We start from the raw sequence: 116951 nt of genomic DNA on the forward strand, positions 1-116951 counted from the left end.
CGTTATCGACTCATCCCTTTCAAGAACGCAGAACTTTTTGGCTCAGATCGCCTTCATTTCCCGGTTCCTGGCAGCCAACAACGCCAAACGCAAACTGAACAAGATCTCAAAATAATCTTGGACTTTGTGGACCTGGCTCAGAAATTGGTGCTTGAACAGGAATTAATAATAAACTCCCATCAAGCACAACTGGAAGTCTACAACGGACAAGCAGATTCCCTGCAGAAATTGCTAACATTATTCGAACCTTCCTCAACATCAGTTTCTGTTCCAACCTCCTCTTATCTCCCCACCACTGCAGAGGCACAGCAGGAAGTTCAAGAAGACGAGGGAGGTCCATTCACCTTGATTCAACGGAAAAAGAAACGGCCACAGAAAAAGCTGTCGGACAACGTCCTACTTCTAGCCCCCATAGATTCCACCACTTCCCCGATTGCCATCCAAAAGCAGCTTACTTCTCAGCTAAACCCCTCTAGATTGGGCATCCCTATAGAGCAGATTCGCACCACAAGATCCAAAGAGCTTTTAGTCAGGTGTAACACCCGCGAGCAATTACTCAAGCTGAAAAGTTCAATAGAACAAGTACCATCTTTAAAAGATTCACTCACCCTTCGACAGCCAAAGCCAAGAAGAGAGTCGATAATCCTCTTTGGTGCACCGGAAGAATTCACTACAAAAGACATCGTTACGGCATTTGAGTTACATCTCCCGTCCAACAAAGTAGGGACTATCCACCCAAGAACTCCCCTACACCAATCCAACTCCAAGAATACCTGGATTATCCAATTGGATAGGGACTACTTCAACAGGCTTGGATCTAGCGGCCGCATCTACTTAGGCTTCTTCTCCTGCCCTTTTAGAAGATACCTCCGTGTCCCTCGTTGCTTCAACTGTCAAGGTCTAGACCACATCAGCAGGAATTGCCAAGAACAACCCTCTTGTGTGCAGTGCGCAGGCCCACATTCCATGCCCATAGGATCCTGCAAGGAGCATCCTATATGCAGAAACTGCACATTGGCAAATCAGCAACAAGGTACAGATCACGACTGCCACCACGCGGCTAGTTCAAGACAATGTCCTGTATACAGGACTGCGGTCCAGAAACTCCTGCGGACAGCAGGACAACATTAGATAACACCCAAAGATCAAGAATTCCAGTTCTCAAAGTCATACAATGTAACTTACAAAGATCCTCAGTAGCCACAAGTCACATGCTGCATGTCCAATTCCAACAGCAGGCGGACTTAGGTATCTTTCAAGAGGTTTATATTACTAAAGAAAGTCTTCCAGTTGGCTCAACTTCACACAACAAAATTTTTCTTTCCCATAACAAGCTAGCTATGATCGTCTATAACGGTGCAATGAATCCCATGGTCTGGAGAACGACAAACCACACAATTGCTATCATTCTGGACTCAATAGAGGGAAGCCTCATGGTCATTTCATGCTACTTTCCCCCTAGTCTCAGTATCAACGGCCTCCTAACTGAACTTGACTTCTTACACCATACTCCTCTAACCCACATCCTGATCTGCGGGGATTTTAACGCTGCTAACCGCCTTTGGGGCTCACCAACAGACAGTCCTCGCTCCTTTCCTGTCATAGATTTCATAAGTTCTCATGGATTGGTCATCCTCAATAAAAGCGACTCCCCTCCCATCTTTGACACAATACGTGCCAGAGGCTGGCCTGATCTCTCTTTGGCAACACCACAGCTATCCTCACATATTACAGCCTGGACAGTAGCAGACTTCCCTTCTCTTAGTGACCATCAAGCTATCATGTTTAACTTGCAATCCCCACGCAGCATTGTAATTAAACAAAGATTTAAGACGGCATATGGTGGGACACAAAAACTGGAACAACACCTTTCTCCCTTCATCCCCTCTATTAAAACAGCACTTCAGAATAGCACGACCAGAGCAGCTCTAGACAAAGCCTATGACCAATTAATTGACCAATGCACTGATGCCTGCCGCAAGACTTTCAAGACAAAAAAAATTAAAATTCGGACATCAGCCTCATGGTGGACACCCCAATTGTCACAGGAACGGAGCAAACTCAGAAAACTGAGACGGCAAGCTCAATCCACACAGGAGCCAATGGTCCGCAGGGCACTCTTCGCCCGTTACAAAATACAACAAGTGCAATATAAGCGACAGATCTCTATAGCCAAGCAAGACTCCTGGCGCGAATACTGCTCTCGCACGGTTGAGAAATACGACAAGGTTTTCAAGATTGCAACCAACAAGGTCTTTAGACCAACACAAATCCCCCTGTCAATAGCACCAACAGCCACTAGTGCAACCGAAGCAATCAGCTACATACTTAAGTCACTCTTCAAAGAAGACCCACCGACAGATGACAACCTTGCGCAATCAGAGATAAGAACTTCATTCAATAACTTCACCAGATATCAAACTTCTTTGCAACCCCCTCCTACTAGGCATGAGATAGAGGCTATCGTCAAACACCTAAACACAAAGAAGGCACCAGGCCCGGACGGGCTAGACAATGCCGTAATACGCATGATTTATGCTTTTGCGCCTGACCTAGTCGAAGAGTATATCGGTGCCTGTTGGAAGAATAGACACTTTCCGAAATCGACCAAAAATGCAGAGGTAGCACTCTTCCATAAAACGGGCAAAGATCCACAACAACCCACATCCTACAGGCCAATATGTCTCATCCCCTCGTTTGGCAAGCTGCTAGAAAGGGTAGTTCTTGGAAGACTAAATTTTTTCCTACAAAGAAACAATTCCATAGACCCCAGGCAATTTGGCTTCCGAGGAGGACTTTCTACAGAACACGCCATCTCCAAGTTAATGAACTTGATAGAGTGCAACAGAAACAAGGGGCACCACTCCTTGATCGTTAGTCTGGACATCCAGGGAGCATTTGACTCCCTGTGGTGGCCAGACGTTATACAGGCTTTATCTCAGATGAACTGCCCGGCAGAACTACAAGAGCTAATTCATAGTTACCTCAGCGATCGCACACTCCACTATACAGCGAACGATGATATAGTCAGACATCACCTAAAGAAAGGATGCCCCCAGGGCTCATGCCTTGGAACAGTACTTTGGTCGATAGTTGCCAACTCAATCTTCAAAGAATTTGATGAAAATTGCCAGGACTGTGACATACTGGCCTACGCGGACGACTTCTTGATTATAGTCCATGGAAGATCCAAATTAGAAATGACAGCGCAATTCTACCTCGACAAGTTTAGCTTCTGGGCAAGGGACCACAAGATCACGATCTCTGCCTCAAAATCCAAAGCTTTGCTCATAGGCGCCAAAAGACCTCTCAAAAGGAATCCACATCCATCAAACTTTATGGCAATCCCATCAAGATAGTTAAACAACTCAAATACTTGGGCTTAATCATTGACTCAAGGTTATCCTGGCTTCCGTATCTTCAGTATCTAAAAATAAAAACAGACAGTCTTAAAAATTACATGCAGAGAACAGCGGCTCCAACCTGGGGCATTTCATCGAAACTGCTAAAACACTGGTATCTCACCGTTACTCAGGCCATAGTTTTATACGGATCCGGCATTTGGGCAAAACATCTAACGGTACAAGAGAGGCGCCTACTTAACTCACTCCAACGCCCACACCTTTTGCAAATAAGCAGACGATACAGGACAACTTCAACAGCGGGACTGCAAGTCCTAACAGGGATACCACCACTAGACTTGGTGGCAGAGCGAGAGGCGGCCATCTCCAATACTCTCCGACTTGGGAAAGACTATAAACTCTGGAACAGGAACTTGCATACCTCGGAATATATGCACAAGATCTTTGACTATCCCTGCCACCCAGCCCAGCATAACCTCGCGGAAAATATATACACGCAGACACTTCTCTGTCGGCAGAACTCAATAGCCATCTACACGGATGGTTCCAAAACAAAGGATGGCACTGGATGCGGCTTATGCACAATGATCGATGGAGAAATCAAATACCGTTGGAAACGTAGACTCAAGCCGAACAACACAGTCTACCAAGCTGAATTGTTAGCTATTAAAAAAGCAATCGATCTCTCATATGGACACCAAGAAACTGTCTATATCTATAGTGACTCACTGTCGAGCATAGCCGCCATAGAAGGACCAACCAGCCGAGAACCCTTCGTACTCAACATACAAAGGGCATTAGTCTACCTCCCACTCAATTATCGTCCCATCATTAGCTGGGTACCAGCGCACACAGGTGTAGTCGGCAACGAACTGGCGGATGAACAGGCAAAACCAGCGGCTTCGGGTATCTTCCTGCCAGAACATGCTCTACCTCTGCCTTCCTCTTATCTCAAAAAGATTACACGCGGCGACCTTTACGCAGAATGGCAGCAGAGATGGGATACTTCCCGGACAGGTCGAAGGACGTATAAATTTATCCCAAAAGTTACATACCTTGTCTTCTCCAACTCATCTTCATTGACTACGTTCCTCTCTGGGCAAGGCCCGTTTCCTGATTACCTACACAGATTTGGACTTAGAGACTGTGATCTCTGTGAATGTGGACTAATCGGAATGCCAGACCATTATGCATTTACATGCAGATTGACAGAGGCGCACCACATGTGTCCTCCTTCAGATAGATATTGGAGGGAATGGACAAAAGTGCTACTAGAACGGAGGGGTGCGTGCTTTAAGCTTCACAAGATCATCAAGTTCTGCAGGGTACACTTTTCATTTGTCACCTAATACCTCCCAGCGCATAACCCTGCTACCAGATAAGTAATATCTGTTTGCTACTGTTATGTCCATATTATTTTCATCATACTCTTATCCTATTCGTTAGATGCATTTAACGTATTACCTTAAATACTACACTTTATGTGACTTTTACTTGACTGTAATAATCATCCTCGATGTGTTTATAGTATTAACTTAATTATTATAATTGATATCATATGCTTTCATTTTAATCTGAATTTTGTAACTACAGTATATGTTGTCAACACATTAACGTGTCTAATATATTAATTTAATCATTATAATCGTAATCTTATGCCTTCTACTTAAATTGAATGTAGTAAATACATAATCCAACGTATATATACGTAAGTGGATTCCCATCAGCATTAAGTAATGAACTGACACTCTTATAAGTATGTTTCATAAGCAAATTATCTTAAGAATGTATTATATTATGTATATTTAAGCATTTCCATAAGTAATGTAAGCAAGATCCTGTATGCGTATCAATAATATGTGTTGCCAGTTGTACAAAATTTCATGCTTGTTTAATCATTGTACCATGGTATTCTGTGCTTTGCTTACTGTACTCAGAAACTTCATTCTTAGTACTCATTCATCTCAGTATGTTGCCATTTTTATCTCTTATGTTTTTATTGCATATTACCAAGAAGTGTCATGTTATCAAAATGTGCACTAAGTCATGTCAGCCATAGCACTTCCCTATATTCTTTATTATTTTACTGCTATGTAATTATGCCTTATTGCAAATCGTGTAACCTACTAAGCAAGCATATCTAATCTAGAATTTATCATGCGCTTACTTAGTATTAATAGTTATAAGATAGTTGCATCATTTCGATTTCCGCACAAAATTCCTGAAACACAGCTGTATGTTTTGCATTAAATTAAGAAATTTTGAAACTTATAGTACTATTTGCGAACTTTGTTATGCACTTATGAGCTTTAATATTAAATACTATTCTTTAGTTACTCACTATTAATCGTTATTAATGTATCTCAGTATCATTCATTTACTTACCTATTCAAATTTGCAATGTTCTGCATTCGAGTATTTAATTATTTATCTTATAATCATATATATTATGTAAGCGCATATTATGAAACGCATATATTATGTAATATGTAAATAACGTGTGGCTGCTAGGACCTATTTAATGTTTATAATATTCTGTGTGCACAGCTACTAATGAGTACAAAATTTGTGCGGATAGTAAGTTATATAATTTGTTCATTGAGCAAAAGAGTAATAATGTTTGATGCTATGTATATTTTTTAACGCTATGTGTAATTTTTAGTGCTATGTATAATCTTCATGCTATGTATGTAATCTTCATGCTATGTATATCATCATGCTATGTATGTATGTATGTACAGTGTGTCTTTAGTATGTGACACGGACAGATACGCAGCATAGATTAAGCCAAGTTCACCAATAACGATTTGTAGTGATGTCCGGACACCTTACTAACTCAATGTACTAAATTTCATGCAGTGCTCCTTACCCATAACTGCCGATGGAACATTACACAATCAGAGCAATTGTAATTACACGCGCGTATGAATAATACTCAGCTCAGTACAGCACTTACATCTTTTCATGTAGCAGACAACGTCTGCAAAGGTGCCATTGTAACAACCATTACTATGAATCGGTAACTTCTGACTTAGACTCAATAAATGCCGCTGGTTTGCGGGGCTTGCCCTGGCAGTGGCGGAAGTAGATAGTAGATAATTTCTACAGGTCAGGCACTATTCCGATTGGTTATACCTGAGGCCGGAAGCCTGGTCTGTAGTGCTCTGCTCATGTGCATATCGATCTATTTTCACTTAAAGAAACATCCCAGAATTGCACAAACTCGGCATCGCGCACAACCTCGGCATTGCGCACCACATTGTCTTTGCCCATGTGCACATCGATCTATTTTCACTTAAAAAAACATCTCAGAATTACACAAACTTGGCATCGCGCACAACGTCGGCATTGCGCACTACATTGGCTTTGCCCATGTACATATCGATCTATTTTCATTAAAAAGAACATCAGAGAATTGCACAACGTTAGCTTTTCCAATCTTCTAGGATTGAGCCAAAAAGAAATACAAAATATTAAAATAAGCAACTTTAAAACGAACCATACAAGAAAAATTTTTTCACTTACCCTTTCAAAGAAAAATGTAAAGTCTTTTTGAGGGGTTTTATATATGAATTTATTTCAGGGGGGAAACCTTTTTGGATCCCCCCTCATCTTTAAATAAATTTACAAACGTTTATACGCCGTTTCCGTAATATATGCAGGAAAAAGGCTAAAACCCACAGGGGGGGAAAACACTGGATTAAAAAAAGAAACCACATAAGAACATTCAAACTGCGACAGAATTAACAAGTAATAAAAAAAAATAATAAATAAAATAAAAATGAAAGCTTTAGATTTTACATTACGCCCGAAGGCCGTTTTTTTTAACGTTTTGTGTGTTACATTTCTTTATCATATAATGTTTTTTACACTTAAACCATAAAATTCAGTTCAACAGCAATATCGCAAAATAATTTTAAAATGAGCATATCTTTAGAATTTCTGATACACAGTTTTGCGCTCTGCACGTAAAAATGTTTTTTTTTTTTTTTTTTTTTTTTTTTTTTTCCCCGTACTGTGTTGCAGTTGCTCGCTTTGAAATCTTTGAGTTTGCTAATAAAAATTTCATTCAAGTTTTACAAAATATCAATCAGATAATAAAAAAATTCCAAGTTTGGGCTTCCAGATGCCCATATTAGGTTGGAAACGTATGTTATTCAAAATTTGATGGCTTTAGGTACCGTTGTTTTATCACAATGCGAGAAACATTTATGCAGATTTTTCAATATTTAATTTGTTTAAATATAACTCAGGGCGATAACATTTAGTGGCAACAGAATAACAACACGGCTTCAAAACATCGGGTTAGCCATGTTGGCGCGTTTATTGCCCATTGAAAAACAATCGCCAAGAAGTGGGCTAAACCTCATTTTAACCGGTGAAATAATTTCAAAACATAAAGCTCCTAGATCCTATATTGTAAGAAATTCAAATGGGGAAATATTGCGAAGAAACAGACGCCATATAAAATTTTCAAAATCACCTTATAAAGTTAATAATGATTATGATGATATAGTATTAGATAAAGAGGAAAATTCAAATGGAAGCCCTGAGAATGTTTCTGTGCCTGTTAATATAGGAAATCAATAGAATAATCTATCCAATAGTACAATAACAAGAAGTGGACGGTTGATTAGACAGCCTTCAAGATATAGAGACTTTGCCATGGAATAAAATAATGTAACGTATTGCATATATCATTTTGATGTAACTTTTTTGTCATTGTATGTCATATTGTAAATATACTTGTATTGATATTATTTGGTATTTTTATTATTGTTTATAAACTGGAGGAAGGGATGTGATGTATATTTAAAATAACTTTAATGGCGCTCATGCTATGCGATTCCGTTGTTGTGATGCACGTGTTATTGTGGTAGCTGAATGTTATGTGAACTGTTTAAAAATGTAATAATAAAACGTTTTGAATTCTTGAGATATACTCATTAGTTGAGTCTTCTTTTAAAGTACAGAAGTAATTAAATTCAACAAACTACACAAGAAGTTACACAAATAACATTACAAACACATGCAATATTTCTGAAATCCCAGCCCTCTCTTCCGATCACAACACCATTGTACTTAAAATCCCCCTCATTAGACAGAAGTATTGGAGTTACAAATTGGATCAAATACTCAGAAATTCTGAATAACTCCGTACAAGGAAATCCATGCATCAACAGCAAAGAAGAATTAGAACAAGAAGTCTCAAAATTTACCAATTGCATCAATTCTGTATTAGGGGAAGCTACCAATACTTTTTACGGGAACAAGCCTTTCCTCCCCCTAATTACTGATATGAGAAATAGTATTAAAAAAGATGGCAAACCACCATGGATCCACAAGTCAAACGTGAATTAAACTCAATGCAAAAAGAAATCAACAGAAGAATCAAAACTTCAAAAACCAAAATTGGACCACTTTCCTAAATAACCTAGCTATAGAGGATAAGTCCCTAATTGACATTTCCCAAAAATTCAAAAAAGAATATAAACCAATCCCACCTATCCATGGACCTAGTGGAATTTAATAACGGAAGAAGATAAAGCTAAATCTTTTGCGGACTATATGGAGGATACATTCACTCTTAATCCCACTCCGTACGACAATAATCCTATTCAACGGGTCAGCCTGGTGGTCAATAACTTCCTCAAAACCCCTGCTGCGTGCAACTTCACTTTCCTGACAACCCCAGCAATCGTAGCCAACACTATCAGCATTTTACAGACAAAGAAAGCTCCAGGGCACGATGGCATCTCAACCAAAGCACTGAAACATCTCCCCATCAACGCTATCACTTGCCTAAGATATCAATAACATTATACATTTCGCTCATTTTCCTAGCCCGTGGAAGCAAGTTATATTAATAGCTTTTGCTAAACCACAACAAAATCCCACCTTCCCTCAGAACTATCGCCCTATCAGTTTACTGAGCATCTTTCTAAAGTTACAGAGAAAATTCTACTTTTCCACATCCAAAGAATTCGCCTTTCCAGGAATTTTCTCCCAGATGAACAATTCGGATTTCAAAATCATCATAGCACTTGTCACTGACTTCTACATTATCATTCATTATCAACATTAGTTATCAATATTATCATTGAAGGCTACAACTGCAAGATTCCGACCGGTGTCATATTCTTCGATATAGCGAACGCTTTTGGCAGGGTACGGCATCGCAACCTCATTTACAAATTAATTTAACCATAATTTTCCAGATCATTTTGTTCGCTTAATTGCCTCTTATGACCCTTCTGTTCATCTTGCTTTCTTTGCCGATGACACCGCCATACTTACTAAAGCCTGCATAGCAATCGCCGTAAGAAACCAACTCCAAAACTATCTCCTAAAACTGGAAAAATGGCTCACCCTTTGGAGGATTAAAATTAACACTGATAAAACCAAGCAATAATTTTCCGTAAGGGAAAATGAACTATTACTCTCCACCTCATGAAATATTTAAACAAGAAATAGACTGGATTAATGAAACCAAATATCTTGGATCAAAAACTTACCTTCAGAACCCACTTCCGATCAGTAACACAAAAATTTAAAATCACCTCAGCTATTATGCAACCTCTTCTTGGTAAAACAAGCAACTTATCTACAGCAAACAAATTAATTTTATATCTCCCCGCACTTCGTCCAACCCTCCTTTATGCAGCTCCGATCTAGGGACATGCAGCTAAAACCAATATAAAAGCATTGCAAGTACTACAAAATAAAATCTTTCGAGAAATTATCAATGCTCCTTGGTGTATTCCAAACACTTGCATTCACAGAGACTTACAAATTGAACCTATGCAAGACTATATTAAACGCTTAGTGGTCAACTTCTTTTACTAGACAATCCCATAGTAATAGCCCACGCTCTGCACAACCCAGGAAAAAACATCGATATCCTGTAACATCCTACCCACATAACAAGTAGAAACAAATTAACTCATTCACGCTTAATCAACTTTGTGGTTTTCACCTGTTGCTTCATCTTGTAACGTCACTGACCTTAGCCTCCATTCGGCCCCGCTAGCGCAGACAAGATTCTCTTCTCACCTCCTCCCATACCTCCTATTACACTGTACCTTCTTTTCGCCTAGATTGCTTATCAGAAGCCGAGTAAGAAGTTGTTTCTACATCTTGACACTCGAGAATAAAATACGATCTTGGTCATCGTCGTCGTCACCAGAAGAGTTCCGCGAAACATTTGCGGCAATAATAGAAGCCGGTAACTACACCCCTCACTATTTTTACATTTTCTTTCATATACCTTTTTTTACCTTTTATAAGGTTTTCACTTCATTTTATATAAAGTACAGTTGATTTATTTTTATGAATTTTTTATTATTATTTTAAGAACATGATAATAAAAACATTGAGGTGATTATTTAGGGAAATGGAATTAATTATTGATATTTCACTAAGAAAAAACTATTTCAGTATTAGATCGGCTTACGAGCCTGATCAAGGAACAAATTAAACTCATATATTGAGCCACCAATGTACTTTTGCTTATTGTTTCCAGATATTTTAATAGAAATGGCTGAAGAAAAATAATAGCCTGAAAAAGGAAATTTATATTATCATTCTAAGTTGAGCTCATTTAGGAGAAACGGGTGTTTTAGGGACAATGCATTAGGAGATCTCAAAGCTCACTTTTCAAATACACTGCGCAGAAAAAAAAAGGTCGGTATCTCCCGTTCTATTGGGCCGATTGGTGAAATCCAACTTGCGTTTTTCATGTCTCGAAAGCACGACTTAGGCTATATATTAGATTTATATATAGCAGTGTTCTAATATAGATATTTTGACACAGAATCTGGGTTTTCCGAAATGACATGCCAGTTTTTTTCCATATTTCGATTCTACAACTCAAATTATGTCAAACTTCCAAGTTTTGTAAAAATCGCACGAGTAATTTTTAAAAAATTAGCTCTCAAAATTTTAGCTTCTCAATGTTAATTGAATTAGATATATATTTATTAATATCCCGTTTATTTTATTAAACTTACTTGATTCCTTCTTCCAAAATTCGAAATTCAGGTTCATTACAAATAAAATACGCCCATTTTATATGATTTATTTTTTAAATTTGCATTTTTGAACAATTTTTATAAATTTTTCGAAATACATTTTTAATTATAACCTATAAAATTTTTACCATCATCTTCTAAGCATACCTGCAAAAAATTAGAGATTTTATTTAAAATTTTCTAGGATGTATGTAAATTTACATATTGGCGCGTTTTGAAATTTGGCATATTCGTTATAAGCGATAATAACGCCAAATGTGGTTTATGCACTTTGTTAAAATTATTTAAAACAATGAGAGATGTCTTTTTTCCGTTCGTTTACAGGGAAAAAAGGAAAGGGACATAGGTTGCTATAAATTAAGAAATTGAGTAAGTGAACTTGGCGCAAACTGAAAAAAAATGCGCCAAGATAAATTTTTGCATTTTTCCGTAAGTTTCGCACCAAATTTTTCAAAATTTAGGGGTCTAGTCTGGACACCGGTCGAGATCGATATCGGAAAACCAGTCGGGATTCTCTTTCTACTCGACAGCAGAAGGGAGAGCGAGTCTAGCCCCTTCAAATTCCGTCAGCGGAAAGTGAAGTGGAAATTCCGTGCGGAAGTGACGTTTATTGCATAGCAACCAATTTAACTCACCTCTACATTGCTCCAGGCTCAGGGACAGGGGTAGTTTGTTGTCAAAGGGGCTGTTTCGCACGTGCTTATTACTGAGGATGGCGGTAGAAAAAAAAATCGAGTTCGAGTAAATGGTGAATTTTTTTGAAAAAATACGCTGCTGGATTTAGTAAAGAGTATGGAAAGAAGAATGGGGAACGTTAATGGATATTTTAAACGCAGAAAGAAATGGCCTTTTCAAAACTTCAGGTATGTAAGGAAACGTAAACATAATTTCACGTATGATCTTTTGTAAAATGGAAATTTTCTAAAAGGTTACATGTTTGTAAACTATTTGTTAACAGGAATTTTATGATTAAAATACATTATTTTGTCTGAAAAGGTTATGCAACAACGTCATAAGTGAAATCATTGAAATATAGCACCGCGTACGCGTGTTTAATATTCCTAATGAATTTGAATCAAACAAAATTTTAATTTTTAGCAACCCATGATTATATCAATGATGTTATTTATTCAGGAATTATACCTATCACGTAGCTACAAATATACTATGTATTGTAGATGCCAATAAGCAATGAGTAAAAATATAACAAACTTTTAACAAAAGTAATAGGAAGAAAAATTAAAAAAATTAAATAACTATAGGTTAAATCATAAAACATATTATTATCTTGCACAAACACACACACATATATATATTTATTTTACCATATGCAGTGAAAGGAAATTGCAATACATATTCCTATTTATACCCTTTTTAAATCGATCCGACCAGTGACCGTGTGGTAAAATCGCTGAACACTGGTAGTTCGGTCCGAGGTCCAAATACTGCGAACGGGTTTGTTGCATTACCGACATATCTCTGATAACCAATATATCTGTCATTACTAACATATTTCTCGTAATTTCCAAAAGCATAAAAAATTAAGGCATACAAAACCTGTTTTAAATAAATAACTATATGTATATATGAATGTATTATAAATAAATTAATATATGCAGTGAAAGGAAATTGCAGTACATATTCCTATTTATGCCCTTTTTAAGTCGATCCCACTAGTGGCCGAGCGGTAAAATCTCCGAACGCTGGTAGTGCGGTCCGAGGTTCGAATCGCGCGAACGGGCTGAATGCATGGGCGTCATTACCAATGTAGTATCTGTCATAGATATATCATTGGTAACTTCCAGAAGCATTCCAGAAGTTTAAGGCACAATCTGTTTTAAATATATATATATATAAAACTGTATAAATATATTAACAGATGCAGTGAAAGCAATTGCAGTGCATATATATTTATAGCCTTTTTAAATCGATCCCACCAGCGGCCGGTAAAATCGCTGAACACTAGAAGTTCTGTCCAAGGTTGGAATCCTGCGAATGGGCTGGTCGCATGGACGTTTTCGTGATTTTCCCCATGTGTTACGTGTATACGAGCTAGTTTTCCTTAGAATGTCCTCCAAGAAGGCAACCTTCACTTTAGGCAAATAGCTCTCGAGGCTTTGCCGTAATTACATAAAACCAAAACTAAGCACTTTTTTGATCTGAATAAATATACACAAAACTGATGTAATATCTAAAAGTACACCACATTAAAAAATCTGATAACTAATTATGAATCTTGCATTATAATATTGACAAGAATTTAACCGAAAATTATACAGGAATTTAACTGGTTTTATACAGGAGATTCTAGAAACTATTGGAAATTGACATTGATATCGGTACAGTTAAAACTACTTAAGTAAATTTTTTAACTCAAAGCAATTTAATTTAAATGTTGAATTTAAGATGTGCATAGTTTGAATTATATACTGCATATTCTTTAATGCATGTCTAATGTATTACATTTTTAAAAACTACAAATTCAAATAAAAGTAGAGGGAAATACATTATAATTTAAAACATAAAATTTTAAAATTTATAAATTATAAGTACATTGATATATACCTTAGTTTAAAAATTACAATTTTAAATTAAAAGTATGCACCCCTTCTTTATATGTGAAATAGGAAAACACCAAATATATTATTTCACTAAAATTTAATTAAGGTAATGTAGAATAAATAAATAATGTAGAATAGTCAGCATCAAATGCGTTATTTCTATAGCGAAATACTCGAGTTTTTCACAAATCTTAAATTAAAATATCTATTACGTACACTTTCAAAAACAATCCCCGTGACCTCCGCCGTCCTCAGTTTAGCTCTAAAACGACAGTCAGAAACTTAAACGGCAACTGTCCAGCTAACGGAAAAATTTCCGACGCGTCGATCTCTGTAATGATCGAGACGATGATACCAGACTCGCTTTCTGTAGAGTAGATCGCAAAAAGCGACCCGTTCTTCTATCTCGACTGTGTCCGGACTAGGGCCCTTAGTATTTAGGCAAAATTTGAGTCGTAGAATCCAAATAAAATAAAAAAATCTGGCATGCCATTTCAGAAAAAGTCCGATTTTATGTCAAAGTACTTATATTAGAACAATGCTATATATAACTCTAATATGTATCCTAAGTCGCGTTTTCGAGATATGAAAAACTCAATTTGAATTTCGTCAATCGTCCCAGCAGAACGAGAGACATAGAACTGCCCCCCTTTTTTTAATAGCAGTGCACTTGTAGCCAAAGTAGTCAAGATCTTGAATTCCTTTGATTTATTTTCAACTGCAAAACCTGCTTCCCCTATTTAGGTATTAAGGATTATTCATCTAATTTTCCGTAGATTTTAATGAAATTAATTTTATTTCTATGAAAGGGGAAATTTGACACATTTTTAGAAACTCTTGGAAGACTCAAATAAAAACAGAAGACTGTCAATTTGTCTCTGTTTCACGGGGGAATGGTGTATACACCTGGGTAACTAGGACGAATGCCCTACTCCTGTCGAACAAAATTAAAAAATTACTAATTATGTGAGCATTAACACAAAGAAAATTTCTAAATTAAAGAAAAAATTGAGCTGTATGAAGAGATTTAAGTAACAACTTACATAACAATTTTTTTAAAAATAACTTTAAGGTAAGTCGTTATATTATAATAAAAAGGTAATAAAGTTAAGCAAAATATTAACATTAAATTATTAATAACAAGTTAATATGGAGATAAGAATTTAAAAGGTGTAGTGAAACAGAGTCCGTTAATGGGGGAAGCATCTGGTGCAAGCTTTACCAGCCAGCCGGTGACAAATATCCTGAATGAGAGACATACAGCAATTGAAAGAATAAACAAGAAGGAGGTGTAACTCCTTCAGTGAAAAATTTAAAAGGGGAAAAGAATAAAAAGGCGATAAATAATGGATAAATTTGAATAATTTGACTATTTCAAACTGTTAAAATTGGACTGTTAAATTTGACTAAAACTGTTAAAATTTGACTGGTCCTGTCAAACAAAATACAAAATATGTGCATATATAAGAGGCTATACATACATAATACAATAAACATAGTAACAATATAACAAGTGCTGAATAATAATGCAGGTAACAATAAGAAAACATCAATCAATATTTGCATTAAGTATGGCCGCCAACTAGACTTTTTCCCCGTGCTTAAACATCATGTGATTATGAGACAGAAGTAAATTTAAGGCTATCTCATAGATTTTTTTTACATAGCCACCGTGTACAGCAACAGTAGAAGTGCTTGTTTAAAAGTCACTGCTCTTGTTTTCGGTATACCTGCTGGCCGAATTGAGTCATCGCTGTTGATACTGATCTTGTGATTAGATTAATGGGTTTTATTTTTTATTTTCTGCGGAGTGTTACTATACTTTAAAGAAATTCTGGGAATAATTTAAGCGGAATTCCGAAGTAAGAATTTAATGAAAAGTAATAAATATGTCGTGTTATGACAGGAAAATATTTATTTTTCTTTTTAGTGGCGTACTCGTGCTTGTTTTTAATTTAAACTTAGTCATTAGATTTTCTATTCTTTTATTTAATTTTTTGTTACTTCGGTTATTTCTATAATTTCATGTCTAAATTTGATGGAAATTGCCATGCAGTTTTTCTATCTTTCTACATCATATTTTGTTTTTTTTATTGTATTTGATGCTCGATAAGCACCAGTTCTTGATGATGAAGTATAATAATGAAAAAAGTGAGATGTTGTTGGACCAAAGTTAAATACTGAATATGTGGTACTGAAGTTCTTTTAAACATTGTTTATAGGAGATACATCTGAAGAGAGCAGTTGAATATGGCTAATATTTTCCCCTGGTCTTCAACGGCATTTGATAAGTTGTTTGGTATGTATTTGATAACTCTTCGTGTACTATTTACGCAGTTTTTTTACTTTGCATTTTATTTTAAAGTTTTGCATTGGTAGATGTGAAATTCAATGAACGAATCGGTTATAATTATGCATGACTTTCATAATTCTTGTATCCTTCTCAAATTAAAACTTCCGCTTTTTTAAAAAGTCTATTTAGAAGTTGGGAAAAAGCTGTAGTGGTGCTGAATTGAAATAAGCCTCATTACATTTTAAAACGGAGTCCGATCTCTTTTTAGATCAGGAGCAAGTGTTACAGAACCATTTTGACAGTGTTGTGTTTCTCCTGTATTTATTATTTTGAATTTATATTCAAATGTGTACCTTTATTTTAAAATATGTATTATTATATTTTTCTTGCACATATTTTATTATTTTATAGTGTGAAATTTGAAATTCTGAAGTTATCTTTTCGCTTATGAAGAATAGTCTTTCACTGCCAAGAATGATGTTTTTTGAAGTGAAAATAGGTTGATGTGTACATGTATACTGAGTATGTGCAATTCTTAAAAACGCACCAAGTAGTGGGTGATTCTTCACTTTCCCCAGATAGTTTTCTGTTCTAAGATCATGTGCAATATCTATGCGATCGTGCTGGAATTGATCATTGCTTTAGGCTCAACGGTTTAAACAACAACATAAGTGATCATAGATCAACATAAGTTCAAATGAATATAAATAGGCTAGCTGCATGGGTGTGCTTCTTGGTCTTTCTCATGTTTGATGTGATAAAAAGCAAGTTTGTCTTAAAAAGTTTTTCAGAATGTCATCTTTCCCCTTAGGCAGACCCATGGGTGCTTTGTTAAATCCAAATAACCTAACCTGATCATTGTTTTCAGTATCATTGTTTTAAGCATGATTGTTTTAAACATATTAAAAACATTCAGTGTCAGTGAAATTCTTTTTTGGTTAATCTTCGGATTATGGTAACTTGGTGATTTTTTGGCGACCAACCCTGCTACTGCAACTTGCTAGCTTTGTTTTGGACTCCATTTTGTTTTCACGAAGTAAAGGCATGTTTTTTTTTTTTTACTCAACATTTTTTCCAACAATCTGCTAGCTGAATTACGTTTATACTAGAACTTTTATGGAACAAAAATGCTTAATCATGACGAAGATTAGGTGCAAAATTGGCAGAAAGTGCAGAATCGCAAACTGCTTGCAGCGTTTTTAAGAATTGCACATACACGGTATCCATGTACACATCGACCTATTTTCACTTAAAAAAACATCCCAGAATTCCACAAAAAGGTTCTACTTTGGTAGACGGTTGCACGGATTTTTGGCGATTTACGTTGGCCGAATTGTTGGCGCGATTTTTACAAACGTCAGCCATCTTGAAAAACGCTGTTTTTACGCATAGTAAAGTATTCGAAACTTAAAAAATAAATAAATAAATATCGTTAAAAGTAATGGATTAATTTTTTGTTGAAAATGTCATTTTTTAAGATGGCAGGCAAGTGTAAATAAATACATTTACTATGAGTATAAAATACTAAAGTAAGGTTATTATTACTTTCATATAGCAAAGAAGAGAATAAAAACACCGCTATAAAAACATTGGGTCAACGTTTAATTAGATTAAAATATTACTGAAATTGAATATCGAATTAAAAACCATCATACCAACATTTAAAAGAATTAGAATATTATTAAATTCAAATACTTTAAAATACGTTATATAGAATATAATTAACATTAAAACATATGGACAATAATTATCTCAGCAATTTCTGAAAATAGTGTATTAATTTTTTTAACAAAAATTGAAGTATACAATTATAAAATAAAAGAAAAATATGTACTTACATTTTTTTGAGTGTTTAACCTGTTGTTTATTGATAAGTCCCACAATAAAAAATCAAAATCATAATTTAGCTAACATCTTTGAAGGAATTCGAAGATATAAATTAAATTTTAAAACGGCGCGGAAATGCACAAATTGTCAGTAACCAATGAGGGAGCTGATTACAGCTCGTTAATGCACAAATATTCTATAACCAATCAGAGAGCTTATTACATCACGGCTAGAATTAAAATTATTTAAAAATTCATACATAATAAAATCATTTTTAAAAAAATGCAAAATTAAATTGTATTTTAATATTTAAGAGCCATAAATAATGTTTAAAACATTAGATTAAATTTATACATATTAAAGCGAATTACTTTTAAAGTAAGGTGACATCATTGATTACATCATCCACAACATAAAATTTCATAAAATATGATAAACAATAAAATTTTTATTTCAAATAAAAATGCAAAATTAAATTGATTTTTAATATTTAAAAGCCATAAATAATATTTTAAACACGGAATTTATGCACAATAAAACGCACTATTTTTTAAATAAAATGACAACAAAGTATCGGTTACCATAAATAACTTATCCAGCAATGGGTTTACCATAAGTTGTATTACTCACCAAAGGAAAATCGCCAAAATCCGTGCAACCGTCTACCAAAGTAGCACCCACAAAAATGGCATTGCGCACACTCTTGACTTTATCCATGTACACTGCTAAAGTCCTAGCTAGTAACCTTTTGTCTCCTTACCAAAATGTCGCCAAACTACCTGTTACCATATTCCAAAGATTAGCCCCTTTTTCTTTTGGGTGGTGGGGGAGGGAGGGTCAATTAAATATTTTTCTAAATTTTTAATCAGTTTTCAAATTTTCTACAATTTGAGTTGCAGAATACTAAACGAAATATTATAATGGTTGTTTTAAAATTGTTGTATTAAATTGTGACTGGGTTGAAAATTATTTTTTCAATATATAAAAATAGCCATCCAGTGGGATAGTAGTTAATAACTCTATCATACCAGAGGACTCGGGCCCCAGTCTCGAAGAAGGCATGGATATTGTACTTGTATGTTGCCTTTGTGGCATGGGGACATTAAATAGAGGGTGAGAAGTGGAGCTGTTGCATGAGGTTCTCTCTCTTAAAGCTGAGACCGAATTGAATAGAAATTGTATTTTCACCTGTATGGTGCTGAAGGATCATGACAAATGACAGGCACAAAACTTATACTTCTTGCCATGATAATATTTGTTGGTTTGTCCTGAATATGTGAGTCAAATGAGATACGACATAAGCAATACTTAAAAATGTATTGATAAGCATATTTTGTAACTACTTTATTTAATTCAGAAAATTAAAAAATCGTAAATGTTCTTTTAAATACAAAACTAAGAATATAGGATTTTAACCGCTTCTCTTACAAATTTTTTTTGAAAAAAATTGCAAAAAATCATCACATTTTTTTATTTTATTATTAAATACAACAAAACGAAACACATCAAAATATGTAGGTTTTAAGTTGAATTTTTAATTTTTTGGAGGTGTAAAAGCATTTATTTTTAATATTAGTTTACTATCCCGAGTTATCTCGGGCAAACGAAAATAGTTAAATATTAATTTTTGTATGATTGTTTTTGAAACAAGGGACAACACAGAGTGATACCTGACGTTCTACACTGGTGTCTGGTCTCTTTTCTTACTGGCTTACCGCTGAAATCTCTTTCATGGGCACACAGAGTACACTGTCTCATTGGATTAGATTTTTTTTTTCTTCCCCACCTCTTCATAATCACTATCTGAAAAATCATCGCTTTCGCTATCTTGCATCATCGACATTATTTTCTTTTTTTCCCAATGCATGCATCCTTCTTTATACATTCCTAATCCACAAGCCAACGTATACTATACAATAGGGAAACACGCGACCGGTCCCTCCAAAAGAACCGCGCAACCAACAAAATTTGGCAAACTGCCAGTCAATATGAATGCCAGTGAATATTTCCTTTCATTTCCTCCAGACCGAGTAAAACCGTGATAAAAGAAATCGTACTAACAAATTCTGCTTCGCCCGAGATTTCTCAGGGTAATAATTAACTGCAATATATACGAACCCGAGATAACTCGGGATAATCAGGCAAGTGGTTAAAACGATCTGTCATACATTCAAAAGTCTAATCTAGAAGCATGAAGCTTCTTAGAGAGGAAATGAATTGGTGAAAATGTGCTTTAGCCCACCGCCAGTAAAATCTCAGAATACATTGCATAAACAAAGTTGCGAAGGCAGAGCTATGTGACGTTCATAAATGGGTTGGATTAAGATTGTGACGTCACAATGTATTCTCTACAGATGTAAAAATAAGTATACTAATTTTTTTTTTATTTCAAACCACTATAATATGGTAAGTGAATTGTAACAGCTATTAAAACTGTAAACAACGTCGCAGTCTCTCATACAGGGTGAATATTTTTAAGCTTTAGTATTTATACAAATAAAAACAGATTTTTTAAAATTTTAATTTCATATTGCGGAAGGTTTTAAGTTTATCATCTTTACAAAATTACCTTATTGCTACATAACGACACCATCTCTTACATACTAGTAAGTAAACAATCTTCATTATTTTCTAAAAATTTTTAAGCTTTACGTTAATAAAAAAAGAAAAATGTTTATTATTGAATATCAACATCATACACAGCTTTCATTTCCCTGTTTCTTAAATTCCTAAACTACATTCTATACTCTCGTATTAGAATTCTACACATTAATAAATTTAAAAAATCTAATTTCTCACAATGAAAGAAAATAAGAAAATATTAAAAATAAGCAATTTTAAAAAGAAAAAATATTTTCACTTACCCTTTTCAGGAAAATAAAAAGTCGTTTTGAGGTTTTTTTTTTTTTTTTTTAAATTTATGTCGGGTGAAAACCTCCCTAAACCCCGTCTTTAAGAAAATTTACTCCGTTTTATCGGCCGTTTCCGGCGGATAAATCTTTATGATTGCCGCTAAAAAGGCACGATAATGTTCATCACTTAGTGAGTGGTTTTGCCATTTTCGCCACATATATTCCGCTAAATATGAATCAAATTTTCTATCTACGTGGTTTGTATTTTGACGTAAATGACATTTGATTCCAGACCAAGTACCCTCTATGGAATTAGTGTGCGCACCCGACTCGGGATCACGGAAGTACAGACTGTGGTTGACAGTCAGACGGCCATAACCTAAATTTGTTAGTCCACCATATGCCTTCCAGCAGTCTGAAACCACAACACCCATTCAACTATCACTCTCTCCAAACTCTCCTTTTATCTGTTCTTAACGTCTCTAAAAAAACATCTGTTCGTTCCTCTTTCTATACCAACAATTACCCAATGGCCATCCACAGGCTTTCCTCTTCCATACTTCATTTTCCCGAATTTGCTCTTATCCACTTCAACTATCACTCCTTCACCACCAATTGAAACACTATCATTTATCACAGTCGTCATACACACTTCTCTGCAAAACATAAACCAATCAATAACAGCATGTTCGTGCAGTTTCGCTTCTCGAATCACAGATTCATTTCCAATTTTCAAAAACCAACACCTCGTAATTCTCAAAATATCACATATACTCTAATGGCTATGACTAAACCATGAACCTTTCCTTATACTCCTACATACATCATGCGCATTCACTTTTCCTTGCTTTCCACATCGCCATTCAAATCCATCTATACTTCCCTTTCTCTCACAAAAACGCATATTTTCACCACATTTCGAACAAAGAAAAAAAGTAGCAATCAAACCAACTTTCATACACCATTCAATGATGGCACGTTTCCCTTGCACTTCCAATAAAGTAATAAATTTACATGTACATTCACTCACCTCTCTCAGCATCACAGATAAATCCATAACGACTGTTTATTTAACAAAATAGATGCAGAAAAATGGCAAAAACACACAGATAAAACCACTCGATTGATAACTACCACATAAGAGCATTCAAACGGCAACTGAATTAACTGCTCAAATTACGAAGTAAAAATTCCAAAAGAAATCGTCTGCTTGGAAATTCTTTTTAACTGCAAGTATATTTTTGAAAGCATAAATTATCGTCTGCTACTTGACAATTTGTCTTCGGACATTTGTGCTCTCTCCAAAGAAATTTATTCACATCTAGTTATTAAAAAACGCTGTGAAAGCCATGGCTTTTCGATATCTAAAGCTATGATAGGTAATATTGTCAACGATAGGAGATTAAAAAAAAAGACAACAAATATAATGCAATTAAAAAACAAAATAAAATGAGAAATTTAAGATTTTACATTACGCTACAAAGGTGCGTTTTTTTAACACTTTGCGTGTTACCTTTATTAATTAAATATCATGTTCTTCGCACTTAAACCGTAAAATTCAGTTCAACAGCAATATCGCAAAATAATTTTAAAATAAGCATATGTTTAGATTTTCCAATACACAGTCTCGTGCGCTAGAGATAAAAATGTTTTTATCTGTAGAGCATTGTCATTGCTTGCTTTGAAATTCCTCAGTATGTTAATCAAAAATTCATTAAAGTTTTACAAAATATGAAAACAATAATAAAACAAATTCCAAATTTCAAATTTGGGCTTCCAGATGCCCATATTCGCAGGAGGATGACGTTATTCAAAATTTGATGTTTCTAGGTACCTTTGTTTTATCAAAATGCGGGAAACATACATACATTTATGAAGATTTTTAATCATTTAATTCCTTTAAATATAATACAGGGCGATAATATTTGTTGGCCACAATTTGAAAAGTGAAACAACGCTTATAATGAATCATCGCGAAATGGCGAAACAAAATTAATAGTCCTTCTGGGCTCACCCTTTGGACTAATAATTTAAAACTCAATTTAAGTAAGTTTAAAACACAAAATACCTTTAGTTTCGCTTAAAAGCTACGTGTAATTCACAAAAAATGCGAGAGGTTTAAACCTCGTAGAAATTTACAACATTTTCATTCAAATGTGGAAGTTTATTTCTCGCAAAATGCATGATTCATGTGAAGGATTCATTTGTTAAAATTTATCTGCTTGCATACATATTTTCTTAAAGAGATATCAGTCACTATGAATATCAGAAACAGTGTATAGAAAAGCCTGCTATCCAATTTGAAGTCAATTAAATAAGATTAAAAAAATCAGAGAATTACAGAAACTTGGCATTGCGCACTGCCTTGGCTTTGTCCATGTGCAAGTCGATCTATTTTTACTTAGAAAACATTAGAGAATTGCACAAACTCGACATTGCGCGCTACTTTGGCTTTTCCCATGTACACATTGATCTATTTTCACTTAAAAAAAATCCCAGAATTGCACAAACTTGGCATAGCGCACCACATTGGCTTTGCCCATGTGCACATCGATCTATTTTCACTTAGAAAAACATCCCAGAACTGCACAAACGCGGCATCGCGCACAGCCTCGACATTGCGCACCACATTGGCTTTGCCCATGTGCACATCGATCTATTTTCACTTAAAAAAATCCCAGAATTGCACAAACTGGGCATAGCGCACAACGTCAGCGTTGCGCACTGCATTGGCTTTGCCCATGTACATATCGATCTATTTTCATTAAAAAAAATCGGAGAATTGCACAACGTCATCTTTTCCAATCTTCTAGGATTGAGCCAAAAAGAAATACAAAATATTAAAAATAAGCAACTTTAAAACGAACCATACAAGAAAAATTTTTTCACTTTCCCTTTTCAAGAAAAATGTAAAGTCTTTTTGATTATTTTATATATGAATTAATCTCAAGGGGAAACCCTTTTGGATCCCCCCTCATCTTTAAATAAATTTACTAACGTTTTATATGCCGTATCCATAATATATGCAGAAAAAAGGCTAAAACCCACGGAGAAAAACACTCGATTAAAAAAAGAACCACCACATAAGAACATTCAAACTGCAACAGAATTAACAAGTAAAAATAAAAAATATAAAAAAAAAAAAGCTTTTAGATTTTACATTACGCCCAAAGAGGTGTTTTTTTAACGTTTTGTGTGTTACCTTTCTTTATCAAATATAATGTTCTTAAACCATAAAATTAAACCATAAAATTCAGTACAACAGCAATATCGCAAAATAATTTTAAAATGAGCATATCTAGAATTTCCGATACAGTTTTGCTCTCTGCACGTAAAAAGTTTTTTTTTTTTCCCCCCCGTACTGTGTTGCCATTGCTCGCTTTGAAATCTTTGAATTTGCTAATCAAAAATTCGTTCAAGTTTTACAAAATATCAATCAGATAATAAAAAATATTCCAAGTTTGGGCTTCCAGATGCCCATATAAATTGGAAACATATGTTATTCAAAAATTGATGGCTCTAGGTACTGTTGTTTTATCACAATGCGAAATTTCGCAGAATGCCACGATGTATGCAGATTTTTCAGTATTTAATGTCTTTAAATATAACACAGGGCAGTAACATTTAGTGGCAATAGAATAACAACACAGCTTCAAAACATTGGGTTAGCCATGTTGGCGCGTTTATTGCCCATTGAAAAACAATCGCCAAGCAGTGGGCTAAACCACATTTTAACCAATGAATTTTCACATCTGCATATAATTTTTGTTCTTCCAAAATGTGCTTTTACCAGAAGTCTTACTGATTATAGAGAGTACACTAGCTTAGCTTTTTAAGCTGTAGTGCTGTATTCTTACAATGAAAGAAGTTAAAAGAATCACTTTTAAGAGATAAAAATTCATCGTTCTCATCCTCGTTCATCGGTATATCTTAAGTTCAGGTTATGTGTCTGTAAAATGCATAATCTGTCTTTCAGTACATTCATCAGCAGTCTTTGTTCTTCAGTAGTTAGCATGCATTTGTGTTAAGATTTAGAATTCTAAGGGCTATTTGATTAAAGCTAATTAAGATTATTTGTTAAGAGGAGGGATGCCTTCCTAAAAGAAATTGGCTGATATACACATTACCCATGAATAAAATCACGAAAAGCTGGTACAACCAGTCTCTGTTCACTGACGTTTGAACCAATTTTGAACTATCAGTGTATAGCAGCTGCTTGGTCACTCGTGAGTCTTGTTTCATATGTGGAGACATGTTTATAAGAAAGAGACTTGATAAAGTTTAGAACATCCAATGCCAGATGGTATAGTGGTTAGTGTTGCCGACTGCCATACCGAAGGGCCCAGGTTTGAGTCCTGAAGAAGGCATGGATATTTGCAATGATCTGTGTGGCAAGGAGGCACTTGAAATACATAGTAAGCTGAAATCCTCGCAAGAGATTGGGGTAAAAGTATATTTTAGGGTACCCCTTGGCAATTTTTGGCGCTACTTGGATACCGAGTTTGTGCGCCAAAAATCGCCACTGCGCAAGCCAAAATAACAAGTCAAAGAATTGCACAAACTCAGTATTCATGTACATATTGACTTATTTTCACTTGAAAGAAAAATCCCCGAATTGCACAAATTATGCTTTATGCAGTCCAATGAGGTTGTCCATGTACACATCTATATATTTTCACCTAAAAAGTCAAAGAGCACCCAATTCTACTGAAGAGGCAAACAAAAAATACATAATCTCAGTAAACTAAATTTTAAACCAAACAATAAAATAACACAAAAAAGGAAAAACCTGTTATGTATTTTAGCACTACACAAAGCAAAAATCCCCTTACTTTATTTAGAAATTCATTCGACTTCGGTTTGTGGCACACAAAAATTCCTTAACAGCATCTAAAAACTTCCTAAAATTATCTGAACTACAATCCATACATCGGTATTGCCACAGAAATTCACAAAACTAAGAGTAAAAAATATACTATGTAGTTCTGGACTATGGCTACTAAGTAAACTCTCATTTACACAATTAATTCACTCAATTAATGCACTTTTTGCCTTTCGTTCCCAATCGTACAGAAACTTCAAATTAAAACTAGAAATAAGACTAACTTGTCAATCGAAATTTTCTCATTTTCAGTAACTTCTCTGTCACTTTCTTCACTATCGGTAGTGGTATTTTCTGGATCTACAACCATACTACAGATTTCGTCATTCATTAATTAATTAATGATTGAGAAGGATTGGCATCACAATGAAAAACTTCTTTTATATCATCTTCATTTATTACCGCTTCACCACAGTGCTTTACGAAATCTGTTAACTGGAAAATCTCCCCTTTGTTTTGCATCCGAAAACCTTTAAAACTAGCGGCTATCATCAAATTTAGCTATCCTTCACTATACGTATTTGGCTATGCATCATGAGCTTGGCGACTAACGAAAAGGGTAAAAGTATATTTTAGGGTACCCCTTCGCGAAACTCGGCGATTTTTGTCGTTACATGGACACCGAGTTTGTGCAATTCTTTAACTTATTTTGGCCTGCGTAGCGGCGATTTTCGGCGCAAAAATTGCCGCTACTCAAGCCAAAAAAACAAATCAAAGAATTGCACAAACTCGGTATCCATGTTTTACACATCAACCTATTTTCACTTTAAAAAAAATCCCCGAATTGCACAAAAATGGCATTGTGCACTTCCTTTACTTTATCTATGTTCACATCGACCTATTTTCACTTAAAAAATCATCAAAGAATTTCACAAACTATGCTTTATGCACTCCCTTGAAGTTGTCCATGTACACATCGATATATTTTCACTTAAAAAGGTCAATGGAGCACCCAATTCTACAGTAGAGGCAAACAAAAAATACATAATCTCAATAAACTACACAATAAAATAACACAAGAAAGGAAAAACCTGTTATGTATTTTAGCACTAAAGAAAGCAAATATCTCCTTACCTTATTTAGAAATTCATTCGTCTTCAGTCTGTGGCACACAAAATTCCTTAACAACATTAAAAAACTTCCTAAAATTTTCTGAACTACAATCCGTATGTCAGCGTCGCCAAAGAAATTCACAAAAATAAGAGTAAAAAATATACTACGTAGTTTTGGACTATGGCTACTAAGTAAACCTTCATTTATACACCAGTCAATTAATGCACTTTTCCCCTTTCATTCCAAATCATACAGAAACTTCAAATTAATCCTACTACATTCAGCCATAGTACCGTCTAAACAATGAAACAAGCAATGTACTTCCTAAGCAACACACACACCACAAAAGCTTTGTAAAACATCCCATGATTCAAAATTTCCCAAAATAATGCAAACGATTATGTCATAAAGGGTTTCCATAACATTCAACTACTCAAGTTACCATAAATGATACAACAACTTGGCGATAAACGAAACAACAACTTGGCAATAAATGAAGCAACTTTGCGATAAATGAAACAACTACTTCGCGATAATACAAGGGGTACCTTAAAGTTAACTCTAACTGAGATTGGTTTTAGGAGAACAGGGGTTGGAAACTCTTGGATCTCACACCAAGGTGTTTGACCTTGGAATTCCATCTGGGGCAGAAGCTCAAAGCAAAACCCTACAATACCTGATATATGCCTACTTGGATGCACAAATAGGCATATATAAGGTTGCTTTGCTCCAAACTTGTATAATTTGCCAGCTATCTAAAGAAAGCAGTAAGTTTAAGTAAAATACAAGGTGTGGCTATTAATTTGCAGGACTGCTCTAATAACACCAGAACAGATGATGTCAAAAATGTAACCTTTTAATATGTTTCGAAGTAATCCCCATTTGCCGTAATACACTTCTGTGCTCAGCTGTATATTACCTCACATACACACACATACACACTCAAACACAGTATAACGTTTGAAATCCAGATGTCCAATACCAGGAATGATCTACGATCAGAACTTCTGCACCCCCAGCCAAAAAAATAAAAATAAACAAAATAACCGGAGGGGGGGAAAAATCTGAAGGCTTTCAGATTTCATATTATGTCCAAAGGGGCATTTTTTAACGTTTAGTCCAAAGGGGCATTTTTAAATCTTTACTTATTAAATATCATGTTCTTCACACTTGAACCATAAAATTCAATTCAACAGCAATATCACAAAATACAAGGTGTGCTTATTAATTTCCAGGACTGCTCTAATAACACCAGAACAGATGATGTCAAAAATGTAACCTTTTAATAGGTTTTGAAGTAATCTCCATCTACCGTAATACACTTCTGTGCTCGGCTTTAGAGTCCTCTTTCGGAAGGCTCTTCAATGTCGACGTCACGTTCTTGATGTCTTCAACATCCACAAAGTGTGTTCCTTTGATCGCAGTTTTGAGTTTGGGAATGTTCGGTCATACTCTCTTGACTTGGCTCCCACAGACTTCTTTTTACACAAAACTGTGATCAAAGGAACACGCTTTGTGGATGTTGAAGACATCAAGAAGAACGTGACGTCGACATTGAAGAGCCTTCCGAAAGAGGACTTTAAAAGTTGTTTCCACAACTTATACAGCCATACCTTTGCTACAAGGAATGAAATTTCAATTTAACAAACATTTTCTATTCGTAAAAAGCAAATTTAAAGTTAATTAAATTTTAAATGAAATTGAATTACAAAAAACAAAAAAGATTAATTATTGCTCCGAACTATTCTACAATATCATTTAAATTCTGAGAGCATATGTAAATCAAGTGCAAGTATCAAAATCTATGAATATAATAAATGTATAATATATAATTCCAAAAAAATTTTTAATCCTAAAAATTTATAAAAATGTATAAGTGAATAATTGTTGAGCAAGCAGGAGACAGACTTATCAAGCAGAAGTTGCCTCCAAACCTAACTCTTCAATAATTCAATTTGTATTTCGTCATCCATGTAGGCAAGGGTAAAAGTAAAGTCAAATGTTGTGAATTACTAAAAAGAAATTTAAGTAAGTGGGATTTAGAGAAATTAGCAAGTAAAGACTAGAATAATTAAAGTCATTTAAGAGTAGAAAACCAAAAGTAATTTAAAAACTCTTGCCTACAACAAAAAAAAAAAAAAAAAAAAAAAAAACTTCCCCAACATGAATTATGCAAATAAATAAAAAAGAAACTAGGTACTACTGATAAAAAATACATAAATAATACTAAAAAGGCAAGTAAAAAGTAAATTTTAATGTAACTTACCAACTACACTCATGTTTGTGAAAATTGCAACACCAAGAAGGAATCGTCATAATTGAATGCAATTTAATACACAGTTGAGTGGTAGTGGTATAAATAAATGATTAAATGTTCAAAGCAAACAAACAAGAACAAGAGATCAGAATCAGTATTTTGTGTGGCCACCACGCGCCGCAATAAGTGCTGCTACACGACGTGGCATGGAGTCAAACAAAGTTTGAATGTCTGACTGAGGAAGAGCATTCCATATCGTTTGTACGCGTACCCAAAGTTCGTCTGCAGACGCAACAGGACGAGGATCACGAGCAAGACGCCGACCAATGACATCCCACACATGTTCAATTGGCGACATATCCGGGGAACACGCAGGCCAAGGAAGAAGCTGTACCTGCTGCGCTGCAAAGAAGGATTTAACAATCCGAGCAGTATGAGGGCGGGCATTGTCCTGTTGAAATACAGCGCCTGGCAAGCTTTGAAGGAAGGGAACAGCTTCGGGCTGTAGAACTTCACGGATATACCGGTTGCTGTTCAGATTGCCCACAATTCGTAGCAATTGAGATCGTTTATGATATGCTATGGCGCCCCAGACCATAACTCCGGGTGTTCGTCCACTGTGGCGTTCGATAATGCACTCCGGAAGGTGGCGTTCACCGGCATAGCGTCTGACACGAATGCGGCCATCATGGTACTACAAATTAAAGCGGGATTCGTCAGAAAACACGACATGCTGCCAATCAGCACGCCAGTCTCTATGCTGATTGGCCCATTGTAGCCGCAGGCGGCGATGGTCGTGCGTTAGGGGGATCCTGTATAAAGGAGTCCGTGCGCACAGTCCACACTGCAGCAGACATCTACGAATTGATGAAGCACACAATGAAACACCTGTAGCTATTGACCACAGTGCTGCCAATTGTCTAGAGGAAGCTGTACGGTCCGTCCGCGCCATGCGGACCAGGTGTCTATCATCGCGAGCTGACGTCACATTTCGGGGTCCACTCCCGGATTTCCGAGTTGTCCGACACTCGTCCGTCCACTGCTTCCAAACGCGCATCACTGTGCTGCTGTTACGCTGCACACGAGAGGCTACTGCACGATACGACAGTCCAGCTTCACGAAGGCCGATGATTCTCCCTCGTTCAAACTCTGTAAGTTGTTCAAATCTCGCTCTCTTTCGTCGACGAGGCATAAGTACAGATTGAGTTAACGTTTACCACTAGCAAATAACCACCGATAACCATACACGCCTCGCTACAGCCGTCTATTTATTCGGATCCATCAGCCTTTCAGAGGGCGCTGCTCAGCATACGCATGCGCTACGGATTTGCAATTCTAATCATTTGCATATCATGCGCAACTTTCTGAAAATTTCAGCTCACTCGCGTAAGTCCTTCATGGTGTTGCAATTTTCACAAACGTGAGTGTATATTTGCGTTTGGAAAGTGGAGCAGCATGCCAAACTAAGTGATGTTAAGTAGTGTGTTTCTTCTAACTATATAAATAGAGGGCACTAATATAAGGTAAAGTTGAGTGTTAAGCAGCTATCTGTTAGATATATTTTAAAAACCTATTCTGTAAACTTTTCGTAATGTAAAATGTGTGTACTGTTCAGGGGCGTAGCTAGAGGGGGGCAAGGGGGGCATCTGTCCCCGGGCGCGGAATCCAAGGGGCGCCAAACTGATGTTACAACATTTTAGAATTAAATGTTTTCCATCCTTGGCAAGCAGTAGGGGGCGCGAAATCTTCAGATGTCCCTGGGCGCTGAAAACCCTAGCTACGACTCTGGTACTGTTGCAAAAATTTTGTTGGTAACTGTGAGGTAGTGTAAAAAATTGTAAAAACGTTAACTATAACGTAATGTGAAGAAATTTTTGCAAATTATTAAGGATTGTAAACATTAAGGATTGCAAAAAATCAAAAATGTTTTTGAAATAAAATTAATTTTAATTTTGAAATTTTTTTTTAAAGATGTTTTTCACCAAAGAAATTTATTCCAATATTCTTAATTTATTAAAACTGAATTTCAACATGTTTAATCAAAATTTACTAAATACTGGCCAAAAAGTAAGGAAAAGATAAAATCTTCACTCAATTCGGGCTATAATTGAGACTTTTGAAAAGAGTTGACCCTTCATTAGTAAAAGAAAAGAATCCAATATTGATTATATACATTTTTACAAATATTTACAAGATAATCCCTTAACTCTTCAATATCCTCCATTACCCTCTAGTTAAAGTTGCTGACTAATTTTTTTCTTTTAATAATTCATGGTTTTAATTGAATTTATGTTCCTTGGAGATGGTATATAAAACGTTTTCTAATTATAAATTATATATTGCTTCCTGTAATATTTTGTCAAACCATATTGAAGGTAGCAGAAAAATTTTGAGCTAATGCTATTTTTTGATGAATTATGCTTAAGAATTATCCTAGATATATATATGTATGAATGTATTTGTAAATACATACATAGACGACAGACTTATTTGTCTCTCTCTGTATATATATACAGTACAAAGTCCAAACTTCAGACGTCCTTTATTCGGAATGATCTAAAATCCGGACCTCAAAACCACCAACATTTTACTCGTAGGTGTTACACATGAGCATTTGATTTCCCCCTCCGCGCATAAAACATCTGGAGAGTCCTGATTCACTTCAACACTAAATAAAATACCCTGTTATTGAAGAAACAATCATTTTAGCATAAATTTGTACAATCAGTAATTTTGCTCCGTTGCTGCGTATCTTGGCACACATCTCAAACTGAAACATTCCACATAGAATACATCATTGATCTGACACCAACTTGGTGAATTATTATCATACTTTCCTTTCATCAACACATGTTTTTCAAAACATGACAACTTGAGTAATGACTCATGTAGCAATGCCTAAACAATTTTTTTTTTTAATGTTAGTAATTGAATAATAAAGGAGTATGGTAACCTTTTATGTTGACATTACGCTTGGTGATGATTACAGATTTAATTTAAATGTGCTAAAAATGTTGACGAGGAAAAATTTACCAAAATCCATATGCTAAAAATAGATTTTTTGATGATACTCATAGACCCAAGAATTACATTTAGGGCTATTTGAATCAAGAATAACAGATTTGTTATTGGCATAAACCCAGACCAGTGGCTGGGCTCGTATGGTCACATCGAGTCGCAGAAATTAGGACTCGCAGAGACTGCATCAGCTGGTAAGATATCTAGTGCCGGCCCTCAATAAGGCTTAAGTATGTGTGGGAGTTTATCTATTTAGAACTAAGATCTAATTAGATAAGCCTAATCATGTGCAAGAAATAGACATAAGTATAACAAGTAACTTGACTAATACAATTCAGGCTTAATTGTCTCACTGTGCGATAAAAGCAAGGTAAAATTTAACGGAACAATTTTTCATGGTTAGAGTTGACTTTAAGGTACCTCTTGTATTATCGCGAAGTTGCTGTTTCATTTATCGCCAATTTGTTGTTTCGTTTATCGCCAAGTTGTATAATTTATGGTAACCTGAGTAGTTGAATGTTATGGAAATGCTATTATGACATAATCGTTTGCATTATTCTGGGAAATTTTGATTCATGGGATCTTTTGCAAGGGCTTTTGGGTTGTGTGTTGCTTAGGAAGTACATTTCTTGTTTCATTGTTTAGACGGTACAATGGCTGAATGTAGTAGGATTAATTTTGAAGTTTCTGTATGATTTGGAATGAAAGGGGAAAAGTGCATTAATTGACTGGTGTGTATATGAAGGTTTACTTAGTAGCCATAGTCCGAAACTACGTAGTATATTTTTTACTCTTATTTTTGTGAATTTCTTTGGCGACGCTGACATACGGATTGTAGTTCAGAAAATTTTAGGAAGTTTTTGGATGCTGTTAAGGAATTTTGTGTGCCACAGACTGAAGACGAATGAATTTCTAAATAAGGTAAGGAGATATTTGCTTTCTTTAGTGCTAAAATACATAACAGGTTTTTCCTTTCTTGTGTTATTTTATTGTGTAGTTTATTGAGATTATGTATTTTTTGTTTGCCTCTACTGTAGAATTGGGTGCTCTTTTGACTTTTTAAGGGAAAATATATCAATGTGTACATGGACAACTTCAAGGGAGTGCATAAAGCATAGTTTGTGCAATTCTTTGATGTTTTTTAAGTGAAAATAGGTCGATGTGAACATAGATAAAGTAAAGGAAGTGCACAATGCCATTTTTGTGCAATTCGGGGATTTTTTTTAAAGTGAAAATAGGTTGATGTGTAAAACATGGATACCGAGTTTGTGCAATTCTTTGATTTGTTTTTTTGGCTTGAGTAGCGGCAATTTTTGCGCCGAAAATCGCCGCTACGCAGGCCAAAATAAGTTAAAGAATTGCACAAACTCGGTGTCCATGTAACGACAAAAATCGCCGAGTTTCGCGAAGGGGTACCCTAAAATATACTTTTACCCTTTTTGTTAGTCGCCAAGCTCATGATGCATAGCCAAATATGTATAGTGAAGGATAGCTAAATTTGATGATAGCCGCTAGTTTTAAAGGTTTTCGGATGCAAAACAAAGGGGAGATTTTCCAGTTAACGGATTTCGTAAAGCACTGTGGAGAAGCGGTAATAAATGAAGATATAAAAGAAGTTTTTCATTGTGATGCCAATGCTCCTCAATCATTAATAAAGTAATGAATGGCGAAATCTGTAGTATGGTTTTAGATCCAGAAAATACCACTACCGATAGTGAAGAAAGTGACAGAGAAGTTACTGAAAATGAGAAAATTTCGATTGACAAGTTAGTCTGAATTCTCGAAACAGCAGTTACAGACTTCAACAATGTAACTGAACAAGAGATTTTCTGTCTGCAGAATTAAAAAGAAATTATTACCGAAAAAAAAAAAAAAAAAAAAAGCAACTTAAACAACTTACATTGAAAGAAATGTTTAATAAGATAAACAAAGAAATATTAAGCTTTTTTTTTGTAAATTTTGATACCCTTTATATCATAAATACTTCATTATTTCATATTTTTAATTTTATAATCTCTACATGCCGTCTTACTAGATTTAGACTGATGATCTAATATCCAGAAAAAATCCCAAATCCGGAATCACTGAAGTCACGAGGAGTCCGGAGTTTGGACTGTGTACTGTATATGTATAAATATATTCAATAAAATAAAGTAGAAATTATTGAATACACTTATGATGGAAAGGACTTAAATAAGTAAAAGATGTTGAAATAATTCATAAAGAATAATACAAATTTTTTAATTATTTTTTGAGGATTTCTTTCATTATTTGTATGAAATTCCAATAATGCATGGATAAGGTTAAATATGTGGATAGAATTGAATGTAATGTAGTAGGAGTTAAATTTACTTATGCTGGTGTATAATTTCAATTAATCTATTCCTTTTTAATAGCCTTAGCTCCTGAATTATAAAAACAATGTATATGTGCTTATATTTATTGTGTACCTAGAATTTCATTACTGATTACCATGTATTTTTAATGTAAAAAATTGGGCCATATGTAATTTCTGCATTAGAAAGATATATATATTTCTGTTATATTTTTTGTATGTTTCTTGATTGCTAAATAATATCTTTGTTTAAAGGAGAAAAGAAATTTATATTTTAGAAGGATTGGTTAACTTTGGCAGTAATTTGATGTTTATTTCCAATGGGAAATGTTTGACAGTTGCTTTTGTAATAGCTTTTAAGATTTTTTCATCCTGAACTACAACATTCTGCCACTACATGAACTTCACTAAGTATGACTTCAAATGGTGTCTTGTTGTAGCCCTATGGTTTTTGTTCCCTTTTTTTTTATTTTCATGACTTTGCATTTTGTAGACACATATTTATCTCAAATAATTGTTCCAGTCTGTAACAATAGTATCGGCCTTGTTGAGTTCTTCCATGCAAAATTTTACATATGTCGTTTCCAGCAATAGGTGAATCTGATGAGAGTAACAAATGGCAATCTACTTACTGCAAACCAGTTGCCGACTTGCATTTCCACAATTTCCATGTCTTTCAAACATTGTCATGTACTCTTTGATTGACCCAAATGAAACTTCATTTTGTGCAAATTGGAACACTGACAGTTGCTTAGCAATATATTTTATTCTTGTAAGAAACTAGTTACATTACTTGCATTGTTTGGTAAATCCGTTAGATACATGATTGAACTATAAACCACAGGAAAAACTCCTTTCTTAATGTTGTACTTACAGACATTCTTAAAACGTGGAGATATCTTGCAGTTGCAAAAGCGATAAATCTATGTTATGATGCGAAAGTTTGCAACAGTTCACTTTTTTCAGCTTTTTATGTGCTAACAGGAAAGTACGGAAAACTGACCCATGTGAAGTCATGATATTTAATAGTTTACTCATCCTTTTTAGTATAATTCTTTTAATGAAAAGTTGAGAATTAATAGTTTACTCATCCTTCTTAGTATAATGTTTTTAATGAAAAGTAGAATTATATGTGATTGATTACTAGTTTACAGTTAATACTAATTAATATTCAAATTCTTATTGCACTCTAAATGGTTTGAGTATCTCTTGTATCATTTTGTGAAATAATATTGACATTTATTATGAAAATACTGTATAATATATGGAAATTGTAATGTAAAGTTATAGTTTATGAATCTCTTATTTATAAAACATTTCTTCACAGAAAAAGCGACGAGTCATTTATTGTTAGAACCAGATTGGGAAAGCATTCTGCAAATCTGTGACAGTATACGTCAAGGTGATGTGCAGTAAGTTGCCATTTGTAATTATTTTTCATGTGGGTTTCATTAAAAGAAAATTCATTTTGCATATTAGTAAAATGTGAAATATTGTAAAGTTATTCTGTTGGAATGTCACTGAATAAGTTGATAAGTTATTTTTATTCAAAATAAATTGATATTTAAAGCACTTAAATAACATGTTGATATTGGCCATAATTGAGCAATTGATTTTTACACCATGAAAAAGTGCTGGTTAGTTTCTGATTATCAGCATTCCCACTGAAAATTCATAAAAAACATATTTATGAGGCAAAGCAGGATGTCACCAAAATAGTTATGTAAAACAACCCATGATGTTACCAAAAAAAGTATTTATGTGATAGCCCAGATATGTGCTTAGCATGCCAGTGCAAAATGCCAAAGTTGAATGAGTGCTGAACGTGTGCAATTCTCTAATTGTTTTAACACATTCTCTACCAAAACTGACACAGTGAGTCTATTCACATGTGCCGAGAACCTATCTATTTTTTTTTTTTTTTTTTTGCTTTTAAATTATTTTCTGTTGCTTAAATATAGATATTTCAGATTAATTTTACCAGTAAATAAGTTCACATATAAGTTATACTCATAGCTGGTTTTTGATATGTTGACCACTGTGCCAACTCTGAGATAATTCAGGACTAAAACCACACTTACCCGTTCTGCATATTCGCACAACTCCTACATGGGCAATATGTTACTTTCCATTAGTTTTACATGAGTCGCTGAATAAGAATTTGAGCATACTATTTATAAGATTTCCTAAGTAATGACCCTCCTTCAATGAATGGATTTGAGTTCTAACTATTTAGGTACTGTATCTAGGTTTTGAGAAATAAATGATTTATTTAAATTCACCAAGTATATTATTTAGTTTCTTCCTGTATGCTAAACCTGCATGCATTTGCTATGAGAATGCTCATATTCAGTGATTCTAGGTGAGGCAATAACAAGTTATCTCGTAGCTGATAAGTAAACTCAGTTTGCTAACTACGGGTATTCTTGTAGTTGGCAGTGAACGCGTTGAGCGAAAACAGACCACCGAGTACATGGAGAGAACAGCAGCACAAAGTAAATTCAGAAGAATTTCTTAAAAGATAAGAATTTTATTATTGATTTGTTTATTGCTTTTTTAATTGTATTGATTGATTGCTCTTTTATGAAATTCTTGGTCCATTCCATTTTTAAAATGGCTAGTGTCTTTTGTGCACTACCTTGGTGAAAAATTAGTTATCACTTAGTCTACAGATACTCTATTGATTCAAAGTTGGCAATGCATTTCCAATTTTTTGGTGGGGGCAATGGATACATTAGAAAGTATTAATTATTGTGCCATAATAAGATCCAATAAATAGTGTAACAGTGAACTATTAAATATTCTATTATTAAATACTGCTAACAGTGCAAAAATGTCATTACATTATTATCAATATTTTATGGTGAATTTTTATTTTTAAAATCTATATTATATCATTATCTGTGTAGTATGCATGTAAAGTTGTTACCAAAAACCATTTAAAAAATTATTTTCTGAAATTTAATAATTTCCCTTTAATTCTAGTGTTAAAATATTTTATCATAATATTTAGAAAATTGGTATAATAAAGTGCCTAAAATGCATTTTTTTCCCTTCTCTAATTCTTGCATGCAAAGTTTGAGTCTTGCGGGTTGAAAGATTATCCAATGCATTCTACAAATGCATTCTCTCTCATTCTGCTTGGTAGAAGTGATTTCAAATTTTATATGATTATTATGTGAAGCTATGTGTAAGTAATCTGGTTTCAGAATAATGTAACAAGTAAAAGAATAAAATTTCTTAAAAGTGATCAAAGTCAATTCTCAAAAAGAAGCACAAGCTGTTAGGAAACACTTTCTAAGAATTAGTAAAACTGTACTCGTCTATCTCATTCATATTTGTTATTTTTCTTCTGTCTTGATTTTAGTTTTATTGTTTCTCTTCAATAGGTGGTCATTGTTTATTGTTTTAATTTTTTAAGTATGTTATACTTTGATAAATAATTCATGCACAAAAGAATAGGAAACTTTCTAATTTAAATAAAGCAAATAAGAAACCTGGAAGTAATTAACTGAGTGAAAGGTGAGTTTCTGAATGCTGAACATACATGGCAGTTAAAGATGACTAAAGATTTGAATTAAAATATTTTGTATCAGCTGATGGAAAGAAAAATTCAAACAAACAGATATTGGAAACTATAGGTGCAAAAATGCAGTGGCTATAACTTAAAAAAGTGAAATTAAATAAAACTATATAATCTCTGATTAAAAAGTATAATTTTCCAAAAATATAAAGGCCAGATAACAGTCAACATGTTTTGAATGTGTTTAAAAAATAATTTTGTAAGACAATGTATTGCTTGTAAATAAATGACTTAAAGCACCTTGCCACATTGTATCAAGTTGAATATTGTCCTCTATTAGAATTGATTCCAAGTGACACCAAATAAATGACACTCTTGTGTCATTTGCTTTTGACCTCTAATAATTGTAATGGATCATTAAAATGTTATATAAATAAATATATACTGTATATTTCTGAATATAAACTAATCTGTGTATAAACCAAGAGTACAATAACTTTAAAGGATCGGTAAAATGTTATGTAAATAAATGTAGTGTATATTTTTGAATATAAGCTGAGAATGCATTTTTTCATAAAAAAATGTACTCTAATTTCTGTGTAATGTTCAAATATGTCATGATGAGAGCAAAATGTTGCTAAGCAGGTTAAAGAAATAGAATGTTACCAAATTAAATCACTGTAAAGTAAAATGCCAAATGCCAATGATGAGGTTTTAACTCTGTTAACACATCTGAAGCTAACACATGTTTCCCATTCATTGGTTGTCTTGTATATGATTTGTGGTATCTGTGCCATTTTATTTTTTGTCTAAAGGATGAGCAGGAAGAGAAATTTCCTACATGGCAAATTTCAAACTACAGATGAGTAAACTGCAGTTCTGAACCAACTTAAAGTAAAAAATCAATTGTGTAGTCTTTGACTACTGGGCTTAGTTAAACTTTTAAAAATTTGACTATTAATTTAGTTTCATTGCCACAAGTGGTATTTGATCTTGTCAAGCATAAGAAGGGTATTTATGTTCAAGTTCTGTTAAATAAAAATTGTATTTTTAACATTCTGAAATCTCTGTAATTAACCAAGTGTAATTAACCAATTTCGCACCAAGTGATAATTCACTGTAGCAAGTCAAACTCTATAAAGTTGAAGACCTCTTCATTACTTGTTTGGAAAAGAGGTCAATGTTAATTTGTCTCTCTGTTTTAAAGAGATTGAATTTTATAATCTAATTTGAATTATTTTTATACTTCTAGCTGTTGAAAAGATGTACTAAACATTTTAATGTGTTATTTTTTGATTTCACTTGATTTTATAATTCCATTCATTTATTATGTTTCTTTCATTTGTTTACTAGTCCACTATAACATCAGCATGAGGATATTCTTAAATTGCTTTTATACCATACATCTGTCTGTGTTTTAAATGGGCATATTCCCTATTTGTCTGAGGCATCATAACCTTCAAGCTTATGGGCCTTAAAATTTACAACCAACCAAAAGTAGAATATTGACTGGATTGCCAGATGCAAAGTGATTAAAAATGTTTATATTTTGTTTTGCCTCAGTATTAAATCTGCGGTACTGTTCTATTATTGAGACTAGATTCAATAATGTATGTATGTGCATATTATGTGTATATGTATACACACACATACAGTCGTAGGTACATATAAATACAGAGGGAGTTCACACATTTTTGTAATGATTTTCTTCATGAATTTAAATATTTATTTTAAAGTATAAATATGACTTGCATCAAATTGTAATAAGGTTTAATTATCGTCTGCAGCCTTAAAAATACTCTTTCCTTTAAAATGTCACTGAAAAATAAACAATGGATCGAAGGCATAATTTTGCACTGTCCGAAGAGAAATACTGTTATTCAATTATTAATAAAATCTGTGAAAAGCATGCTTTTAATATTTCTACATGTGAAATAAGTGGCATAATTAATATGAGCGGGAAAAAAAGTCAAAGTTTACATCTGACTGGGAAAAAGGCAAAAAATGCGTACCCAACAAAGGTATGTATTGCTCTTATTAAATCTAAAGTCGAATTTCATGTTTTAAAGGAATATCCAGACCCCCAAAGACCTGTTAAAAAATCTTTAAATATTTCTATAGGAATTGTGAACAAAATTATGAAATCTGATTTAAAGCTAATGAAAGAAAAAAAAAAATGTTCATTGCCTAGCGCCAAAACATTTTTCTCTGCATAAGATGTGCAGATTGCTGTATGAAAATTATTTGGCAGGTAAAAAATGGAAATATGTTGTTACTGTTGGTGAGACTTGGATATACTTATCTGACTGCAATAGAAAAAGATCGATTTACTGCCAAAAAGAGGAGAAAAAGAGTTAATATGTTGGTTCAGAGTAAACAAGGAAAGTTTTTCTAAAGGTTTTATGGCTATTAGTGGATTTTTTTGTGACAGAAAACTTAAAATAAGGAAAGTAAAAAAAAATGTCAAGATTAGTTTGAATTACTATCAGAAATATGTTTTAACACCTATTTTTAAAAAGAAATTCCATCTCTTTATCCAAACAATCTTCACTGTGTTAAGTTCCATCAGGATAAGGCTCTGAGCCATACATACCTCTAAATCTACTGATCTAGTTTTTAAAAATGAGAAATGAAACTGGAATTCAAAACCTACTCCCTTTAAATACATCCCACCCAAGTTCCCTGATTTATCTCCTATGGATTACTATGCATTTGGACTTTAAAAACAAATTCTCTACAAGCGGCATTCCAAAACATTAGATGGACTCTGGAAGACTGTGAAGGAGGAGTGGAATAAAATGAACCTTGGTGTTTTAAGAAAAGGATTTTTATCTTGGAAATTAAGACGTAATAGGATAGTCAACCAAAAGTGCTATCAAATTGAACATATTAGAAATTAAAATTCCAAGCTTTGTTTATATATAAATCTTTGCAAAATTGTTAACAAAAATGTGTGAACACCCTCTGTATGTACATGCAGACATTCATACATACATACCTACATTACTGAATCCGGTTCCGATAATAGAACAGTACCAAATCTGCTTTTATGATATAAACCATATTCAAATTTTAAAAAGTAAAACTTCCAAGAAATTTTTTTTCTCGTGTGTGTTTGTGTTCTAAATAATTTTTTTACTTTTATAGGGTTATGTAAAATTGCTTTATGCATACTATTACACAGTAAATAAAAATTGTTTGTGATTAGAAAAAGTGTTTTTTTCCCCCCTGAAGTAGAACATTTGAAATGATATAAGTACTTGTAAAGTTCTATTCAAAATGTATACCATATGAAAAATTTTCACTTTTATTTAATAAATTTGAAAAATCTTTTGAATGGTGTATTTTTAGAGTTCATGGCTGATTGTTGTATAAAATATCTAATTTGCTTTTAAAATGCTCATCTGAGATTTAATTTGCCACATTTTTGCCATGATTATGACAGATTTTAATAAAAAATTTTATTTTGCCTTTAATTGCCAGATTCAGAAGAATTTCATTTTATGTTTAGTACTAAACAGTAACAAATTTGAACAGATGACATGTTAAATTCTATAATGTACTTAAAATCCATACACTTTATAGAAGCATTAAGAAGTAATAGTGAAAAGTATGCAAATTATAATAGTTATTGTTTTGAAAATGTATTGCTGGAAATGTGAATTAATTACTTATATTATTTAGGATAATTTGTAGAATTTAGGATGACTTGTTGCTTAAAATTCTTTGTGTAATTTTCATATATAAGTTGTCATATGTTCTATTCAGGATTTAACTTTCACTAATAATACAATGCTTCATTAACCAGTAATATAGTTATTCTTTTTTTTTTTTTTTCTCTTACAGACCAAAATATGTTGTTTCTTGCATAAAGAAAAAGTTGTCTGCTCAAAATCCTCATGTAGTTTTGTATACCTTGCAGGTATGGAATTGTTAGATATATTTTGTCATTTTATTTGCAAGAGGAAGCAGTCCCCCCCCTGTTCATGAATAGCTTAGTTCTGGACACAATTGAGCTGTTAATAATCAAGCAAATAAATGGAAAATATCCGCAGTACAAAATGTGTAATACGTGAGACAAAGAGTGTCGTTTATCCATAACACAAAGGATGTTCTGCTTTTTGTAACTGTTATAGTGTTAGCTTTTAAAGTAAGTCACCAATTTGTGCAAACTTGTAATTTTTTCAAATAAGGCATATCTCATAATACAGTGTTCCCTCGCCACTTCGCGCTTCATGTTTTGCAGCTTCAGTGCTTCGCGGGTTTTTTCCAAAATATTCATCAAAAAATAAAAGTGAAAAAATACAACCAAACAAAGAGATGAGTTGACTTAGAGTACATAGGCTCTCATAAAGGCAACGTTTTATTGGTTTTCGGTGTGACATCAACCAATGTGAGTACAAGTGGATTTATCCCTGTGAGTTGATTGTCTGCGCATCATCGCAGCCTCACCTAGCATATTTTCTTGTATCTTGCCAGTTTTGTCCGTGATGTTGACTGTCTCATATACTGTATTTTAGTGTTGTGTTGGCGATAACTTTTTTTTGTTTAAGCGATAACTTTTTTTTTATTAATTAAGCCCTTATAATGCTGCCTAAGCACTGTGCCCCTGCGAAAGCTTCCTCCGGGACGCCCAGGAGGAAGAAGACCATCAGCTAAAAAGGGAAACTTTTAGATATGGGACAGAAGTAATGCATCTGTGGCACGCCATTATAGGGTGAATGAATCTACAGTGTGGTACATCAAGAAAGAGGAAGCAAAAATACGCAAAACTGCTTCAATAAAGAAGCGAAACATGTAGTAACTCCGCATAATAACAGAATTGTGAAAATGGAAGCTGCACTGTCATAGTGGATTGCTGATTGCAGGAAGAAGACAGTGAGTTTGGACACTAATATGGTCAGGACAAAGGCCAAAGCTCTCTACGACCAAATCTTGCCCGATGACGACAATGAAGAGGCTGAAGAAGGTGCTGACAAACCTCAAGCCAGTAATAGTGCTGCCAGGAGTGATTCGCCTCCTCGAAAATGAGGCTCTTCAGCCAAGGCTGGTTCAAAAAATTTCAAAAAAGATATGGCCTCAGAAACTTGCTTCTGTATGGTGAGGCGACTTTGCTGATAACGATGCTGCTTGTCGTTACGTGGAGGAAGAGTTTCCTAACCTTATCAGTAAGGGAGGCTACCTCCCTGAACAAGTTTTCAACATGGATGAAACATGGCTTTTTTGGAAGAGGATGCCTTCGCGTACATTCCTCTTCAAGGACTAAGTGAAGAAGCCAGGCTTCAAGGCTCACAAAGACCATGTGACTGTCATCATGACTGGCAATGCTGCAGGTTTTATGCTTAAGCCAGGCCTTATTTATAAAGCCAAAAATCTATGGGCATTAAAAAACAAAAAGTATGGCTCTGTTGCCCATGTTTCGGAGGCATAACTCCAAGGCCTGGATAATGAATGCTCTGATCCTTGAATGGTTCCTCCATTGTTTCATTCCCCAGGTGAAGCTGTAGCTGGCTGAAAAGGGCCTCCCCTTTAAGGCCCTTCTCATGATGGATTGTGCAGGAGGCCATGTAACATGATGGTGTGCAGATAGTTTTCTCCCCCGAACACTACATCTCTAATTCAGTCGATGGATCATGGTGTCATTCGTGCGTTTAAGGCACTCTACACTCACTCCATGATGGAGGGCCTCGTCTCTGCAGTTAACGATGCCAATGACGAATTCACCTTGAAAGCATACTGGTGCAGTTATGACATTGCCTCTTGTTTGTCTAATATTCAGTGAGCATTAAAGGATATGAAGAGTGAGACCGCAAATTCTAGCTGGAGAAATTATGTCCGAACGGGGTGCACGACTATCCAGGCTTCACTCCTGAAGAAGTTCATTACTCAGCGTAGGAGAAGATGGTGAGGCTGGCTCACATCATAAGGAATGAAGGATTTGTTGACATGACAAAAGAAGACATCAGCACCCTTATCGATTGCCGCTCGGACACACTGACCTTGAGATGACAAAGTCTGCAAGTTAGGAAGAAAACGAAGATGAAGACGAAGAAGAAACTGAAAAGCGTGGCCTTACCCTGGAGAATCTGCAACAATTGTGCAACATGGCAAGAGCGATGCAACAATTTACACAAGACATTGACAACAATATGGTTTGAGCTGTCAAGTTCAGCAATCGTGTTGACGGGGTTATGTCCTTGTACAGGGGAATTTTGAAGGAAAAGAAAAAACACAGACAACAACTACCCGTCACCATGTTTCTCTCAAAGGTAAAGCCCCCAGCTGTACCATCAGCGCCTACAGCAGAAGAGTCTCCGAGTGAGCCTAAAGCTTCTACGAGTCAAATGGGAGCCTCTCCTCCGCCACCAACACGTGACTTTTTGCCTTTCTCAGAAAGCAATGTTGATTAATGTTTATTACTGTATAAGGTTTTGTAATTAACCTTATTAATTAGCACTCGCACGTTTAAAATAATATTTACATATTTAAAACATTCTTGTACCTACATACACAAAAATTCCTAGGGGCAAATCCTACTTCGTGGTTTTTCAGCTTTTGCGGAAGGTTCTGGTCCCCATTAACTGCGGAAAACGAGGGATCACTGTATATGTTATAATGTAATTTGTAGAAGAAAACACTGGAACTTTTAACATCTTTGGGTTGGGGGCAGCTTGTTCTAGATATTCTAAATGCATTCAGTTCTTTTAGAATAACAGAAATCTTTATTTAAATCCAAAAATTCTAAATTTAAATGGAAACATGTTGAAGAAAGACACTGAATACACAAGGAGAAAGAAAATTGTTATATGCAATTATTATGTAAATTACCCAGTTGTTTATAATTTCCCATTTCTATTTTCTCACCAGAATGTAAATCACTTAGACACTTTTCTAACTGAGCTTTTTGGAGTGTAAGACAGAGTGTGTTTCTGACTTCCACTTGCTCGTTGCATTAGTTCCCATCAGCTCTGATAATTTGTAATTATTTGTTTTGACATTATTGCTGCCGACATTTGAATTTGTTATGACGATAGAATTACTGAGCCAGTTTAAATTAAAAGTAAATTGTATAGCCTTTAATCACTAGTTCATGAGGGTTTACTTGATTAGTTTTAATTTAAATTTGACTCCTCTTGTTTAATTACATCACATTTTTAGTTTGAATTTGACTGTTCTTGTTTAACACACAAGCTGTAGTTGATTTTGTTAGCATAAGAGCATTCCTTTATGTTCTAAGTTCTTTTTAAACAAGAGGCTTATTTACAATTGATCATTAGCAGTTTTACTACTTTCAGCATAATTATCAAATTTCTTAGTACTTGCACTATTTTTACATACAAAATTATTGTGCAAGAGTTTATCTAATTGAATACCTTTACTTATGATAAGTTTAAACTGATACACTTCATAATTATTAAAATTCAATTGCAATTTAAGTAAAGAACACAAGATAATGATAATAATAATAATGTCAAATTAGAATTCACAACTTAAAATATCACAGTATAAGTGAATCTACTAATTTTACATAACAATTTAATTACTTTAGTCACAGAAAGACCTCCTGGTAAAGAGAGTAATTTTGTATTAGGACTATTTTCAATAATTTTAATTTGTGCATTAATAGACTTAAAATTTAAGATTTATGAAAATAATAAAATATTTTCGTAAATTACATTTACCTCTGACCCTGTATCGATGATAGCAGGGACTTCTTTTTGATTAATTTGTACCCTAACTATAAAATATTTAAATTTTTTATGAGCATTTTTTTTAAGAATCTTCACTATCATAGGTTAAAGAATTCCTATATATCATAGTTAAAGAATTCTTTACCTATATGGATAAGCTATTTATCATGGCTGGAAATTTCTGCCATTTTATCATATAAAACTCCATAAAGAACAACAAGCATTTATATAAAAATATGAATGAAAGGTAGCTGTAGTAGAAATTCTGAAAACTTTTCAGATTTTGTACATATTTAAAATAATCAAACTACATAAAATGGAAAACACAGGTGGGGACCACTAACCACTTTCCCATTTAGTGATTCTGACAGGGTAGCCACGCTACCTGGAAAACCGGAAAAAGTCAGGGAATTCGGAAATTGACCAAAAAATTCAGGGAAAAGTCAGGGAATTTAAGTGTTTTAGTCAAAATCTGGAAAAGTCAGAGAATTTCATACAACAATCCCTCCAAAAAAGGTGAGTTTTGCGCCGACGTCGGAAGAGATCACTTTTTTGGCGAATTGTGTATCACGTGAGTGTCATTCGGGCAGCTGGCATAGAGCCAATTTTCGCAGCTCCAATTTGGTTGTCTTTTTAGAAAGGCAAAGCAAGTTTCCCGCAACTTTTGGTTTCCAATAACCTCGAGAATCGCATGTGCAGTGCATGAACTAAAGAAAGTACCTGTTCTCGTATAAAACAAAATGGGTTTAATCCTAGTACACGGTACCATGAAGGTTAAAATTAAAAAAATATATGTGTTGTAAAGAAGGAAAACCTCTCTGCAAATGACGTGGCTCGGTTCCATCATAGCGGGAAAGAGCTGTGCATGCGCGATATATTTGTCGCCAAAGCTCGAAACCGGTGTCGAAGTTCGAAGGTCACTTTATCAAGAGTTTATAAAATGAATATCGTTTAAAATGTCTTTATAGGAAAAGAAAATATTTTTTGGCGCAAGTAAATTAATTCGTGGATTACTTATTTTAAGGGGGGGGGGAATATCTACGAAAATCCGTTTTTAAAATTATTGTGAAAAATCCAAGAAAAAACGTTCTTTGATAAAACGTTTCTTCTTGGATTTTTCGCAATAATTTAAAAACGGATTTTCGTAGTTTTCCTTTTTGTCAAAGAACGTTTCTTCTTAATACGTGTTTCTCAATTTCCTGTACACATCGCGGAGAGGGAAATTCTGGCCGTTCCATCGTCAAATCCCTTGGCAAATTTTCCCTCTGCCTTTTTACATAGACGTTCTTTGGTCAGAATAATCTCCATGTATGCTACAACGGGATTTGGCGACATGATGATGAGCAGTAAACGGGTCATTTTGTTCTTGGGGACAATTTTCAAAATCATGCGAAGGCCGTATCGTATACTAGGATTTTACCGCAATTCTTTTTTTTTTTTTTCTTTTTAATAAATACCTTGTCATTTTGCAGTAAAACAAAAAAATAATAATCAATCATCTAGGATAACCATGTAACATAACTATATTCGCTAGAATATCGTTGATTATTCTAATTCAATTTTTAAGTAATTATTTTTATGTTATTCATATAATTTAGTGTCGCTTCTTCCCTCTAAATTTATTTATTATTAGTAAATAATATTTCCAAATTTCAGGAAATTTTCTCTGGCATAATCCTGAAATTAATTATAGCAGTATGATGACATACCAAATTTAATGCACATATTTTTTCTTATGTATGCTGCGAAATAAATATAAAATACCTCAATTTATTAAAATAGATTTCTTTCTTTCGTTTAGCTGCAGAATGTCTGCAAAAAAAGCTTTATGTTATTCCAGATTGGGCAGATTCTAAATCTTCAGTGGAGAAAACAACTCCTATTATAATTATATTTGTGTTTTCAAGTGTTAAGCTGCCTTTTAAGAATACACCTCACACAAATTAAATTTACCTAAAATGTAACCTAACTTTTAGCATTGTGTTGTGATTTATAAGAACCGGATTAGCCTTGTGTTGAACTGGGGATGATCATGAGTAATAATTAAATAAAACATACAGTTGTTATCCAATGTATATATCTTAAATTTTATTAAGTTTTTTAAGCGGAAAAGTAAACAAAATTATCAAACAAAGTGTACCAAGAATAATTAAGAATAAATGTCCTCTGGGATTTATTGAATAATTAAGTGAATTTGCTACACAGTACAAGTAATACCATAATTAATTTACCTCTTAGCACAGTGAACGTACATTACGCGGATAGACTGGAATTTTCTCGAAACATACCTGGAAAAGTCAGGGAATTTCATTCTCCTGTTTGAGTGGCAACCCTGTTCTGACTGCTGTAATGAAGAGCGGCGGTTCGAGTTCCCGAAAAGGCATGGATGTAATTTGTCCGTCCCTTCATATGAGGCAGCAGTGGCTCACCTACTAGGTGCCACCATAATAAAGTGACCACAGCGGTCAGTACATATAAAAAACTAGAACCCACCACCGGGAGGGGTCGGGGAAGGTATGGAATGATTTAGAAACAAAATGAATAACATTTGTTGAAACTTATCATCATATTTGCAAGTGTAAAAGATTAGATTTTTATTGCAAGTTATATTTTTATGTTATGCTATATTTTTTCATATTATAATCTGGTATTTAGTAAATTATGTGAATGCTGTAAATGCTATTTTATAATAAAATTCACCCAGATTTAATTGAGAATTTTTTTCCTTGACTTTTAGGTTTTGGAATCTTGCATGAAAAACTGCGGGAGTCCTTTCCATGTAGAAGTAGCAACTCGACCATTTATGGAAGAGTTGAAAGATTTAGTAAAGGTAAAGGAAGGTGTTTTTTTTTTTTTTTTTTTTTTTTTTCATTCTTTAAAATGCATTATTTATGGCAGTATAATAATATAGGCCTGTTCTCCATATAACAAATTATTTCTTTTTAGATTTTCCCCCATCTTTTGCATTTGAAACTGTTATAAATTTGCTAAAAATTCAAAACTTTCTCTTTACTTGCATGTGTTTTTGATGGTTAAAGCTGTTAAAAGTGAATTAAATTATTAGGTGTGCTTAATATTTTAAAATAGCATTATTTTTTAGAAGATCCTAATGTAAGACATTAATAAGGTACTACATCAGTACTTTGTTAATGAAGCTTCCATGTTTAGTTGCCAAAATTGGCAAGTGCCATTGTCCAGTTTGTAACAGGAAAATTCTGAATGCTGGCGAAAACTTAAGCTGCAGCTAATTTTAACAAGAATGAACCACTCCATCCACTCATCTTCTGTTTTTATATATTTTATGCTTTAATACCCCTTCCCCCCATAAATAAAGTATTCATGAGGCAATGCATTATTTTACCGCAGTACTTGTATCGTGAGCCATGGCATGTCCAAATTTATTTATGTGGCAACTCAAGTGTGCATATGCATGTGAAAGACGTGTTTCATTGCATGTGGAATTCCACTTTTAAACATGAAGTTATTTCTCTGATTAGTGTTTTCCTGGATTGAATACATTGTTTTCTTTCAATGATTTTTAATGAGACTGTGGAGTTTGCTGGCTGATAAAAAAAGAAAGCATTGTATTTCTTCAGAAATATGGCATAGCCCAACAGTCGAAAATGCAAAAATTTGTATTCAGCAAGGTTTATTTTATATTAATATTGGTTTATTTTATATTTTGTGGAAACATGCTGTTGACATGTTTTCCCTTGCATGATATGTTCACGATCTTCATCTTCCGGATCTGAAATATTATGGGCATCTGTGAAAGGAAAGAATTCCTCATCACTGTCACTGCATAACTAAAATCACTTGGGTAATTGTCCGAAAGCTCAGTCAGTAAATTTACAATTTCATCATTTGTTGGAAGCTCTATTTTGCTGTGAAAGCCTTACTGAACAATCATCTGTATAACTCATGTTAAAAGATTATTTTTTCAATCAGAAATAAAATAATTAATTCAAAACCACATACATTGACAACTAGTATATAACTTTCATTCTATGCCAATACCAGCATACTTACTGAAAATATAATGGTGATTGAACTGGAGAATAAACAATGAGGACCAGCTTTTCCCGTACCAGCCTATGAGTGTTTCTTCAGTGGTAATGCCACATTAGGCACCACCACTTGATTGGCAGTGAGAAGGCATTCCAGCCTTCAATTAGTTATTAATGAACTCTGCAGATTTGTTATAAGAAATGCTGAACTACGATTTGCAGATTCTTCAGTGCGCTGCACATCAAGCTTTCATTTGCATAAAGCTGAATAATTTTTAATTAATCTTTGGTAATTAATCTTTTTAATTAATCCATGGTAATTTTATAATTTATTACTTAAATTTATTGCGGATTGTATTATTACTAATTAATTTACTTATGTAAGAAATCTGTGTATAAGATCAATAATCAGTTGACATACATATACAGGGTGTCCCGTAAATGTTGCGACAAACTTCGAGGGGAGATAGGGCACATCATAAGGATTAAGAATTGCATAGGAACCCATACCCGGAAATGTTAGGGATAAGTGGTAGCAGAGGTAGAAGATGGGAAATAAAACAAGAAAGTTATTAATTTGAAACATTTATTGGACAGGAATACAAATAGTGTACGACAGCTTGAATGTTGCAACAGATGCTCGAAGTTTGCACGATCAGACGCCAAATATGCCTGACACCGATGAATCATTGATTGCCAGACATGTTCAAACACACCTGAAGTTTCTTTGATTGTAGCAGCTGGGCAGGCGAGTCTCACCACAAGATCCATTTCAAACACAACAGAATTGTGCTACATGACACTTTTGATGGCTCTCCAGAAGCAGCATTAAGCAGTTGCCGACCAAATCCTCCCATACATGAACTTTGAAGTGTTGTTGTGCCGTACACTGTGGGGGATTTCTTGAGCTTACAAATGCTGATTGTGGTGATTGAATATGCCATTCCTATTGAATATGGCCTCATCCGTGAAAAACACATGAGCTGGGAACTTAACATCACAAGCATTTTCTTGCAGAAACCACTGTGCAAAATGCACACATTCAGGATGGTCATCAGGGAGCACTAACTGAACCCTTTGGAGATGAAAAGGTGTGGAAGGACTCGACGTTCAAGACACGCTGGACACTGGTACAAGACATTCTTAATTGAGAGGCAATGGCATGTATGTTGGTCCTTGGATTACTTTCCACCGTATCTAACACTTTCTTCCCTAACAACCGAGTGAGTCGATTGTGGCCTGCCCTCACTTGTCCTGCCGCTTCTTAATGACCCATAGTCGCACAGATTTTGATGGAGACGTGCAAACAAACTGTGGGGTTGTTGATATTTGTTGGGAAAGTGTTCTTGATAAATGTGTGCAGCAGCTCGTCCATTACCGTCAGCTATTCCATACACTAAGTGCATGTCTGCAAGTTCTCCATTCATACAGTGTTCCATTCTCTTTGTATGGTACCTACCGCTCGAATGAGGCAATCCTCATTTTCCACTAGCACTTTCTTGTACAACATCCCGTGGTGGCGTACAATGATGTTTCTGGCCATGGGTTCCTATGCAATTATTAATCCTTATGATGTGCCTGCCCTACCTCCTCCAGAAGTGTGTCGCAACATTTATGGTAAACCCTACGTACATATGGGTATATGATGATGTAGTTCTTGGCAGGTGGTAAAACTACTTTCACTGTTTAGTCATGGTTGAGAAAACTGCTGTGTAGATGACTGAGAGAAAATCACAACTGGCTTGATCATTAAAACATTTTTATTTTGAACAAAGAAAATTCTTCAGAAATACATTTTTGCTTAAATTGGTATGTCACTAGGGGTGCTAAACGCTCTCCACAGTTTCTGTATACAGATACGGAGGAAGATGGTAAAGTGAGAGACATAGTTTATTCAAGCAGCAGCAGGCAAGAAAAAGGTGATGCATACTAACTGCAATCGTATTTATAAGTTGGAAAGTCTTTGTTTTAATCCTGAGCAGCAATTGGTTTAAAGAAATTGGCAGTGCAGAGACATTGTAGAGAAAGAGTGACGTAACATGCTGCAGAGTGAGGCAACCTGGTGCAAATGTACTCTTAAGCAGGGATGCGTTTATTTAAAATTTATGAATTTAAAGGTCTACTGCCAATTGTTTCCAGTTAAGTTTAATAATTTTATTTCATATTTTACATCTTTATATTTCTGATAATTTTCTAAAAAATAGAAGTATTTATGTTTATTGGCTATAGGAGCTTAAAAGTCAGCTAAATGTTATATTTTTAATGTCAACTTTTTATGTATTCTAGGCTTCTTTCAAAAATCAGAATATGAAGAAAATTATTGTTAAAAATATAAATATCTGAGAAAAGAAAATGGATATTATTTATTAGCTAATTATTATTTTCTCTTGGGTTTTCCTTTGTATCTTTTACCTGCATAGTAATGTGTATTACTTTAATGTTTTATATAATTTTTTTACTGTCACACCTAATTATTTTTTTATGTAGACCACTGTCAATGAGAATGTACGGAATAGAGTTTTAGAGCTAATACAGATTTGGGCTCATGCTTTCCGCAATGAACCAAAATATCGGGCTGTACAAGACATATTTAACATGTTAAAAATGGAAGGTAATTATAACTGTATTAAAAACAAATAAAAATTTGAATATTTTTTGCTTCTGATTATTTGCATAGTGTATAAGAGGTAGTTGTGCATTTCTGTAGTTCATGCTTGTGTAAAATGGTAAAATTTATTTATTTATTTTGCTGTGCATAATTTAACAACTAGATTGATTAGGAAATAAAAAAAAAAAAAATATGTTAATGGTTTTTCATGCATTATCCTATTTCTTCAAGGTTTCAAATTACAAGTCCTGAAAGAAAGTGATGCAATGTTTATTGCTGATACTGCTCCCGACTGGGCAGATGGAGATTGTTGTCATCGTTGTAGAACACAGTTCTCTGCATTTAACAGAAAGGTAGTCTAAATTTTATTTAAAAAAATAACTTGCTTCTTTTAATAAGCTTTTATTTGACTCACTAATGGTGCCTGTCTTTATAGTGAAAACATAGTCATCCACTTTTAAATTGCTTCCTTATAAGCTATCAAGCTTAAATTTTGTATACACACTCTCTGGGAATGGCAGTATAATGTGGTGAAGTTGATTTTTTTTTTTCAAATTGTTTTTAGATTTTTTAAAACTTAATGTTATAACAATTTCTTGCATATGTCTTTATATATAACAAACTAAAAATCTCTAAACTTTACTGTTTGCTCCATCAGACACAGTAGAAAGAAATCTTTTAAATAAAAATTATATGCAATTTTGATGTGATTTCTGAATTTTCTTTCTTTTTTCTTTTTTTGGGGGGGGGATTGTTGTCTTGGGATGGTCGAATTTTTGAAAATCTTTCAATTTTTCAAATGTTTGGCATTTATTGTATTAAAATTTCAGCATCTAAGAATGTATCTTGTATTTAAGTTTTGAAATTTTTGCAAATTTCAAAACACCCCCTTTTAAAATAAAAATGATGAAAGAATATAAATTTGGCAGAATTTTTTTTAAAATCACCTGTTTTTTCAACCATTTGATATAACAGAATTGATTATTCATTGTTGAAAAATGATTTTTCCATTGAATAATTTAATTCATGATGGATCATTGAGACAGAAAAGGTGTAAAAAAATAAAGTTTTATAAAATTAGTTTTTATTTAAGCATCGTAAAATAATTAATGAACTAAGAGGAGAAAAATAATTGAATATGTAAGTTTAATGGGAACAAAATGGTAAATGATTCTCCTTGCAGAATTCACATAAAATTTTTATTCAAATAATAAAAGCATGTGTGTCTAAATATATTGGGTTGTTCGGAAAGTAATTTCGTTTTTTGGGGGGAAAATGAAAGACAATTTTCGTATAATGAATAAATATTTTATTAAATTATATATTGGCCATTCTGGTCCAACACCTTTTGCTATCTTTCTGGCAGTAATATAATTCCCCGCTCATAAAAGTTTTGGTCCTTGCTGGCAAAAAACTGTTTCAGGTGGTTTTTGACATCTTCATTTGAGGTAAAGGTTTTACCATCCAAAAAATTTTGCAAGGACCGGAACAAATAATAATCGGAAGGCGCCAGATCTGGAGAATATGGTAGGTGTTGCAGTATGTCCCATTCAAGCTGTAAAAGCTTTTGGCGAGTGACCAAACTTGTATGAGGTCTCGCATTATCCTGGTGGAACACTACACCCTTCCTGTTGGTTAATTCTGGCCTCTTCTGTTTAAGTGCATCATTCAATTTGTCCAGCTGATGACAATAGACTTCTGAATTAATAGTTGTATTGTCCGGTAAAAGCTAAAAAAAAAAAAAAAAAAAAAAAAAACGATTCCTTTGAAATCCCACCAAACAGACAGCATCACCTTTTTTTGGTGAATGTTGGCTTTTAAAACGCTTTGAGCCGGTTCATCTTTTCTGCTCCATGACCTCTTGCGTTTCACATTGTTGTATACGACCCATTTTTCGTCCCCAGTAATAATTTGCTTCAAAAATGGATAATTTTCCTGACGTTTGAGGAGCGAATCGCACACGTCAACGCGACGACACAAATTTCGCTCCATAAGAACATGGGGCACCCACACATTGAGCTTTGAGGTTAAGCCCAGGCCTTTCAAGTGGCCATAAACAGTCGAATTCGACAAATTTAACCTTTCACCAATCTCTCGTGTGGTTATTCGCCCATTTGCATCAACTAATGCCTTTATCGCATCTTTGTCAGCTTCGACCGGCCTTCCAGACCGTGGTGCATCTTCGACATCAAAATTGCCGGATTGAAACTTTGTAAACCAGTTCTGGCACTGGCGTACTGTTAACACGCCTTCTCCATACACATCCATCAATTTTTTTTCTCGCTTGGACAGCATTTTTACCTTTTCTGAAGTAAAAAAGTAAAATATGATGAAAATGCTGCTTATTGCTCTCCATATTTAAAAGGGCACCAACCAAAAACTACTGTGTAGAATTAATAGAACTTTTTCACACACAAGCCTTGTAATATCAGCTCTCAAGACATATAATGGTTATGCGGCTTAAGTGTGAAGTTGGTTTCGAAAAAAGGTAATTAAGTCCTCTGACGGGAAAAAACGAAATTACTTTCCGAACAACCCAATAGAAATTTATTAATTAAATTGCATCAACAGTATAAGCCATTATCTTTATAAATTTATCAAGGTATATAATGCTTTTATTATGCATTATATACGTTGATAAATTTATGACTTGTACTTGTGATAATATATAATGTTTATGCCAGTGCTTTTATTATTGATAAAATAAATTTGTACATGAACTTTATAATGATAATTATTTAATACTTTTCCTCTATCAAACTATGTAATATTTTCCCCCTTTTAGCCATTTAATTATTGTATGAGTTTTAAAGAAAAGCTTTTTTTATCATAATGTACATACGGGTTCGTAATGCATTGAATGCACACAGAAACAATGATAGTTTGTTAAAATTTATTTTACCAAGAGAAATACTCTGTGGTTCTGTACCTTTCCTTAAAAATACATGTACAGCTCTTCTCAGTATGACAGCACAAGTAGTTACTGCTTCAAACTCCTAAGAATGTTAAACATAACACAATGCTAAGCACTCTCACAATCTATCAATATTCCAAAGTCAACTGTAAACTAAAAACAGAGAGCTAATGCTTTCTTCAGTCTTATATAATTCTTCCCCCTCAGCCACCAAGACCTTCCATTTCTCAAAATTATTGAAAAGCATATATGGTTAAAGTTACATATAAGGTCCATATATGGTTACATATAGGAACCAATTACAGTTATTTAGTTACAGTACCAATTACAGTTATGAAAGGACCAGACCAAAATGTCACCAAAATTATTCAAGCCTGGTGGTATCTTACTAGTTTAGTGAGATAACCATTTACCTTAATGTTAAGCAGACTTGCTGCTGTAATCTTATTTTACTATTTTTTTTTGGCAGAGCTTCGTCTCCATACTTTTTGTTACATTTTACAAAAGATACTACAATTTCATGTTTAACCCTCTAATGCCGACCACAAGAAATTTCCAAACAAAAAATTATTTGTTAGTTAAAAGAGTGTTATTTTAGGATAAATAAAACAAACGTGGCGAAAAATTGTGAAAAAAAGATATTTTTTAATGTTTTTTTAATGGTAGCAAATATGCTACCATGGGCAGATTAGGGTACAAATCTGTCCTTGGTAGCATATTTGATGGTAGCCCACGAAATGGAATCCACAAAATGTCCACGGAATGGAATCATTATCTAACTGTGATGGATCAGATAAGTGATTTTCAAACACATTTTTTTTTTTTATTTCGTTTAGTTTATGTACACTTATTTACAACTGATAAACTCAAACAGCTTCTGTCCTTTTTAAAACAGAGATATTTTTACATTTGTCACATTTAGCATGAATAAATATTCCTCTAGGGCCATAAGTGGCATTTTTGCCGTATGGAATTATTACACTAGCCAGTGATGCACACCATCAGTTCTTTGATCCTAAAAGTAATAAATAATTGAAAAACAAATATTTAAGGTTACAATATTTATCTTTACAGCTATGATACCTACATAATTTACAGGTGCTACAGAATAATCAATGGATCCTCTGCTTTCTTTTTTTCAATTTCTTCTCGTTCTTTAATTTACATTTCCTTAGCCTGTTTTCTCTCGAAGTCCCAACAAATCCTATATTTTTTTGATAATTCGCATACTAATGAGGTTACAGAAAAAAAAGTTATACACAAAGATAATAGTTTTTGTTGGGTTATTTAGAGTGCTGCATAACTGCATCACAACACCTGCTTCTAGACCTAATGCGTAGGCAGTTTGATCTCAATAGTAACCTTCAGATTTTCCAGTGTAAGCATCAAAATCTTAAGAAATGCCTGATTGTCTACACCGGGTCCACAGTTTTAAACCCCGTTTGCTATGAGGTTTTTTTAGGCATATATTGTTTGATATGGATTGTCCCACGAAATGGAATCATTATTTCATCAATAGACTGCTTGATCTCACCTGGAACGGATAGCATGTTTTCTCTAAGTCTAGACAACCACAGTTGCACTTTCCAGCATTCGTCACTTCTAACATCATCATCAATTTGTAAATTATCTGCAATATGCAAAAATCTTAAGATTTTTTCAAATCTGTTTTTAGACATTACTTCTTCTTCATAAGATTAGGTTCTTTTTTCCTCCAGAGAATTAAAAAATTTTATAACTCTTACATAGATAGACACTTTCTTCAATATTTAATGCAATTTGGTCATTTTCTACATCTTCATTATGACTTTCGTCTTCATTATCTGAGCTTCCTTCATGGAAGATATCAGACGTTCGTGTAGGCATATATTCATCATCAGAGTCGTCATCAGATATATCGGATAAATCACTTTTCAAATCATTCATATATGCTATGGCATCTTCTAGTTTTTTAAGCACATTTCTTCCTCTTACTCTGTGGAAAAAGGGACCTGAAGTACATGGCTGAAAAAAATTCAAAATTTTATTCAAAATTCCGAGAATTTTATTAAATTATTATTAAATTTTGCTAAATTATTTTTTTAAATTTCATTCAGCAAATAAAGTACAAATATATTAAAAAGAACATGAGATTTAATAGAGGATTAGATTAAAGTTATTTTTCAACTTAACTCTCAAAATGAATTTTCTAGAGACTTTTTTACAGGAAAAATCTGTCTTAAAATATTTTTTAAATTGAAAAATAACAAAATTTAAACTAATAAAATTAAAATCCATAAATTGTATTTAAGGATATATTATCTGTAAAATTACAAAGTTAAACTAATTTCAATGTAAAAACATATTTTCTTCAGAGAACTGCTAGGCTTAGATACACGAATGCCCATGGTAGCAGATTTGCTACCATGATTTTAAAAATACATTTTAGCATTAAAAACGACAATTTTGAAAAAGTTTTTTTTTATACTGTGTGATACACTAACTCTTTTACTTTATATAAATAGTAATAATTAACTGTTTTATTAATAAAATGCTTGTAAAATAAACAAACAACTTACGTCTGAAAAGGTGCTTGCTTTGTTTGCTGCATCCGTGCTTTTTCTAATTTTTTTTCCTTTAAGCTGGTGCTGCTATCTATGCCTAAAATTTGCTAATAATGCATGAGAAAGGTTCAATCTATAAATTTATGACATAAAAATTACATTTCATGGCATTCCTGGTATAAAAACGTGGCATTTAATACATGGTAGCAAATATGCTACCCATGGGCATTAGAGGGATAATTTCCCTAAAATTTATTTAGATATATGCAATAATAATTTTAATATAAATTTGTAACAATAACATAATTATAATATTCATTTTTATTTTTTATGATAAGAAAGTGAAATATGAAATTAAAAAGCTCCATTTATGAAATTAAGTATTTTAATTCTGCTTTGTTCTTTTTTCTTGTTAAATTAATTTGTGTGAAAATGAAACTTAAGTAATTGAGTTTTTTTTTTTTTTGGTGTTTGTGTGTGTGTGTTATTTAGATGTTATCTGGAGACAAGTTAATTTTATTTATATATTGTTTTTTGTTAAATTCCAGCTTAAAACATTTTTTTCTTGTTTTTTGTGATTGATTTTTTAACTTGAATTCTTTTTGTGCATTTATTTTGTTTTTGTTCGCATTTCAAATATGAGTAGGATATAGATTGACTGTAGAATTATTTCTGACTCATTGCTTAAAGTATTAAGATTTTTTTTCTTTCTTTTCTTAATAGTTTTCAATTTATTTGTAAGATAAATGACACACAAATTAGACAAGATATAACAGTTTGTAATATTTTTTTTTTAATTGAAATCCCTAATTCTCATTGCAATTCATGTAATTCATACCTGCTGTAAGAAAACTTTTTAAGTACATGAAGTAAGAAGTCTGAAATCTTAACTTTCAGCATAAGATAATGCAATATTTTAGATTGAGATTAATTTGAGAACCCAAAACAGTGTTTTCGTGATGGTCATATGCAGATTCTTCACTCCATTTCACATATGAAATTATCCAGAGTTTTTAGTTTTTGGACACATTTTTACAGGTTATGGTATTCTACTATATTGAAGCTAGCAAACTATAGTTTAAAAGTGTGTTTGATATTATCCTTATTTTCATCTTTAACTTAGAATTCCTGTTATTAATATGTTCTTAAATATACTATACAATCTTTGACTTTGTTAAATAATTTTTTTTTTTTTTACTTAGCATCATTGTCGAAACTGTGGACAAATATTTTGCAGTAAGTGCTCTTCTCGTTCTTGTCCAATTCCTCGTTTTGGTATTGAAAAAGAAGTAAGAGTGTGTGAAGCTTGTTGGGAAAAGTTAAACAAGTAAGTTTCATATTTTATGTACTGCAAATTCTCCATAAAACTTATGTATGTGAAAAGATTGAAAATTCTTATTGAATTTTTGGGATTGAATCAGAAATTTTTATAATGAGTTTTTATTGCTTAAATTTTAGTATATCTGTTATCTTAGAAGGTGAAAATAAGATCATTTAATTCCTTTCTTTTTAAACCTGGTAGTGAAAGCATACATAGCATCAAAAGACTGAAAGTTAAATATTAGTAATATTTTATTTATAACTTTGCTGTTCTTCATTAATGCTATTATAGTACTCTGTACATGAACACTAATATCTTTTTCCCCTTTTCTAAGACCATCCACTATTCCAAAGTCAGTTTCTCCAAATCCAGAGCTATCTCCTCAGTCAAATTCTCAAGTATGTGAAAAACCACACCTACTCTTGTAATTATTTAAAATATTTTTTTTTCATAATTTTGAATATGAAATTCATATTGAATTTTAGGAAACAACACCTGCAAATCGTAAGAGCGAGCAAGAATTAAAAGAAGAAGAAGATCTACAATTAGCTCTTGCTTTGTCCCAAAGTGAAGCTGAAAGTAAAGAGGTATGCATTAAGTATTTATTAACCAAATGCAAGCTTATAATATGTCATTTTCTGAATTGCAAGTGATTTTATGCTTTAATTTATGGAAAGTGATAATATTTATTAATATTGCTGTCCCTTGATCTGAATCAGCACACAATTCACAAAATTAATTATGCCCAAAAGGCAGAAAGTAGCACATGTCATTGACCAAGGCCTTAAGCACATTTAAGTGATAGTATGACTTTTGTTCAGCTCCATCCTGCTTTTTATTGAGAACACCTTTCAGAATTCAGGGGTCTGATACTTTCATTTTGTGGCATTAGACTCTTGAAGGGACGCTTGGCTTGATATATTTTGGGTTCTGTTATGTTGTAAAAACTTTACACATTTGCAAATATTTATGCTTTCTTGTGGATTCCAACTCAGGACCAACAATATAGCATCTTTATTATTTATCATGCTGACTAGTTTGGTGAATTTATTTTTTGTCATTTGCTGTGATGCTATCCAAGTGTAAACATACTTTTGTCTCGTATTTCTGGGCAATGAAAAATGCTTTATTTTTATTTCCCTAAAATATTACAAGTTCTTTTACCTAATTTTATAATTTAAATATTTTCGATAAAATACAAATGGAGAACTCATCAGAATTGTTTTCTGAGTTGAGAAGCAGATTAAGCTTTTAAGTAGTTTCTTGGACACACGAAAACCTCAACAAACGCTGAATACTCACTGAGGTACTGCAGTAGCTTCTAAACATTTTCTTTGTTTGGATGCTAGGTAGAAAATAGAGGGGAAGCCCAAACTGGTTTTTCGACTACACTGCGTTGAATCAGTGATGCACCCCTCTTGGTGATGAAAACATACAGTGACTTGCCATTACGATCAATAGGTTGTGACATAATCAGAGGTAAACATTTTGTATTTATGTTCTAAAACTATAAATGCATATATTTTCATTTTCTACAATATTTCAGAGTTCTAAATATGTGAAAGATAACATTTCATTCTGAATGGAATGAAATTTTTTAAACAAAATTTCGTTAATTTTAAGCAAAATTACAATTAGAAAAAAAATTTTCAAGTTTATTCAATTTTATTTGATTAATGCTTAAAAAAATTAAAATCAAAGTTTATTGTATTATTAATAATAAAATTATGCATTATTTCTTTTGTATTTACAGAGTTTCTTTCTGAAATACTTTCTCAAATATGAGTTGATTTTCAGCTTCTGGGCATCTTTTAAATCAAAAATTAAAGTCACTCAAATTAATGCTTTGATTGGCTCATTTCAAATTACAGCAACTTTTATTTTAATAGTGAAATATGTCAAATATTGCTGCTGATTTCTGATTTTCATGCACTTTCTATAAGTATTTTCTGAAAGAGATAAAAAAAGTTTTTTTACTACAGTACAAAGTCTGAAATTCAGACTCGTCGGGACTTCGGCGATTCCGGGTTTGGGATTTTTCCGGATATTAGATCATTTATTTAAATCTGGTAAGATGGCATGCAGAAATTATGCAATTAAAAATATGAAATCGTAGTTTATGAAATAAAGAGCAGTTATGATCTAAAGGATATCAAAATTAAAAAAAAAAAAAAAAAAAAAAGGGTTAAAATTTATTTACTTTAGTTGCTTTGTTTTTTGTGCTAATACTTTCTCTTCAATTCTATAAACGGGCATAATTTCTTGTTCAGTTACAAAGTTCCACTGTTCAAGTCCTATAATTACTGTGTCGACAATACCGACTAACTTGTCAATCGAAATTTTTTCATTTTCAATAACCTCTCTATTACTTTCTTCACTATCGGTAGTGGTATTTTCTGGATCTAGAACCATACTACAGATTTCGCCATCCGTTGATTGATGATTGGGGCATTGCCATCCCAATCAAAAACTTCTGTTATATCATCTTTATTTATTACCGCTTCTCCACATTTCTTTACAAAAACCATTAACTGGAAAATTTCACCTTTAGTTTGCGATATCCGAAAACCTTCATATTCGCGGCTATCATCTTTGTCGCCCTCACCATGAACTATGGTAGCTGGCCATAAATTATGCCAAGCATTTTTTAATGTATCTGGAGACACATCCTTCCATGATCTTGCGATGCTCCACACAGCAGATTTTATGCTAAAATATTTCAAAAATTCTTGAATAGTCTTGCCATTGTTCAAGAAATTTTACATGGATTTTAAGAATACTACTTTATATTTGCATTTCAGCATGCACACTATTCTGATATCCATAGGCTGAATGACAGACGTACAATTTGGAGGGAAGACTAATATGGATACATTATCTTTCACTAAAACTTTAAGTGAAGTATGAGCCAAACAGTTGTCTACAATCAGGACTGTTTTTGAGCCATCAGGTAAACCAACCGAATTCAAATGTTACTGAGCTTCGGGTATAAAATCATTTTCAAAACAATCATTCATTAATGCTTGTGTCATCCATGCTCTTTTATTTACACGATATGTAACGGGGGATATCGTTACTCTTTTAAATGCTCGATGTCATGCATGTTTTCCGATTACGAAAAGTTTGCATTATAAAAACTTCTCGTCCCTTAATTTTACCGCTTGGTGCTTCCCCAAATTCCAAAAATTTTGTCTTCCCTAAATTCTGCCGCCGCTTCTGGGTTTATGGTGAATAAACATATCAGTTATTCTTAAAATAGCACTAAATGTAATCTTTTAGCTTATGAATTTCATTAACAAAATCTATTTTTAGCATATGAAAAGAAATTTTTGTTGAATATTTCCTCGTCAGCATTTTTCAGACATCAAGATTGCTTGCTAAGTGTAATGTTAGCATAAAAGGTTGCCATACTCTTGTTATTCAAATACTAATATATATAAAAAAAGTGTAGACATCACTGCATGAGTTATTACTGAAGCTGTCGTGTATTGATAAACATGCGGTGATGAAAGCAAAATATAATAAATAAAAACTCGCCAGGTCGGTGTCATAAAATCGGATATAAAATCGGGTCGGGATATAAAATAGGTGAATGTTTCGGTTTGAGATGTATGTACAAGCAGTCACTCAGCTACGGAGTGAAATTATTAATCTCACAAATTTATGCTTACATGATTATTTTTCCATAACGAGGTATTTTACTTAGTGCCTAAGTGAAATTAAGAATCGGAATTTTTAAGTGAAAATCTCTGCATGTTTTATTATGGAAGGAGAAATTAAATGCGCGTGCGTAAAGCATACCTCCCCCCCGAAAAAAAAAACATGTTTGTGGCTTTGAGGTCCAGATTTTATATCATTCTGGATAATGGATGTCTGGATTTCGGACTTTGTACTGTATTATTTAAAGCTTGTAATTAAGTTATTAGTAAGGAAATAATTCTTTTAATACTTATCAATTTTTTTTTTTTTTTTTTCTGTTGATTTCAGCAATACACGATCTAAAAATTCTACTTTACTACTTCCGTAAGTACACATCTCGTAAACTGCGATTTAAAACATCTTTAAGTAGATTTTTTTCCAGTACCAACAATTATGTTTACAATTAAATATAAAAGTCATTATATATTTATATCATATTTATAATCATTATAAATGTATATATATTAAATAACTCGATTTCTTCACAGTAACATTCACAGGAGATTTTGAGTGAATAACTCCTTATTTCCAAATACATTTATAAGTAATTTAATAAATATTTGCATATTTTGTTAAAAGCAAATGCATGCTTTTTATAAGGATGTGCCTCAGTACCCATATACATTCCATATTTTTCAATTTTCAGTATGCACATTCTTTAATTTCTGTGCATTCACTGTATTTTTCGAGTAAGTAATTTACACTAATTCAGCATATATCAGAGTTTTTAACATAAGGAATATGTACAAAATGAAAATTACATGCATTATTTTTAACACACTGGAAATCAGTTTTCTTTTGAAATTCCTCCATGAAGGCATCTTTCCCCTTAGGTAGATAGCCCTTGCATGCTTTACCTTATTTAAAAAATTTAATCTGACCTGTGTGCCTAATTATAAATATTTTAACATACACAATTTTAGATTTAGCCATCAAGTTTCAAACTTTTGACCTAAAACATGTTTTTGGATATATTCATTATCAAATTCAAATTTTCTGGTAAATATATTTTGGCAGAGCATTTAATACCTTCTGTTAGCAATTTTACCCATTTTATGCAATCTTACTCTGCATACCAATATCGCTGCCTTACTCTGCATAGTGATATTGCTTCATTTTTTGAAACAGTTAAAACAACTAATTGATATCTAATTTCACAGATATCTGAAATTTACATATTGCAAGGTAATCCAGAATGCATTGATTAATAACAATGATGATTTTTTCATGTCTTGAAACTGTTTTAAAAGTAGCAGATGTAATCTCTTCTTCTTTTATTAGAAATAAGATTAAAAATGAAAATTGGTTATATTTCATTCAACAGTGTATGTATTGAATAACAAATATTTTTTTATTCATAATTTTGTGTTACATTTAGTCATTTGTTAAACATGTTGCTAAATAAAATTTTAAAAGAGAGACCTTTAATTTAATTTCCTTACAACTCTGTTAATCGCTGACCATGAAATAAGATAAGTTTTGTATACAACTGAGAAATAGATACTGAATTATTTACAGTATTTTTGCAAATATATTAGAGAATTTTTAAAACAAATTCATAATCAAAACCACTTTTGCAAATTATCGAAAAATAACCAAGATGTGATTTTTGCGTAAATTTGATATTACCCTACCAGCAATGTATGTTTCTGTTATGTGGCAATGTGCCCACTTTTCAATTTGGGTGGAACTGTCATGTGTTGAAATATTACCAAACCGCTGTCAAGGTAACATGCTCTGGATGTAAATAAAACATGCACACATCTATGCTCAGCAACATGCACACATCTATGCTCAGCAACATTGCATCAGCCATAGTGCAGGGATGATGTCTCCTTTTATTCTTACTTGCATGGCATCCATTTACCTAATGGCTATTTAGTTATTTAAAGTGTTAGATAATTTCACAGGCCAAAGTCAAATTTTCATAAATAACAGCTTAAAAAAATAATAAAAAAACATTTGACCAGTTTATTTAATTTAAAAGATAATGCAGTACAAATTCTAGATCTAGAATCATAGGGACCTCAGTATTCCAGGTTTCAGATACTTCTGGGTTTTAGATCATGATTTTAAATTAAGTAATATGAAATGTAGAGGTTTAAAAATTAAAAATATGGAATAATTGTTTATGAAATAATGAAACATTTATTAAAAAATTCACTATTTACTTTTTTATTTATTTTATTAAACATTTCTTTCAATGTAATTTGTTTAAGCTGTTTCGTTTTGTTGTGCTGATGCTAATTTTATAAATAGACATAATTTCTTGTTCAATTACAAAGTTCCATTGTTAAAGTCCTGTAATTATATCAAGTATTCCCACTAAACTGCGAATTGTGGTGTTTTCATTCTTAACAACTTATTTGTCAGTTTCTTCATTATTGGTAACATTATTTTTTGGATTTAAAACCATGCTACGGATTTTGCCATCCGTTAATCTATTGATGATAGGGACACTGCCATTGAAAAATTTGTGTTATATCATCTTCATTTATTATCACTTTCCCACTTTCTTCACTAATTCTATTTACTGAAAATCTTTGCCTTTTTGCTTGTGATATTTGGAAATTTTCAAATTCATAACTATCAACATTGTCATCAATGAAATATGATACCTGGCCATAAATTACACCAAGCCTTTTTAAAAATATATACAAATATCTTCCATGATTTTGCAATACTCCACATAGCAAATTTTATGTTAAAATTGTTAACAAATTCTTGAGTGTTCTTCCCATTGTTAAGAAAATTTAGCAAAGATTTTAAAAAGGTTACTTTATGTCGGCATCAAAGCAATTTGATATCCATTGGCTGAATTATAAGTGCAATTTTGAAGAAAGAATATGACATAGTTAGTTGACTAAAACTGTTTGTGAAGTATGAGCTGCACAGTTGTCTATAATAAGGTAAGTTTTTTGTGTCATCCAGTAACATCCAATTTCAAGTATTGCTGAGCCTCGGAATGGTTATCAAAAATCAATCATTTAATTAATATTTGTATTATTATCTATGCTCTTTTATTTTAATGAAAGAGGATGGAGAAAATCTTTACTCCTTTAAATGCCTGAAATTTCTTCCAATTAGAAAAGTTCACATTTGTGCATTTCTGCAGCATTTGCATATGCCAAAATCAGCAGTCTTGCTTTGGAATCTTTGACCCCTAGTTGGAGCCCTTATTGAGCACATACAGGGGAAAAAAAAAAAAACCGTTTTGCCAGCTTTATAAATTGCTTCTGTGAATAACTTTTCATGATTTATGAATTCAGCGACTTCATCTATAAATGTTCAGTTGCTTTCAGTATCAGCTGAAGCTTTTTTGGCTGAAATTTTTTATTGCATAATAGCACAGCAATTTAAATTTGTTAGACAACCCATGATTGTGTAGTATCAATTTTTAAGTCCAACTCATGAAATATTTTGGCTTGTGCCATTAGCATTTAGACCTATAAATGGCATGCCCTGGCTGCTACATTGTCTCTCCCATTCAGTTATCAGTTTGCCACGCGTGGTGCTGTACTATTTACAATTATATACTGTGGCCTACTACATACTATGGCCATAGTGTATAATGCTTAAAAAAAGTATTAAACTTTCAATAATCCTGTTTGATAAATTGAATCATAACTATAAAATATTCCGTTGACATTTAATTCATGAAAATGAGAAGGAAATCAAATATATTATTCTGAAGTGCAACTAATGCCTATATAATAAAAGAACATATTGTTGCATGCGTATGGGTTCGTAGTGAATTGAATGCACAAGTCCGATGAAAAGGGAATAAAATTTATAATTATCACAACAAATAAAACAAAATGCTTAAATTTCCTCAGATATTCATACAATACTGTAATATCTCACAGTAGTTATATTTTTAAGTACTAAAACTTTCAACAGAACTTAATTCAAAATGGAGAAAGCTAAAATGGAGAAGCACATTCGTGTATTTCCTCAATTTTTCTTGATAGCAAAAGCAATTACAAGATATCTATTTATTAAATGGATATATCATAATGAACTACTTTAGGTTTAGAGTTTGATGACTTATGGATCCTCACCACGACATTGTTCACCCTGTTTTGTACTGTATATAGACCATCCCAAGGTGACTGTAGCTTAGGAATGAGTCCTTTTCATCGAATCTGGTCCGCAACCACACCTTGTTTCTATCATTGAATCGATGCCCAGAAGCTCTTGTGTCATATTGGGTCTTCTTCTTCATCCGCAAATTGACTCACTCTCTCATCACTTCAAACCGGACCTAGAGATCTTGGATGTATTCTACAGGCGATCAAGATGCATCCGGAGGGCAATCAAACAGAAGATCACAAGTCAGATGAAGGTCACGACCGAAGAGCATCTGAGATGGAGAATAGCTGGTAGTCTTGCATTTCTTTTTGACCCTAGTATGATTTCGGCAGCTTTCTGAGCTGGGTCTTTCAGACAAAGTGTCAGCGTTTCCAGGTGAGGATCCATTTTGACGATGGGTAGTTATTTCCTCTGATTCTGAAAGCTGTCTGTTGTTTTTGAAGTCCAAAGAAAAATTATATTCCCTTAAAAAGTCCAGTCTGAGTATGCAAGGATCTGTAATCTCTGCCACATATGCCGTATGTTAGTAAGCGGCACTTCCAAACATGATGTTAACGTTTAACTTCCCATCTATGTCGATTTTATGACTAGATGCAGCCTAAAGGGCAACACAGGATGACATCCAAATGAGTTTATCTTTAAACTGTTGAGCTAAATCTTTCCGAATGATGGTAACTTTAGCTCCTGTGTCAATAATCATATTGCAAGAAACTTCATTGATATGCCCATTAATGGATAGTCCATTACTGTTGCTACTAACTGCAGAAATCTTGAGCGCTTTAAAACGGTGTTTTTCATTATCTGGCAACCTCCGTTCCTAGATATGGTCATTAATTTGTTCCCTCCATCATTGTTGGAAAATGATTTTAATTTCTGTACCCTGGGGTGTTCTGCAGTTCCTTCATATGTGGCCTTCAGCTTCACAGTTCCAGCACTTTGGTTTCTTCTCACTTTTTTCCATCTGATGACATTTAATTGTCTGTCTTATTTTCCATGCTCTGGGGTGTTTTGCAGTTACTTCATATGTGGTCTTCAATACCGCAGTTCCAGCACTTTAGGATTGGCATTTTTCACTTCTATTCCGTCTCAAAGCACTGATTAGCCTTGTAAAATTATCCATTTTATTTTTCGTGCTCTGGGCTGTTCTGCAATGCTATCTAATATGGCCTTCAGTACCACATTTCCAACACTTTAGAGCCAGTTTGTTCTCACTCCTACTTTGTATCAAAGCATCGACTTGTCTGGATAAATCATCTAAATGAGCCATCAATTGATCCACTGGTTCATGAACTTGCACAGCTCTGACTGGGTAGCAATCTCTACGAGTTGCTTGCTGGGCTGACTCAAATTTCACGGCTTACAACAGAGTGCTTTTTATGTCGTTAACATCCGCCATTATCAGAGCTCTCTGTATTTCAGGATCCTGGATGCCATCAATAAAGTACTGCAGGTACAGGATTTCCCTCAGGCACTCCGTAAAGATGAGGTGAGACAGCCTTTCAATATCCGTGACAAGCTCCAAGAGTGTTTCAGTAGGCTTCTGTTGATGGGATTTTAATTGAATCCTGCTGTAGTCTTTCATACATTTCTCCCCAAAGCGCAATTCCAGTGTGCCAGACAGGGCTTCGAAATCTAGCCTTCGGTTTTCAGGAAGAGTCTCAAGGACTCACTTTCATCCATTCTAAAATGTGTCTTCTTCCATATGTTAGTAAGGGTTAAGTAAAAATAAACACCTGTTGAAAAGTAGGGATAAACTAAACATCAAAATCATTAATGCAGATAATAAGTTTATAAAATTTGTTAAAAAATAGTATATTTGAAGCTGTAATTTATTTTGGGAGGTACCATCAGAAATTAATATATTTTTGGATCTTAGAAACAGTAACAGTGAAGTCTTTCCATTTTTTGCTTTGTGTCATCTTCACATTACATTATAATAACTAGGCAGTAATTTTTGCTGGTACTTTTTGATTATCTGCTCCCATAGTTTTAATATGGAATAAAACTGTGATGTTATGGGGATATTTTTCACTATACACACAACAGTAGCCAATTCATGCATGCACATACAATGCATGTGTTTGAATGCATGTATATTTATATCATTTGCACTTAAATGTCGATTTTCTGGACAATATTCATTGGCTATAAAAATAGGCCACATAGAGTTCCCCTTTCACATAATCTCATTATCATTTCTTGTTTCTATTTTTACTTTTGAGCAGATGGGTGCTTGTAAGCCATAAAGGATAACCAAATAAACATATTTTTCCAATTCGCAAAGTCGGCAATGAGTTGCCTACTTTTCGTAGGGTGCAGATAATCAGAAAGTTCCCTTTTGATATATGGCATTTCATATGCCTGGAAAATACTGCTATTTCAATTCATATAAAATCTCTATCATCTACAAGGGTTAATAATTACTAGTTTAATGAAGTGTCACCATTCCATGCAGTGTAAGATCATTTTTCAAATTAATATAGCAGATTCTGTAGAAAATCGCCTGTTTTAAAAGCAGAATGCCATGTTTCTGAATAACATACTTTTTTAAAAAATAATATATCTATGTAGTATAATTTATAGAAAAAATCTGATGTGTACACCACATGACTTCCTTGTACGGAATATTAAATTATACGCATTTTTTCTTGCATTTTATTTTAACTTATTAGATTGAATTAAACCTACTTCGCTGACAGTGCATAAACCGCAATAGAATAAATGCATTCTTTAAAATTCACTTTGTTTACCATAGCGACACTCTGGCGCTAGGTTTACTTAACAGTATAATATTTCATTCATATTATAACTCAGAATGCACAAAATGTATATCATTTAAAGAATTATCTAATCGTTGCCACATGTTCAATTCAAATACTATAATAAAGCTAGAACTATGTATAAAACAAATTAAGCAAATAAAACAAAAAAGAAACAGTTTTTCACAGACGATTGAGTATTTCTCATTTAATTAATTCAGTTCTTACTTCGCAAGAAGGCAAAAATACATAAAAACTCAAAATATCTATATTAAAAATTACGAAGTAAATCTCAAACTGTTATTTCCTCAAAAAAATTCCAGAAAGAATTAAGCATGATTTAATTGGCAATAATAAATGAATGCGTTATCTTTGTTGTTGCGAAGCTAAGTTTCTCTAGATTGGCAACAAATCCACTAGTCTCCTGTTTCAAATGTAAACATCAATGGCCGCCATTAAAAACAGACTTAGCGGCAATTAAACAACTTTAAAATTGAATAATTCTAAAAATATTGCACATAGATTTACTAAATGCATAAAATCCTTAACCGGAAGATAAAAACAATATAATTCAATCATTTTTAAAGAAAAAAATGTACAATTTTCAAACATATAAGAGTAAAGAAACTGAGATTACTGAGCCGGGTAATAGAGTGGATATATATATAAATATATTTATATACGTTTGGTTTGGCCGATTGCAACCAAAATACGAGGGGCATATCTACATGCTATAGCAGTCCTATATACAAAATTTCAACGTTCTGAGGCTACTCGTTTTTGAGTTAGGCGAGTTATGTATGTACGTACGTACGTACATACGTTCGTACAGACGCCACGAAAAATTCTCTTCAGAATTTATTTTAAAGCAGTTTTATATTTTTTTTGGAGGAAACGAGTCTTATTCTGTCCTTACGTACAGATATCACGCAAAAACATCGTTAAATTGCATTCGATAGCGGTCAAAATGGATATTTTCGTTGAAATATGCTGCCTGAAACTTTTCGCGATTATAATACTTCCTTTTTACTTCGTACAAGGAAGTAAAAAAGGGTGAATCTTCAGATTATGGTGACTTGGCGAAAGTTTGGCGAACAACCCTGTTCCAGCAACCTGCTAGTTTTTTTTTTTTTTTTTTTTTTTTTTTTTTTTTTGGGACGCCATTTTGTTTTCACGAAGTAAAGGCATTTTACCCCCCCCTCACACACACTCAACATTTTTTCTAACAATCTGCTAGCCGAATTATGCTTATGCTAGAACTTTTATGGAACAAAAGTGCTTAATCATGACGAAGATTAGGTGCAAAATTCGGAGAAAGTGCAGAACCGCCCACTGCTTGTCGCGTTTTTAAGAATTGTGCATACACGGTATCCATGTACACGTCAACCTATTTAAAAAAAATCCCAGAATTGCACAAAAATGGCATTGCGCACACTCTTGACTTTATTCATGTACACATCGACTTATTTTCACTTAAAAGTCAAAGAAAATTGACAAAATTCCAATTCTTCTTACTCTTCTTTACAATTCTTTACTTAAAAAGCACCAAACAAATAAGTGGGCGAATCTGCATTTTGGCAGCGAAATTGTTTCTAAATGTTTAATAGCTAAAATCCCAATTGGAATTTTCCGGAAAATGTCACATTACATGTCTCATGATCTCTCATTTCTCTGAGACAAAATAATCTGTGATTCGAACTGTGTACTTCTCAGATTATTGCTAAAGTCCTAGCTAGTAACCTTTATCGCCTTACCAAAATGTCGCCAAACTACCTGTTACCATATTCCAAAGATTAGCTGAAAAAAGTAATGCAGTCAAAAGTCGTTAATTCAGACACCCATAATCCGGAATGATCTATAATCTGGACCTCAAAGCTACAAACTTTCTGCGCATGCGTCGGGTTGACGGGTTGTCAATGTGATGCATGCGCGCAAGACCTTTACGGCTGCGAATATGCGTGTGCACGTGCGCAAAATACGTTTGTGAATGTGCGTTTAATGTATAACGGACAGTATAAGCTAAGCTAAAATTATCTAATTCAGTTAATGTTGCAGATTGCGTTGTTCCTTAATCTTCGAATTGGATTCGGCTTATTATTTTTTGCAGACTGTTAGAGCAATTTTATAAAAGTAAGCTTGAACTTTCGATTATGTCAATTTCTGATATATATTTACTAATGTGTAAAGGATCTACAAAGCGAAAGTATGTTTCGAAGTCCATTAAACAAAAAGTTGAATTGCTGCAAAAAATGGATAAAGGCATATCCTTTGTTTATCTAAACTTTAACGTTTATTTATCTAAACTTTGTTTATCTTTAACGCCGCAGCGCGCAATGAATTGGAAGTTGATCTGTCAGCACTATCCTTATCTTCAGGGCAGATGTTTTTATTTTTTTTGGCTTATAATTCCTTACTAAATGTAGTATTTCATCTCAATGTACTCCATCTTTGATATGATTTAAATCAAATTCCTCATCATTATAATTCGCTTCCAAAGTGACAGAGGTTATTGAAAACAAAAAAATTTCGATTTACAAATTAGTCTGTATTCTCGACACAGCAATTATAGGACTTGAACAGTGAAACTTTGTAACTGAACAAGAAATTATGTCTGTTTATAGAATTAAAGAGAATGTATTATCACATAAAAAACGATGCAACTTAAACAACTTACATTGAAAGAAATGTTTAATAAAGGAAACAAATAAATATTAAGCTTCTTTTTTTTTTTTTTTTTTTTTTTTTTTTTTTTTTTTTTTTTTTTTTTTGTAAATTTTGATACCCTTTAGATTATGATTGTTCTTTATTTCATAAATTATGGTTTCATATTTTTAATTTTATAATTTCTGCATGCCCTCTTACCAGATTTAAACTGATAATCTATAATCCAGAAAAATCGATAATTTGGAATCGCCGAAGTCCCGACGAGTCTGGATTAATGACTTTTGACTGTATAACTGATTATTTTTATACATTATCATTACACCATTAATGTAATTAATACCCAATGTGATAACCACATATTTAGCTCTTTGGCTCCAGAACAGTTTTTTCTGATTTTCTATTTTATGCCATAGTTTAGCAGTTATTAATTATAATAACATTTTAATTGCTATTAATAGGTTTTCGTTATAAAAGCATATCCATATTTTTTACCTGACTATTTGAAATTAATTTTATGGAACTTTTAAGTCAATGCTATTATAAGGTATTTCTCCCACCTTCTTGGCGTGTCTTCGTAGTGTAGTGGTTCTGCACACTGGGTCGGTATTCCAGAGGTCTGTGGTTCGGTTCTCGGCGAAGGCGGTTGCTGATTTTTCATCTCTCCTCCTTCCAATTAATCTAATGACTCTACAAGTGCGCTCGAACTAAAAAAAGGGTGTTGGAGATGATTCTTCTCACCCAGAATTTGGCGATTGGGTTCTCTAAAAACCCTAGTCGCCCTTTAAAAGGGGGTGTATATAAGGTATTTCTCCTACCTTCCTGGTGTGCCTTCATGGTGTGGTGGTTCTACACACTGGGCTGGTATTCCAAAGGTCTGTGGTTCGATTCCCGGTGAAGGCGGTTGCTAATTTTTCATCTCTCCTTTTTAAGTCATTTAAAAAATACGTGTTAAGGTATTTTGCAAATTTTAATGTTAAATTGCTTATCTGATACTTTTGTTTAAACATTCTAAAATTATTTTTTTCCCCTCTTGCAGAAACAAAAACTATCTAAATCATCATCCTATGCTCCTTTTGCAATTCCTGAGGTAATATTAAAAGCAGCATTGTTTATTTTAGTTTCTATTTTTTTTTTTTTCTTGTTAATATTGTGATTTACTTATTTATTTATTATAGTTATTTTAACATTTTTTTAAACCTGAATCTGAATGAGGGTTCACCAAGATAATTTTAGTGGTGATCTGATTACTTGTTATCTTATTAGCTGTGAAGGTAATCATGCTAATTAGGAGGTCTGCCATATATACTCTTTTAATATTTGGTGTAATGGATACTGCCTGCTTGTTGTCTTCAGTATGCATTCAAAGCAACAACTAGAGCAATAACAATAGATAAATCATGTATAGCTTCCAGTTTATTGTTTAGTAAATTTTAGAGAGCCATAAAAATATAAAAGAATAAGAATTGATTAATATTTAAAGTTTAATTTGAGCAATGCATTGCATAAAGATGTCTATATATTTGTACGATTTAAAATATAAAAAAAAATCTGAAAGGTTTAAGATTTTAAATTATTTCCAAAGGGGCTTTTTTTTAGCATTTTGTGTGTTACCTTTATTTGTTAAATATCATGTTCTTCGCACTTAAACCATAAAATTCAGTTCAAGAGCAATATCGCAAAATAATTTTAAATTGAGCATATCTTTAGAATTTCCGATACAGTCTTGCGTACTGGAGATAAAAATGTGCTTTCTCCACAACATTGCCATTGCTTCCTTTGAAATCTTTGAGTTTGTTAATCAAAAATTCATTAAAGTTTTACAAAATATGAAATTGATAATAAAACAAATTTCAAATTTAAATGCCCATATTTGGTGGAGGATTTCATAATTCAAAATTTGACGGCTCTAGGTACCGTTGTTTTATCATAGTAAGAGAAACATACATACATACATACATTTATGCAGATTCTTCATTATTTAATTTCTTCAAATATAATATAGGGCGATAATATTTGGCAACAGTTTGGAAAGTGAAACGGACATTCAGAGTGATTCAACACAAAAACGCAAAACGAAAACAATGATCTCTCAGGAATCAAAGCCCTTTTGGACTAATAAAAAATGTAGAACTAAATTTGTCATGAAAAGTATGTTTAAGGGCATAGTTGCAACAGGAAGCAGAAATTTATTGAACAAATTATTATTTTTTATATCTGTAATAGCTTGTAGTCCGAGATTTGAACTAAAACTGGTGTATCTTTTTTAAGAGTGATATAATTTTTGACAGAATTTAAAATTTCTTTTGTTGAAAGTTTCCTGTGTGCGAGAAACGAATATGACTTTTTAAACATATATTCGCTGTGTTTTAAATAGGAAACTGTTGCTCCTGAGAAAAAACCTTCTCCGGTTGATACTGAACTTGATCGGTATTTAAATCGTTCTTACTGGGAACAGCGACAACAGCAGCAACAGCAAACAAAGGATGAAACTGTTACATCTCCAACTGAAACAAGAACCAGTCCTACTCCAAGTGCACCTGTCTCAAATTCAGTGCCTTCAAATCGAATAAATGAGGTATTTCATTGTTTTTGTGTTGTTTTAAGATGCAAGTATATGTGTTTGAAGTTTATCAGACATTTGAGTGGTTAGTGATTTTAAGCTTGAAAGTGATTCCTTCAGACTAGCACAAAGTTAAAAATACTGAACATTTGAACATTCATTGTAATTCTAAGAGTATTTTACAGCTTTTGGGGAATTAATGTCTTCTGAACATGGTAAGATTTTCATCTGCGCTGCCAAATTTTATGTATTATATGAAAATTCCAATACTGTTTTTGAAATGGGCAACAGTTTTAAAACAAAATAACCAATATTTATTTTCTTAAGTTTATTTTTAAATTTTCATGTTTAATATTATTATAAACCAGAATTTATTAAAAAAATGCTAAAAATCTTAACCTTATAGTCTTGAGGTTGCATATATCAAATACTGTTATGAGAGAAATAGTAGAAGTACGCATTTGACTTTTATCTTTTTTAAAAAATTGCACTAATTGAAAATGCTATTGAAAACTCCTCTTTTAATTGCACCAGTTGAAAATGTTATTGAAAACTCCTCTTTTAATTGCACTAGTTAAAATGTTATTGAAAACTCCTCTTTTAATTGCACTATATGAAAATGTTATTAAGGATCGGAAAATAGGTCATAGATTTAAGTAATCACTAAAATTGGGAAAGAAATTCACTTATTCTGGATTCAAAGGTTATATATTAAGAATTAATTCAATTTATTGCCCTTTGATCTAGGCTGAGGTAATTTTTATTCACGTCAAGTGTGTAGCTACTGTCTTGGAACATAGTAATGAATTTGCTGTGCACTTTGTGAGAATTCTAAGTTTTGTTTCCAAGTATTTAAAGGAAAGCTGCATTAAAGAATGCGCGTGTATTAAAAAAAAAGAGTATAAAAATTTTAGATTTTACATTATGCCCAAAGGGGCATTTTTTTAACATCTTTTGTATTACCTTTATTTATTAAATGTCACTTAAACCATAAAATTCAGTTCAACAACAAGATCGCAAAATAACTTTAAAATGAGCATATCTTTAGAATTTTGGATACACAGTCTCGTGCACTGGGGATAAAATTTTTTTCTCTCGTACAGTATTGCCATTGCTCGCTTTGAAATCATTAAGTTTGTCAATCAAAAATTCATTAAAGTTTTACAAAATCTGAAATCGATAATAAAACAAATTCCAAATGCTCATATTTGGGTGGAAATGTACGTTATTCAAAATTTGATGGCTGTAGGTACCATTGTTTTATTACAATGAGAGAAACATACATACTTTTATGAATGTAGATTCTATGGTATAGGGCTGTAATATTTGCTGGCAACAATTTGAAAAGTGAACTGACATTTCAACGCAAAATGCTGAACCGAAATTAATAGTTCTAGGCAAATTGTCCCTTTGGGCTAAAAACTATTAAAAAGTTGATGCATAAATGCAGAAAGGAACTGCTTTAAAGGAAATGAAAATCAAATTTAACTTGAATGAAAATTTTAAATATGGTTAAAAAAGTGTCATTTCTTTTTGATTAACTTACTATTCATTAATGTTATAAAGGTCTAACATTTTATGTTGTTAGTCATTAGTGATTAACCAATTAGCTTATTCATACTTAGTATATAAAACAGAAGCATGAGAGAGTGTTTAGTCTGGTGAGTAAACTGGCGGATGAAGGAAGATAGACTGTTAAAATATAATCAAAACAAGTTTAATTTTTAAATATTAATGAGATTAAAAAAATAATAATTGAAAAAATCTTCTTATATAAAACCTTCAGTAATGATGCGGTATGTGATTTACCACTTATAATTAATTAGTGGTACTTTTCCATTTCGCCAGCGCAAATCTCGCCAAGCAGGCTTTATTGGCGACAACATACAGTATACTAGTGCAATTAAAAGAGGAGTTTTGAATAACATTTTCAACTGGTGCAATTAAAAGAGGAGTTTTCAATAGCATTTTCAATTAGTGCAATTTTTTAAAAAAGATATACTTTTATGAATGTATACTTCTACTATTTCTCTCATAACAGTATTTGATATCTGCAACCTCAAGACTATAAGGTTAAGATTTTTAGCATTTTTTTAATAAATTCTGGTTTATAATAATATTAAACATGAAAATTTAAAAATAAACTTAAGAAAATAAATATTGGTTATTTTGTTTTAAAACTGTTGCCCATTTCAAAAACAGTATTGGAATTTTCATATAATACATAAAATTTGGCAGCGCAGATGAAAATCTTACCATGTTCAGAAGACATTAATTCCCCAAAAGCTGTAAAATACTCTTAGAATTACAATGAATGTTCAAATGTTAACAGATGTTTGTTTTAAGGATTTTTTTATTTTGCAGGCATAAACATTTTAATATCTTTTAAAATTTTGTAAAAAGCCAATAAATAAAGACAATATATTTTTAAAAAGACATTAATTTAAGAATTTACAATGCTTTTATGGTTCAGTATCCTTATTCACTGGTTCATATCACGTGACCCAAGTGATCTCATCTTACGTAAACTACGTTAGAAAAATCTAATTCTCTCTCAGTAATTTTCTACATTAATTTCAAGTTAAATCTTTATTTGTCATACAAGTTCAAATGCAAGAATTATTTAAATTCATACAAACAGCTTACTCAAATTATGTAAATCCGCAATGTTTTACTTCGCTAGTGCATTCTTATTAGAATTGATAAGTTTAACCCTTGACTTTGCCTTTTCTATATTTTTGCCTTCGAGTGAATGGTGTGATTGCATCCTAATTGACTTAATTACTGCGAATGGCCTTAGGGCATAAAAATTTAACTATCTGGTAAAAATTCTATGTAATTGTATGGCAGTGTTGAAAGAAACAATTAATCTGATAAGAAATAAGTGCTACTTGTTTTGAAAATGAGGCATAAGAGGCTACCAGCGAGGGTATTCCGTTTGATATCAGTTGTACCATTATTGGCGATATTATCGCCTGCGCCAGCAAAACAGAAAAGTACTTAATTAGCTATTTCATAGGTGGTGTCACTATAATGCTATTTTTAAATGAAATGTGGGAGATAAAATGGTGGGGAAAAGAAGCAGTTAAGACAACATCCAATTTTAGTCTTGCCATCCAAAAAATAAATAATTAATTAAAAGCAATAAATAGCATACTGCATCATTACAAACTTTCTGATATAAATACAAGGCCATGTTTCATATAGGAAGTCAAAGGTGAAAATGGTTTGTTCATTTGCATTGAAGACTCTTTTAATTGCATTAAATTTAAAGTTAAGAAAACAAAAATAACTTGTTAAGCCCTCAGAGGTTTTTAGATCTAACTAAAGTACTCATCTTGATTTTGTTAATGATTTACTTTACTGGTTTATATACTACCACAGGGGTAGGCAACCTTTTTGTTCCTAAGAGCACATTGTAGAATATCTGTTGGACGGCGGGCACCATTTGCTTACTTATTTTTTAATTGCAAATTTATAGTGTGATAGAGTTAATAATGCATGTATATAAAAAAAAGAGATGGTCACATTTTGCTTTGTGGTGGTATCTGTGTTGGACATAATTTCTGTTTCATTAAAAATGAGAAAACTTTCACATAGAATTTTATTGAGAACTAAAACATTTTTATTGTGATCGCACAGTGGCAGGCACACGTTAAATGACCGAAGGGTGCAGGCATTGGATTGGAACCCCTCTGACATGAGGATCATTACAGAAGATGAGAGAAAAATTCAGATAAATAAATAAATTAAATTAAGAATGAGGTAATGTATGCAAAGTGAAAATCAGACTATAAATAGATCAAGCAGCTTAGAGGGTTAATTATTAAAAGATTTAACTATATAAAAACATAAAATATTCACTAATTGAAAATTAATTTTTGTTGGTAAGGTAATGAAATATTTTTGCATATTTTATGCAAAATATTAAGTTATTGATTACTTATAAATAGCATATCATTGCATGTTGTAAGTTATATTGCATACAATGATAATGATGCAGGTTTGATACCCATTTTCCAAATTAGCAACTATGTCTTTACTTAGATCCATAATTTAAAATTCACTTAGAGCAAAAGCTTGTTACATTTTACTAATAATGAGAATTATGTTTTGAACATATTTTTAAAAAAATGTCTTTGGACATCTCTGAATACACTGCCATCAATTTTTTTTTTTTTTTTAATCTTTTGTATGTTACTGGATGTTGTATAAAAAGCTTGTATGCATTTTGTAATATTTAAGAGGTTTTTAAAAATGGTATTTTGTTTCTCATACCTTTTAAATTGCTTTAGAAATATCAAAATGGAGATGTGGATGAGCTTGCAGATTTCTTAGCAAATCTACGAACAACTGTTGAAATCTTCGTCAATCGGATGAAAAGCAACTCTAGCAGAGGAAGACCCATAGCTAATGATACTCATGTGCAGGCACTTTTCATGAATATAACTAACATGCATTCCCAACTTTTGAAATATGTTCAAGAGCAGGATGATTTAAGAGGTTGTTCAGTTTGCAATACATATATGTAGATTCAATTTAATAATTTAAATGTAATAATTTTTTATAACTTTTATCAATTTTATAAAATGACACTGGTAATAAGATTTGCTGTGAATTTTTTATTTATGTAATTTTTTCTGAAATTAATTGAAAGTAATATATTTGCTAAAGTAAGAGTCATACATGAATCTATTTTCTTAAAGAAAAGCATGCCTTTTTTGTAACATGTAGATTTGAAAGGTATCTAGTTTTGTATTCATTTTTTGTAGTATTTTACCAACATTCAAAACTCTGTGTAGAGCTTAAAGAATGATCTCTGTAATCTAATGGGAAAATTTTTAAAACTGGAACAAAATCATTTGTATTCTTCTCCCTTCATAATTTTTTTTTTTCAATATTGATTTTATTTGTGAATTATATGAAATATTTGAAGAGATAGTAATTCATTTTTTATGCTTTATTTTATTATTTCATTAATAGAAAGCCTGACGGTCATACGAAATAACCGCTGTTCTAAATATTATAAGCTGTAATTAAAATGATTTGTGCAAAAGTGTCTGCTAAATTCAAACTGAATTACCCAGGGCAGGCGGCGAGGACGCCCCTTTCCTTACTGCCCCATGGGGGTCCCTCCTTCTACGTGCTTAATATCTTAAAGTAGAGTGCATTGAAGGGAAACCACTGACGGTACATTTCTTAAGAGCCATCGTTAACTCAATAAATAAAGCTGATTTAAATAATAAAATGTTAATTCACATGTCAAAGATCTCTTTGTACGTAACATTTCTTGTGTAGATCTTTCCATCATTTTTAAGCTTGCCTTGCAGAGGACCATGAATTATTTTTACTTTTACATCCATTCTCTCACGAACTCTTGAACAGGAACTCACAAACTCTTACGTTCAGTTGTAAACAATTTCGAAAACAGATTATTGCTAATGCAAACAAATGTTCATGTTCCCCCTGACATGCTCAATTTGCGTTCAGCTGAAAATTCAATTTAAAATACAATGTCGGAATAAAATCGGGCAAATTTTTAAACTCTTTACATGAAAGGATATTTAGCATAGGAGTTTGGGTAAACTTACCTGATGAGATGGACTACGCACATCTTGTTAGTTGGTTTCTTCTCCTTTAATTTCTCAATGTTTGCAAGTTTCTAGGTAATTCATATGTAAATATAGTTAAATGCATAATAATGAACAATTGTATGAATTAAAAATATTTAAATGTTCTTAAATACCATGATAATTTAATTAAAACAATGATAACTGCATGTGTGGTATCAGTGTATGTGGACTATTTGAATGCCGTGGCAACTTCACCTTATTGACTAGTACAGTTACACAAGCAACCAATAAACTGTCGGTGACAAACAGACACTTAAGCCACATATATATAAGATATTGTGTGTCATACAAAGTGTAAATTTATGCATTTTAATCCACATATTTTTGGATTTTTCCTCTTGGAAGAAATTTAAAGAAAAAAGAGAGAGAGAAAGAGAGATGAAACCTAAATAATACTTACTACAAATCTTAGTCAAATTGAAATATTAGACAAAATTAATAGTTTTTTTAGTTTAATTATTAAGTATTTAAATAAAATGTAGAATTATTTCCCCCCTTGCTATTCTTTTTCCAGTTTTTTTCTGAAGAGAAATTTGCCATACTTGGCTTAAAAATTGTAAAAATATGCAATAACTTTGAGAATAGAGGACAAGACAAAGTGTTGTACTTTTGAAGAAAGACATGGAGAACTAAAAAATGAAGTTAAAAATTTTTTTCTTGTTCCTAATTTTATGTTTTAAAAATTTGGGATTGAAAAAAGATACACACCATTTTGTATATGTTCAATATTACAGGAAGAACTAGAGGCCCAAGGCATGTATCCTTTTTGCCTTTGCATAAATCGGACTATGTGTAAGCTTGTAAGGAAAATGACATTCTCTTGCAGCTGTTTTTATAGTGTAGAGTGTTATCACATTGAGCTACCTACTGGGAGATCATGGTTCGAATCCCAGTGCATGTGAATTTGATTTTTCATGTTTTCTGCATCAAAAAGCATACAAACTCTGTGCTCACAATGTAGTTGACAGTAACTTGTCACCACCTGGAGTCCTGCTTTTGGCCCTTTACCTGAGGAAGACTGTAAAGAATTATTTCGTTTCTCTATATGTGCTCTTGTGTGCTGCAAGTGGTCATCACATCTAGCTAGCAATTGGAAGATCCTTAGTTGGGATCCTAATGAGAAATTTTTCATATCTAAATATCCTTATTTAATAAACATTAATAATCCTTAATTTTTTGAATATCATACTCCAAAAATATCTGTAAGATCTTAATAAAAATATTGGCTAGTTTCATTCAGATTTTATGCAAATGCATCATTTTTTTAGATCATTCATATTTCAACCAGCAGGCTTAAAATTACTGCTACATATCACCAATTTTTCGAATTCTATTGTATTAGTTCATTGCTAACAAGATATAACAATTAAGACACAATAACATGCCGAACAAATACTAATTCAGAAGTCAAACAACAAAAATCAGCGTTATATTTTCAAATTTTCGCAGGACTAGTTTCGATGGTTTTACCGAACCACCATCTTCGGCTGCAAAAGCGCAAATGCATGAGATAGAATATAATGATTAGATAAGATAAGAAAGCCTGGACAAGAATAAGCAAGTGGCACCATCTGTTGATGAAACCAGAACTAAAACATAATTTCTTTAAAGGCCGAAGGAAAAGATGGATTGGAATTAGGATCGTTAACTAGAACAGAAAGATTTTTTTGAATGTGAAATGCCTCTAGAAAATCCAGTTCTCCAATGGAAGATGTTTTTTGAATAATTTTGGCAGCAGAAAAATTGAAAGTGTGATTTTCGGACCAACAATGTTGGGCAACAAAAGACTTCTGTGTTTCCTTTTTTCTAACATATGCCTCATGTTCTTTGATGGGAAATTTTAAGGCTTTCTTCGTTTGGCCAATGTAAATTACCCTGTTTGAAGGTAATAAAGATGAGTTAAATAAAGTTCTTTCAACAATGAATTCTATTGATCCTGCTATTTAGTTCGCGTTTGAACTTGAGACTTTCAATTCTCTTCCGTTTCTCGACATTCTGGTCACACTTACACATCCAACTTCAGTACTGCAGTTTACCGTAAACCTTCATCGGTTTGCCATCCACCACACTTTAAATCATATCATCCGACTAAACAAAAGTTAGCTTCATTTTATTCCTATGTTTAACATGCTCTTTAAGTTTGCTCCTCCAAACTATCCCTTGATGAAGAACTAAATTATTTAAAAGCAACAGCTATTGACAGGGGCTTTTCATCCAAGATTATTAATCAAGCAGTTAAAAAATTCTGATCTCAACACACTAAAAGGCACACTCTTGTTTTAGGAGATTATAAAAGTTCTGTTATCATTCCTTTCTTTCCATCAGTTACCTATATAGTTGCACATATTTTGCAGAAATTTAACTTTTGGGTCGTTTATTCTCCCATCATTAAAATTCCGATTTCCATATTCAAGGACCCCATTCTGGATATGAATTCGTGCGGTATTTATAGAACTCCTTGCCAGTGTGGTTTAATTTATATTGGCCAAACTAAGTGAGCCTTAAAATTTCACATTAAAGAACATGAGGCATATATTAGAAAAAAGGAAACATAGAAGTCTTCTGTTGCCCAACATTGTTGGTCCGAAAATCACACTTTCAATTTTTCTGCTGCCAAAATTATTCAAAAAACATCTTTTATTGGAGAACTGGATTTTCTAGAGGCATTTCACATTCAAAAAAAAAAAAAAATCTTTCTGTTCTAGTTAACGATCCTAATTCCAATCCATCTTTGCCTTCGACCTTTAAAGAAATTATGTTTTAGTTCTGGTTTCATCAACAGATGGCGCCACTTGCTTATTCTTGTCCAGGCTTTCTTATCTTATCTAATCATTATATCCTATCTCATACATTTGCACTTTTGCAGCTGAGGATGGTGGTTCGGTAAAACCATCGAAACTAGTTCTGTGAAAATCTGAAAATATAACGTTGATTTTTGTTTTTGACTTCTGAATTAGTATGATATAACAAGTTCAATATCTTTTTATACAGACCTGATATATAAGTATTTTAAGTCTTTGATATGTTTTGTATCTCTATGCATACAGACTGCATTTATAAATCTAAAATGCTGTCATTGGAATTGCTTTTCTTTTTTTTTTTAAATATGAGAAAGTCATGAGGAGCAGCAATTAGCTTATAGTGTTCTTGTCATATGTAAAGGTGACACACCAATGACAAAATGATCAGACACTTTGAATTTTTCTATTCTTTAATGATCATAAAAACTAAAATAAATTAAAATAAAAAGAAAGACTTTTATTTTGATTATATATAAATTCAACATTTTTTGTAGTAAATACATTTTTGAAAAGCTGAAAATTAAATTTAAAAATCAATATCATTTGTTTAACAAGGAAAAATATTCTCATAAAAATAATCTGACACTTTTAGTAGCGGCCAAAAATGTTAATCTTCTTAATATCTTGTGGAATTACTTTTACTTTTAATCACTTCATTTAGTGTTTTCGGAATTGACTCCACAAGTATTTTGTTATTTTTTGACTTATTTTATGCCACTCGTCTTGAATCACTGCAACATACTTTGATTTTTGAATTTTCTATTCTAGTTCCTGTCAAATATGTTCAATAGGATTAAGATCTGGTGACTGGGGGTGGTGTCTTAATTACTTCTAGACACTTATATAATAGCCAGAGTCTAACATTGTAGGCAGTATGCTTTGGATCATTGTCCTGGTAGAATTTAAAACTATTTTGTATATTAAATTTTTAAGCTGATGATGCCAAATTTCACTCAAGATGTCAAGATACTTATACTGACCCATAATACCATCTATAAACTCAATATTTCCAACACCAAAATTGTGCCGTAGATCCCCCATACCATAACTCCTCCTTTGCTGTGTTTAACACTTGGTACTAAGCTTTGCTTCCAAAACTCTTCTTTAAGTTTTCTCCACATCAGCTCTCATCTGAGCCGAAGATGTTAAATTTGCTTCCATCAGCAAACAACAGGTTTTAAGTGAAATTTTTTTTTTTTTTTTTTTTTTTTTTTTTTTTTTTTTTTACTGACATATAATTTTTCTCTTGCTACTCGCCCATGATATCCTACAGATCACTTTACAGTTTCTGGATTTATACATATTCCATATAATTCATGAAGTTTCCCTACAAGCTTAGGAGCACTCAGTCTTTGATTCTTTTTAATATTCCTTAGAATAAAGTGTTTCATTCCATCAGATAACTTAGATGGTCTTTCAGGTCTTCTTCTGTTTTGAATACGATCCTGTTGCTTATAATGCTTATTAATATCAAAAACTGTAGAATTACTTAAGTAAATAGGCAATTTTCCTAATAGATTTCCTTTTATGCAAATCAATAACTAATATACAGATTTTTAATGATGTTTCATTTCGTGGCCAAGCCATTGCAAGAAAACATTAAAATAACAAATATTTTCTAAAAAGAAAATTCAAATTATAAAAGCAAATGATTTTTAGATTTTTGCCCAGCTTCTTTATCAAAACTAATTCCATAAAATTTTATTTATTGCAGACTATTTTAATTAGAAATTATGAAAATGTCGTGAGTAATTTTGTGATCTTCCCCTCCCCTTTCAGCCTAAAAGTTTATTTTTCAAATTTACTATTTAATTTTTTTCAAATTTATTTAGTACAGAGAGAGAGCTAAGAAAATATTTATTCAAGAAGCTTTTCTTTTATCACTTAAAAAAACAACAAAATTATAGTGGCTGATCATTTTTGTGAGACATTGATGACATAATTGCCATTTTAGCTTAACTTTTGTTAAGTTTCAACGGTTGCCATGGGTGAAAGAATAGATACAGATTTTGTTGTGGTTCATTAGTTTTGCTTCTTCTTATTTATACCATTCAAAATAGATACAAATTTTGTTGTTCATTAGTTTTGCTTTCTTCATACTTCTACCATTCAGAATAGATACAGATTTTGTTGTTGTTCATTAGTTTTGCTTTCTTCATATTTCTACTATTCAGCACCCTTTTTATTGTATTTCCTCAAGGATTTTACCATCTCATGAAGATTACTGCCACTATATGGTGCCACTTCATTCTAGTCAGTTCTGCCTGCTGAGATCAGCTTGAACAGTATTTTTCTCGCCATATATGGCAGCACTCTGCATTTATTTCTTTACATCTGCTAAGGCCTTGAGCCATCCAACTGCAGATCAAAACCATTATGGTTGCATGCCTGTCTTACCAACAACAAATGGTAATGGTCTTCATATTTTTTATTGTGTTCTTTTGTTCTCCTGTACTCTACTTTTATCAACTGCACTTACTACTTAAAACATTTCTCAGTTTAATAAAGTATTATTGATTTAAAAAATATATTATATAATTTTTGTGTATTTTTCTCTTATGTTTATTTTGTTTGATTTCTTCCATAATATACGGTATAGCTTTATATCAATAAACAATTAATTTTCAATTTTATTAATAAATCTTTTGTATTGAATGAGATCTTGGTAATCCCAATCAGTTGCTGATACATATTCGGCTGTTGATCCCCAATGGACTTTTTTGTCATCGTCGACCTCTAAGGGGTGTATACCAATCTCATTGGGAACCATAGATCTAGACTCCAGATCTAGAACCATAGATCTACATTTTAGTATATGTCTCATTTATCTTGCTGAAATTTGAAATTCTTAAGTCATACAGGAGTTCCTTGAAAACTATTCTGCCTTTTTTTATTATTATTTTCTTTAATAAAGAATAGCTTTTCTCTTATACAGTTGGGCCACAAATTAGTTGATAAGATAAGCTCTTTTGCTAGGACTATTATGTGTTTAGCATTATCTATTTTAACATCAAAAGATATTATGATTCTTTTGCACTTACCTGATATTTTAACCAAAATAAATTGCTTTGCAGCACATTTATTCTGACTATGCAGGTGTCAAGGCTGCTTGTGAAGATGCTTTTGAATTCTTATTGAAAATCTTTTCATATATGTGTGCATATTTTTGAAGGCTTTTGTAAAACTGTAATTGAAATGTGACTTAAAATTGGGATGTTCAAAATAGTTCAGATAATTCATACTCTGTTGTATGTAAAAGCTACATTTTTTCTATATATATATACATGATAAATGTATTATTATGATGATTAAAAAATCATCTGTGTTCAGGATTGTATTGTTTTAGAATATAACAAATGTAATATATTAATTGTCATTAATTCTCTTTTGTATTTCTCTTTTATCAGCCTATTATGAGAGATTACAGGATAAGTTAAATCAAGCTCGTGATGCAAGAGCTGCATTAGATGCTTTACGAGAAGAACATAGAGAAAAACTCAGACGAGAAGCAGAAGAAGCTGAAAGATTGAGGCAAATCCAGATGGCTCAGAAACTGGAGATAATGAGGAAGAAAAAACAAGTAAGAATATTGCCTAAATTAAATAGTAAAAAAAAAAAAAAAAAAAAAAAAAAAAATTTGCAAAACGTTTAAACGACAGAAGCAGAACAAGCACTGGAATCAGTATTAAAATAAACTGATAATACAAACATTTAAAATTTGAGGTATTTTATGTATAGATTAAAAAATTAATTAAGTTGGTCCATATGAATTATGTTTTGAAAAGCATTAATTGGAATTTATTAAATAAAAATCTTGCTTTTATTTGCAATTGGGGACTTTATATATGTTTTTAAATTCTTAAATTGTATTAACGTTTTGCAAAATAAGACTGATAATGAGATGTCAATTTCTTTGCTTTGTACCAATTTGCAATACAGTACAAAGTCCAAAATCCGGACTCGTCAGAACTTAGGCGATTTGGGATTTTTCCTGATAATAGATCATCAGTTTAAATCTAGTAATATGGCATGTAGAAATTATAAAATTAAAAGTATGAAATCATAATTTATGGAATAATGAAGTATTTATGATCTAAAGAGTGCCAAAATTTACAAAAAAAAAAAAAAAAGCTTAATATTTATTTGTTTACCTTATGAAACATTTCTTTCAATTCAAGTTGCTTCGTTTTTTGTGCTAATACTTTCTCTTTAATTCTGTAGACAGACATAATTTCTTGTTTAGTTACATTGTTGCAGTCATGTAACTGCTATTTTGAGAATTCCGACTAACTTGTCAATCGAAGTTTTTTCATTTTCAGTAATTTCTCTGTCATTTTCTTAACCATCGGTAGCGGTTTTTTCTGGATCTAGAACCATACTACAGATCTTGCCATTCATTAATTGATTGATGATTGAATAGCATTGTCATCACAATGAAAAACTTCTTTTATATAATCTTCATTTATTACCGCTTCTCCACATTTCTTTATAAAATCCATTAATTGGAAAATTTCACCTTTGTTTTGCAATATCCAAAAACCTTTAAAATTAGCACCTATCAACATAAAATTTTGCTATTCTTCACTATACATATTTGGCTATACATCATGAGCTTGGCAACTAACGACAAGTTGTTCCGTTAAATTTTATCTTGCTTCTATTGTGCTCTGAGACAGTTAAGCCTGAATTGTGCTAATTTAGTTATTTATTATATTTATGTCTATTTCTTGCACATGCTTAAGGCTTATCAGAGTTTTGAATAAATAAGTTCCCAATAAGGCTTAAGTATGCCGGCGCTAGATAGATATCTTATCGCCTGATGCAGTTTCTGTGGGTCCTAAATTCTCTGACACAATGCGGCCAAACGAACCCTGGCACTGGTTCTGGGTTTATGTGAATAAGAAATCAGTTATTCTTAATTCAAATAGCCCTAAATGTAATTTTTGGGTCTATGAGTATCATCAACAAAATCTTCTTTTAGCATATGGAAAGAAAGTTTTACTAAATTTTTCTCGTCAAAAATTTTTAGTGCATTTAACTTAAATCTGTAATCATCACCAAGCATAATGTCAACATAAAAAGTTACTATATTTCTTTATTATTCAATTACTAACAAAAAAAAAAATTCTTTAGGCATCGCTACATGAGTCATTACTCAATTTGTCATGTTTTGATAAACATGCGGGGATGAAAGGAAAATATAATAAATAATGATTCGCCAGGTTGGCATCAGATCAACGATGTATCTATGTGAAATGTTTGTGTTTGAGATGCATGCCAAGCACATATGCAGCAACAGAGCCAAATTACTGATGATACAAATTTATACTAAAATAGTTGTTTCTTCAATAACAAGGTATTTTATTTAGTGTTGAAGTGAAATTAAGAATCAGGACTCTCCAGATGTTTTATTATGCATGGAGGGGGGGGAATCAAATGCGCGTGCGTAAAGCCTACGAGAAAACGTTGTTGGTGGTTTTGAGGTCTGGATTTTAGATCATTCTGGATAATAGACGTCCGGATTTTGGACTTTGTACTGTATATCTTGTTTTGAGGTCTAATGACTCGCATTACACTGAGCACTTTTATGAACAGTTCATAAAAATATACTATTCAGTATCAAAATTGTCCTTATTGGAAGAACTGGAAATGCAGATGTGAAATGGAGTTTGTGAAATATTTTTCCGTAACGGGTTTATTTGGATTATATTTTTCTCCATTAACAGCGTGTAGAAAATGAGATAATGTGACAGATGTCAATAAGTAATTGCAGCTTAGCGAATGGCAATAGAAGTACAGTAGTGGAGCTATATAGCCTGTAGATAATAGTTCTGAAGAATGTAACATTAGATGTGATAGACTTGCTTTCATAATTTATTGAGATCTTTCATTAGCTCGTCTGATTTTAAGTAGTATCCAATATGATTCCATGGATTTTGTAAATGAGGATAAACTGGATTTTCTGTGGTTGATCTTGTTTGCCATGAGAGTGCTTAAACATGTTGCAAGTATTATCTGAAGTTTCAACAATTTCGATTCTCTGAAAAAAATCTTGTTGGTAGTAAACATGCTAATAGGATGTACTTAGCATTTTAAGCTTTTTATAAATATTTCCAAGCATATAAAATAGGTTTAAGTCCAAATAATTTCTACTGGTATAAAAACTATTTCCAGAATGCTTCTTGCATGTTAAGATTATATAATGCCATCAGTTCCAGATTTATATCTTCAGTGGGTACACCTTCCCTGGAATAACATATTAAACTCTAGTGTCCCAGATAAATAGTTTTCATAATGAACTCAATCTTAGAACAGGTTGTGTTCATTGTGTGAGGCACCATTATATATTAAAATTAATCCAAGACATATTGGTTACCATTAACAAATATTAAATTATGTTAAAAATATGCCCTAAATGTAGTATTAGGGTTACATATTTCTTGAAAGAAAAATTAAGTCAAAACTGTCAATTAAAAGTAAATATTTACTCACTTCTACTGTTAATATTTCTCAAAAAAATTAATTTTTTGTATATATTTTTTCTTAGTTAATAGAATTCAGTTTATGAATGCCTTATACTTCAAAATTTATTTTAGCTCCTGAAGTTTTATTTATTTATTTATTTATTTGGAAGTTGACATACTTTCTTTGAAGATTTAAGACTGCTTTGTAGAAAAATATTCTGGAAAGCAAAGGAAAATCTTACAGTCTTGAATGATAATTCTGTTTTATACTCAGTGTCGGAAAACTTGTAGAAATAAAATTTCTACTGTTGTTATTGTAAAAGTGGGAAAATCCATATATATATGGAAATGCTACTTCATTTTTTTTTTTTTTGTTAAGTAATAACAAAAAAAACTGATTAAAATTTTTTCTGTGCGATTAAGAGATTCACAGAAAGGAAAATTAAAAGTTAATTGCAAAACGGATAAAGGTAAGACAAAGAAATTTTAATTAACAAAAAGAGGAATTTTTGCTTTATGCCTTTTCTCAAAATTTGTTTTCATAAATTGTGGAATTTAAGTTAAAATTGTAATGGAAAATTGCATCAGGAAATTCATTCTTAATATCTCTGCAAATTTTACTGATAAATGTACGGAATTTTTAGTTTTTATTTCATTAAAGCTTAAAAAATATTTTATTTTTACAAATTTTGCTGTATATAGATAAAGTTTTATATTTCAAAACCTTTTTAAGCAATATTATATAAAATCTGAAAGCTTTCAGATTTAATACTATAACCAAATGGCCTTTTGTTTTCATTTGGAGAAACATACACATTTCAAGAGCATTTGGGCTAAAAATATTAAAAAACAGCATGTCTTTAGAATTTTTGATAGACAGTCTCACCCACTGGAGATAAAAATATTTTCTACAGTGTTGCCACTGCTTACTTTGAAATTGTCGAGTTTTTTAATAAAAAAATTGTCAAAAGCTTTACAAATTAAGAAATAGACAATAAAACAAATTCCAAATTTTGGCTTCTAGGTACACATGTTCAGCAGGACTATGTTATTCAAAGTTTGATAACTTCAGGTACTGTTTCTTTTTTCACAGTGCAAGAAAGATACAAACATTCATGAAGATTCGTCATTATTTAGTTTCTTTAAAGATAATACAGGGCGGAAATATTTGGTGGCGACAATTTGAAAAGTGATTTAGCCATTTGTAGTTACTGAACACAAAATGCCATTGCAAGACTAGCCCATCTGATGTAACGCCCATTTAGACTTTAAAAAAAAAAAAAAAAAAAAACTTATTCTTATTGAGAATTTAATAGCTTTTTATTTCAGTTACATGGAAAGGTACAATTCTCTAAATTGAATATTTTTATTAATATTAAAATAAAAGAGATTTCAAATCAATGTATGAAAATATTTGAGAAAGCTGAATATATATATCATCTATTCAGACTGATCCTTCTATCTAGTTGAGTAAAATTAAGCTTATTGATATATTTACATGCTTTTCATTGACTTAAAAAGATAATACGTTGTAGTACATAAATTTTAAGAAATTGTTAAATTAATTTAGATGAAAGTATATAGGATATGGATTGGCCTACAATGTTCAACAAATAGCTAATTAAGTAAACATTTATGGAAAAGTACTTATTTATTTATACATAGTCAGTTCTTTTTTTACAGTGGGATTTGCTGCTTAAGGAGTGCCCTTTTTCTAAAAATATGCATTGTTAATTTTATTGTTTTGTGTCAGTCAAATAATTGTGATGTTTTAGTGTAATTTTAAATAAACGGAAATAAGTTTTCTCTTATACAAATAAATGTTTTCTTTGGTTTAATTTTAGCACAGTAAAAATAAAAACTAGATTAATGTTTAGATTTAAGGCCAGTGATAATAAAAATGGATTGTATGTTTAGGAAAATAATTTCTTCATATAATTTTGCCCAAAAAATATGTTTCATAATCTCTTTTATCAGAGTAAAAGGGAAGTTTTTATTTTAAATGTGTAATCCATGTCAAAATAAAATATGATAAACAAAAAGCTACAAGTCATATCAATAATCTTTTTTTTTTTTTTTTTTTTTTTTTTTTTTTTTTTTTTACGAAATCAATAAATAATGATTTTTGTAAAATAGCATAGCAGGTAGGAAAAGAAGAAACTAGTATGATAAAGCACATCATAACCAGCAATATCAAAAGAGCATTTTTGTTGAAAGTCTAAATTTAAACCAAAAATTTATGCTTATGAAATAAAAAGTATGTAATGTGTTATCAATTTTAAGCTTTAAATGTATAAAACCTTTATGTTATGTTCTTACACCCTATGTAACAATCCTTATCCAACCAATGAATTATCCAGAATATAAAAAACAATTATTCATCCCTTTTTATACACTAATTTGTGAACTTTGATGGTGGTGTCCATGAATTTCGGAAACAATTCTCATAAAAAAATGCTATATTTATTTTGGTTCATGTTTGGAAAGACGCAAGGAACATTATTTTACATTACTGTTTCTGTAAATTAGATCATGTTCATAGATGATGAATCTAGCAATGAAGATTCTCTTAGTTTCAAAAGTGTCTGGCATCTTGAATTTAGCTGTTCAAAGAAGATTAGTGCGAGTAAGGAGGAGGTGCAGGTTTGAATGTATGTAGACCAGGGGTTCTCAACCAGTGGTGTGCAAGAGAAAAATAGATGGTATGCCAAGAAGCAAAGTATTTTTAACTATTAAATTCAAAAATTAAAACCCCGACATCCTGATTGAGGCTTTTGTCTAACACTCGTAAATTTATGCGATTTGAGCTTTGTTCAAGAGTGGTGGTGTAGTAGTACTTTGTAGTAGCGGTACTATAGGTTTTCAATTTTTGTTTAGAAGGTACGCATTAGTCAAAAGGTTGAAAACTGCTGATGTAGATAATTCTGCTTTTGTCAAGATGATGACGAAGTAATGGGAGATGTTCTGGGAATGGAGAAAGGGGGGATGATGTAAATGCTTTGCCAAGCAATGTTCAATGATAATGCATGATGTTATGAATCTTCCATTGTTTACACAGCAAATTTTTTAGACTGTGGCAACAGACATTTGAAATTAGATGCCATCACACTAACAAATGATGATATTTTGGTGTATGGTAATTTTAAAACATTGCTTCATTTTACTTTTCTGAAATATAAAATCATGTATAACTGTTATAAATATTGTTACGAATTTGGTATTTAAAAAGCTAATGTTAGTTCAATTATAAATTAAATGGTTTTATTTCTCGCGCAGTGCAGCGCGTGACGAATATTAAAAGAAAGCTAAGCCGGAAAATTGAAAATACAAGAGCGCGTGCATTAAATAAATAAATATCTCTTCTTGATTTCGAGAAAGTACTGGAAAATTCTAGCGCGTGATTTTAAAATCTTATAAAAGGAGGAAAACATCTCAGTTTGTAGAAGTTGCTTAGTTTGTTGTTGTTTAGAAAACTACTGTTGTTGATTGTAGCGAATTCGCGGATTAGCGTTCTTTAGCTGTTTTGAATTACGTTCTATTGGACATTTGAGTAGTTAAAAGAAAACTACTGTGAGATATTGTAATACTGCATGATAATTTGAGAAAATTTAAGCATTTTTGTTGTGATAATAATAAATTTTTGTTCATTTTTCATCGGACTTGTGCATTCATTTCATAACGAACCCGTACGCACGCAACAATTTTTGGTGTCAGAAGTGGGATTTGAATGCCAATAACAAGAGCGATGGAAGAACAATTGAGACAGCTCATTAGTGCTTTTGCTGCATTCCAAGAAAAGATGGAAGCTGGCCAAGCATCATTTAAGGAAGAAATGAAATTGGGCCAGGAATCCGTTAAGGACGAAATGAAAGCCGTTCAAGCTGGTCAAGAAGAAATGAAAAGAGAAATTACTTGCATAATAGAAAATAAAGTTGAAGCTATGGAAGGCAGAATTGACGCAGTTGAAAATAAAGTTGGACATATTGAAGAAAGAGTTTCTTCGGTGAAAGAAGATATAGAAGAAAGAGTTTCTTCTGTAAAAGAACAAATTGATGAGAGAGTTTCTGCAGTTGCCAAGGAAATGGATACTTTAAAGAAATTCATAGCGTCGGCAGGGAGCAGGAGTGATGATTTTAAATTCTTACCAATGCCTGCTCGTCTACCTCTGAAGCTATCCACATATGATGGGAAGACCTCTTGGCAGGTGTATAAGACACAATTTTCTATCGTGGCAGATGCGAATGGATGGGATTCCCAAGCTAAGGCCTGTCATCTCGCCGCTTCTCTAAGAGCCGACGCAGCGGATATCCTTCAGACTCTTCCCGAAAACAAAAGGTTAGATTTCGAAGCTCTGTCCGGCGCCTTGGAGTTGCGCTTTGGGGAGAAGTGTTTAAAAGACTACAGCAGGCTCCAATTAAAATCTCGTCAACAGAAGCCTACCGAAACACTTCAGGAGCTCGCCGCGGATGTTGAAAGGCTGTCCCATCTCGCCTTCTCGGAATGCCCGACAGAAACAAGGGAAATCCTGTCCTTGCAATACTTTATCGACGGCATCCGTGATCCCGAAATACAGAAGGCTCTACGAATGGCAGATGTAAAGGATGTAAAAAGCGCTCTGTTGTACGCCGTGAAATTGGAGGCAGCCCAGCAAGCAACTCTTAGAGATCGCTACCCAGTCAGAGATGTGCGAGTCCACGACCCAGGGGACCAATTGATGGCTCGTTTAGATGATTTATACAGACAAGTCGATGCTTTGATACGGAGTAGCAGTGAGAACAAAGTGGCTGTAAGATGTTGGAGATGTGGTTCTGAAGGTCACCTACGACGGCATTGCAGAACACCCCAGGGCACGGATAATAAAACGGATGAGTTGACAAGACCAGTGAATGCTTTAAGACGGAATAGTGGTGAAACAAAACCGACCCTAAAGTGCTGGAATTGCGGTATTGAAGGCCACCTACGAAGGAACTGCAGAACTCCCCAGAGCACGGAAAATAAGGCATACGATTTAAACAGACAATTAAATGCCACGGGAAGGAAAAGGACTGACAAGAAACCAAAGTGCTGGAACTGTGGAGCTGAAGGCCACGTACGAACGAATTGCAGAACACTCCAGGGTACGAAAATTGAGAAAATTTCTGAGCAACGACGCAGGAAACAAATTAATGACCATATCAAGGGACAGAGGTTGCCAGATAATGAAAAACCTTGTTTTAAAGCACTTACAATTTATACAGTGAGTGGCAACAGTAACGGACTGTCCATTAATGGGAATATCGATGGAGTTCCTTGCAATATGATCATTGACACAGGAGCTAATGTTACCATCATTAGGAAAGATTTAGCTGAACAGTTTAAAGATAAACTTATTTGGACGCCATCCTGTGTTACCCTTCAGACTGCGTCTGGTGACAAGATCGACATAACTGGGAAGTTAAACGTAAACATCACGTTTGGAAGTGCCGCCTACCATCACACGGCATATGTGGCGGATATTACAGATCCATGCATACTCGGATTGGACTTTTTAAGGAAATACAATTTTTCCTTAGATTTCAAAAACAATAAGCTGCTTTCAGCATCTGATGGCATGACTATCCATCCTCAAAAGGGATCCTCGCCTGGAAATATCGACGCCTTGTCCGAAAGATCGAGCTCGGGAAGCTGCCGAAATCATACCAGGGACGAAAAGAAACTCAAGACTACCAGCTATTCTCCATCCCAGAAGCTCTTCGGTCGAGACCTTCGTCTGCCTTGTGACCGCCTGTTTAGTCGCCCTACGGATGCGCCTTCATCGCCTGAGGAACACATTCAAGATGCCCAGGCCCGGTTTGAGGGGATGCACCGTTCTGCACGAAAGCGAGTCAACTTGGCGACGGAGAAAGTGAAGACCAGATACGACACGCGAGCTACTAGACATAGATCCAACAAAGGAAACAAGGTGTGGTTGTGGAACCCGATTCAACGAAAAGGACTGAGTCCTAAATTACAGTCACCTTCGGATGATCCGTATACAGTGCTGAACAGACTAAATGACGTCGTGGTTCGGATTCGTAAGTCTTCGAACTCTAAACCTAAAGTCGTTCATTACGACAGGTTAGCTCATTACTATGGCCATAGTACGTAATGTAAATAATTGTAAATAGTATCAGACCATGGTCCATTTTGTTTTTAAATGTGTATTTGATTTGTATTTGATAGCATTTGATTTGTTTTATGTATTGCATTTATTGTTCATGTTGTTTATTATTGTAATGTAATGCTTATTAATGCATTTATGCCACAGTTGTAAGTTTAGCTTCCTGTCCAGGGATTGTACTGCCCGGGACGTGCAGTCCTTGGGAAGGGGGAAGTGTTACGAATTTGGTATTTAAAAAGCTAATGTTAGTTCAATTACAAATTAAATGGTTTTATTTCTCGCGCAGTGCAGCGCGTGTCAAATATTAAAAGAAAGCTAAGCCGGAAAATTGAAAATACAAGAGCGCGTGCATTAAATAAATAAATATCTCTTTTTGATTTCGAGAAAGTACTGGAAAATTCTAGCGCGTGATTTTAAAATCTTATAAAAGGAGGAAAACATCTCAGTTTGTTGTTGTTTAGAAAACTACTGTTGTTGATTGTAGCAAATTCGCGGATTAGCGTTCTTTAGCTGTTTTGAATTACGTTCTATTGGACATTTGAGTAGTTAAAAGAAAACTACTGTGAGATATTGTAATACTGCATGATAATTTGAGAAAATTTAAGCATTTTTGTTGTGATAATAATAAATTTTTGTTCATTTTTCATCGGACTTGTGCATTCATTTCATAACGAACCCGTACGCACGCAACAATATTTTGTAGTTTTCTTGGTAGTTTTTATTCATAGCCAGAAGATTAGCCAATAGATTTTGCATTCTGCAGATGACATCATAAAACATGAACAAGTAAGTTTTAGAAATATATATTCAGTTAACTGGAATTGGTAAGGTCTCATTGATGCCAGTTAAAAAGGATTCTACTATATAAATGTGAGCTTATGTGCTAAACATATTTCCATTTTCCAGAAAATTCCTTCTTTATCAAGTGCAACTTGTTTGCAGTAACAGTGATGTGTTACTGCAAATATTTTCTTCAAAACATTGGTCATATGGTTTTATAAATAGTTTATGTAACTTTTGTTTGCATAACTGCCTGTATTAATAAAATGATCTTATCATAATACTCAAGTAATGTAATATAAATTGTTATTTTAGGAATATTTGCAATATCAGAGACAATTAGCTATACAAAGGATGCAAGAACAAGAAAGAGAAATGCAAATGAGACAGGAGCAGCAAAAGCAGCAATATCAAGTTGTGCAGCAAGGAGGGGGAATACCACAGGGAACTTATCCTCCTCAGCATACTTTTGCTCCTCCTACTCAGACTTTTACTACTGTTCTACCACCTAATGGTGGAAATGATATGACTGCTCAGCAACCATATGGGCCTCCTTTTAAACAACCCCAGCTACCTGGAGATTATCGTCCCCCATATAATATGCAAGGTAGAGAATATTTGTTTTTCCATCCTGTCAAATAATTAAAATATTATTTTGTGCTATTTGAATGTTAATCTGCAGAAGGTGTTTAATTTTAACCAACTGAAATTTCTGTTTGTTTTTACCACTGCCATTTTAAGTGCGAATTAGCATTTTGAAGGAATATTTTTGGCGATTCACTGATATATTATATGGTTATCTTTTGAATATGTTCATGGGTTATAATTTGTTTCTGTTTCTAATATAAATAATGGCATACTCGAGGTTCTAGGCAAGAAGTGAAACATAAGCATAGCGAAATTTATTTTTTTTTTTTAATAAAGAACCTTTAAACAACTTTTTGCTTTTGGGGATGTGAATTATTTTATTAAACGGTTCTAAACTTGGCGACTTATCAACATTGCGATTTTAAGATCAGTTTCTATAGAAAATTTTTAATTCCAAGATCTGGAGAATTTTCAGCAATTTTTTTAAAACATTATAATGTTGATAAACTTCATTAAAACAATGGTAATAAATTGAAATTATATTTAAAAGTAACATTAAAATAAAACACTTTTATTTTTTGCTGTCATATTATAAAGTTCTGTTTTGGCCACTTATTATACAATATTTTAAATCTGAAAAATAAACAAAGTATAATGCTCTAAAGCACAATTTACGAAACAGTTCTTAGCAAAAGCAAAATACCTATGTAATTAATTAAAAATGCTTTCTTAATTTTTTTCATGGCAAAAGTTTTTCCCAAGTAATTGTCTCAGAAATTCCGAATTCTGAGAATATGCATCAGTTTTCTCTGTAAAATTAATTTTACGCTTTTTCCCTCTGATTTTTTTTTAAAACTATTTCTGCTTTTTGCTGTTACAGAATTGGTATAAATAATTTTTCTTTAATATTTTAACATTGCAACTTGGAAAGCTTAGAAAGATTTGAAGGCAAGGTTTATAGACCGATGATTCTATCAGATTCCAGACAAATGTGACGAAATAAAAAATGTCTCCATGGAAATTAACATGTAATGGCTGTATTTTACAGAAAGTTTACAATGAATTTCTTACTTTTCGGAGATTGCCTGGAAGAAGAATGAAAACATAATATTTGAATGTTTTACTTTTGATACTAGAATCTTTTCCTTAACATGTTTACCTTCCCTTTATTTTCTCTGCTACTTTTCACTAGACACATGCATAGGGAACACTAAAAATGTTTCTAATCTTATCGCATGGACAGGTATTATAAAAAGGAATTCTTTTATTGATAAAGAAATTGAAAAGTAACAATTTAAAAGATTCATCTAATAATGTCTTAATGCATCATACACAAGGCTGGTGCTAGGCATTTTCCCACCTGATGCAATCTCTGAGGATCATAAATTCTGCTGCCTGGTGCCTTTCTAAATTCTGCTTAAAGTGTCTGCTTTAAATTCTGAAAGTTTTGCCATTTTTAGATTTTATCATTCAGTGTTGGACTAACTTGTACCAGATAAAGTAAAACCTCATAAGTACATAGTCAACAGATTGACAAGTTAGGAGATAAAGCAGAAACTAATGGGAATATTGGTTCGCCGTTCAGCAATGAATCCCGCTTCACTCTTGAAACAAATGACCACCGTGTTCGTGTCTGGAGAGGACAGGACCAGCGGTCCCAATCAGCCTTTGTTTTACAAAGGTATACAGCAATAACCCTGGTGTGACGCACTATTTCTTAAGACAGCAGGTAATCTGTAGTCATCCTCCGTACATTTTTAACAGCTTAATGATATGTTGATACCATCCTGCGGCTGGTTGCATTACTTTTCATGGCATGTCATCCTGAGGCCTCTTTCCAACAAGATATTGCCAGGCCACGTACCGCTCCCATATCTGTGGACTGTCTCCGTGTGGTTGATACTCTTCCTTGGCCAGCAAGATTACTAGACCTTTCACCAATCGAGCATGTCTGGGATGTAGTAGGCCGCCAGATGGTCACTACAAAATATCGCAGATCTGGAACGACAAGTGATGAATGCCTGGCAGAATGTGTCGCAGGATGACATTAGGAACGTCTACCACTCCTTGCCTCGACGAATTCAAGCATGCATTACCGCCAGGGGTGGTTCGACCAACTACTAATTTGAACACTCAATGGGTGATTGTGAGCCGTGAACAGGTACTATGACCTTGATTTTTTAATCATTTTATTATCTGTGTGCGAGCTATACACGTATTCAATTTTATCGAAAACAACCACTTTCTTTCTTCATGGTGCTTCAATTTTTTTGCAAAAAGAGTGTAAAACATATGTCACTTACCTTCTTTCAAATATGTCCAACTATTATAAGTGTAAAATATTCAATGCTACGTGATAAATTCCATAAAGTGTATTTTAATCTAAAACTTATTAATAATAATTGTTAAATAAGCTATGTTTAATAATAATGCATCCTATTTATGGATCAGTTTTATCTTTAGGATGGTATTACAAAAGTGAAGTTCAGGCATAGGTAATATTTTTAATTTAATTTATTCAATTCCCATTTACTCATAGGTTTTTAATTCTTTTCATTGATGGTCCTTAAAAAGTACTTAATTTCCGTATGCAGAAATGTGTACGAACCCTGTAAGTTAACTTGTTTGTGTCAGATGTTTCATTAACCAGTTCAACGAGATGCTTATTTCTCAGTTGTCTTTCTTGGAATATATACAAAATGGTTCATATTAATATCTCAAAGTATCTTCAAAAGATTATCTGAACCAGATATATGTATATTTTATCGATTAGTAACAAACAGCTGGGTGATTTAATTTATGCAGCGAATATCGGATTAAATATGCTTTTCACCATATTCTCAACAAATTCTTTTTCCATTTTGGCATGTGTTTGTACTTAAAAAGCTTGACAATTATAGTTTGCTACTTAATACTATATGGACCTAAGGTGGGTACCTTTTTCTACTTTAAATGACTAGCACCGATCCTATATTTCATTAAGGTGTTGTTTTTGGGGCCTTCTGAGCAAATATAACAATGTTTACATATAACAGTATGTATATTACTTAAGTTCAACATCTATTGCCCAACTCCTTTATTATGTCAGTTATTTCCTTTTCACTTACTATGATAAAAAAGGATCACTAAATATAAAAATATTAATAAATTTATCTATATATTTATGAAACAAAAAAATGTGCTTACTTCATAATTTGTGACATGGCTGAATGAGGCGACTGGTATGGAGGTGGGAAAAAGTATGTATAAGAGGGGACATTGAACAAACACATGGCATGTTGCTAGGCAGCAAGCATCACTAGATAGAATTATTCTTAAATACCTACTTTTATTTCAAGTTTCTTTCAAAATATGTATAAATAATATTTCACATGTATTCTTTAATGCTGGTAAATTTGATGTTTACTTTGTAAATATATTACTTATTTCTAATAATAAATTATATTTTTCATGATTATTTTCTTTGAGGATGTTTGATAGAAACTTTCCTTTATAGTCTTCAGATCTTGGAAGACTCAGCAGGATTGAGAGTAATATGCTTTAAATATGTATAAAATCAAAGTGTGTCTAATGAAAATGGCAGTATCCTTAATTGTGACAATGCATTTGTTACGATAGGACAGAAATAATGACTTAGATGTTAAGAGAAATACAAACTAATTAATTTATGACTGATTGTTTATGCCAGCTGATTTGTATAGGTGAAAATTTATAGCCAGTGAACATTGATAAAATTACTTTAGATATTTTCTATTGCCTAGAAAAAAGAATAATGAAAAGGGAAAAAAAGCTCTTCCATGATTAAAGAGGCAAGAAGATTAAACACATACAAACCAAGAGGTTGTCATTAAAAACTTTGTCTTCCTCTTCCATCATTCCTCTGGCATTATATGTTAGCCCAGAGGAAAGGAACATAGAAAAGAATTTAAATTAGTCTATTTCAGTATAGCTAAAAATAAAAAGCAGCTAAAGCTTTTAAATGTACACATGATTTAAAAAACATCAGCTTGTTTTATCTCTGCCAAATTAAGTATTTCTCATGAATTGAACCTGAGAAATACAGAATGACTGAGAAGAAAGATTACATACAGTTTGTGTACTAAACCAAACTGGGCATTCTGTTCATTTTTACTGAACATAATTTATCTGCTGAACAAGGTAATTATTATTAATATTATTATTATTATTTTTTTTTTGCAAACAAAAAATTCATCAATTCATAATCGGTATTCTTTCCTTTTATTTTGCAAAGGAAAATGAAAGGAAAGTTTTATTGCTTTCAAAATTCTTTCTGTGCCAAGTTATTGAAGGAAATGCCTTACACTGAAGTGCTGTACAATAACCTTCTTATATGATTCTGATGTGATTGACTATACAACTGAGAAGCTTGCTACTAAATTAATGAAACCTAGAGGAAAATTTGGTATACTTCCATGAGCAAATATTTTTTCCCAATTTGTGACTGCATGATTCATCAATAACCTTTGAAGAATTGTGTATTTACCAGGGTTCGTATTTTTTGGAATCGATTTTTGGTCCTTAATTTTGGCCAAAATCAGCAGAAGGTCCAAAATTTTAATCATCTGAAATTTCTGTCTGTTTTTACGACTGCCATTTTGAGTGTGAATTAGCATTTTGGAGGAATATTTTTGACGATTCACTGACGTATATGGTTATCTTTTGAATGGGTTCATGGGTTATAATTTGTTTCTATTTCTAATATAAATGATGGTATACTAGAGGTTCTCAGCAAGAAGTGAAACATAAGCATAGCAAAATTCATTTTTTTTCTAATAAAGAGTCTTTAAACAACTTTTCGCTTTTGGGGATATGAATTATTTTATTAAACAGTTCTAAATTTGGTGACTTTTCAACATTTTGGCAATTTTAAGATAAGTTTCTATAGAAAATTTTTAATTCCGAGATCTGAAAATTTTTCGACAATTTTTTTTTTTTTTAAACATCATAACATTGATAAATTTCATTAAAATAATGGTGATATATTGAAATTACATTTAAAAAATAACTAAAACATATTTTTCGCTGTCATATTATAAAGTTTCATTTTGGCAACTTGTTATACAATATTTTGAATTTTAAAAATAAACAAGTTATAATGCTTTAAAGCACAATTTACGAAACAGCTCTTAGCAAAAGCAAAATTAGCTATGTAATTAATTAAAAACGTATTCTTTTTAATTTTTTCATGGTAAGAGTTTTTTCCCATGTAATTGCTTCAGAGTATTTAGAATTGTCAGAATATGCATCAGTTTTCTCTATCAAATTAATTTTACACTTTCCACCCCCCCTTTTTTTTCCCAAACTATTTCTGGTCTTTTGCTGTTACAGAATTGGTAGGGATAATTTTTCTTTAGGATTTTAGACATTGCAGCTTGGAAAGTTTAGAAGGATTTGAATGCACAATTTTAGAAATATGTGACAAAATGAAAAATGTCTCCATGGTATCAACACATAATGGAGGTATTTTACAGAAAGTCTGCAATGAATTTCTTACTTTTTGGAGAATGTCTGGAAGAACAATGAAAGCATAATATTTGAATGTTTTACTTCTGATACTAGAATTTCATTAGGCACAGGCATCTAAAATATCAAAAATGCTTCTGATGTTATCACATGAGCAGGCATTATAGAAAGAGATTTTTTTTTATTAATAAAGAAATTGAAAACTTACAATTTAAAAGATTAATCTAATATGTCTTAATGCACCATATACATAGCTTGCACCAGACATTTTCCCACTTGATGCAATCTCTGTGGATCCTAAATTATGTTGCCTAGTGCCTTTCTAAATGCTTCCAATGCCAGCTCTAAATTCTTAAATTTTTGCCATTTCTTGATTTTGTTGTTCGGTGTGTCATTAAATTCTAAAAATTCTGTCACATCAGCTCTGCAACTGGCCTTTACCATATATATATTTCATATTTTTTCTGAATAATAGAAATAAAATTAGCCGCTTTTTCTGTGCATTCTAAATGCATTTAGTGTTTTTTAGAATAACAAAAATCCTTAATTAAATCCAAAAATTCTAAAAGGAAATGTGTTGAAGAAAGAAACTGAACACATAAAGAAAATTATTCTTCAAAGATATGTGCAGTTATTATTATGCAAATCATAATCGGCTTTTACTATAATTTCCTATATCTCTTTTCTCATATGATAGAGTTACTGAGCCAGATTAAATTTAAATTAAATTGTGTAATCTTTTACCACTAATCCACATTTTTAGTTTGAATTTGACTGTTCTTGTTTAATTACAGCACCGTAAGCTGTAATTGATTTTGTTAGCATCAGAACATGCTTTTATGTTTTAAGTTTTTTTTTTTTTTTTTTTTAATAAGAGGCTTATTTAAACGTTTGTCTGATATTGTAATTACTTTCAGACATAGCGATAATATGTTTCACGTCTGTCGGGGTTAACTTTTACCAGATCAAGGTAAACCCTCATAGGTACATTGTGGAGAGGTTGACAAGTTAGGAGATTAAAGTATGCAGAAACTAGCAAGAGAATTGGTTTGCATATTGAGACAAAACTCTAATTGTTAGAAAAGATGCTTAAAGAGAAGGAAATCGATAAAAATTAGCCAAAATGTCCGGGAAGGCTTCAAATTAAAATGACAGATTTTGCTGAGTGTTGTTGTTACAAAATATAAATGTTTTGTGGCTTTTAATGTGTAATTATTCTAATATTGTTTAAGGATCGATGTCATAAATTACAGGTATTTTAAACTGTGAAATTTGATTAGATTTTGATTTTAACACATTAAAGGCGGGGGATCTTGACAAAAGTATGCTAGGTAACGTGGCGACCGCTTGACCTCGATTTTCAACCTAGAGTGGGCGATATTTTGTGTAATCATAAAAAAAAATTTAGACTTAAAAGTTTATTTAAACTCTTAAAACTACAAGAAATATTAAAATAGAACTAAACACTAATTACAAAAAAATGTTTTAAAGTACATATTTATGAGAAGAATCTAGTATTTTTTTATGAGTGTGATAATGTTGATAACACTCGCCACGGCAAAGAGGTGGATTGCAAAACTCGCATTTGAAGGCAAGTCAACTTTCTTTTTTTATGTGCCACACAAACTACGCACTTTCGTTGGGCATATAGCTTTTTGCCTTTATTTTCTATCTGAATTAATTTGTGCTTTTTGATGTCTAGCAAAAGACGTCCAGGCGGATCAATTTTATATCGTGGAGTCTGTGGTGCCGTATTCGATGTACCAGGTTGTAGCTCTTCAATGTCCATCAAATCGCCTGCATATATATCTTTATTTTCACGTGAAACCATATTGAAGGATTTCAAAATTTACTGTAAGTAGAATTTGAACAACCGAACAGCTTCAAATCACAAAACATACTAATACAAATGTAAAGTGGTGCATGGATTGAGCAATGTGGTTTTACCACATTGCACAATCCTTGCGCTAGCTACAGTCAAGATAAATCATAGTACTACAACTCCTGCCTTTAAGCTACAGTCGAGATAAAACGTAGTACTACAGCTCCTGCCTTTAAGCTACAGTCGAGATAAATAGTAGTACTACGACTCCCACCTTTAATGTGTTAATAGGGCTTTTTTAACCAATATGGTTGAGAAATAAAATTTAATAGTGGCCATGTAAATCCATAATGTTAGTTATTAAACTACCTAATTTAATTATTAATAACTAACTGTTTACCCTTAAAAATTATCTCTACATCATTGCCTTTCATTAATACTCACTGTGGTCACAAAATAAAATAAAAATGTAAAAATTCAAGTAAAACTTATTCTTTGCATCTATTGAGACTTAAAGTAATATAAAACAACTTCTAATCTCTGGTGCTTTAATGGCTTATTGGAACCTTAAACTGTATTAACTGGGTTACAACCCCTGGAACTCTACACGAGGCTATGACACTAACTGCATCAAAAAGAGCCTGACTGACTTTCAACACTTGCCAACCATGCCTACATTAGGCCTTTCAGGTTTGTTCGAATCAACAGATCTCTCTCTAGACAAGCAGCAGCGGTTACAACATTCAATTTTTTGTAATGAATTATACTGATTATGATCTTACTTCTTATTTTAACTTATGTTTAATGTTTGACATAAAATCTACTTTTTATTTACTAAACCTGTAGACCGACCAAGTATGTGACAAAATGAGACATTAAAAAAATCAACATAAAGTTAACTGTTAATTAGTGTTTATTTTTAGGATGGTATTACAAAAGTGAAATTCAGGCATAGATAATATTTTTAATTGAATTTATTCAGTTCCCATTTGCTCATATGTCCTTAATTTTTTTCATTAATGGTCCTTAAAAGTACTTAATTTCCATGTGCAGAAATGTGTACGAACCCTGATTTACCCATATAATAGTAATAATATTTTTTGTTACATATGCCTTATTTTCATATATCCAGTTTTTCACTAAAAAGCTCCCAGTTATGGTTAAAGTTGAGACTGGAATAATGTAAATGATAAACTTCAAGCAGAATTTTGTGAATTTCAATTTGAAAATTTCATGCATTTTGATCTGTAAATTCTGTTTCGGAAGAACAACTGTTTGGAAGAATTTTTCTGCTTTTTCACAACAGCCAATCACCATAGATAGCTTTGGGGTTAACACAGGAGAAACTGGTTTTCCCATAAACAAGCTGATAGCTGATTGGTTGAAAAGGAACAACTTGCAATTTTTTTCAAAAGGAAGGAAAAAGTCGCACGTCTTTCTTTCAATAGTAAACCAGGCAGAAAAATTGACCGAAAGAGTTGTTCGTGTGAAACAAACGCTGTGCGATATAGGCCTAACAAGTTCTAAAATGGTTGTAGCAAAGGAAAAAAGTCAAGATTCTTTTATATAGCTCTTTTGGCTTTGATTATTTATTAATAATGTTGAATGTAGATGGCTATTCAATCATATTAGGTAAACATGTACTAAACTTAGGTCATGTCTTTCAAATGAAGTTGTTGGAAAATTATTGATACCAAATATTAAAGGAAATAAAAATTCTGGAAGGGAATTCTTGATGAGATTCTTAACATTTTAATCAGCATGATGATTATTATTTTTATTATGTTTAACCAGCTGTAGACATGGTGGACTGACCAGGCAGTTTCTTTAAGTAGAATAGAATGCCTTTGTCCCATTTTTATCTGCTAGTCATTTTCGGAATAATTTACCTAATTTATTTTGATTTAGTTGTAACTTTTTAATCCATTATAAAACTTTTCATTTATTAACAACAGGTATCTCTGTATTTAATTTTGCTTTAGATCTGTAACTGATATATTAATTTATATGCACATTAATTATTAATTTTCAGTGTTGAAAAGAGTATGATAAATAAAAGCATTTCTTTATCCAAGGTTTCATCAGTACAGTGTTTTAAGAAAATTACAGTAGGCTAAAATTATCCCATTTCGTCCCCAAAAAAACTTCAAATTCAGAATAATTTGTTAATATATTTTACATTAATAAAAATGTATTGCAATTTTTAAATTTTCCTTTCTTTTTATCAGGATAAATCAAAAGGAGTAGAAAAGAAACAAAATGGTATTAATCGTAATTTTTTATAAATTTTAGTTTAAAATAGCAATATATAGATGGTTATTGTACAAAATGATGTAGTAAACTTTTTAAAATATGCATAAAATCACTTTGCACAAATCAAAATTAGCACTTTTTAGCAGTATTATCCTAACATATTAAATAGATGATTATGAGTGAGTTTAATCATCATGAAATTCAAAGAAAATACCTGCAGAATCATATGGATGAAAACATTTCAAATATGGTTTGAAAACTATCAATTAAAATATTTTGAACTCTTCATAGATCTTATCTGTATTTACAAAATCTTTTTGATTGTCTTTCGCTCTGTGTACATAGTTGTAATCTAAACTGCTATTTATGTAGTTTCAGCCTCTTTACCATCAATTCCGCCTGGAGCTCCTTTTCCACAACCACCTGGAGTTCCTACAACAGCTCCTATGGGGCCTCAAATGATTATGTCCCAAGGTCCACTGCCTCCTCATATGGGTATGATGCCTCAAGGTGTCCAGGTGGCTCAGCCTCCCATGATGCAGCAGAATCCACCTGTCAGTTTACCAGAGAATTTGCAGCAGTCCCCTCAACACCAAGCACCTCAGCCACCACCTCAGGAGCCTCAGTGTGATCCTCTTATAGTTTTTGATTAAGTGACATTTATATACTGTAGGATTATAATTTTCTTTCATTTTGTATAATTGAATAAGTTATACAAAAATATATCTGGAGAATGTTAGCAAATTCTATTGCTTTAATACTTGTATATATAATTAATTTTGGATTATAAGAATGTTATTCTTTTAGCAATATAATGTTTAGTAAAATATTGGTTGTAAATTAAAAGTTCATTTGCTTTCTGTATACATCAATAGCAATTTAGTGAAGACCAATAAATATTTATCTTTGGAAAAATGTAACTTTTTTTCTTTTCAGTCATCATATATTTGAAATTTCAATATCTGGAAGAATAACTACTATAGGGATTTTTGATTGCTAAAATTATTCAACTTACGTAAAGATTTTTATTCATCTTTCTACTTTTTGTATATTAAATTATATATTTTTCTCTATTAATTTTTTGTTTTAATAGCAATTCTGCCCTTTTGACAAGACTGTTAAGAGTTCTTCAAGATATTTTGTATTTAAAAAAAGTTTTAAAAGATGGAAATGTAAACAGGGTTGCCACTCAAACAGGAGAACGAAATTCCCTGACTTTTCCAGGTTTTCCAGGTGTGTTTCAAGAAAATTCCAGTCTATCCGCGTAATGTACGTTGGCTGTACTAAGAGGTAAATTAATTATGGTATTACTTGTATTGTGTAGCAAATTCACTTAATTATTTAATAAATCCCAGAGGACATTTATTCTTAATTATTCTTGGTATACTTTGTTTGATAATTTTGTTTAGTTTTCCACTTAAGAAACTTAATAAAATTTAAGATATATATATTGGATAACAAATGTATGTTTTATTTAATTATTACTCATGATCATCACCAGTTCAACACAAGGCTAATCCGGTCCTTATAAATCACAATGCAATGCTAAATAGTTAGGTTAGATTTTAGGTACCGTAATTTCGCGCGTATAGTCCGCGGACTATCTGTGTTTAAAATGAGAATTTTTGAAGCTGCGGACTATCCACCAGTGCGGATAATACGCTGGTTGTTCACGGTTAAAATCGTTGAAATTTAAAAAACACGCTGTCGTGAACTGCCGATGATCAAATATAAAAAAAGCGCGAGATTCCAAGAAAACATTCGTATGTATCGTATCGATAGTAAACCATAGAGCATAGTGCAGAACGAATGAGTAGTAGCAAGTAGAGCTCCTAAAATCCAGGCTGGCGCATCAAGCGATGCTGGGATATGAGCCAAAGAAAGTCTTGTATGAGCACTCACTTAGCGCAACCAGAGTCTTGTATCCCAGTATCCTTCGCACTGCTTTAGCGCAACTGCCGGGACGAGGAAAAGTAATTGATGCGCCACCTCGGTTTTTAGGAACCATAGTAGCAAGTACCTGGAGTAAAAAAAAAAAAAAAAAAAAATCTGAAATGTTTCAGATTTTAAATTACGTCCAAAGGGGCGTTTTTTTAACGTTTTGAGTGTTACCTTTATTTATTAAATATCATGTTCTTTGCACTTAAACCATACAATTCAGTTCAAGAGCAATATCGCAAAATAATGTTAAATTAAGCATATCTTTAGAATTTCCGATATACACAGTCTCGCGAGCTGGAGATAAAAGTATTTTTTTTCTATACAACGTTGCCATTTCTCGCTTTTAAAGCATTGAGTTTGTAAATCAAAAATTCGTTAAAGTTTTAAAAAATATAAAATCTATAATAAAACAAATTCCAAATTTGGGATTTCAGATGCCCATATTCGCAGTAGGATTTCGTCATTCAAAATTCGATGGCTCTATGTACCATTGTTTTATCACAATGCGAGAAATAGACAATCATTTATGCAGATTTTTCATTATTTAATTTCTTCAAATGTAATGCAGGACTCTAACATTTTGTGGCAACAGTTTGAAAAGTGAACCGACGTTTATGAGTCCGACGCAAAATTGCAAAACGAAAACAATAGTCCTTCAGGGACAAAGCCCCTTTGGACTAAAAACAAAAAGCGTGATTCGTTTACTTATAGCGTAGTTTGGCAACACCGAGTAAGTGAGGTCGAAGGTCACATTTCATTACCACTTATCACGAGCATAGCACGTTGCACAGTATTTTGTCTTTCATCTTCGATAACGTTGATGAAACATCGCCGGGAAAAAGATGGAAATAGAGAAACGGGCCGTTATTGGTTTAATCCTAGTATTCGGTGAACACGGGATTTGGCTACTTTATGATGAGTAGTTAACGGGTCATTCAAAGAAAATATATGGTTAAACATAGTATATACTATGTATATAGTATATATACTATGTGTGTATATAGTATATATATAGACGTTCTTTGGATCATTTTTGGTGTTGGCGATAATTTTGAAAGTCGCGCCAAGGCTGCATCGTATACTAGGATTTTACCCCGTTATTTTGAAGTGAACGAGAAAGCGGTGAGAAATTGGCGCAAACAAAGGATGTGTTTAAAAAGCATGGGAATATTGCAGTATTAAAAAAACGTAATTTCGGACGTATAGTCCGCGGACTATCTGACGATTTTTTAAATTTTTTTTATATAAAATCTCGTGTGCGGACCATACCTGCGAAATTACGGTAAATTTAATTTGCGTGAGGTATGTTCTTAAAAGGCACCTTAACACTTGAAAACACAAATATAATTATAATAGTTGTTGTTTTCTCCACTGAAGATTGAAATTAGAATCTTCCCAATCTGGAATAAAATAAGGCTTTTTTTGCAGACATTCTGCAGCTAAACGAAAGAAAGAAATCTATTTTAATAAATTGAGGTATTTTATATTTATTTCGCAGCATACATAAGAAAAAATATGTGCATTAAATTTGGTATGTCATCATACTGCTATAATTAATTTCAGGATTATGCCAGAGAAAATTTCCTGAAATTTGGAAATATTATTTACTAATAATAAATAAATTTAGAGGGAAGAAGCGACACTAAATTATATGAATAACATAAAAATAATTACTTAAAAATTGAATTAGAATAATCAACGATATTTTAGCGAATATAGTTATGTTACATGGTTATCCTAGATGATTGATTATTATTTTTTTGTTTTACTGCAAAATGACAAGGTATTTATTAAAAAGAAAAAAAAAAAAAAGAATTGCGGTAAAATCCTAGTATACGATACGGCCTTCGCATGATTTTGAAAATTGTCCCCAAGAACAAAATGACCCGTTTACTGCTCATCATCATGTCGCCAAATCCCGTTGTAGCATACATGGAGATTATTCTGACCAAAGAACGTCTATGTAAAAAGGCAGAGGGAAAATTTGCCAAGGGATTTGACGATGGAACGGCCAGAATTTCCCTCTCCGCGATGTGTACAGGAAATTGAGAAACACGTATTAAGAAGAAACGTTCTTTGACAAAAAGGAAAACTACGAAAATCCGTTTTTAAATTACTGCGAAAAATCCAAGAAGAAACGTTTTATCAAAGGACGTTTCTTCTTGGATTTTTCGCAATAATTTTAAAAACAGATTTTCGTAGTTTTTTTTTTTTTTTTTTTTTTTTCCCCTGAAAATAACTAATTTATGAATTAATTTACTTGCGCCAAAAAATATTTTCTTTTCCTTTAGAGTTTAACCACTTGCGCTAAGACTAAACTTCACGGTTGCGGTGTCTTGCGCTACAATATAACAAGCGGTAAAGTGTCTCATTTACGCCGCTCCGCATCTGCGAGTGCAATCCAGAGCTGTAATTCGAGAAATAAACAATCTCGTTGTTAGGCGACGTGTGCACCACGTTATTTTCATTTTTGCGATATTTATCGACGTGTTCACGTCGCTCGCTGTTTGAGACAAAAGCATCTTGACGTGCGTGGCACGTCTTTTTAGCGCAAGTGGTTAAAGAAATTTTAAACGATATTCATTTTATGAACTCTTGATAACGTGACCTTCGAACTTCGACACCGGTTTCGAGCTTTGGCAACAGATATATCAGACATGCACAGCTGTTTTCCCTCTATGATGGAACGGAGCCACAGCCACGTCTGTTGCAGAGAGGTTTTCCTTCTTTACAATACATATTCTTTGATTCTAACGTCCATGGTACCGTATTCTAGGATTAAACCCATTTTGTTTTATACGAGAACAGGTACTTTCTTTAGTTCATGCACTGCACATGCGATTCTCGAGAATATTGGAAACCAAAAGTTGCTTTGCCTTTCTAAAAGACAATCAAATTGGAGCTGCGAAAATTGGCTCTATGCCAGCTACCCGAATGACACTCACGTGATACATAATTCGCCAAAAAAGTTACCTCTTCCGACGTCGGCGCAAAAATTGCTTTTTTTGGCTGGATCGTTGTATGAACTTCCTTGACTTTTCCAGATTTTGACAAAAATACTTAAATTCCCTGACTTTTCCCTGAATATTTTGGTCAATTTTCGAATTCCCTGACTTTTCCCGGTTCTCCAGGTAGCGTGGCAACCCTGTGTAAATTTAAGGCTTTTAAATCAAGTATATCCAACTTATAGACACATGTGATGCAGGACAGCTAATGAAGCAACCTAACAAAGCCTACACAGATGCTTCCCACCTTATGAATGAGTTAAGTTTCGTACCATGAATTTGTTCATAAAATGTTACCAAGTTTGCAACTCGCATCTTGTAATGATATTTTTGAGATAAGAACCATTTATTATTATCAAGCAGTTAAAAATACTAAAACAAATGAAAGAATATAAGAATAACTTCACTGAACAGTACATATCTCAGATGTCATCTTTGAGAATGAGCATAGTACATCTTTACATGGGTGGGATTTTTCTTACTCTGAAGTCTCATCAACAAGGGGCCATACATAATGAGGATGAGAGGTAGAAGGATTTGGCATGTTAAATAGGCTAACAAAGGCGATTTCTGAAAGGATTTCCTCAAAATAAGCATCTAAACTTATCTGGGCAGGTTTTCTTTTTACTTCAGCATAAATAAGATGACATCACGTACATCCTGCTTTATTTTAGCAAACCGCTGAGAATTCGGGACACCACCGAGATTTTTTTCTTTAATGGATCGTTCTATAGACTTGGAAAATATTACTGCCATTAACTCTGTATCAAACTTTTTAAATGAGGCAGATTTTTTCCCCTCCTCTCTCAGTGACTCTTCCAGATGCATTGGAACAGTACCTTTAACATACTTAAGTATGCAATTTTTGACTTAAGAATTGTTCGGATCATTGAATAATCCATACCATTCAAACATGACACATTTACTATTTTCAAATCACTTTTTTTCAAATGAAATATTTTGCCACTTTTTTACACTATCACCACTCAATTTTCTTTCCACTAAACATTAATATTTATTTGCAATAACGAACAATTTTTATTTTCTACTAATAGGTTTGTTCATATCTGCAAAGGTTTGTAAAATGGAGAATGTCTGTGCAGCATTTCAGGATTTCTAACTATTATATTAACTCTGGAATATTACTGTATAATTTATATTTTTTAAATTGGATTGTGAAGAGAATAATGGAATTTTGGATACTTTCCTGCTAATAGCATTCAGACAAAAGGCACATAATTTATGTTTAATGATTTATCTGGCAACATTTGCTGAGTGGCTTGTAATAAAGTATTATAAAAGTAAGTAATAAAGTATAATAGTAAAAAGTTTTATATACATTTAGAAGCAAAATATTTAAACCTTAAAATGTGTTCCTTGGGTTAAAGTTAGCAGCTTCCTGCTTAAATGGCAAAAATATAGATGCAGAAGATTAGTAATTTGTTTTCAAATACAGACCTTTATTTGTATTAATTTTTATAGGTATCTTGATTAGGGAGGAAAAAATTAGTCATGATTTTAAAGAAAAATTTAACATAATCTGAGAACTTTGAAATTTTTCTTTGTAAACAGCATGCAGTATTCCATTTTACCAAGTATGAAAAGAAAAATATATATATATTGGTTCTTGTAAAAACCAATTGGAAATTTTAAATTGGCTGTTCGCAGTAGGGAATTAAAACATATATTACGTATTTCCAGCGTCATTCTGACTAGAGGGCGCTGTGTTCGTCCAAATAGTCAGTGGCAGGCAGGATACTAAAGGTGTAGGACATGGAAGGCAGAGATGCCTAATAATATATCTCTAATTGATTGACATTTTCGTATATTTTCTTGTAAATAAATGTTATTGTTTACAAAACCTCTTATTATCTCTTGGATGCACCTTTAGTCTCACAGAACCATTAGATGCAAAATTGGTGCATCTTGTCCGCAAATGTGGAATATCAGAAGTAATTAGTCATCATTACTGGATTATATTTTCTGAGAAGCTTGGATACTGTATGTATGCTTTTGGATACATAACATTGCATACTGGACTGTGGAGGTAAGATCTTTTGAACTCACAAATTCAGAGTTAATATGGATAAACTTTCGAAAATAATTGAAAAAAGAAGTAACGTTCGCGCTAGTATTACTAGTTAAAAGAGTGAAGTTCGATGAAGCTGTCGAAGACGTAAGTTCATTATCAGAACTACTGGAACTATTAGAAACGAAAGAGCAGATCTTGAAAAGCAATGATTTAGAGGTGGAAAACTCATAGACGATCTGGAAAAATTTAAAAATGAATTAAAAGCTTCGGAAGAATACGATGACAAAATATTGTTCGCTAAGATTAAACTAAAGAGCAAAATTAAAGAATTAGCAGCAGAAAATGTTCAGCAGACTTCTTCAGTTCTTAACACATCTAGTGTTTCGGAAAACACCGTTATGGCTTTAAAATTACCAAAGTTAGAAATTTCGCGATTCTCTGGTGATTCTAGCAAATTTATGGAATTCTTAAACTGTTTTGATAGCGCAATCGGTTCAAACAATTCACTTACGAAAATTGAAAAATTCCAATATTTAAAATCTCTTCTTTCTGGTCCTGCATATAACATTGTTGCGGGTTTTGAATTAAATGAGAAAAACTATGACTCGTGTCTTGAGCTTTTAAAACAAAGATGTGGTAGAACTGATTCTATTATAAATTCTTACATGACTAAATTATTAAGCTTAGAACCCGTGAGATGTTCGTCTAATGTTAAAGGTTTGCGTAAATTATACGATGAAATAGAAGTTAATATAAGAAATTTGCGTTCATTAAATGTAACGGAGGGTTCATATGGGCATTTATTGAATCCAATATTATTGAAGTTGCTACCACAAGATTTGGTATTAGATTTTCACCGAAAACGAAACAGGGAAGTGAATTGTGAGGTTTCGGAAATTATTACGTTTTTGAGAAATGCACTCGAATCTAGGGAAATTGCCGAAACTGTGACGAGCCCCCTAAAAAGTTACGAAACAAAACGATCCTTTTCCCAAAATTATCAAAGTGGTCAAACTTATCGGAAAAACTATACAAAGCCTAAAAATATATCAACCGCTTCAGCATTTGTTTATTCTGTGACAGTCATCACGATTCCGTAAGTTGTAAAAAATTGGATGTAGAACAAAAAATAAATAAGCTAAGGACTGAAGCCTAGATGCTGGTGTTGTTTTAAAAAATATTACATGTCTCGCGTATGTAGGGCAAAAATTTTTTATCGTGAGTCTGTGTGTAGAAAAAATAAACCCGGTAATGTTACAATGAGAGGTTGTGAAAAGCAATTAGAAATCGAAACTGTTTTGAATGACTCACAATCTAAATCTAATAAAAACGCCGAGAATATTTCTGTGTCTCATAGTAATATATGTACCAAAAATAAGCCCTTTTTACAAACATGTACAGTTTTAGCCTGTTCGGATAAAAATTCAGTTTTAACTAATGTTATTTTAGACAATGGTAGTCATCGAAGTTTTATTTCATCTCGATTAGTTAAAGCATTAAAATTAAAAGCCAATACGCTATGAAAGAATAGCTATTTTTGCTTTCGGAGACAAAATGGCACATGAGAAGGAATACGGTATTGTTTCACTGACGCTGCGCAATAGGGATCAAAGTTCGAAATCGTATGAGTTAAAAGCTGTCATAATGGAATATATATCTAATTTGTCTTTGAAAATTCCTGATGTATCTATTCGCAATGCATTGAAGGATAGAGGTTTACCTTTGGCTGATTCATTTTCTGGCGACTGTCAGACGGAAATGCTTATCGGATGCGATTCATTTTGGGATGTTGTTTATGACGAGAGAGTAAAGTTAAATGAAAACATTACTGCAATAAATTCTTGTTTCGGTTGGTTACTGGCGGGAGTGAAAGGAAGTAATAAATTGACTAATGATTATGAAAATGTATGTTTAGTCATGGACTCTTCTTCCATTTTGTGCGATTTGAAAAAATTTTGGGAAATAGAAGAATTTCAGTCAGACAAACAAAACTTTTCTGAATGGGACAATCAATTGATTGAAATGTTTGAAAATTCTCTGGAATTTAATGGGGAAAGGTACATTTGTAGATTGATGTGGAAGGAACACTTGGAACCTGCAGTTGGGTTGAATTCTAATTATGAGGCTGCGAAAAAACGTTTTGATTTGTTAAAGTACAAACTAAATAAAAATAAAGAAATTTATGACCAGTATAAACAAATTATATCGGATCAGTTAGAATGTCAGATTGTGGGAAAATGTGTTAATGAAGATAAAAATTCAGGATATTATATGCCCCACAGAGCGGTAATTAGGGATGACAAGGAAACAACTCGAGTTAGAATTGTTTATGACTGTAGAAGTAAGGCTAAGGAAAATAATAAATCTGTTAATGAGTTCCTAGAATTGGGAGTAAATCTTTATGCAAATTTATTGGACATAATTCTTAAATTTAGAGAATATCAAGTTGCATTTTGCGGAGATTTAGAGAAAGCTTTTCTTATGATAAAGATTGCGGAGGAAGATAGAAAATACCTTAAATTTTTGTGGTTTCTCGAAGAGGTAGGTGATTCAACCGAAACTCTCCATTTAAATCGTCTCCCATTCGGTTTAACTACTTCGCCAGTTTCCTTGGCTTGCGTTTTGAAATTTCACATTAAGAAATTTAAGGAACATCATCCAAAATGTTATGACATGTTAAATTCTTTTCTTTATGTTGATGATATTTGCTATGGAGCCAATACCGTTCAAGATGCTTATCATTTGACGTCTATGGCAATAGAGATATTAAAAGCAGCGGGATTTCATTTGAGGAAATTAAAAACTAATTGTCCGGAATTGTATAAATTTTGGAATGAAAACGGATATGAGGAAAATACTGACTTCGGGCAAGGAACAGGTTTCTTGGGATTGAAGTGGGATTCGATTGAGGATAAAATTAAATTAGATTTAAGAGATGTTAGGGATTCCATTGATGCTAGAATCACCAAGCATCACGTTTTGAGTTATTTCAAAGATATTTTATCCATGTGGACTGATTAGTCCCTTTGTAATCACTGTGAAAATTCTTCTGCAAGAGATGTGGGAACGTGGTCTACAGTGGGATGAAGATTTGCCAAGTGACCTACAAAATAAATGCAGAACCTGGTGTTCTGAACTTTGTGAACTTAAATCAGTAT

General features: G+C 32.7%; 1 protein-coding gene across 2 annotated transcripts; it reads left to right on the forward strand.

Moving 5' to 3' along the window:
* The first annotated feature begins 15639 nt into the window (after nt 1-15639).
* On the forward strand, nt 15640-107730 carry Hrs (Hepatocyte growth factor regulated tyrosine kinase substrate). 2 transcript variants are annotated; one of them, XM_035364759.2, is made up of 16 exons: nt 15640-15815; nt 16176-16252; nt 35798-35882; nt 41840-41915; nt 48422-48514; nt 52179-52302; nt 52531-52652; nt 58959-59083; nt 59412-59475; nt 59563-59664; nt 73328-73378; nt 74666-74866; nt 79147-79354; nt 86693-86865; nt 96984-97275; nt 107188-107730. In XM_035364759.2, exons 2-16 carry the CDS (start codon nt 16204-16206, stop codon nt 107466-107468), a joined length of 2046 nt encoding a protein of 681 aa, XP_035220650.1. In that variant the 5' UTR covers nt 15640-15815; nt 16176-16203; the 3' UTR covers nt 107469-107730. The 2 variants fall into 2 exon arrangements, with proteins under 2 accessions (XP_035220650.1, XP_035220651.1); XM_035364760.2 differs by lacking the exons at nt 15640-15815; nt 41840-41915 and having other exon boundaries at nt 16212-16252.
* Nucleotides 107731-116951: the final 9221 nt, after the last annotated feature.

This window comes from Stegodyphus dumicola, chromosome 5 (genome assembly GCF_044657685.1).
Source record: "Stegodyphus dumicola isolate Sdum_Otavi_A_Nest chromosome 5, ASM4465768v1".
NCBI classification, from domain to species: domain Eukaryota; kingdom Metazoa; phylum Arthropoda; class Arachnida; order Araneae; family Eresidae; genus Stegodyphus; species Stegodyphus dumicola.

Coding starts and splice junctions, on each gene's coding strand:
- Hrs (XM_035364759.2), top strand. CDS start 16,204: ATGGCTAATATTTTCCCCTGGTCTTCAACGGCATTTGATAAGTTGTTT. Junction 52,653..58,958: donor TCTCTGCATTTAACAGAAAG/GTAGTCTAAATT, acceptor TTTTTTACTTAG/CATCATTGTCGAAACTGTGG. Junction 79,355..86,692: donor AGAGCAGGATGATTTAAGAG/GTTGTTCAGTTT, acceptor CTCTTTTATCAG/CCTATTATGAGAGATTACAG.